Below are 142,311 nucleotides of genomic sequence, written 5' to 3'. Positions count from 1 at the left end.
TCCAGAGAATAAAAATATGGCCGGCTTGAATAGAGTCATTACCATATTGTTAAAGGAAAAGATTTGCAAGCTTCCAGATTCAAGTTAAAGGTTTAATTCCATTTTAAAAACCATGATACAAAGGAATCTAAATTTGATGTGCAACGCAGGTGTCTCAAAGCTCAAATTATTACTAACAATTGTATAGAGACACGTGCTTGATTAGCTCAATCTTATTCAATTATGTGCTGGTAGCTCCGGCTCAACCGGCAGGTTCTAGCACAAGCTCACAGCCGGGTGCTCAGAGAGTTATGATCTGTGGGTCATCTAGATTTGGCTCAACCTCTAGTTGATTGGTCCAGGAGCCCTAGCTGATTTGAGCATTTGGTCCAACTTAACTATGTCTATGATAAAGTTATCTACTTTGATTCATGGTTAATAGTGTCTTCTGCTCTGCAAGTTTTATGTTTTTTTTCAAAAATTCAACTAGTTTTGATGGCTTGGCTATGTTTGCCCTCTCGGCCCCTCAATCATAATTCTTAACGAGGATATCACTCTTTTGTTACGTTGATATACATAATTCTTGATGAGGATATCACTCTTTTGTTACGTTGATATTCATAATTCTTGACGAGGATATCACTCTTTTGTTAAGTTGATATACATAATTCTTGATGAGGATATCACTCTTTTGTTACGTTGATATACAGGGGATAATCACTAGAGTTTGAGCTTGGCAACTATAAATCACAGGTGGAACTTGGAAACTATAGTACTAACCTTCGTTCACAAATAATTGACAATTTTGACTTTACTATTCAAAGTTTGACCTTCAATTTTCTCATAAAACCATTGTTATGCTATTTCAAATATGTGTCATACATAAAGTATTATTGACATAAAATACAATGATACTCTAAGTATTCTAGTCAATTAAATACTTTTTAAATAATTAGCTGTCAAAGTAGTAATAGTAAAATTCAAAGTTGACAAGTATTTGTGAACGAATGTTAGTATATTTAGGAACAATGAAGAGAATCAGAAGGTGGTTGAAGGGAGGCATGGAGGAGGAGAAGGTCAACAAGGACGTCCAAACCAAGTCGGAAGCCCATACCATACCAAGTTCGAGTCCATCTCAAAAGCCAAGAGTAGCCCGCACTAAAATCGTCACCCACGTCATATATGGACTCTACCTTTTACATTCTATGAATATGTGAAGAACTAAGAACAAAATATTTCAAATATCACCAAGCTCATGTCAAGAGTAGATCTAAGTCAACTAAATCATCAAAACAAGTGGACATCCACAAGCTGTCAGAGTATTGCACCATCTTATTTTGAGTCATGGACATTGTATCGTATTAGAGATCATTAAGAATGTGTCCGTTGTTTGGCCGATCCTGATCCTTTTTATTCAATAACCATCATTCAAACTAGGTGTGTGTTTTGCTTAGATTAATTTTTTTAGAAAGGGGTTAACCCAGCTTTTATAGAAAGCAATAACAACGTACAGAGGTTCATTGAGGTTGCCAGTTCGCACAGAGAACAAAACTGCAGGAACGATAAGGCAGGAGCTAATACAAAAGAGCACTAATCAACAAAAGATGTCTTTAGGTGGTCGCCGCCTTATTTCCTCCAGGAAGATCTCTGTCCATCTCTTCACTTGTCTTGCCCAGTCTTTGATCTTGGTTTGGTCACCCTCTCGTAGTAGCACCTTCCATTTCTGCAGAAAGGCATTCGTTTTGAACAGCAAGTCAGCAGGGTAACGTGGCAACATGCCCTCAATCACCCATTTATTACGTGAGGTCCAAAGAGTCCAGATCACCATGGTTAGCAAAAAAAAGTTTAGCACTATAATCCTTGCACCCCAAGGGAATCCAAGCATCCAAGAAATCTTGCAACCCCGTCGGGATCCGGTCCCAGCCCAAAGCTTCGTTGAAGCAAGCCCAAAGAAACTTAGCCACAATATAGGAGAAGAAAATATGGTCTATTGTCTCAAGTTTTTTTACAAATGCTACAGACAACACTTCCTTTTTAATTCCACCCCAGTTGGCAGTCTGTTATGAGTAATATGCTACCTCAAATATGTTTCAGTCTTTTATTCACCACACCCCTATGAGAGAACCACTTATACATAGATCCTGTTGAGAAGCATCCCGATTTCTGCAAAGCCCACTTAACAACATCCTGTTCAGAATTCAAACACACTCCCTCAAGTTGATCCATCAAATCTTCCTATATAGGTACATCTTGCGGGGTCAAGGCTCTTCTAAAAGCGAGTTGCCAGCATCCATTCACAAAGAAATCACTTACCACCCCTATCTTATTCTCACTCAGATCATAGAGCATGGGGTAGGCTAGTTTGAGAGGGATGTCTCCCTTCCAAACATCATCCAAAAATCTGGTTAACCTCCCATTATTCACATGAAAGACAGCCCCGGCTAAAGCCATGCTTAATTTTGTTCAGACCCCTCCAAAATTGCGAACCTTTGGCTCCTTCGTGGCACAACAGAGGTTTATGCTTCAAATATTTTGCTTCAAATATTTTGTTTTGAGAAGTTGGCAACACAAATCTTTCTCAGTACTGTTATAAATTCTCCAAACCTATTTCATCAAAAGATATTCATTAAAGATTCTGGTATTAATAATCCCAAGCCCCCCCAGTCTGTAGGCACACATACATTATCCCATTTAATCATGTGGTATTTAAACTTGTCACAATTCCCCCTCAAGAAAAACTGACTTCTTATACTGTTCATTTGTTTATGCACCCCATCATGAAGCATAAACTTTCTCATTATGAACGTCGACATGCTGGTTAAAGATGAATTTTTCAGAATTAAAGCCCCCCCAAGGATAAGTGTCGGTACCCTGTAGCAGGGATACCCACTCTTACTGTAGCAAGGCAGGACCTGCGTAGTTATCCGTAACTGCGTGGAAAGGACGGAGTAGCCAGGCCCACGGGTCAGGCCCTTCCTTCACCAGGCCAACGGCCCCGGACCCGTTCCCCGCCTGGGGAAGGGTCCGGAGACGCCACGTGTCTCTATAAAAGGGAAGCTCCATGTTGACCGCCGGGGCCTCGGACCCCCCGTAAGGGTCCGAGGCCCCCTGCGTCCGCCCGGACCTCCCTTTGCCGCGTAGGGGTCCGGAGCTGCCACGTAGCCCGGAGGAACGGGCTCGCGCGGGAGCCTTCCGCTCGAAGACCCGCGCACCTACCGCATTTAATGCAGATGGACAAGGCGTGCTCTCCGCCGCTGCACGCGAGTCAGCCTTTGTCAGGCCTCGCTGTACACCGCGTATTACCATGGAGCACAGTGCAGCCGCCTGTGCCGCGGCAGCGCAGAGCCCACCTGCAGCATTAAATGGATACGACAGCACGGCACTTTTCCATCATGCCGCCTACGCCGCAAGCTACACCGCCTGCTTAAGCAACGTGGCGGGCGATGCCACTAGCTACGTCAGGCTCCGTCCCGACAAGACAGCGCCAGGACATGATGGACGAAGGGCTCCGGGAGCAGGCAAGGGAATCCAGAGAGAGATCACCTTTGCCTGCGACGCCATAATGTATGAACAGTACGTTATTTTATACTACAACATTGGACCCACTTGTCGGGGACCCAACAGCTGTGTACGCGCCCCCTTGAGATATAAAAGGGAGGCGCTCGCTGTGCACAGGGACATCCAGACAGACACAAGCTCTCGCAACTCTCTCACTCTCGTGGGAAGGCAATACAACACACAGTGGACGTAGGGTATTACGCTCCGGCAGCCCGAACCACTCTAAATCTTGCTGTGTTCATCGTGTTCTTGAGTGAGATTGATCTAAGACTAGCTAACCCCCGAGTACACTCTCTCTGGGGCTAGGACGGGTGCCTTCCGCCACCCGGCTGTGGTTTGCAGCACCACGACATTTGGCATGCCAGGTAGGGGCCTTTAGCTGGTCGCAGTTCATCTCTTCTTCGTCCCCATGGTTCGCGTGGACGACGTGGAGATGACGGAGGGTGTGGCGTCCTCCACGCCACATGCCTCTCGCGTTCCTGCTCCAGGGGCAACTGTGCCTGTGGAGCAGCCACCGTTGGCGGCGGCGCGCGCCGCTCGCCGGCAAGAGTCAGGGCGCCCATCAAGGGCCCCCTCACAGGCTGTGAGCGGCGGAGCGCTGGCAGCGGCTAGGGAGTTGCTTCGCAACCCTCCGGCTGAGGCAGCCTCGCCAGACGCCCTGAAGCAGTGGCGGGACGACGTTGACCGTCTCCTCCACCTGGCTCAGGCCCCCTCCAGTTCTGCAAGGACTGGGCAACGACCTCCGCCCGGCAACGCGGTGGTACCTTACCGCCAGCGTCAGGGCGGGGCGTCGGCGTCCGTGCGCTCCCCTACCGTGAGGGGTGCACGAACAGAAGACTTGCGGGCGGAGCTCAACCGCCGGCGCGCAGGAGAGGATGCCCGTGTCTCCGTCGAGAGGGCGCGCGAGCGCCATCTCAACATTGAGGGTCGCAACCTCAATGCTGATTTGGACGCGCTGGCACTTAGGCCTCCGGTGAACGCCCGTATATAGTCAGGCGCACCGGTGGCTGGGGTGGGCTGTGCTGCACTTGCGGAGCACCTCCGCGCCGTGGCATGGCCACCCAAGTTCCGCCCCCACCTGCCGGAAAAGTACGACGGTACCACTAACCCGTCGGAATTCCTGCAGGTGTACGTTACCGCCATCACAGCGGCTGGTGGTAACGGCGCAGTCATGGCAAGCTACTTTCATGTAGCCTTGTCTGGGCCAGCCCGGACCTGGCTCATGAACCTCACACCTGGGACGATCCAGTCCTGGGAAGAGCTCTGTGCGAGGTTCATAGCGAACTTCGCCAGTGCATACCAGCAGCATGGTGTGGAGGCACACCTTCACGCCGTGAGGCAAAAACCCGGGGAAACGCTTCGGGCCTTCATCTCGCGCTTCACCAAGGTACGGGGTACCATCCCTCGTATCTCAGATGCATCTATTATCACTGCTTTCCGCCAGGGGGTACGTGATGAGAAGATGCTCGAGAAGCTGGCGACGCACGAGGTGGAAAGCGTCACTACGCTTTTCTCCCTGGCAGACAAGTGTGCCAGGGCCGCTGAGGGCCGTGCATGGCACTCAGCCCCCCAAGACGGAGACACCAAGGCTGGTGGATCCAGTGCTACCGCTCAGGGCGGTGGCAAGAAGAAGAAGAACAAGAACCGGGGTCGCGGGGAGCCGCATTCTAGTGGACCAGTCGTTGCAGCAGCAGCGCCAGCGGCGGCGCCGGCAGCGGCGGCAGCGGCTGGGGGCCAGAACGCACATGGTAAACGCCCTCGCCCGCAAGGTGGAAGCGGAGGTTCATGCCCAGTGCATCCCACCGCACGCCACAGCGCCGCTGACTGCCGTGAGATCCAAAAGCTCGCGAAGCGAGTCAGTGGGCGGCGTGAGCAGTCCTCTAAGGACGGTTCACCCCCTCCTCGCCAGCGGGCCGGCAAGGAGAAGGCCTCCGACGGCGGGGCCGCAGCCGGGGAGAAGGAGCTGGGGTACCAATCCCCCGCTCGAGAGCTGAAGGGCGTCTATCACGACGACGACTCTGATTCCGACAACAGCGACCGCCGCAAGAAGCTGTACGTAATGTATGGCGGAAGCTGGGAGCTTGTCTCCCGGCGGGACGTGAAGACCCTTCGCCGGGAGGTCCTTTCGGTGAAGCCGGGGGTCCCGAAGGCGGCGCCACACCAGAGGTGGATGAACACCACCATCTCTTTCGGGCCATCCGACTGCCCGGAGAATATGGCCGGAGCTGGTGTGCTACCTTTAGTCACTGCTCCTGTCATATCCAATGTGAGGCTCTACCACGTGCTGATTGATGTTTGGGCTGGCCTCAACGTCATCAGTTATGCAGCGTTCAAGCAGCTGCAGATCCCGGAGTCCAAGCTGACTCCCTCTCTCCCATTCTCCGGAGTGGGCCCACACCCGGTGTTCTCTCTGGGGAGCATCACATTGCCGGTCACGTTCGAGACCGAGGAGAACTTCTGCACAGAGAGCGTCATGTTCAATGTTGCGGAGGTGAACCTTCCGTTCAACACCATCATTGGCCAACCGGCACTCTACCGCTTCATGGCCATTGCCCATTATGGGTATTTGGTCTTGAAGATGCCTTCCCCTGCCGGAGTCCTCACCGTGCAGGGCGACCGCACCGCTGCCGTCGCTGCAGTTGAGAGACTGCATGCTCTGGAGGCAGAGGCTGCACGTTCTGAGGAGGATCCGTCCACCTCGCAACCCAAGGCGCCTGCAAAGGCTCCCAAGGTCCAACCGTCCGATCCGGACCATGTTCCCGTGAAGACGGTGCAGATTGGAGCAGACTCCACCAGGACCACCTGCATCGCGGGGAACCTGGAGGAGAAATAGGAAGACGCGCTCATCGCTTTCCTCCGGGCAAATGTCGACGTGTTTGCCTGGGAACCATCACAGATGCCCGGGATCCCCAGGGAAGTGATCGAGCACAATTTGAGGATCTACCCCGACGCCACGCCGGTGCGCCAAAAGCCTCGGAAGCAGTCCGTGGAGCGGCAGAACTTCATCCGCGAAGAAGTCCGCAAGCTCCTACACGCCGGCTTCATCGAGGAGGTCTACCACCCCGAGTGGTTGGCCAACCCGGTCATCGTCCCAAAGGCCAACGGGAAGCTTCGAATGTGCATCGACTACACCAACCTCAACAAGGCATGTCCAAGAGACCCCTATCCTCTTCCGCGTATTGATCAGATCGTGGACTCCACCTCCGGGTGCGACCTTTTGTCTTTTCTAGATGCATACTCTGGTTTCCATCAGATTCAGATGTCTAGAGAGGATAGGAAACATACTGCCTTTGTAACAGTAGATGGGCTTTATTGCTACATTGTCATGCCGTATGGTCTAAGGAATGCCTTACCCACGTTTGTACGAGCTATGAACAAAACCTTCTGTAATCTAATTAGAGATATTGTTGAGGTTTATGTCGATGACATTGTGGTCAAGACTAAGGTAGGGTCAACACTCGTGGAGGACCTGTCCCTCGTCTTCGACCGTCTTCGCGCCACGCGCACGAAGCTGAACCCAGAGAAGTGCATCTTCGGCGTCTCAGCGGGGAAGCTGCTGGGTTTCCTGGTCTCACATCGAGGCATCGAGGCAAACCCAGCCAAGATCAAGGCGATCGAAGCAATGAGGCCTCCTGGCCGCATCAAGGACGTCCAGAAGCTTACTGGATCTCTCGCTGCTCTTAGCCGCTTCATATCGAGGCTGGCCGAGAGGGCCCTTCCCTTCTTCAAGCTATTGAGGAGGTCCGGTCCATTTTCTTGGACCGAAGAGGCTGAACAGGCCTTCCAGGCGCTGAAGCAGCACCTCACCTCGCTGCCAGTATTGGTGGCTCCGGAACCCGGTGAGCCGTTGTTTCTGTATCTTGCTGCGTCCGCGGAGGCGGTCAGCATGGTGCTGGTCGCCGAAATGATGGAGCAAACTCGCCAGGGGAACACTAAGGTCCTCCCGGCCAAGGATGGTGAGCCGGACCCCGGACACGGGGGCCCGTCAGCCTCACCCCAGCTTGAAGGTCCGGACCCCGCACAAGCGGGTCCGGGGGAGCCTCGTCCCGGTGGGAACCCAGAACCGCTGGGGGCCCAAGGGCCTGATGTGGTGGACAAGGGCGAGCCGGACCCGGTAACTAGGGTCCGCACCGTCCAAAAGCCAGTCTACTACATCAGCGAAGTCCTCCACGAGGCAAAGGCCAAGTATCTTGAGACGCATAAGCTTATCTATGCAATACTTATTGCGTCCAGGAAACTGCGCCACTACTTTCAAGCACACCGAGTTGTTGTAGTGACCTCTTACCCGTTAAGAGCGATCCTGCACAACTCCAACGCCACAGGCAATATCGCCAAGTGGGCAGCAGAGCTGGCAGAGTTCCAACTGGATTTCCAGCCACGCCATGCGGTCAAGAGCCAGATCCTGGCTGATTTCATAGCGGAATGGACTCCTTCCCCAAACAATCCTGGGGGTCCGGTCGTAAACGCTGGACCCCCGGAGCCGGAAATCAAGACACCAGTCTTCACCGAGCCTCACTGGACACTCTTCTTTGACAGATCCGTCCGCGAGAAGTGGGCCGGGGCTGGTGTGGTCCTCATCGACCCAAACGGAGATCAGCTGAAGTACATGGTGCATCTTGAGTTCAAGGCCACCAACAACATGGTGAGGTACGAAGCTCTGATCTTTGGCCTGACGCAAGCCCTCTCACTAGGGGTCCAGCAGCTCCTGGTGAAGGGGGACTCACAGCTAATCATCAAGCAGGTCTGAGGGGATTGCAACTGCAACAATCCCCAGCTCGCGGCATACCTCATACACGTGAGGAAGCTCGAGAAGGACTTCGACGCCTTGGAACTGCAACACGTTCCCCGCGAACTCAACTCAGCAGCAGATGATCTCTCCGCAAGAGCATCTACCTGGGCACCCATGCCCGAGGGTGTCTTCGAAAGGCGGCTGCTGAGACCTACCGCCCAGCCCGCCGAACTGGGTGAAGGGGATCAAGCTAGCACCTCGAAGCTAGTGGTCCCAGCAGCATTCCACATATGGTGCCCGACCTGGGCTGTGTGCTCTGTTGAGGAACCTGGTGACCTCACAGAGCCACCGCCACCTACTCTGGGAGCTCCCGATGCATGGATCGCCGAGATCCGGGACTACCTGAAAGATAACATTCTCCCTGATGACGATGTGTCCGCTGAGCGCATAGTCCGATTGGCTAAACGCTACGCGGTGGTAGAAGGGGATCTCTACCGCCGTGGCACCAACGGTGTCCTCATGCGGTGCATTTCCCAGGGAGAGGGCCGCGAATTGCTCGCAGAGATCCATGGAGGCGAGTGCGGAAGTCATTCCTCCTCTCGCACGCTTGTTGGCAAGGCCTTCCGGCATGGCTTCTACTGGCCAACAGCACTCCAGGATGCGGCTGAGCTGGTAAGGTCCTGCAAAGCATGCCAATTCCATGCAAAGCAAATACACACCCCGGCTCAAGCTCTGCAGATGATTCCGCCCTCATGGCCATTCGCTGTGTGGGGTGTGGATATCCTGGGGCCTTTCCCCCGAGCTGTCGGCGGGTACCGGTTCCTCTATGTCGCCATCGACAAGTTCACCAAGTGGCCGGAAGTTACCCTTGTGGTGAATATCACTAAGAAATCAGCAGTCGCATTCCTCAGGTCCATTGTGTGCAGATTTGGCATCCCAAACCGTATTATCGCGGACAACGGGACCCAATTCAAAAGCAGACTCTTCCAAGAGTACTGTGAGGACATCAGCATCCAGCTATGCTTTGCATCCGTAGCACATCCCCGCAGTAATGGACAGGTTGAGAGAGCGAATGCAGAGATCCTCAAGGGACTCAAGACCCGCACCTACAACTGCTTGAAGAAGCATGGTGCCAAGTGGGTTGACGAGCTTCCGTGCGTACTATGGGGCAACCGGACCACACCCAGCCGAGCCACCAGGGAGACTCCGTTCTTCCTGGTCTACGGGGCTGAAGCATGCCTTCCCCCAGAAATTCACTTGGGCTCACCACGGGTCCAGGCCTTTGACGAATCCATGCAGGAGCAGCTGCGGTGCGACGACGTGGACTTCGTTGACGAGCGAAGGTGGCGAGCAGCAATCCGAAATGCACGCTACAACCAGGCGCTTCGGCGCTATCATCAACGGTTCGTGCACAGTAGGGAGCTCTGGGCTGGCGACCTCGTCCTCAGACGGATCCTGAGCCGAGCAGAGCTCCACAAACTTTCCCCCAGCTGGGAGGGGCCCTTCAGGGTTACAGAGGTATGCCGTGCCCAGCTCCGGCGCCTCCACCGCCGCCGCGTCGGGAGCGGCCGTGCCCGGTACCGGCGCCTCCGCCGCTGATTCGTCGGGTACGGTAGCGCCCAGCACCGGCGCCTCGGCTGCCGCGTCGGGAGCGGCTGCGCCCAGCACTGGCGCCTCCGCTGCCGCAGCATCGGGGGGAGCAGCACCCAGCACCGGCGATTCCGCCGCCGCCGTATCGGGAGCGGCTGCGTTCAGCGCCGACGCCTCCGTTGTCGCCGCGTCGGGTGCGGCTGCACCCAGCACCGGCGCCCCTGCCGCTGCAGAGTTGTGCGCTGCTGAGTCTGAAAAAGACACGCCTGTCAGCATCACGTCACGCACCACGGGGCTAGCACAGGTCGCCGTACCTGAGGGTCCCGCACCTGCTGTCGCCGTCGCTGTCGACGCCGAGGCCGCCGCCGCCTGGGCACCTGCCGATGTGCCAGCGATGGTAGAAGAACCGCTGGGGCGAGGAGCCCTGGTAGCAAAGCAGAAAAGCCTTCAGAAAAAAAAACAGAGCACCGGCACAAGGGAAGAGAGCAGGATGACACTAACCCAGAAGTACCGGGTACCCAGCGTCCCCGGAGCCCGGGCCTCTTCTCTTGCGGCTGCTGCTGTTGCTGCTGCTGCCCCTGCAGCTGCGATGCAGGCGCAACCCGGGCTTGCTCCCACTGCTGCTATCCCTATGGCTGCGGCATGGGCGCAACCCGGGGTCGCACCTGTTGCTGCTGTTGCCGCCCGCGTGCCTGCTGCCGCTGCTCTTGCGGCTGCTGCGGCTCTTGCTGCCGGCGGGAGGAATTCCTCGGCGGCGATGGTGGTGGTCCAGTCGCCCCAGAGGACCCGTGGGGGCCGGCGGTCCGGGAGCTACCCTGGCCTGCACCCTCAGAAGACCTCTGGCACTTCGCGGCGGGCTCCGAGACCAGGGTCCCGTCGCCCCAGAGTAGCCTCCGCCGGCCGGCGTCGCCCGACGATGCACCGGAGCTGCTCTGTGGCCTGCTGGAGCCAGCTGCGGCCGCGCTGCTAGCCGCGGCCTGCTTCCCCTTCATGGTGGCACCGGATCCCGCAGCGCTCAGCGTAGCTTGATCCCCGGACGCGCCAGGGATCCGGAGCCCACGGTTCGGGTCGCCTCCGGTCTGCCGTGGGGCCAGTCCTCCGTCGTCCAGGGTTGGCAGGGTAGCCAGCACCGCCATCCTCGCCGGATCCTTGCAGAGGGGGACTGTGCTCTGCGGGAGGATCAGGTTCTCCGGGTTGAAGGCGTCTCCCGTCACGTTGCGCACCAGGACCTCCAAGGCCTCCTGGGTCAGGTCGCTCCCCTCCCCGCGGTGGGTCCTGCTACAATCGTTGAGGCCGGTGAAGCTCCACGCCGGTCGCGGCCGCTGCTTCAAGGGGGCGATCCGGCGCTTCACGAAGTCTATGAGCACGTGCCACGAGGTGAGGCCGCTCTCCGCCAGCGACCTGATCTTGTCCAGCACGGAGTCGAACTCCGGCTGCAGCGACGGCTTGGCCCTCCAGGATGCTTTGTCGGAGGTGGGGCCCCCAGTCGGCAGGGCAAGGCGCTCGTTGGCTTCGGTGGTGGCGATCACCCAATCCCTGCGCCACTCCTCCCACCTTCCGCCAGCAAGACCGGGAATGTAAGGAGTCGGCAGGTCGCTCCTTATCTGGAAGTAGTATCCCCCCACTTCGTCCTTGCTCCTTCCGGACCTCACCAGAATGAAGAAGTAGCGGAAGAGGATGACGCAGGGGCGTACTCCCACGAACATCTCGCATAAGTGCACAAAGATGGACGTCAGGAGGAGGGAGTGGGGCATCAGATGCTGAAGTTGGAGGCCGAAGTCTTCCAGCAGCAGCAACAGGAACGAAGAAATCGGCAGTCCCACGCCGGCGGAGATGTGCGAGGTGAATAGCACAAACTCCCCGGCGCGGAGGTTGCCAAGAGGAACCGAGCCTGCTCGAACCCCCCAGCCGGTCTCCTGTGCACTCCTCCCGAGTAGGTGGCGCACTGTGTTCAACTCTCCCTCGGTCTGGAAGCGGCGGGGATGAACAAGGGATGCCAACGCTTAGTGGAGGTGAGAGGAAGCCGGCGCAGGGGAGCAAGGGGCAAGGAAAGCTCGAAGGCAAAGGGGCGCAAAGGATGGAAGGAAGAAGGCGAAAGTGGGAAAGAAACCACAGAATGTGGTTCACCCCAATATAAAGCCTGACTCAACCGGCACGCCCCGGAACCGTCGCTGGAACCTAAGCGACGCCCGCACCTAGGGTTAACCGCCCGGTCCATGGCAAGGGGGGCCAGGCCCACCTGTCAGGGAGAGCGGGTAACCAACAGAGGTGTGAAAAGGCGGGATCCGAACCGTCTCCCACGCGCGTGAAGCAAGGGGGAAGCTGAGCTGACGTGCGCGCATTAATCGCAGGCGAGGCCGAGCTTTTCGGGAGCTGCGCCGGTGGTAAATGATCCGTTTACTCCGGCCGCAACAATGCCGAACATCGCGCGCATGACTAGGTGAACAACTGTGCGTGGGGCCCGTAGTCAGTAAGCCGTTGCGATGTGATGAGGCAGCAACCAACCCGATGAGTGGTCAAGCCGGTCAAGACCCCTGCAGAAAGGAGCTTCAAGCTATACAGAGCCAAATCGCAGAAGTGGCCCCACCTGTGGGTTCGTACCTCCCCCAAGGTGGGCCCGGGGGCCACTGTCGGTACCCTGTAGCAGGGATACCCACTCTTACTGCAGCAAGGCAGGACCTGCGTAGTTATCCGTAACTGCGTGGAAAGGACGGAGTAGCCAGGCCCACGGGTCAGGCCCTTCCTTCACCAGGCCAACGGCCCCGGACCCGTTCCCCGCCTGGGGAAGGGTCCGGAGACGCCACGTGTCTCTATAAAAGGGAAGCTCCATGTTGACCGCCGGGGCCTCGGACCCCCCTTTGCCGCGTAGGGGTCCGGAGCTGCCACGTAGCCCAGAGGAACGGGCTCGCGCGGGAGCCTTCCGCTCGAAGACCCGCGCACCTACCGCATTTAATGCAGATGGACAAGGCGTGCTCTCCGCCGCTGCACGCGAGTCAGCCTTTGTCAGGCCTCGCTGTACACCGCGTATTACCAAGGAGCACAGTGCAGCCGCCTGTGCCGCGGCTGCGCAGAGACCGCCTGCAGCATTAAATGGATACGACAGCACGGCACTTTTCCATCATGCCGCCTACGCCGCAAGCTACACCGCCTGCTTAAGCAACGTGGTGGGCGATGCCACTAGCTACGTCAGGCTCCGTCCCGACAAGACAGCGCCAGGACATGATGAACGAAGGGCTCCGGGAGCATGCAAGGGAATCCAGAGAGAGATCACCTTTGCCTGCGATGCCATAATGTATGAACAGTACGTTATTTTATACTACAACAGTTGGACCCACTTGTCGGGGACCCAACAGCTGTGTACGCGCCCCCTTGAGATATAAAAGGGAGGCGCTCGCTGTGCACAGGGACATCCAGACAGACACAAGCTCTCGCAACTCTCTCACTCTCGTGGGAAGGCAATACAACACACAGTGGACGTAGGGTATTACGCTCCGGCGGCCCGAACCACTCTAAATCTTGCTGTGTTCATCGTGTTCTTGAGTGAGATCGATCTAAGACTAGCTAACCCCCGAGTACACTCCCTCTGGGGCTAGGGCGGGTGCCTTCCGCCACCCGGCTGTGGTTTGTAGCACCACGACACGGCTGTGCCTTCCAAATGTTGCGGGATTTCTAGGGTACCCACAGCCGGGTGGCGGAGCGCACCCGCCTATTCCCAGTGAGGGAGGACTCTGGGGAGTACTTTGGCGATTGGGCAGATCTATCTTTGGAAGGAAGCTCACAAGAACACACGATTTAGAGTGGTTCGGGCCGCCGGAGCGTAATACCCTACGTCCACTGGGAGATGTATTGTTCTTGTATGAACCTATCCTCTGCCGGCCTTGGCTTTCACCCAGCCTTGGGGCTTTCTTCTAGCGGGCGCCCCCCTTTTATAGACCAAGGGGTGCGGATACATAGGGTGTTGAGGCCCCGACAAGTGGGCCCAACGTACTGTGCAGCATACTGCGCAGAGTACTCAAATGACTACAGTGGTTACGAATCTTTCCTCCGATATGCTTCCATGCCCTGCTGACTCTCTGACGAAAGGAGGTCTTCTCTTGTCGTGTCAGCAAGGTGCCCGTTGGGGGAACGTAGCTTGCGGCGTGACCTGTTGAGGCTATTACGTAGGCGTCATAATGGGTGAAGCCGAGCCGTCGTATCCATCTGTTATGGTAGACTGACAGGCGCGGCGTGGGCGGCGCCAGCAGCTCCACTATGTACCTTGGTAATACGCGATCAATAGTGCCCCCTGGTCAAAGAATCGCCTCGGCTTCTGCTGCATCAATGCGGACGTCCACCTACCACAATGAATGCAGTGGTGGGTGAGGCTTAGTATGGAGACCAAGCGACCTTGTATACGTGTCTGCTCCGGACCCCCCCCCCCCCGGGGAGGGGTGTCGATTTCTTCCCTTAGTGAGGGGTCCGGTTACTATACAGGGGGTCCGGGACTTCCGTGGGGGTCCGGACTCCACGGGAGGTCCGGAGCCCCGGCTGTTCATGCTGAGCGCCTGCCTCTTCCGGGACACGCGGTGTTCCTGGACCTTTCACAGCTGTGAGACAGGTCCGGGACCGTTGTCGGGGGAACAGGACTCCGGACCGCAGGGGTCCGGCTGTTTGGACGTACTCAAGGATAACTACAAGGCCCTTGCCTCGACACAGCAAGAGGGGGTACCCCAGTCCTGGGGTACCGACAGTGGCCCCCGGGCCCACCTCGGGTGAGGTACGAACCCGCGGGTGGGGCCACTATCGTGATGTGTTTCTACGCAACTTGATTGCGTTGGTGTGCTCATGGAGAGAGCGGGTGTCCCGGACCCCTGAGGCCGGTACACTCGTTGCCAGGTTCAGGTACTAGAGTGCTCTCCACAGGGCGATGAAGGTGTAGGCTTAGGGTACGGAACCAAGCTAAGCGGCTACACAGACTTCGGATCGCTCAGGGAGCAAGCACTACTTCCCGGACCTGGCTCTTGCCGACCGTGGCGAGCGGTCTCCGCCGGAGCGGGCCACCGGAGTGGACTTGGAGCGACCGTGGTGAGCGGTCTCCGCCGGAGCGGGCCACCGGAGTGGACTTGGAGCGACCGTGGCGAGCGATCTGCGCCGGAGCGGGCCACCGGAGTGGACTTGGAGCGACCGTGGCGAGCGGTCTCCGCCGGAGCGGGCCACCGGAGTGGACTTGGATTATTGCTGACGAACCAAAGAAAAACGTCACCGGACCTCACAGTAAGGTGTAGGAATCCAAGCCTTATACTAGAAGGGAGTCCGGGACCTCTAAAGACAGCAGTCTAGGATACTAGAGTACTTGTAACAGGGTAGTGAAGTACGTGAACTTAGGGCACATTACCAGACTAAGCTACGCGGAGCTCCTCTACGCCAGGATACGAGTACCACTTCTCCAGAGCAGGCCCTTAGGGGTCCGGACTGCCTTCCAGCTAGAAGGGGCGTCCTCACCTGACTCCAAGCCTGGCTACTTAACTTGGATCGCTGCAAAAAAGAAAAGACTCTGTTTAGGGGGAAGAGATGGTTAACCAAGAAATAGCCAACCAGATCGAATGAATGTGATCAGGGTGGAGTCGAGACAAGACTAAGAAAATAAATCTCCTTTATTATTGTGGTTATCACGGTATACATCAGAGGTCGGGATTACGAGGTCGGACCTCTACCGCTCCGGACCGCTTTTTGCCTGTTTGTGTGATAGGGCCAGAGGTCGGGTTTACAAGGTTAGACCTTGACCGCTCTGGACACACACGTAGGCGCCACGTTATTACAAAGGAGGAACTCTCTTAATCTTTTCTTAGGAGTAACCTACGGCTGCATGCTATACAGCGTGTTCTTCTTCGGTTGGGAGTGGCATGGCCACTCCCGAATTCTTCATAGTCATCGGAGGCGAAGGCGTACTGGATGTGCCTGAACCGCATCATCCAGCAACACCTCGGGAGCTCGGGGGGCCACTCCTTGCCTAAGAGCTGTCATATGCTTAGGCAGCTTGAGACAAATTCTTTGGCCTTGAATGGAAGAGGCCCCCTGCCGCCGCCGTCCGCCACCGAGAGCCGGCCGCCCGCCCCCTGCTGCGGCAGGAGCTGGCTTTCCGCCCTGGCGCAGCGGGAAAATGTGTGCTCGTATGGACGAGCACGGAGCGTGGAGAAGGGCGGTCGTTCGCCGGCTTGTCCTTGGTGCTCGCGCCTGGGCCCCCACGCCTAGTGGCGGGGTCCTGTCTGCAGCAGCACCAAGAGCCTGGGGCGGTGCCGGAGATGACACGACGACACGGTCAACTTCCTCCGGGATGGCCGTCGGCTCCAGGCTCCATGTTGAGAGAAAGCCTTGAGCCGACGCCATACCGCCGCAGAGGAAGCATGACCATTGCTTGAGAGAAAACCTTGAGTCGACGTAGGGGTAGCAGCGCCTAGCGGCGCTTTCGCTGTGCGCTGCCATGCCGACTCTGAGGTGTTGCTGTGGCGACGCACAACAGACGCCGCTGCCGTGCGCCATCGGGCCGTGGGCGTTGGTGCCCCAGTGTCACGGCATGTGGCGTGGGTGACGCCCTGCCTTCCTTCATCTTCTCGTTTGTCGTTGCAGAGGATGAACATGGACCCAGGAGCCGAAGATCCAACCAGCGCCCGACTCCCCACGGACGGCGCCAAATGTTGCGGGATTTCTAGGGTACCCACAGCCGGGTGGCGGAGCGCACCCGCCTATTCCCAGTGAGGGAGGACTCTGGGGAGTACTTTGGCGATTGGGCAGATCTAGATTTGGAAGGAAGCTCACAAGAACACACGATTTAGAGTGGTTCGGGCCGCCGGAGCGTAATACCCTACGTCCACTGGGAGATGTATTGTTCTTGTATGAACCTATCCTCTGCCGGCCTTGGCTTTCACCCAGCCTTGGGGCTTTCTTCTAGCGGGCGCCTCCCTTTTATAGACCAAGGGGTGCGGATACATAGGGCATTGAGGCCCCGACAAGTGGGCCCAACGTACTGTGCAGCATACTGCGCAGAGTACTCAAATGACTACAGTGGTTACGAATCTTTCCTCCGATATGCTTCCATGCCCTGCTGACTCTCTGACGAAAGGAGGTCTTCTCTTATCGTGTCAACAAGGTGCCCGTTGGGGGAACGTAGCTTGCGGCGTGACCTGTTGAGGCTATTACGTAGGCGTCATAATGGGTGAAGCCGAGCCGTCGTATCCATCTGTTATGGCAGACTGACAGGCGCGGCGTGGGCGGCGCCAGCAGCTCCACTATGTACCTTGGTAATACGCGATCAATAGTGCCCCCTGGTCAAAGAATCGCCTCGGCTTCTGCTGCATCAATGCGGACGTCCACCTACCACAATGAATGCAGTGGTGGGTGAGGCTTAGTATGGAGACCAAGCGACCTTGTATATGTGTCTGCTCCGGACCCCCCCCCCCCCGGGGAGGGGTGTCGATTTCTTCCCTTAGTGAGGGGTCCGGTTACTATACAGGGGGTCCGGGACTTCCGCGGGGGTCCGGACTCCACGGGAGGTCCGGAGCCCCGGCTGTTCGTGCTGAGCGCCTGCCTCTTCCGGGACACGCGGTGTTCCTGGACCTTTCTCAGTTGTGAGACAGGTCCGGGACCGTTGTCGGGGGAACAGGACTCCGGACCGCAGGGGTCCGGCTGTTTGGACGTAGTCAAGGATAACTACAAGGCCCTTGCCTCGACACAGCAAGAGGGGGTACCCCAGTCCTGGGGTATCGACAATAAGTGTTTACCCTTCCAAGGATGTAATTTCTTCCCTATTTTAGCTACTATGTTTTTGAAGGCTCCCATGCCTTCATTTCTGCTGCTAATGGGAAATCCTAAATATCTCAGGGGCATCTGGCTAATGTTGTAATTGAGCATGTTCGCTATGATCTATTGTTCATCTTCACCCATTCCAAACAGCACCATCTCACTTTGATAGTTGATTTTCATCCCTGACATCCACTCAAAGCAATATAATAGGAACTTTATGTTCTTGATCGAATCTCCATCCACCATGAGAAAAATGTTATCAGCATATTGCAAATGGGTAATCCCCCCAGGTACTAGGTGAGGTACTACCCCCTTCATGAACCCCTATTCTTTTGCTTTAGTCATAATACGAGCTAAGACATCCACTGCTTGGTTAAATAACAGTGGGGATAGGGGATCCCCTTGCCTCAACCCACGGTGCGTCTTGAAATAGGGGATTTTCTCCATTGATGTTGACACACACTCTACTCCCCTAACTATGCTCGTAATCCAATTTCTTAGGACATCTTCAAAGCCTTTCTTCCTCATAACTTCATCCACAAAGTCCCAAGAGATGTTGTCATAGGCTTTTTTCAAAGTCGATCTTGAACACCACACCCCACATTTTATTTGTTTGTTACTTGTGGACAAATTCATGAAGCATCACTGCACCAATCACAATGAATCTGCCATTAACAAAAACCGCTGACATGGAGAAATGATTTTGGAAGCAAAATTAGCAAGTCTATCAACCAAGAACAGTTCTTTGGTCTCATTTTGTAAGATCCAAACTTGAGTACTTAATTATTGATCTGTAATTTTGTTGTGTTCTTTCTTGTTCTTAATTATGTTATTCGATTTTTGCAGATAAGGATCATCTTTCATGATGAGCTAATTGATGCAATTTTTAAGGAGTTCATCACTATTTGAGTAAATGTATGTATATTATTACGCGTTAGCTGTTGGAAATATGCCCTAGAGACAATCATATTTCCTTGTATTTATGATTAATAAAGTGTTCCTTGAATATCCATGGATGACAACTTGTATTGATTGATGCTTATGTGAAGTATTTATGAAACTCTTTACTTGTATGGATATTCTAAAATGTTCCTAGTTAGAGTTCATGTGAGGACGCACATGAATACTAGACTAGCACATGTATTAGTTGATTGACTACGGTTCACAAATCATGGACATGGGATGTTAAACTAATAATATGGGTTCATGTGAGACATGAGACAGAACTGACCCAACACGAGATGATGACTTCTCATTACATAATATGTACGCTGTGTCCTAAGACCTGAGATCGTCGTATATACTCAAGATGTGAACCGACTTACTTAGGAGCCATCAAACGCTGCACTGTAACAGGATAGTTATAAAGATGGCTTTCGGGTCTGTCAAGAAGCATGCTGTGAGACATAGTCGGTCAAGATGAGATTTTCCCCTCTACAAAAGAGAGATATCTCTGGGCCCCTCGAGTGATTCGGATTAGGAAATGCATGGTCATGATAGGGTTAAGAGTTAACCAAGAATTCCGAATCACAGGATCGAGAAAAGAGTGGTCGGCTTCAAGCTAGACCAAATATCGCGAGGTAAAGGGAATAATATGTATAAGATTGTGACGGCTCGACAGATATGATTCGCGCGTGCTTAGGAGTTGACACGTCTTGCTAGAGACCGCTATCAACTATTGACCAGTAGGAGTATTGGGCCATGTCTATTCACGTGTGAGCCCATAGGATCACACACGTAAGGGCCAGAAACCTAATGAGGACGAGATCCAAATTAGACTTGGCTTAGATGCACTAATGGGCTTTAGTTGGCCCAGTAGGGGATGCCCAAGGTGGGGCCCATGGGAGCCCACCTAGGGGGCGCCTAAGGGGCTATAAATACAAGGGTGGGGGTACTGTTTACATGAACCGCCCCCTCCCTGTTCCTCCTCCTTGTGCATCGGCCCTAATTGTTCTCGTGGATCTAGCAATCCGGAGTGCGATGCTTCTTCCCGTACGTGTGGACTTCGATTCGTGACCGATCTGTGACCTAGTTTCGTAAACATGCTGCGAAGGTTGTGCAACGACATACTCCTACCGGTCGGTTTTCCGCCATCGGAGTTAAGTGATGCTCATAAACCCGGTCATTGCGGTTGGAGATCAATGTGATTGGTTGAAACGAAGCTTAGGGCATAAGCCAGATGCATGAGATGCATAGGGCAATAAATTGGATCTACTGCGAATTCCGATTTGTTGAAAAAGTGTGTTTTACAGTAAAACAGTCATAACTTTTGCATACGAACTCGGATTAAGGTGAATTTTATATAGATTTGTATCTACAGAAAAAAGTTATATTTGGTTTAGAACAGCATTTCTATTTTCGCAAAATTTAGATTTGCGAAATTCGGCCCAGAAGATAGAGTTTTCGCCGTTTTAAGTTCGAACGTCGGAATCGCATAACTCTGTTTTGTATGTTTTGTAATAGGTATGGCCCCTATGTGTATGTGATGCATGTGTGCAATTGTTTAATGACCTGCGTGTCGTGATTATGACAATTCGGCCAGAGCCATATGAATTGTTGCATTTGATGTAATGGCTTGCGTGCCAACCTGTGATGATCCAAGTTCTGAATGTAATTTTATTTACTAGCTATTAGGTGTAATAGCAAGTTCTAGTTCTTGGAGTTTTCATTACATGAAGGATGGTGCACATGTACATGGAGATGGAGATCAACATGGTGAACAAGTTCCATGAAGATGGAGATCTACATGACGAACAAGTTTTATGGAGATGGAGATCACCATGAGAACAAGGGTCATACTGATTCACAATTATGTGCTTGTCGTTCTTAACGTTTTACTACTACATGCGTCATAGTAGAAGTAGAACGATCCCTCACAAATTTTGAGCTATCATGCCCTACCAACTAAATCTTGCACTGTCCCATGTTTTGTACGATTGGTGGTGGGTCTATGAAATTAGGGCGCCACTGGTTTTCCTTGACTAGACAGGCTGTATCGGATACATGCACGCATATAGGGTTGATGAGCTTGACAAGGTCATCTTAATGGTTAAGGACCTTGGGGCATAAAGGTTGGGAGCAAGACATGGAGATGTCACCCAACAACAAGAGTCATATGAGATATAATTAGCAAGAGTTGCTTACCGATCTACCTCATCTTCTAGCGGTGATGCAAAAGCTCACTAGTGGACGTGTTAGTTGTGGGTCTTGAATCACTAAGAATCAACATAGGGATATTGATTTTAGTGGGAGTAAATTCTATTAAATTGTTTAATGTCGTTTACTCCATCATGAATACTTTTGTCTTAGTATTTTGCATTTATTTGTTGTAGATCAATGACTCAAAATCAACCTTTTGCTTTACGTTACGTACTTGAGAGCAACAAATTGAATGAGACAAACTACACGGATTGAATCCGCAACCTGAGAATTGTTCTCAGGGCAGCTAACAAGGAAGATGTTCTAGATAACCCACTGCCAGAGGAGCCTGGTGCAGATGCCCCTGATGCTGAGAGAAATGCTTACAGGAGAACGGTTGATAAAGACCGTGAAGTGAGCTGTCTCATGCTAGCTTACATGGAACCTGAGCTGCAGATGCAGTTTGAGAATAACCATGCGGCACACGATATGATCGTGGCGCTACGGGACATGTTTTAGACTCAGGCCATGACTGAAAGGTTCAATGTGTCCAAGGCCTTTGCTGAAACTAAACTAGCAGAAGGAGCATCAGTAGGGCCGCATGTAATCAAGATGGTTGGTTACACACAGATGCTGGAGAAGCTAGGCTTCCCACTTGGCCAAGAGTTGGCCACTGACTTCATTCTTGCCCCTTTGCCTCCGAGTTATGGAAACTTTGTCTCAAACTACCACATGCACGGGGCTGAGAAGGGCTTGAATGAGCTGTGCGGCATGCTCAAAACGGCAGAGAGTGACATCAATAAAAGCACAGGTGGCGGCCATGTGATGGATATCCAAAATAAGCCTACTTTCAAGAAGAAAGGTTCTTCTTGGAAGAAGAAGAAGGGAAAAGCTAAGGTTACGAACTCCAAGCCAAACCCTACACCCAAGGCGAAACCTGGACCAGCCGCAGACAAGGAGTACTTTCATTGTCACCAGCCAGGACACTGGAAGAAGAACTGCAAGCTATACCTAGCCACACAGAAGAATCATTCTTCCACCTCGGGTACGCTTGTCGTTCATATTAAGAAATATTTATCGCTGACTCTTATGTTAATTCTTGGGTATTTGATACCGGATCGGTTGATCATATATGCAATTCGATGCAGGGAATGACAACGAGTAGAAGCGTTGAAAGAGGAGAAGTTGACTTCCGCGTCGGCAATAATGCAAGAGTTGCTGCTTTGGCCGTCGGGACGATGCAACTACACCTACCATCAAGATTTGTCTTGGAGCTTAATAATTGTTATTTTGTTTCTAGTTTGAGTCGAAACATTGTGTCTCCTTCATGTTTGACAAAGGATGGTTATTCTTTTACGAGTGAAAACAATGATTGTGTGATCTCTAAGAATAATATGTTTGTGGCTTTGGCGTCCATTAAGAATGGGCTATTCATTTTATATCTTGATGATTCTCCTATCTGTAATATAAGTGCTAAAAGGTCTCGGCTAAATGATTTGAATCATACCTACATGTGGCATTGTCGTCTCGGTCATATAAGCGAGAAACGCATGAAGAAGCTCCATGAGGATGGACTTCTAAGTTCGTTTGATTTTGAATCATACGAGATATGCGAAGCTTGTTTGCTAGATAAGATGACCAAGACACCGTTCACAGGTTTTCCAGAGAGAGCATCGGATTTGCTGGAACTCATACATACTGATGTGTGTGGACCAATGAGCTCGACTGCTAGAGGAGGATTCCAATACTTCATTACTTTTACTGGTGACTTAAGTAGATATGGCTATGTCTACTTGATGAGGCATAAGTCTGAAACCTTTGAAAAGTTCAAGGAATTTCAAAATAAAGTTGAAAATCAGCGTGGCAAGAAGATTAAAGCCTTGCGATCTGATCGTGGGGGCGAATATCTGAGTCACGAATTTAGCGATCATTTGAAGAGTTGCGGAATTGTTCCACAACTTACGCCGCCTAGAGCACCTCAAAGGAACGGGGTTTCCGAGCGACGTAATCGAACTCTGTTGGACATGGTTCGATCAATGATGAGCCAATCGGACTTACCATTGTCATTTTGGGGTTACGCTCTAGAAATAGCAGCTTTCACACTGAACAGGGTGCCGTCAAAATCCGTAGACAAGACACCATATGAGATATGGACTGGCAAGACTCTCAGTTTGTCTGTTCTAAAAATTTGGGATTGTGAAGCATTTCTCAAACGACTCCAGTCTGACAAGCTTGCACCCAAATCGGATAAGTGTATATTCGTGGGATACCCAAAGGAGACCTTAGGGTATTACTTCTACAATCGATCTGAGGGCAAAGTGTTTGTCGCTCGGAACGGAGTTTTTCTAGAGAAAGAGTTTCTCAAAGGATAGAAAAGTGGAAGAACGGTGCAACTCGAAGAAGTTCGAGATGAGCCAATAGGACAAGCCTCTACAAGTGACGCTAATATAGCTAAACAAGTTGAGATGCCTATGGCAACAGAAGCACCTCCACAACCACGAAGGTCAGCAAGGCTTAGGCTCCGCGCAGCGCGGGAATTATTATTGTTAGACAATGATGAGTATGCGACATATGCAGAGGCGATGGCAGACCCTGACTCCGAGAGATGGCAAGATGCCATGAAATCCGAAATAGAATCCATGAAGGAAAATTAAGTTTGGAACTTTATAGACCCGCCTGATGGTGTGAGAACCATAGAGTACAAATGGATCTATAAAAAGAAGAAAGATATAGATGGAAATGTTCACATCTATAAAGCTCGACTTGTCGCAAAAGGTTTTCGACAAGTTCAAGGAGTTGACTACGACGAGACTTTCTCGCCCGTAGCGATGCTTAAATCTGTTCGGATTATTCTAGCTATTGTTGTATATTTTGATTATAAAATATGGCAGATGGATGTCAAAATAGCTTTCCTTAATGGAAATCTGACCGAGGACGTGTATATGATGCAGCTCGAGGGTTTTGTCGATCCGACTAATGCTAGAAAGATATGAAAGCTTTAAAAATCCATTTATGGATTAAAGCAAGCATCTCGGAGTTGGAATATTCATTTTGATGAAGTAGTCAAAGGGTTTAGCTTCATTAAAAACGAAGAAGAAGTTTGTGTTTACAAGAAGAAAAGTGGGAGCTCTGTTGCATTTCTAATCCTGTATATAGATGATATACTGCTGATTGGAAATAATATTCTTATGTTTGTGTTTGTAAAGACTTCACTGAAAAATAGTTTTTCGATGAAGAATTTAGGAGAAGTAGAATACATACTGGGTATCAAGATCTATAGAGATAGATCAAAGAGGCTTATAGGATTAAGCCAAGATACTTACATTGACAAAGTGTTGAAGCGGTTCAACATGGAAGAGGCAATGAAAGAGTTCTTGCCTATGTTACATGGCATACATCTTAGCAAGACTCAGTGTCCTACGATGACTGATGAGCAAGAGCGCATGAGCAAAGTTCCACATGCCTCAGCAATTGAATCTATCATGTATGCAATGATAAGTACACGCCCAGATGTTTTTTATGCTCTAAGTGTTACGAGCAGGTACCAGTCAGATCCAGGTGAGTCACTGGACAGCTATGAAAAACATCCTCAAGTACTTGAGAAGAACTAAGAATGTGTTTCTAGTCTATGGAGGTGAGGAGGAGCTCGTTGTAACTAGTTACACTGATGCTAGTTCCAAACCGACAAGATGATTCAAAGTCTCAGGTCGTCGTTTCGTGTTCAAAGTAAATGGTGGTGCGGTTAGCTGGAAGAGTTCTAAGCAGGAGACGGTGCCGATTCTACAACAAAAGCCGAGTACATCGCTGCTTTCGAAGGAAGGTGTTTGGATAAGGAAGTTCCTTATTGAGCTTGGTGTGTTCCCTAATGCCTTTAGCCCGCTGGATCTCTACTGTGACAACAGTGGAGCTATTGCGCAAGCCAAGGAGCCAAGAAATCACCAGAAGAGCAAACACGTTATGCAGCGATTTCATCTCATTCGAGAGTTCATCGATCGTGGTGAGATCAAAATATGCAAAATACACACGGACCTGAACATTTCAGATCCGTTGACAAAACCTCTTCCACAGCCCAAGCATGAGAGGCACACAAGAGCAATGGGTATTAGATATATTGTAGATTGACTCTAGTGCAAGTGGGAGACTGTTGGAAATATGCCCTAGAGACGATCATATTTCCTTGTATTCATGATTAATAAAGTGTTCCTTGAATATCCATGGATGACAACTTATATTGATTGATGCTTATGTGAAGTATTTGTGAAACTCTTTACTTGTATGTATATTCTAAAATGTTCCTAGTCGGAGTTCATGTGAGGACGCACATGAATATTAGACTAGCACATGTATTAGTTGATTGACTACGTTTCACAAGTCATGGAAATGGAGATATCAAACTAATAATGTGGGTTCATGTGAGACTTGAGACAGAACTGACCCAACACGAGATGATGACTTCTCATTACACGATATGTACCCTGTGTCCTAAGACCTGAGATCGTCGTATGTACTCAAGATGTGAACGGACTTACTTAGGAGCCATCAAATGCTACACCGTAACAGGGTAGTTATAAAGGTGGCTTTCGGGTATGTCAAGAAGCATGCTGTGAGACATAGTCGGTCAAGATGGGATTTTCCCCTCTACAAGAGAGAGATATTTCTGGGCCTCTCGAGTGATTCGAATAAAGAAATGCTTGGTCATGCTAGGTTTAAGAGTTAACCAAGGATTCCGAATCACAGGATCGAGAAAGAGTGGTCGGCTTCAAATTAGACTAAATAGCGTGAGGCAAAGGGAACATCATGTATAAGATTGTGACGGCTCGATAGATATGATTCACGCGTGCTTAGGAGTTGACACATCTTGCTAGAGACCGCTATCAACTATTGACCAGTTTGAGTACTGGGCCATGTCTATTCTCGTGTGAGCCCATAGAGTCACACACTTAAGGGCCAGAAGCCTAATGAGAATGAGATCCAAATTAGATTGGACTTAGATGCACTAATGGACTTCAGTTGGCCTATTAAGAGATACCCAAGGTGGGGCCCATGGAAGCCCACCTAGGGGGCGCCTAAGGGGCTATAAATACAAGGGGTTGGGGGGGCTGCTACAGTAACCACCCCTCCCTGTTCCTCCTCGTGCATCGTCACTAATTGTTCTCGATTCGGAGTGCGACGCTTCTTCCTGTATGTGTGGACTTCATGGAGGTGCTGCGTTTGCTGCACAAGGACGAGCCGTTCGTGAGGTGGTTCACGCAACTGCACTGCCGACTTCCATCTGCACTACACAGACGTGCTACAGAAGTTCCGCAACCGCGCGTCTAGTGGTAATCCCGTGATCTATAACTAGAGTAATCCTGGTTTATGCGGTAGAAAATTTTTGTTTTTGCTACCCCAATATTTCTACATTAGCGAGTTGATAGATTGTCTTATATAGTCTATGCTTCCTTTTTCTACGTGGAGGTGGGAGGAGGTGAGGCGAGAATGAGATGGTTGTTTTGCAACAAAACTGCCTTATGAACTTAAATTAAAGATCACGACTATTTTACATGTTGTTTCCCATATAACTCATAGAATTCCTTTTTATGCACAAATTAGTAGATTAAACGATTATTACAAGATACCTTAAAATATAAGCCGATAGCTATTTATATGTGGCGATATATGAGATCACCTATTGGATAACACTAGCCTATCAATCCATACTTCTGCATGGGCTAATTAGAATTAATATACAAATAAAACTTATAGTTAATAATTATAATTATCTATCTCATGGCCGCTTTCATCTATTAAATATTCTAACACATACTTTAAAATGCATATTTATCATTATCTAGTTATAATAGATTTTGTTTTGCATCACAACTCTATGTATATTTGATATATATTCAATTGAACCATTTCTTTGAGAATTGATATTCTTGTCTCTCCATCATACATGAATACATGATGATACATATCGTGGGTAGTATTTTTATATAAAACTTAACATTAATAATATATTATTAATAATATAAATACTAATTTAGAATTTTATATTGGTGCATTTTAATATTTTATTATAATTATATAATTTATATTTAGGAGTTACTTTAATTCTTAATAATGATATAATTGAATAATTTATATGCAAATTTATGAGGTTATTTGTATTATTTTTTATAATAACATAGGTGGGTAATTTACGTGGATTACTTTAGATTTTTTATAATGGACGAGCTGGGTAATTTAGATACATGTTTACGGATTTACTTTATCCTATTTTATAATGGTAGAGGTGGATAATTTATTAGAAATATTACAGATTCAATGACTATTATGATTTGAGTTGTTGAATTGATGACCGGATGTTTCTATTTTTATGAGAATTTCTAGAATTTTTCTAGTTTTTAGAGTGTCCATTTAGGATTCTAGGTGGCTTTATATAAGGCTTCAAAAGAAATCTCCAATTAATAATAGTAAGATTGATATTCTTGCTCTAAATTAATCATGTACAAAAGAATGATGCAATGGTCAAACGAATTTAAGCAAAAAATAGACTAGAGAGTCAAATAAACGACATAATTTTCAATTATAATAATTGCTACTACTAGTAGTTAGAGGTAATGTCTGATTTGTTTTCTTTTAAAAAAATGAACACTTTGCGAGGAACGAGCTAGCCAACCAGAACTCGTGCATAACCGTTGATTTCTCGATCGACGGTGAGGGTTGCTGATCTCCACCACTCTTCCAGTCACCGGATCGAACCTGGTACCGGCTTCTTCCAGTTCCAGCCGCCGCCGCCGAATTCTGAAACCCGAAACCCCAACTCCGCCGCCGGAGATGGCAGCGTACTTGAGCATGGGCGAGGCGCACCGCCGCATCGGCGAGTACCTCTCCCGCGTGGTCGACGCTATCTCCTCGTCGGACGGCGCTGCGCTCGCCTCCCTTGTCGCCGTCTCCTCCGCGCCCGGTTCCACCCTTCTCTCCGACGCCCTTGCCGCCTTCCCTGACTTCCCGCGTCTCGCCGGAGACCGCTTCCCGCACCTCGCTGACCTCCTCATCCCGCTGCTCCGCGCCATCCACTCCCACTCCCTCCAGCGTTTCGCCGACGCCTACTCCTCGTTCGAGAAGGCCGCCAAGTTCGTCCCGCTTCCTCCGGATTCGGTTCAATTTGTTGGATTCTTCGAATATTTGACGTGCTTTTGGTTGCAGTGCATTCCTTCAGGAGTTCAGGAACTGGGAGACACCGTGGGCAATGGAGGCGATGCACACTGTGGCTCTCGAGATCAGGCTGCTCGCCGAGAAGGTGAGTGGGGTGGCTGATCTGTCCATCTGGGTGTGTGAACTTTTGAGTATTTGGCTCATGTATTCTGGTGTATTATCTTGGTGTAGGCAGATAGGGAGCTTGCGACGATCGGAAAGAATCCTGACAAGCTTCAGGCAGCTGGGTCCTTCCTGATGAAAGTTTTCGGTGCACTAGCGGTAAATAGTATTGATCGAAAGATTTGTTCAGTATTCTTGCTTGAATGGTGATGTAGGCTATTAAGCTTCAAATGAAAACTTCGAATGAATTACTAGGACAATTGTGAGCTATTTTGATAATTGCTATGCTAATTAGCTAGGCTTGAATAGTTGATATTGGAATTAAATTCCATGTCTTATCGTTTACTGGCTCAGTCGAATTATGAGGAACATCATTGAGTGGCTATTCTTGCATTGAATGAAATCTTTCAGGTGTTTTTTATTGGCTAACTGGTCGGCCTGTTCTTTGATGCATCATATTTATTTCTATTATCTGTTGTGTTTTGATAGCTGTTTTCTGTCCAATATTTCAGGTGAAAGGACCTAAGCGCATTGGAGCACTCTATGTTACCTGCCAGCTATTCAAAATTTACTTCAGGGTAGGGTTGTTTTCCTTGTAAATTTTTGTTCATCTCTCTGTAACTTGTGTTACTGGATTTACTAATTGAACTTTGAACAAAATGCAATACATACAATATGCAGTGATGACATTATGTTCGATGAATAGTTAACTGTAGCATGTACACTAGTTCATCAGTAATATATTTTATGTTAACAAGGACTTGGAGCTGATGATGAAATTATGCAGCTTGGAACAGTAAACCTTTGTCGTAGTGTCATAAGAAGTATCGAAACTGCCAGGAATTTCGATTTTGAAGATTTTCCAGTGAAAGACAAGGTAAAATAGGCATAGTTTAGGCCATTGTTCCCTCTCAGAGACTTAATCAGTTACATTGGCATTTGTTTTGTCACTTGTGATGGTACAGGTCACTTACACTGGGCGCTTGGAAGTATTCAATGAGAACTTTCTTGTCGTAAGCTCTCCCTCTCACCCTCTAGCACTCCCTCTCTCTAGCACGCTTAAACATTTTCATGTTTATAAAGATGATTTCACCAACAAAATAGCAAAATTGCTAACACAAGTTTTTGTTTCATTAAATCAGGCAGATCAGAAGCTAACTTATGCTTTGATGCATTGCAATCCTCAAAGCGAGTCAAATTTGAGGTACTTATATTGCATGGGGTTTGTGTAGCATGTGATTTATGGCATACCCGTGTGTTGGGACTAAAAAATCTGTGTTCTATTTTTAGGAGAATTTTGAAGTTTCTTATCCCCGTAAAGCTTTCACTAGGTGTACTGCCAAAAAGGACCCTCCTGGAGAGATACAATCTGCTTGAGGTATGTTTACTTCTATTCACGGGTTATTGCTTAAGTTGGATGCAATTGTAGCATGTGATATATCCATTAGAATTGAACCATCCACCTTTTTCAACTACAAAATGACATGAGGCTGTTTTTTTCTCATGTTACTTCAGCAACAGTGTAGTCACTGCTTTGTTACATTAAGACATTTACAAGTGACGACACATTTAGTTTGCTTGAAAGGGTCACCATGTTCCATTCTTGATGTATAAAGCTGGTTTTGCAATGAGTAGATAGGAGGATTCAGTGGGGACTGAAAATTTGTATTTGACATATAACAGAAATACAGAATAGTTTCGCCACATATTGGTTACATTTAAAAGAATTTTACATTTGTTGATTCTTAATCTGAAGGATACAACTTTTCTTATCAAGTTTACCCTGTTTAAAACAAGGGTTGTGAAGAAAGGATCCTACAGTACACCTAAGCCCTGTGAGACCTACTACATGCATTTTGGAACATGCCCTTTTCCTTTTGTCTACTGTTGTCTCCACTGTTCCGAACACGGGTGTCCCAGGCCATATACCCTGTCATACACACGGAATATGTGGCCCTATCTGCTGCCATGTAATCAGCAGCTAGGCCACATAATGGCCTCATTTTACACAAATTATACAATAACAGCTTCTAGGTGAGTTGATATGGCTACTGATTTTGAGTTTAGTATGGAGGCCCTGACCACTCAACCTTATTTACAGCAGCCTGTGAAACCATGGTTGGTGAGTCAGGCTGGTTATAAAATACACACTGTCTTTTCATTCACCAAAGATGAGCCCTGCTTTTCAATGAATTGCCATAATGATAAACATATTAAAAACATGACCAGTAACCGACTTCAGAGGTAAACATGCCAAGTTCTGAAAGGGGAAATAAGTTGTTTTGGTAATGACCTCCAGCGATTGTTTTGCTAGTGACTGCTATTTTGAATTCCCTTGCTAATCTTTCTGGTCTTCTCATGAACAGCTACTATTGTTTAAGCTGACACTTGTAAGCTCAGTTTTGATGGTTGTACTTACTACGTTTGCTAAATATGCTTCTCCATCGTATCTGTTATTCTTCGATAAACATGTTTGACTTGTATTTTATGGTGCTATAGTTATGCATCTAGGGAGATTTCCCCATGCTTCCCGGTGGGATTTCTACAAGTGGTAATATGGCCTTTCAGTATGCAGATGTTATGACTTCACTTAAGAGAGGGGATCTCAGGCTTCTCAGGCAAGCCTTAGACAGGCATGAAGACCAGTAAGTTTACCTGTTTGCTGTTCCTTGGGTTAGTTTCAATCATTTCACTGTCTATGATATTTATTTGTTTTGCAATGCAAGAGATTTGGATTCACCGGTTCCTCTGCTAAATTAGCTTCAATCAATTCACTGTCAATTATATCTTATTTGTTTTGTGAGATTTCTTTGATTCACCTGTTCCTCTGCTAAATCAGCTCCAATCCATTCGCTGTCTTTGATGTCTTATTTGTTTTGCAAGATTTCTTAATTCACCTGTTCCTATCCTAAATCAGCTCCACTCCTTTAACTGTCTCTGATATCTGTTTTTGCAAGATTTTTGAAATCTGGTGTCTACCTTGTATTGGAGAAACTTGAACTTCAGGTCTATCAGAGACTAGTTAAGAAAATGTGAGTGCAAAACCGAAGTCATCTCTAGAAGTCTAGTTTGCTTCACACCTTTTGACCTAAGCCTTACGGGCTTTGCTGTTTTTCCACCAGCCATATCATTCAGAGGCAGAAGGAACCAGCCAAGGCACATCAAATTAAGCTAGACGTTGTGGTAAAAGCTCTGAAATGGCTTGAGATCGACATGGATGTGGATGAGGTGATTCTTGCCGATCTATCATATCTTGCATACAGTTTATCTGCGACGTATTTAACCTAGTTTCTCACTTTGCTATCAGGTGGAGTGTATCATGGCATGCCTCATATACAAGAACCTCATAAAAGGTTACTTTGCTCACAAGAGTAAGGTCCTTGTCCTCAGCAAACAAGACCCCTTCCCGAAGCTGAATGGGAAGCCTGTTTAGTCACAGGATCGTTAATGACCATCTTTGTAATTCTGGTGAATTTGCTCATAGGTTGATGTTTTGGACACGTGTTATCGTAGTTACTGAAACGCTTGTCTGACAAAAACACTCTCGGATGTAACATGTATCGATGTATCATTGTTGGCCGTCAAATTGGGAGCGATGGTTTCCCGTACGATGGGTACTTTGCACCCCCAAGTCTTCTCAAGGAGTCCTCTTGGTGATCTTGTTTTGATTACTTCAAAAGGAAAGGTGATCGGTCGCCAAGTCTGTAAAACGACTGAACGGTCAGTGTTTGGTCTGACTTGGCAGGGTTCAAGATGGCAATGGGTACCCGAAACCTAATATCCGACGGGTTTTACCCACTAAGGAGACGGGTATGGAACAAAATTTCTACCCGTGGGTATGTTACTGGACAAAATTTCTTACTCATCGGGTATAGCGGGTACGGTATAGCGGGTACGGGTATGGATATATACTACCCATACCCGCGGGTAGGAAATACCCGTGGCAAAATACTAAACAAGCCTAAATCCCTAACCTATTTAGCCCATACAACCCATAAATTTGGCCCAGACCAATTAAACTAGCCTAGTATATATATTATGAACAGCTGAAACCCTATTCCTCACCCTTACTCCATTCTCAAGTGCCAGCCGCCGCAACTTCCTGCTCCACTCGCAAGTGCCAGCCGCCGCACCTTGGTGAAGCCTGGTCACCGCTCAAGCAGTCAAGCCGCCTCCATCTCCTCCTCTCTGCATCTTCGGCCGGCGCCCCCCCCCCTCTCCAACTCCGGCGCCCCAAGCGAAGCGGCTCGCAGATGCAGGCGCGCAGCACAGTTCGCGGCCTCGCTCCTCGCCTCACGGAGTCACGGGTCGCCGCTCAAGCCACCTCCATCTCTCCCTCTCTGCGTCCGCGGCCGGCGCCCCCTCCCGTCCCCAACTTCGGTGCCCCCAAGCGCCACACGCCTGCGCCACTCGCCTCACAGCCTCGCGCGCGACTGCGGCTTGCAGATCCCGTCGCCGCGCGTCGGAGCCATGGTGGAGAACTCTGGAATAGGGCAAGACGATAGTGGGTGTGTTTTCGGGTGCGGATTACCCGTCGGATAGAAATTACCCGCCGGGTACGGGTATGGAATTATTTTTCTACCCGTGTGCTGGTGCGGGTAACCCGACGGGTAAAATCTAGTCTCGACGGGTACGGGTGTGGGCGGCTACTACCCGTCGGGTACGTACCCGTTGCCATCCCTAGCCGCAGGGTACTGTTCTGCTACCATTCCTGTCTTGGCCTTCATACTGGTGCAGTTACAAACCAAACGGGTCCTTCGTACTGGTGCAAAACCTCAAAAGTTACAGCCGCAGACCAGCAGTGCATGATTGCAGAAATGTGCCGAAGACCACATGCACAAATGAAATTTTGGCACAGCCCTTCTGGTACGCACAAGCAGCTCTGCAGCTGCACAATACAGTTGGCTACCCAAACCCTCCCTGCACCCCGTGTACTCTCCGTCCGTGAGACGTGCATACACCCATCAGCCTATCGCGCGTCTACCGTAGCCGGTACTAAAAAATTTTGCAGCCGAAGCGAGCACCGCATCACTACTCACTAGCTAGTAGCATCAATCTGTTGTATTTCCCTGGACCACGATGATATTGATGCACAGACCGGCCGTACAGTACAGGCACCGTACTTAATTTAAGGGGGCGTTAATTAACAAGCATCATTAATTTGCCTGCATCTCATTTGCCGCCGCTGCTCTACTTCTCCTGCCCTGCACAGCAATAATCAGAGAGCCATGCCAATCCCCAGCACTGCACCAACTGCGTCACGCGTAGCGATCCACCACCAGATCGGCCGACGACACGTCTGACCAGCAACCTCCACCAAGCACGCCCGAAGCAGCAGCGATTGATGAGCAGCTCGTGCTCGTGTCGTGCCCCACTGGCACGGATCACGCGAGAAGCTAAGAGCCGGCGAAGGGAAATGGTGGATGCTGCCTGCCTGCGTGCTCGAGGATCCGAGCCGCGCGCATGCCCAACGACCTTGGTACCAGCCAACAGCTTGAGCACCACCCAAAGGCAGCCAAAGCTACCCAACCCAACCCAGGGCCTGACGCCGACGGGTGACAAGGTCCATTCCACAGCTCAGTCCGATTGGGCAATTCAGCAACAACTTAATCGGAGCATGCTGCACGATCGGATCTGGTGTGCAATTTCAGTTCCTCCTGCAATGCAAGTTTGAATGCAGTTAGTCCGATTGTGGTGCGGCCTAGAGCTGAGCTCCTTCATTTCTGCGGCACCTTTCATCATGTTTGAAAAACAAAATCAAACCCGGAACCAAAAATCTCACCTCACTCCTTTTCCTAAGGAAAAAAAATGCCTGGGGTTTATATTTCAGGACCTGACGACCATATCAAAAGGCAAATAGCCATCCAAGAACTTAGAATATTCGCTTTCCGTAAAGCGGATGGAGCCACTAGCTGATGAAGCGATGATAAATCATCCAACACAAAACCAAACTGGAAAGCGGCTGTCCGAATGCAACCCGGGGTTTCGTGCGGTCTGTTCGGTTCAATGCGCAGTGCCGCCTGCCATGTCGTCAATTCAGACAGCTTAGCATGGACGGACATGGACGAAACAATTCCTTGCATGTCCCTGCTGCTTCCTAGGCAGCTTCATTAGCTTTAGTAAGCATGCCACCCCGATTAAGCTCCTTAAACACTGGCTTTTATCTCCTTCGCACGGCTCGACGACGACGACGTAGTAGCACTGTGTGCGTTGTTGTCTCTGCTAGATCCCACCAGAAAATAGCTCTGGTGGCTGGTGGCACCCAAAATATCTTAATACCGAACAAACAGATAAGATGGCCTGTGTTTTGTTTATGAGCAAACAATGCGACTAGAGCATTAGCATTAACAATTAAGAGAGACGTAAATTAAACTAAGGGCGTGTTTAGTTCGCGAAATTTTTTGGGTTCGGCTACTATAGCACTTTTATTTTTATTTGGTAATTAGTGTTCAATCATGAACTAATTAGGCTCAAAAGATTCATCTCATCATTTACAGCTAAACTGTGCAATTGATTATTTTTTAAACTACATTTAGTGCTCTATGCATGCGTCCAAAAATTTGATGTGACGGAGAATCTTGAAATTTTTTGGGAACTAAACATGGCCTAAGAAAGGTCAGCGCAGTTCTTTTTCTCGTTCATACTTTTGGTCACAACTGTTTCCATGGTGCTTCATCTCGACCTTTATGTTATCTAGTACTTATTTGGGCGACTCTTTTTCCTTAGACAAGTGTCACAGTTCATCGTCTCAAAGCTAATCCACTGCAGTAGCCCGGATGCAAAAGACACGCACACTACTAAAGCTTAGAACAGCTCGTAAATGTCAAAAGCGAGTCTTCTGAACTTACCACATGCTGTACGCCTGTACGGTTCTAGTAATAACCTACTCAGTGTACAGTGTACTACTACAAGCCTTAGGCCGTGTTCAGTTACAAAATTCCAAATATAGATTCATCTCGCGATTTACAGACGGGTTCTGTAATTATTTTTGTGATCAGTCTATATTTAGTACTTCAAATATAGAAAGATGCATTTTCAAAAATTTTACAGGCTGCAACCAAACACGGCCTTAGCATTGGCACCAACGGCATACCAGTACATTACCAGACAAACGTCCTGCACATCTTTTACACCAGATGTTTCTTGCCCAAATTCCCTTCTTCTTTTCTCGCATGTTGCTCTCATGCGGCGTGTACATGCTTGTAACATCACCTTTTGTACCCACCAAGTCCTTTACCCGCCTCATGAGTATGATCGATTGCTGCGAAAGCGAAACCACCATAATAAGGCGCATCACTGAAAGTGCTCTTGGCTTTTTCAAAGCACAAAACGTACAAGTATACCCAAGCTAAGACAGAGAGAGACCGTATTTTCCGGGTATGCCGAGAGATTGTGGAGCGAGGAAAAGGGTTTGTGTCCTTGTCGACAGGCAGGCAGCTCGCCTCTTCTATCCTATATTTCCTAAAGCAGATATCACGATCTCTGTCTTTGCAGCACACAAGTCGGAGAAATTAGAAAACAATCTCACTACCATTGTACGCTAAGATTCCCGAGCAAAGTGAGGCACCAGCTTTTACATATATACATATATCAGCTTTTATTATATATATATACATATCCTGTTAGATTCTTGTTATTCTTAGGGGTGACAGTGTGTATTAGGATAACAGATAAAATTAAAGTTGTATTTACAAGCACTCCGGGAGGATAATGTTGTGGATGTGTGTGAAACGATGGGAGGAAAAAAAAAGTTAAGGCCTTGTTTAGTTGTGTAAACTTTAGGGTGCAAAGTACTGTAGCACTTTCGTTTGTATTTGGTAATTATTATCCGATCATGGGTTAACTAGGCTCAAAAGATTTGTCTCGCAAATTACAGACAAACTGTGTAATTAGTTATTTTGTTTAGCTACATTTAATGCTTCATGCATGCCTTCAAAAATTAGATGTGATGGGAAATCTTGTAAAGTTTTAGAATTTTAAAGGCAACTAAACAAGGGCTAATAGGATGTGTACATGTAGGTGTGAACAGCTGAAACTTTCCAAGCATATCATTCAGCCTGCATCTGGTCTGCGATAAAGCCCCAGCCCTGCTTTTGGGCTTGCCTTTGCCGCCGCCCTTTCCTGCTCGGTCAGTGCCTCTGCCTCTGCCTGCCTGCTGGGCTCATCTGGCATCAGGTTTCAACACATGCCATAATCACCACTGGGGTGAATGATTTGTGCTCATCGGTGATGAGAGACGCTGCTGGAGGAGCGAGGCACCAGCAGTTCAGCCGGAAATCTGACGGAGCCGCTCCACCTGTTACCTGTGTGCCGCAAGGAGATGAGCCATTATGGGAATCTCTGCTGGGCGATGCCCCATGAGGCCATGGCTGCATCTCCCCGTTGCGAGTTTGATGATGCATCGTCAGTTGGACGAGGGCTTTGCGTTGGCGCGAAGATCGTCGGGTGATGGGTGAGCATCAGGGGAGAGTAAGCCCCTAACTATGGTCATGATTCCATCAGAGAATATACCAAGCCATGTCTTCAATTAGCTAGGCTGGCCGATCGAGATTCATGCATTGCGTGAGGAGAGGTGATCATTGCCAAATTGAAATCGGGGCGTCTTTGACGGCACAATAGATGTGCCTGAAACATGAGCTAAGAAGGCCGTCAGGTCGAGACCAGGAGTCCAGGAGTTGTTATATTATTTGTCTAAGCTCCGGAGCTGATGTTCTAGCAAAGATATGCGAAGGTGTGACTGGGGGCAAAAAAAAAAACTAGCATTGCTCTCTGTTGTGGAGGAAATGTTGAAAAAAATTAAAAATATTCTTAAAAGGATGGAAGTACTATTGTTGGCATCCTGGTGCATTTTACTTACTCTATAAAAAGCACACGTACTATTGGCACCCTATTTTATTCTTAGATTTGAGAGGAAATACCGTACTCCATATACCATGATCTGTGGACACTGCCTTCATTACTGGAAAGGAGTCTTTGAGCAGAGAGTATCAGCAGAACACATGGGTCATGGGTGGGTTATACTCAAATCAAGAAGTGACCACATGGGGCCCAAGAGCCTCTGCTTGTGAAAAGAAACATGTGCTGGCGGCACTGTGGTACAGACAATATACATTTCCAGTGACCACAAGTCCATCCCCCGATTTATTAGGACATGGAGCCACGGGCTGCTGTTTATTTTTGGAAGACGATATTGTATACAAGTGCAGAAGTGCTATTGACAAAAAGAGACAAGAGGTAGCTGGGAAAATAATACAGACGAGAACCTACTTTTGCAACTAATTGGGGGTACTCATTAGACCCAGAGTACGGCAAGACACGAGCCATGAGCTGATATCAAATTGATCAGCTCATGACTCAGCTGATACCAACCAACGATGCTATTAGCTGTTTAAGACTGACCCCAACAGCGCGAGGCAAAACGATTTTTTTGCCTCGCGCTCGGCACTGTGCACGCTCGGTTCCACCTCCAACAAAAGAGGCACCGTGCGATGCATTTTGCGCACGGAAGAGAGAGGGGATGCAAAAATACATCCCCTCTCTCCTCGAATGCATTCAGCGACGGTGGCGGCGCGGCGCGAGCGCGCGGACGGTGGCCCCCTTCTCCACCGGCGCCGGCCTCGCCCCAGGCCCTCATCCTCCCTCCGCCGCCAACCACGAACCTCCTCCCTCTGCGGCGACGGGCGAGCGCGCAGACGGCGGCCCCCTTCTCCACCGGCGCCGGCCTCGCCTCGGGCCCTCCTCCTCCCTCCGCCGCCAGCCGCCCCCTCGCCGCACCTCCGCGCCGCCTTCCTCCTCCGGCCGCGGCGGGACCGCGGTGGATGTGGCGGCGGCCGCCGGAGCTCCATTTCCCTCCTCGTGCTGGCTCGCGCGCTGACGCTCGCCCCTCCCTGCGGCTCGGCTCCCCTCCCCGGGCCGGCAGCGCGCAGGAGCTCCTCCTCCTCGCTCCTCTTGGGTGGAGATGGGCGGCGGGCCTCCCTCTCCTCCTGCGACGACGGCGGGCCTTGCCAAGCCAAAGGCGACGGCGCCTCCGACCACGCCCTCCGCGGTGAATGGCACGGGGCCACACCAGGTGGTGGACGCCAGCGTCCTCCTGCGACGCGCGCAAGCGCTTAAGGAGGAGGGCAACTGCCTGTTTCAGTCACGCTCAAGGAGTACGAGATCGCGCTCCGCATCGCCCCGCTCGGCCACCCCGACCGCGCCGTCTTCCATAGCAACCGCGCCTTCTGTCTCCTCCAGCTCCGCCCCGCGTCGACCACGAGGCCGTCGCCCAGGAGTGCTCCCTCGCGCTCCAGGCCGAGCCGCGCTTCCCGCGAGCGCTCCTCCGCCGCGCCCGCGCGCACGAGGCGCTCGGCCGACACGAGCTCGCCCTCGTCGACGCGCTCGCGCTCCTCGCACTCGACCCCGACCACCGCGACGGCGAGGAGGAGGTGCGCGGCGTGGATCTGCCAGCCGGCCCGCCCGCGGAGAGGAGGCGAGGCGCAGCGGCGGGAACAGTGAGGGGAGCCGGGGAGGGTCCGCCGCTCGCCGCTGGCCGTGCTCGGAGGAGGCGGCGCGAGCGCGAGGCGCAGAGCGGCAGAGGAGATGGGGGAGCGGAAGAGAGAAATGCGATTGCATGTTGACTGTTGGAGCCGGTGGAACGGGAACAAAACGCAAATCACTGTTTACGCGAGGCAAACGGTAATTTGCCTTCGAAAAATGCATGTCGTTGTTGGAGTCAGTCTAACACGGGTTCGGTATTTGGTAAACTAGTCTATCAATCCGTGCTCCCGCACGGCCTAGTTAGAGATATCTAATAATTATCTATCTCTCGGTATTTTTAACCAATTAAATATTCTAATTCAGAACTGGAAAAAATATTTATTATTATGTCATTGTAATAAATGTGATAGATTTAGTTACTAACAATTTTTTCTCACTTTACATCACACATTCATATATGTTTGATATGTATTTAATTAAACACTTTGTTTGAGCTATTTGAACAACATGAAAATTAATATTTTTATCTCTTCTCTTATACATGAATATACGGTGACACACACATTATGGTTAGTATTTTTATATAAATAATAACATAAATAATATATTAGTAATGATAGAAATAGTAATCTAGAATTTTATTTTGATGTGCTTTAAGATTTTATTATAATAATATATTTTTGATTTAGTTTTTTGGTTTATTTTAACTTTTTATTATGTTATCATTGGATAATATATATATATATATATATATATATATATATAAATTTTTTAGGGTGTTATTTTATATTATTTTATAATGACATAAGCGTGTAATTTACATGTAGATTAGGGGTTACTTTAGATTATTTTTTTATAATGGCAGAGGTGGGTAATTTAGATACATGTTTCGATACATGTTTAGAGGGTTATTTTAATCTATTTTTATAATGACGAATGTGGGTAATTTATTAGAAAAAATAACAGATCCAATGACTAATATAATTAGAGTTGTCGAATTGATGGCCGGATGTTTCTGATTTTTGTGAAAATTTGTAAAATTTATTTTTTTAGACTGTCCACCTAAGATCCTAGGTGGATTCATCTAGAGGTCAAAGGATACACGTTAGGTTGAATGCTTCAACTTTTGTTCTTGTCCAAGTCGCTTTCCTCTTAAACATAAGGCAGCCTGCTTTGAGCACTTATCTTCATCACTGTATGCTGATGTAAGCACAGGCCTTTCCTATCCGACGTGTCCAATCCTCTGAAGCAAGCAAGAGGAGCTAAGGTTAAACAAGTCTTGACCAGGAATTAAGCAGATGTGGACGCTTATAATGTTGAAAAATACAGTACTAACCAGTGTCAGGGATCAGCGTCACAGACACAAACAGCACTGGTGAGGTGCCAATCTGCCACGCTGTGCGCATGATTAGAGGCTGTCACGACGAGCCAGGGTGGACAAGCTGCCAAGAAAGGAATCCGCGGCGTTGCGCATTGACCCGGCGGCTGCCCCCCCGGCCACCGCAAGAAACCAAAGCGGCACCGGTCCCGGACAGCGAACACGGGCGGAAAACGAATCGCTGCACTGCACCTGCTCGCATCAACAGCAGGCAGGCAGAGGTCTCGATTAAAAACAGGTAGGAGTAGGACGAGGAGGCAACTGGGCGCTGATGAATCCCTCTCCCTGGTGGATGAGGGTGATGGATGGCAACCGTTGCCGGGGCGCTCACATGCGCCAGAATCCCTGACGCGGACACGATTTTGACTCGGGCCGGCGCCTGGATTCACACCTTGCATCGACCCCGGTCGTGCGAACTCGTACAGATTATCGGGTTCTTTCTCTTTTTTTTAGGACTCGCAAGTTCATGGCTAAAATCCTCTTTAATAACTTCATAATTTGCCAGTGCTAGAAAAGCAAGCAAGTGGTGCTCGAGAGATTCGGCAGTTAGCAGTGGACGACGTTGAGACGTTTGTCCGGAGCAGCGGACGCTGACGAGAAGTTGTTCAGGCCCAGGGTTCGCAGCCTTGGGTGTTTTCGAAGCGGGCAGGCGACAGCCCGGGTACTGGAACGAAAACGATCGGCATCCAAAATTTCAAAAATTTATTTGATTCTCTGTCACATTAAATTTTTGAACGTATATATAAAGTATTAAATATAGCTAAACAAAATAACTAATTACACAATTTGTCTGTAATTTACTAGACGAATCTTTTAAACTTAGTTAACCCATGATTAGATAATAATTACCACATACAAACGGTCGAGCCGCACACACACACATCGAGCATGGGGGCCTCGCCTCACCCACCGCCTCACACTCATCTGCCAAGGATTCGGATACCTGAGACGGCTCTGAGAGCAACACCTCCGCCCAGCCATCACCGAGATCACCACTGCACCAAGCGCGCCAACTCGAGGCTACACACTCATGGGCCCTCTGCACCTCCCTGCCAACACGGACCAAGCGTACCACCACAGCAGCAACGCACAAAGCAACACCACCAGCCGACAACCACCGCTGCCATAGACCGAGACGGGTCTCCAGATGCGACGCCTCCAAAAAGGGCATGACGCCAATGGCGCCATCGACGCACGTCCACAGCGGACTGGGTTTTCACCCTGGGACCCCGTGCTGCAAGGACATGGTAACCCTTAATGGTGCCCCCAGCGGGGAAAACGACGCCCCGAGGGCGCCGCCACCATTACCACCAACGGTGGAGGCTTTCGCCCGGAAAACACCATTCCTGTCGTACACTCTCGACCAATGACAGAAGCGCGCACCCCACCGCAATAACGACACCTCAACCGGGAGAAATCCGGCACAGCCCGAGGAACCACCACGGCACCACCAGCAAGCACCTGTCAGCCCCCGACACCACCACCAAAGCGACGACGGACCAACAACGCCATCGAGGAAAAGAAGAGGAGCACCACCATCTTGCCGAAGTGCCCGTTGCCTGCACGCAGGACACCTCCAGCCCCACCAGCTCCTAGCCGCCAAGGCCCGGAGCAGGCAGACCTCGCGGGTCCCAGCCGCAGCTGTAACACCCCAGTGTTACTGAGCGCTAATCATGAGCTTAGATTCGCTAATTAGGAGTTAATCTTGTCGTTAGCGTAAATCGTGTTCGCGCGGTAAACATCGATTTAGCAGTGTTCGATCGCGTTTTTGTCTCTGATCCGAGCTTCAATTCAACTTTCGCCCAAAAGCAAAGTTGTAGATTTTTTCGTCCTCTACAACTTTTATTTTGGCCAAATTTCATGTTCCAATGTAAAATTTGGAGCTTTGGACGGTCAAAGTCGGCTAAAATCACACAAATTCGGTTACTGTGCCCCCGTTTGGTAAGTTCACCGCCGGCCATCGACGTTGGCGTCGCCACGCGTCGCGCCGACGAACCTCGCCCATCGTGCTCGCACACCGTCCTTATCCGCGCGGAGTCGTGCTCGTTTTCGCCTCCCCGTTCCCCTTCCTCGCGTCGCACGGAGAGCACAGCAGAGCCGAGCAACCCTAGTTGCCGCTCATCGCGCCGGTGCCGATTCCGGCCACCCCCTCGCCGCCGTGCTTCGATTCCCCACGCCCCAAGCCGCGCGACCTCGCCCCGAAGCTCCTTCGTCCCTCCACGGACCCGTTTGCGCCAACCCCGAGCCGAATCGGCCCCTGTGTCACCGACCGCCATTGTTGCTCCGCGCCGAAGCTCTGCCTCGCCGTCGAGCTCCCCTCCCCGACCTCCCTCCGCTCCAATCGAGTCGCCGGTGAGCTTCTCCGCGCGCCGCTCTCCCTTTCCAACCCTATCCCCGCGCGATTCCGCGGCCGCCGGCGCTGGACCACAGCCGCGCCGCCGTGGTCGCCATGGCGCCGCCGCTGCGCCCGCTGCGGGCTGCCTCCGCGCGGGTCCCAGCCGCGCGGCCGTGCGCCCCCGCTCCGCCGGTTTCTCCTGGCCGCGGCGCGCCCCGCCCCCCTCGCCGGTCTGCGCTGCCGCCGGCGAGAACGCCGCGCCGCCGCCCATGCCCAGCGCCGTCCCGCGCGCTTCCCGCCCCGCCGCGCGTGCGCCCTGGCCGCCCCCCCCTCTCTCGCGCCCTGCTCGGCCGCGGGCCCCGCGCTGGCTCCGCGCGCGAGCCGCTGCGCTGCCCCGCTGGCCGGCCCATGGCCGCCGCGCGCGCGCAGGCGCGCCGCCGGCGTGAGCGGCCGGGCACGCGAGCAGAGCAGGGGAGCTCTCTCCCCTCCCTCTCTCTTTATTTCACTGACGGGTGGGGCCCGTGGCTCTAGTTTTTGTTTTCCTTTTTGGTTGATTTGAGTGAAAGTTTGATAATTGCTAGAAAAGTGTAGGAAAATCCTAAAATGGCAAACCAAATTTTGTTAGGTTTCTAAAATCAAGATCTTCAGAAGAAAAATATTTTGTGCAGGTGAAATGTCACTTTGGCCCCTGCTAAATTTAGGGTTTGTGTTTAAGCTAGATTATTTCGTATCGGTTGTTTGGTTTATCTAAAAATCCTGAAAATTTTATGGTAGCTTACTTGTTGCATGTGTAGTTCACTGAAAAATTTCCAGGTGCATATCCTGTGTGCATGTTCGTGGATCTGTTGTTCCTCAATTTGTTATGCTAGGGCCAAAATAATTTACTTCCTACTTTGTATCTTTTAATTTTGGCTTGGTTTCAGTTAACCTTTGTTCTTGCAGTAGGATCAAAATAGGTTACCCTTGAGAAATATTTGGTTCTGTTTGCTTGTCGTATTTTGAATCTTTAATAAATCGTTGCCAAGTCGTTTCCTTTATCGCTAGTTTTCATGGTTGTTCGTTAAATGATTGCTGTCATGTCTTCTTTTACTCGCATTACATTGCCTCCTGAGTGCCTTGCACCATTATAACTCCTGCATGGCATATTTTCCTCGTGTAGCCGCCGACACCGAAGTCGCCTACGAGCTGGTTGCTGAGCCGGTCCAGGAGCCGCAAGCGGGTGAACAGCAGGAGGACGCAGTCGAGCACGCTCCTGAAGAAATCGCTAACCCCGCTGACCTGCAAGGCAAGCCCCGGAGCATATCCCTTATTTTAATTACTCCATGTTATAATTAAAGTATTGTGCATATATGTTCAAGGAATGGATTGGAACCATAGATGCATAATCTTGATTACCCAGTGTCCTTACTAGTGTCGGTATCGCTAGCACTGCTATGCTTAAGTAAACTCGGTAGAAGACGGGTGATTTCCTGTCACCCACGAGATATAGGGTTGTTACTTCAGGCAGTGTTATGAGAAATAATGCAATGAGAAGGGAAATTGGAGACCGGGCGGAGGTAAAGTTGGACATGATTATTGATTAAGGAAAGTTGAGTCTCCGCCTGCGTCGATTGAGGACCGTTCCGTTGTTGGCCCTTTGACTGAGGATTGAACAGTACTAACCACATGCCGAAAGTAGGAGGTAGTCGAAACCGGTAAGCTAATTACCTTAATTGCGTCGGAATCTGGGTCTCGACCTGCGGTGCTGGGTAGGGTTGACGGATGGTGAAGTAGCCCACGGGTTCACTGGGTGTTCGCACGTGCGGGGCTCATCATCTGGGTGCTTGCGGGCTTGATTCAGACTTCGGGGTAATTATGGGAACAGTTGACGTGTGTGGCCCGACGGGGTTTTCACGTGTCGTGTGAGTTAGGTCCACCTTGCAAGGTTAAATCGGATCGATTCGCCGTGACTCGCGGATATGAGAGCCTTGGTCAATGCGTCGCATCGTAGTAAGGATTGAAAGGACAGCAAGAGAAAAGTTGGACTTTTGTTGATATTCTTGAAAAGATAATATGATTAACCATGTGTGCTCTAGAGAATTAGGCCAACCTAGTTTCTAGCTATCAACACAATTGGAGCTAAAATATTGAAAGTAAGGATCCAGTGTTAGTACCTTTTCAGCAAAATAACCCAGAGCCAAAGAGCTATGCATGTCTAGGTAATGGGCTAAGTATACCCATGGACGGGTAAGCCTTGCTGAGTATTAGAATACTCAGGGTTTGGTTGTAACCCTTCTGAGCAGGTTGTCTTCCGGAAGACTTTGAGGAAATCGGTGCGTCCTGGAGTGGTCAGCCTCTTCCTCCAGGTTGGACGTTCGAGTGGGTTCCGCCTTCTCCGTGAAGTGCAGGCAGGTGAGCCTCACATCAGTGGGCAAGATGTGAAGCTTGTCTTTTGTCATCGACGTTATCTACCGTGCGGTATTTCGAACTTGTTTTAATCTGTTTTGTATTTTCCGCTGCGTTTGAACTCTGTATTCGAAATGTAACTCTGGCTTGTAAAACTTTATTGTAAGTTAATTTTGAAGACTTTTGTTTAACTCTGGTTGTAAGTTAAGTTTGAAAACTTTTGTTGCTTGTAATCACCTGTGCTCGTCTTTTGGCGAGAGTTCCTGTGCAACCGATCCTGGTTAAAGCAGGCAGTCTGAGTGTACTGGTGAAGTGCATTATTGGAGGATTAAGTTAAATGGTTAATTAGTGCACTTGATCGGTATTATTTGGACTGTTCTGTGACAGCTGGCATCAGAGCTAATTGCACTGGGGGGTGATTACTTGAGTGCTTAACTGCAAAATTTTTGGGTTTTTTCGAAAAGATGACGCTAGATGCGCTAAGGAATAGGATAGATAGTTCATATGCCCTAATTATGTGTTATAAGTTAGGAGGCATCTAAGTATCTATTTTATTCCAGCACTTCCAGCAATTACTTCTCGTTAAACCTTACTTTTGTGCACAACTACTATTCTGTAACGACGCACCTACGCTGAGGTAAGTAAGGTGAGCATTCTGATAGTCCTTAGAATAGCCCACGTGTTTCATACGTGCGCGGGTTCCGTATGTTGAGCATACGAGGAGGTGATAAGGCTCAATTCGAACGAGCCTGTCGCTATCTGCCGCCTGATATGGAGTGCGGATTTCTTACCGTGTGATTGTGATCACGGCCATCTCGTAAGGCAATGTTACGAGATGTAAACCTGTCATGCGGTTGGCCATGACCGTGACCCTTGGGACACGTCTACCCTTGGATGTCCCGTAAGGCGAGTGTACGGGAAGTGAATACGTTGCTTCGGTAACGTATGCAGCGCTGCCCATTCAGCGTTGAACGTTTGGGTGCCATCTCTATAGTGGATGGTAATGTATGGGTGAATATGTGGGAAACTGCATATGCGTTACCCGTGTGGCGTAGGACACATGGGGGCCGTTCGTGTGTGCTGGCACGAAGGGTCCAGAAATGGATATTTATATCTCTTTTGTTGTCTTGGTTTGTCTGCAGGAACACTAACTTCGTTAAGCGCGTTATGAAATCCTTGATCGTAGGAACGACTAGTATATATAGGGAGAGTACGTATTTGTGCCACTAGTCGTCTTCGTATACCATAATTGGTACCTGCTTGGGTGAGAAACGATAGAACCTGCATGCATCTGGCATATTTGAGTTGGTTGATCGCTTTGTTGTTTGTGGTTGCGTCTCATAAAAAAAGGGTTATTTTGATCGTCTCGTAGTTAATAGCTGTGCAACCCCGAGTTACCAATCTGTGGTTCAAGTTGAATAGATAAGGTTTCAACCAAAGCAAGTCAGTTTATTTTATTTTCCCTTGGTGAACCATATCGCGAGGGAAATGATTCATGTCGTGTGTTCATATTAGATATGCACATTCTTTATTGCATGAATTAGTCCTGATAGCGGAATGGCTAACCAAGGGGTGGTTATTTTGCAGATGGGTGATAACCACGCTGCCAACCCTGAAAATGAGAATCACGGAGCACAACCCCAACCACCTCCCTCCTTGGCTCAAGCTATTGCGGCTCTTATCGTTGACCGTAATGAGCAGACCGAATTGATGAGGCAATTAGTGCAAAACAATGCCGGCAGAGGTCGACAAGCACCACCAGCAGAAACTGATTATGTCGGTTTTCTGGCCACCCAACCACCTCTGTTCCACAAGGCAGATGATCCTCTTGAAGCCGATGCATGGATTCGCACCATTGAGGACAAGTTCAGTATCCTCAATTGTACAGAAATAGACAAAGCCGCCTTTGCAGCGCAACAACTGAGAGGCCCAGCGAAGATATGGTGGGTTAATCACAAGTCTCTACTTCCCGCTGGTGCGCGTCTCGCTTGGAATGAGTTTGTGGCAGCATTCAAGGCCCATCATATTCCTACGAGTCTGATGAGAAGAAAAATGGCAGAGTTCCTAGAATTGAAGCAAGGAAACAATACTGTTCTTCAATATGCTCAAACCTTCAACCAGTTAGCTCAGTATGGTGGTTTTCATGTGGATAGTGATGAAAAGAGGCAGGATTGCTTCAGGAGAGGACTGAATACCAAGTTGCAGGACAAACTTGCTCTAACAACCTGTGCCAACTTTACCGAGCTAGTTAATAAGGCTATTACTCAAGAAGATGCTACCTTAGCTCATAAGGCAGACAAAAAGAGGAAGGCACCTGTTGGATCTTCCAGCAGTGCGCCCCAGAGGTACAAGCTAGTACAGACAGGAAGTCAGCGGGCTCCAAGTTATCCACCACAGCAAGGCCGTTGGGTTGCTAGGCCGCCACAGCAGCAGTCGTGGGTACCACGTCTCCCAGCGCCACAGCAAGGGCAGAGACCTCCCTCTTCGCAGTTTGTACGCCCCAGCAACTATCCTTGTTATAACTGCGGGCTTCCTGGGCATTTTGCACGTGATTGTCCCATGCCACGCAGACAAGTCAATTACCAGCCTCCTACACCAATTTCAACCTCTAGTACCCAAGGTAATAAGAAGAAGACTGTACCTGTAAAGACTGGTCGTGTGAACTACACTGCATTGGAAGATATTACTGACGGTACTCAAGTAATGACGGGTATGTTTTCCGTTAACCAGCGCCCTGTTGTTGTGTTATTTGATTCCGGAGCATCTCATACATTTATCAGCGAAGCATGTGTAGCACGGCTCAACTTACAAGTAACCCACATGAAAAGACCATATATTATTCATGCACCGGGTGCACCGTTAAAAGCCGGTCAATGTGTTCCGGGCGTATCCCTTGACCTAGGTGGGAAAGTTTTCCAGACCGATCTCATTGTTCTTCCAAACCAAGGAATAGATATCATTCTTGGAATGAATTGGATGGAGGAGCATCGTGTTATCCTTGATACTTCATCTCGAATTGTCCGAATCAATTCTTCCACACATGGCATTTTGAATATTCATCTTTCCCAGCGTGAAATTCCAACCACTATCATATACCATCTTGAGGGGAAGATTCTGGAAGTAATTCCGGTGGTTTGTGAATACCCCGATGTGTTTCCGGAGGACTTGCCAGGCATGCCTCCTGATCGGGATATTGAGTTTGTCATTGAGTTACAGCCCGGCACAGCGCCCATATCTCGAAGACCATACAGAATGACTCCAAGTGAGTTAGCTGAGTTGAAAGTTCAGTTGCAAGAGTTATTAGATAAGGGTTTTATCCGAACCAGTGCTTCACCATGGGGTTGTCCAGCCTTGTTCGTGAAAAAGAAAGATCATGGGTTACGATTATGTGTGGACTATCGACCTTTGAATGCGGTCACCATCAAAAACAAATATCCTCTTCCTCGCATTGATATTCTCTTTGATCAATTAGCCGGTGCCAAGTTCTTCTCGAAAATAGATCTTCGATCTGGTTATCATCAAATCAAAATCCGGCCATCAGATATACCAAAAACAGCATTCTCCACTCGTTATGGTCTTTATGTGTATTTGGTCATGTCCTTTGGATTAACCAATGCTCCAGCCTACTTCATGTATCTCATGAATTCGGTGTTCATGCCAGAGCTGGATAAATTCGTCGTGGTATTCATTGATGACATCCTAATCTATTCCAAGACGGAAGAAGAACATGCTCAGCATCTTCATATAGTACTCCAACGTCTTAGGGAACATCAGCTATATGCTAAGCTCAGCAAGTGCGAATTTTGGCTAAAGGAAGTTCCATTTCTAGGTCATGTTATCACGACTGAGGGTATTTCTGTTGATCCCAGTAAAGTACAGGATGTACTGAACTGGAAGGCTCCAACCTCAGTGGCTGAAATCCGAAGTTTCTTAGGGTTAGCGGGTTATTATCGTCGGTTCATACCGGAATTTTCCAGAATTGCTAAACCTATGACCGAACTTCTCAAGAAAGGTACCAAATTCTATTGGAGTGACCAATGTGAGACAGCTTTCCGGAAGTTAAGAACTCTACTTACTTCAGCACCAATCTTAGCTCAACCAGATACTACAAAGCCATTCGATGTTTATTGTGATGCTTCGGGCACCGGAATTGGCTGTGTTCTGATGCAAGAGAATCGGGTGATTGCTTATGCTTCTCGATCACTCAAGCGTCACGAAGAGAACTATCCCACACATGATCTGGAATTAGCAGCTGTAGTCCATTCTTTGAAGATCTGGCGACATTATCTTCTGGGCACCAAGTGTAACATTTATACAGATCACAAGAGCCTCAAGTATCTTTTCACTCAAGCTGATCTGAACATGCGTCAACGACGATGGCTCGAGTTGATTAAAGATTATGAGCTTGAAGTACACTACCATCCAGGAAAAGCAAATGTGGTTGCTGATGCGTTAAGCCGCAAGGCTCACTGTCATTGCCTCACTGCTATACCCTTGAGTGAGTCTCTCTGTTTTGAGATGGAAAAGCTAAACTTGAGCATTGTACCCCATGGCACATTGGCTCATCTAGAACTTACTCCTACTCTTCGTGATTTGATCATTGAAGCACAAAAGAAAGATAAAGGAGTAAAGGAAATTCAAAGAAGATTATTAGAAGGAGATCCGAAAGTAAACTGTTTTCACCAAGATAGTGAGAATGTGTTATGGTTCAAGAACCGAATAGTGGTACCTAAGGATTTTGAACTCCGAAAGCAAATTCTTGATGAAGCTCATACTTCCCGACTGTCCATCCATCCTGGTAGCAACAAGATGTACCAGGATCTGAAACAACAATTTTGGTGGACTCGGATGAAAAGAGAGGTCGCTAAATATGTGTCCGAATGTGACATCTGTCGCAGAGTTAAAGCTAGTCATCTCAAGCCAGTAGGAACTCTTCAACCCTTGAGTATTCCTGAATGGAAATGGGAAGATATTAGTATGGACTTTATAGTTGGGTTACCTCGGACCCAAAAAGGTTACGACTCGATTTGGGTTGTGGTTGATAGACTAACCAAGTCAGCACATTTTATTCCAGTCAGTACTCGTTATTCCACCAAAAGATATGCTGAGTTATACGTTGAGCGTATCTTATGCCTGCATGGTATACCCAAGACTATCATCTCTGATCGTGGAAGCCAATTCACTGCTCGCTTTTGGGAACAATTGCATACTTGCTTAGGAACTCGTGTGATTCGCAGCTCTGCTTACCACCCTCAAACAGATGGCCAAACGGAGAGAATCAATCAGATTTTAGAAGATATGCTCCGTGCATGTGTCTTAGCCTATCCACAAAAATGGGATCAATGTTTGCCATTAGCTGAATTCTCTTATAACAATAGCTATCAAGAGAGTATCAAAATGGCACCATTTGAAGCATTATATGGTCGTCGATGTCGAACCCCTTTGAATTGGTCCGAAGCAGGGGAAAGAACTATTTTCGGACCTGACATGGTTCAAGAAGCCGAAGAACAAGTCCGCCTTATTCAAGAAAATTTGAAAATCGCGCAGTCTCGGCAGAAGAGCTACGCTGACAAAAGGACTGATCCACTCGTCTTTAAAGTTGGTGACCATGTATACTTAAAAGTATCACCTTGGAAAGGCGTTCAAAGATTTGGAGTAAAAGGAAAATTAGCACCCCGCTATATTGGTCCATACCCAATTGTGGAGAGATGTGGCCCTGTAGCTTACCGGTTGGATCTTCCAGCAAAATTTTCAGCAATTCATAACACTTTTCATGTATCACAACTCAAGAAGTGTTTGAGAGTTCCGACTGAAGCTATTGATAGTGACTCAATTCAATTAGAGTCTGATCTCACGTATCCTGAGCATCCTATCAAGATTATTGATCGCAAGGATCGGATTACTCGTCGCACAACTAATCGATTCTACAAAGTTCAATGGAGTAATCACTCCGAAGAAGAAGCTACTTGGGAGAAAGAAGAATTTCTGAGATCCAAGTATCCGGACTTTTTAAATGCTCATCAAGGTACTTCTCACTTGCCCCATCTTATCTTATACGTTCCATCGTGTCTGAATCTCGGGACGAGATTCCTTTAAGGGGGGAAGGCTGTAACACCCCAGTGTTACTGAGCGCTAATCATGAGCTTAGATTCGCTAATTAGGAGTTAATCTTGTTGTTAGCGTAAATCGTGTTCGCGCGGTAAACATCGATTTAGCAGTGTTCGATCGCGTTTTTGTCTCTGATCCGAGCTTCAATTCAACTTTCGCCCAAAAGCAAAGTTGTAGATTTTTTCGTCCTCTACAACTTTTATTTTGGCCAAATTTCATGTTCCAATGTAAAATTTGGAGCTTTGGACGGTCAAAGTCGGCTAAAATCACACAAATTCGGTTACTGTGCCCCCGTTTGGTCAGTTCACCGCCGGCCATCGACGTTGGCGTCGCCACGCGTCGCGCCGACGAACCTCGCCCATCGTGCTCGCACACCGTCCTTATCCGCGCGGAGTCATGCTCGTTTTCGCCTCCCCGTTCCCCTTCCTCGCGTCGCACGGAGAGCACAGCAGAGCCGAGCAACCCTAGTTGCCGCTCATCGCGCCGGTGCCGATTCCGGCCACCCCCTCGCCGCCGTGCTTCGATTCCCCACGCCCCAAGCCGCGCGACCTCGCCCCGAAGCTCCTTCGTCCCTCCACGGACCCGTTTGCGCCAACCCCGAGCCGAATCGGCCCCTGTGTCACCGACCGCCATTGTTGCTCCGCGCCGAAGCTCTGCCTCGCCGTCGAGCTCCCCTCCCCGACCTCCCTCCGCTCCAATCGAGTCGCCGGTGAGCTTCTCCGCGTGCCCCTCTCCCTTTCCAACCCTATCCCCGCGCGATTCCGCGGCCGCCGGTGCTGGACCACAGCCGCGCCGCCGTGGTCGCCATGGCGCCGCCGCTGCGCCCGCTGCGGGCTGCCTCCGCGCGGGTCCCAGCCGCGCGGCCGTGCGCCCCCGCTCCGCCGGGCTCTCCTGGCCGCGGCGCGCCCCGCCCCCCTCGCCGGTCTGCGCTGCCGCCGGCGAGAACGCCGCGCCGCCGCCCATGCCCAGCGCCGTCCCGCGCGCTTCCCGCCCCGCCGCGCGTGCGCCCTGGCCGCCCCCCCTCTCTCGCGCCCTGCTCGGCCGCGGGCCCCGCGCTGGCTCCGCGCGCGAGCCGCTGCGCTGCCCCGCTGGCCGGCCCATGGCCGCCGCGCGCGCGCAGGCGCGCCGCCGGCGTGAGCGGCCGGGCACGCGAGCAGAGCAGGGGAGCTCTCTCCCCTCCCTCTCTCTTTATTTCGCTGACGGGTGGGGCCCGTGGCTCTAGTTTTTGTTTTCCTTTTTGGTTGATTTGAGTGAAAGTTTGATAATTGCTAGAAAAGTGTAGGAAAATCCTAAAATGGCAAACCAAATTTTGTTAGGTTTCTAAAATCAAGATCTTCAGAAGAAAAATATTTTGTGCAGGTGAAATATCACTTTGGCCCCTGCTAAATTTAGGGTTTGTGTTTAAGCTAGATTATTTTGTATCGGTTGTTTGGTTTATCTAAAAATCCTGAAAATTTTATGGTAGCTTACTTGTTGCATGTGTAGTTCACTGAAAAATTTCCAGGTGCATATCCTATGTGCATGTTCGTGGATCTGTTGTTCCTCAATTTGTTATGCTAGGGCCAAAATAATTTACTTCCTACTTTGTATCTTTTAATTTTGGCTTGGTTTCAGTTAACCTTTGTTCTTGCAGTAGGATCAAAATAGGTTACCCTTGAGAAATATTTGGTTCTGTTTGCTTGTCGTATTTTAAATCTTTAATAAATCGTTGCCAAGTCGTTTCCTTTATCGCTAGTTTTCATGGTTGTTCGTTAAATGATTGCCGTCATGTCTTCTTTTACTCGCATTACATTGCCTCCTGAGTGCCTTGCACCATTATAACTCCTGCATGGCATATTTTCCTCGTGTAGCCGCCGACACCGAAGTCGCCTACGAGCTGGTTGCTGAGCCGGTCCAGGAGCCGCAAGCGGGTGAACAGCAGGAGGACGCAGTCGAGCACGCTCCTGAAGAAATCGCTAACCCCGCTGACCTGCAAGGCAAGCCCCGGAGCATATCCCTTATTTTAATTACTCCATGTTATAATTAAAGTATTGTGCATATACGTTCAAGGAATGGATTGGAACCATAGATGCATAATCTTGATTACCCAGTGTCCTTACTAGTGTAGGTATCGCTAGCACTGCTATGCTTAAGTAAACTCGGTAGAAGACGGGTGATTTCCTGTCACCCGCGAGATATATGGTTGTTACTTCAGGCAGTGTTATGAGAAATAATGCAATGAGAAGGGAAATTGGAGACCGGGCGGAGGTAAAGTTGGACATGATTATTGATTAAGGAAAGTTGAGTCTCCACCTGCGTCGATTGAGGACCGTTCCGTTGTTGGCCCTTTGACTGAGGATTGAACAGTACTAACCACATGCCGGAAGTAGGAGGTAGTCGAAACCGGTAAGCTAATTACCTTAATTGCGTCGGAATCTGGGTCTCGACCTGCGGTGCTGGGTAGGGTTGACGGATGGTGAAGTAGCCCACGGGTTCACTGGGTGTTCGCACGTGCGGGGCTCATCATCTGGGTGCTTGCGGGCTTGATTCAGACTTCGGGGTAATTATGGGAACAGTTGACGTGTGTGGCCCGACGGGGTTTTCACGTGTCGTGTGAGTTAGGTCCACCTTGCAAGGTTAAATCGGATCGATTCACCGTGACTCGCGGATATGAGAGCCTTGGTCAATGCGTCGCATCGTAGTAAGGATTGAAAGGACAGCAAGAGAAAAGTTGGACTTTTGTTGATATTCTTGAAAAGATAATATGATTAACCATGTGTGCTCTAGAGAATTAGGCCAACCTAGTTTCTAGCTATCAACACAATTGGAGCTAAAATATTGAAAGTAAGGATCCAGTGTTAGTAGCTTTTCAGCAAAATAACCCAGAGCCAAAGAGCTATGCATGTCTAGGTAATGGGCTAAGTATACCCATGGACGGGTAAGCCTTGCTGAGTATTAGAATACTCAGGGTTTGGTTGTAACCCTTCTGAGCAGGTTGTCTTCCGGAAGACTTCGAGGAAATCGGTGCGTCCTGGAGTGGTCAGCCTCTTCCTCCAGGTTGGACGTTCGAGTGGGTTCCGCCTTCTCCGTGAAGTGCAGGCAGGTGAGCCTCACATCAGTGGGCAAGATGTGAAGCTTGTCTTTTGTCATCGACGTTATCTACCGTGCGGTATTTCGAACTTGTTTTAATCTGTTTTGTATTTTCCGCTGTGTTTGAACTCTGTATTCGAAATGTAACTCTGGCTTGTAAAACTTTATTGTAAGTTAATTTTGAAGACTTTTGTTTAACTCTGGTTGTAAGTTAAGTTTGAAAACTTTTGTTGCTTGTAATCACCTGTGCTCGTCTTTTGGCGAGAGTTCCTGTGCAACCGATCCTGGTTAAAGCAGGCAGTCTGAGTGTACTGGTGAAGTGCATTATTGGAGGATTAAGTTAAATGGTTAATTAGTGCACTTGATCGGTATTATTTGGACTGTTCTGTGACAGCAGCCATAGCCGGCGCCACTGCACCCGCGCCAGCCACAGCCGCCGCCGCCATCAGAACGCTGGCTGCCGCCCCCGCCGCCACCGGCGCGTGCCCCCGCCACGCAGCCTCCATATCCGGCCGGGGCGGCGCCGGATCTGGAGGCCCGAGCCTCCGCCGCCGCCAAGACGCCGACGAAAGGCGCCCCAGGCGACCGGACGGCCGCGCCTGCCCCAAGCCGCTGGAGGAAGGGGAGAAGGTGCTCGCCGCCGCCTTCACCGCGGCCGCGCGGTTTGCTGTAGGATCGAGATGGCGGACTAAAGGGAGGTGAATAGTCATTTTTAAAACTTAAAATATTGCCGGCTAACCGAAACAAATATGAAATTAAACTAATCGGTCTAGCCAAGACTACACCCCTTTATCTAAAATTTGCACCTTACAAAGGGATTCTAATTGAGCAACTAAGGTGCCGGGCTAGGTAGAGCTCACCTACACAATTCTAGTTTGCAAGGTCACATAAACCTATGCAACTAGTACTTCACACACCGGGAGCTCCTACACATACTAGTATGCAAAGTTCGCAAAATCTAAGCACAACTAGTAGTTCTAAAAAACAAGGCTACACAAGATAATTAGTTACACTAAGATCTTTACTTCTATGCTACACAAGTAAGAAGATAATTAGCAAGCTACACAAGCTAACTAATCACTAGAGCAACTACACAAGCACAAGATATATATGAATGTAAATGCAAGACTTGTGATTTGGAGAATGTAAACCACCGAGAAGAGTAGACAAAGTTGACATGGTGATTTTTATCCCGAGGTTCACTTGGTTGCCACCAAACTAATCCCCGTTGAGACAAACTCCAAGGTTGCCGCCGGTCCTCTTGCTAGTGGTGACTCTCAAGTCACACTCTCCCACGTGGAGTGCTCACACCGAGCTCTAGCATATGATCTGGCCGGACAACTTGTTGCTCTTCGCGTCTCGCTCAACTAGAGTTGCTCTTCGCGGCTCCCGCGTGGTGAGCACAATACCCCTCACAATCACCTCTCCGGAGCACCGCACAACTTTCTTGCGGGCTTCACAACGGAGACACACCACCAAGCCATCTAGGAGGTGGCAACCTCCAAGAGTAACAAGCACCACCGGCTTGCAACTCGATCACCTAGTGCCAATTCCTTGCAATCTCTTAAAGCAAGATACTAGAATCGCTCTCTCACTTAGCGAATATGATTTGCTCCAAACTCAAGTGAGTTGGAGGGTTCTCAAGCACTCTCACACAAGGACACCAAGTCCCCAAGGTGCTCAACCTCTCAAATGGCCGGCCACCGCCTCTATTTCTAGAGGGAAGTCCCAAACTAACAGTTACACTCAAATTCTGTAAAAACAGAGGTTTCGCGGACTGTCCGTCTCACAGAGACCGGACCGTCCGTCATTCAAAACCAACGGCTAGAACTGCAATGATTGCGTGTCAGAGTCGACCGTTAGAGCCCCGGGCGGACTGTCTGCACCCCTGGGGCGGACCGTCCGCGGTTCAAAACTTCGAACCAACCGATTTGCAAATGTCTCTGACTAAATCTGGAAGTGACCGGCGGACTGTCCGCACCCTAACGACGGACCGTCCGCTGTTCAAAAAGTGAGCACACATAGAAACTGCAGTGTTTCTGTCCTAGAATTTTCAATAAGAGGCGGACCGTCCGCCCCCAAGGACTGGACCGTCCGTAGTACATTTTGACACCCCATACAGAGAGACCAAGTTTCTGCGCCCGTTTCAGGTTTTAAAGGCGGACCGTCCGCCCCCATGGCCCGGACGGTCCGCAGTTCACTTTGGACCACAAATAGAGCAAAAAAATGGTTCTATTCAAGTTCAAACGAAACAACGGCGGACCGTCCGCCCTCCAGAAGAGGACCGTCCGCATGTACATTTTCAGCAAAAACGAACCTCGGTAAAACGGCCATAACTCTTAGCTCCGATGTCCAAATTATGTGATCTTGGACTCTATGAAAAGTTTATTCAGAGGAATACACAATCCAACTGAATATTTGATTCAAAACACAATGGATTAAAGCAGTATTCCACTCTAAGATCCAACCTCATTTCCAGAGAACACGGAAAAGCCTTTCTTAATTCCCCAAGTTGATCAACATCAACTCCAACACTTTCTCCTTGGTAAATGTACCAACAACACCAAGTGAACAATACCATGTGCATGTGTGTTAGTATTTTTATAATTATTTTCAAAGGATTTTCACTTGATCTCACCACGCCACTCGATCCTAGCAACATCGCAATGTTAGATCGCTCAGGTGGCACTAGATGACCGATATACAAACAAGTTTGCCCCTCTTAATAGTACGACAATCTATCCTAAATCCGGTCATGCACTTCTCTACACAATCTTTGACCGGTAAAATGAAATGCCCTACAAGTCATACCTTTGCCTTGCGCATTCCATTTCATCTTCCCAAATGTTTATGCCACACAAGCACCAATCTCCATAAAGACTTTTGATCATCATCATGAGTCAACACTTGGCTTGATCTTTCTTGAATGATATGATCCACTCCATATTATCACATGACCTATTTGGTCCATCGATCTTGACCTTGCTCGCTCTTCACCGTCTCCTCGGTCCATCGGTGTCAAGTCTTGCTCAAGCTTCACCGCCTCGCGGTCCCTCGCTTCAAAGCCTTGACTTGCCCTTCACCATTGTAACCGGTCCATCAAGCCAAGCCTTGTCTTGATCTTCTCCACTTTGGTCACATGACTCCTTGTCATGTCTCATATGTAATGAGTTTCTTCATCACACTATATGAGCATAGCATTAACACTTATTCATTTCTCCTCCATGGCACATGTTGCTCATACTAGTGTCTTTATGTGGACTAATCACCTATGTATCTCAACATAAATACTTATTAGTCTACCTAAGTTGTCACTCAATTACCAAAACCAAACAAGGGCCTTTCACTTGCCCGCCGACCGCTCAGGCGGCGGCGCGGCTGGGGGGTGCGGGAAGAAGTTCGGCGGCGGCTAGGGTTGGGCGCCGCTTCGTCGCCCTCGCGGAGGCGACGCGAGCGGCTGGATCTGTCTTGTCTCGCCCAGTACTCACCACAATAGAGGTTTTCAGTTTCTTCGTATCCAGCAGCAAATTAACGGATAGTGTACAAGACACCCACGCGCCAAGTCCCGGGAGACTAGGGCCGTACCGGTAAATTTGGAGGCCCCGAGCGAAACTATGAATTAGGCCCTAGTGACAGACACAACCACCGCACCAGCCAGGGTGCCAAGCCATGCGAGTGGGACATCTGAGCATTGCGTTGCTCGATCGTTGCTTGGTCGCTGCAGTCTACGAGTGCCTAGCGAAATCTAGAAGATGGAAGTGTCACGACTCACATCATACTTGGCGAGCGGTGACGGTGGAAGCAGAAAGATCGCGCTGTGATTTGCAGATTGGATCGAAAGACAACAATCGAGCGGCACGTTTTCTCTTTTGTAGCATATTTGGACCACAGTTTGCTTCGTATTGAACCAAAAGACAAATAAAATAAATACTACTATATAACCATATATAGTATACTCATCATTTTGGTAAGGGCACTTGCGTCGCAGAGAGGAGGCGATGGTGAGACCGCGGAGAGGTCTATTCATCGCATATGCGAAAAATTGAAGCCACATCGCACAATGTTCTCCAGTGAGCTCCGGCGGCCGGACTTCGGCGGCTCTGGCGGAGGCGGTTCCGGCGGCGAAGGAGGCGGAGGAACATGGGGGTGGCGACGGAGGCGGGCGTAGGTGGCAGAGGAGACGTGGGGGAGACAGAGGGGGGTGGAGGCGGCGGACGCAGCAGAGGAGACGAAGACGGGTGGAAACGGAGAGGGACAGAGACGGCGAGGGACGGGGCACGACATCTACGGGTAAATCGAATCCACTCGCATGTCCGATGTATAGAACCCCCGAGGCTGCTGCCTTGGACTCGGTCGGCTCTTCGATCCTCAAGCGTCCGGCTGGTTCCTGTCCATAAAAATCAGGACTTGGACGCCGAGATGTTGAGTCTGTCCGGGACAGGGGACGCTCAATCTCATCCCAGTTTGTCAGTCAGCCTGGGATGAAAACGACCGCACGGTGAAAAACAACAGGAGTTGCTGCTCCACCAATGGGCCGGCCGTGGCTGGCTGGCTGCAACTGCAAGTGAGCTCGGTTGGGCCTGTCGCCCGCCCGTCAAGCCGAGCCAATGGCCACGGAATGTACAAGCGGACGCGCGCGCACCCGCCGGGCACCTGCCGCGGCCAGCCACCGTGCCTTCCTAATCCTACCCCGGCCGGCTAGACGACGGCCGTCCAGTCAATGCGACGCTACCGCGACCAATCCCAGCATTCGACACCGCACTCAGGCGAAACCGAGCCGAAGAAAACCAGCCAAGCGAGTAGCCGAGCCCAAACCGCGCGCGCACTCCCGGGTCCCGGCACCCACCAATCCCTTCCAGGCTAAGGCTCCTGCCGCGCCGTCTCCCTCCCGGCGCATTAAACCAATCGCGCTCCACACTCCCCAAGCTCCAGCCGAGGAACAAAGCACCCGAACCCCAAAAGGAGCGAGCACCGAGCACAAAACAAAAAGCAAAAGGTCATGGCCGCGAAAGAACCCTCCTCCTCCTTCCCCCGCCGCTGCTAAGCAAGCTAGCTGTACAATAATAGCCCCCACTCCCGCGGGCACACGCCGCCGGCCCATGGGTGCGGCGCGCCCGCGCCGCTGGAAGCTGCCGCTCCACCGCGCCGCCAGCGGCGGCACCAGCGCGCCGTGCTCGCCGTCGTCCCGGTCGTCCGCGGCGCCGGCGCCCGCCTCGCCCGCGCGGTCGGAGACGTGGGCGGCCGAGGCCGTGCCGGAGGAGTTCCTGTGCCCGATCTCCGGCGCGCTGATGGCGGACCCGGTCATCCTGCCGTCCGGGAAGACCTTCGAGCGGGCGTGCCTCCAGGCCTGCGCGGAGCTCGCCTTCGTGCCCCACGGCGTGGACCCCGGGGGCGCCGGGACGATGATTCCTAACTCCGCGCTCAGGGCGGCCATCGGCACCTGGTGCGCGCGCGTCGGCCGCGCGCCGCCGGCGCCGCCGTCGGCCCAGGCCGCGCGGGAGGCCGTGCTGCGCGCGATGCCCCCGGCGGCCGCGGCCAAGTCCGTGAGGACCACGGCCAGGCGCGCCGCGGTGCTTGCGGCGAGCTCGTCCAACTCGTCGTACTCGTCGCCGGCGTCCACCTCGTCGTATGGGTCGTCCTCGGAGATCGTCCCGGCGGAGGAGGAGGACGGCGGGAGCGCGAGGCCTGCCAAGGGCGCCGCGCTGCAGCCGCGGATAGTTAGGGAGGTGGAGGTGGAGGCGGAGCCGGCGCCCCCGGTCGACCCGCTGGAGGACGATGTGGTGGGCAAGGTGATGGACGCGGACGAGGATGGGATCGTTGCGGCGGCGATGGGCGCGCTCCGCGAGGCCACGCGGGAGAGCGCGGAGCGGCGGCGCGCGCTGTGCACGCCGCGCCTCCTCGGTGCGCTGCGGCGGGTGCTGCTGCTCCCGCGCCACGCGGCCGCGCGGGTGGACGCGGCGGCCGCGCTCGTCAACCTCTCCCTGGAGCCGGCCAACAAGGTCCGCATCGTGCGCGCGGGCGCCGTGCCGGCGCTCGTGGAGGTGCTCCGGTCGGGGGCCTCGGCGCCCGAGGCCCGGGAGCACGCGGCGGGGGCACTGTTCGGGCTGGCGCTCAACGAGGACAACCGCGCTGCCATCGGCGTGCTGAGCGCGGTGCCCCCGCTCCTGGACCTCCTCACCTCCCCGGCCCACCCGCCCCGCGCGCGCCGCGACGCCGGGATGGCGCTCTACCACCTCTCCCTCGCCGCGGTCAACCAGTCCAAGGTGGCGCGCTTCCCGGGCGCGCCCAAGGCGCTGCTGGCCGTGGCCTCCGGCGCGGCGGAGCCGGGCCCCATCCGCCGGCTGGCGCTCATGGTGGTCTGCAACGTGGCCGCCTGCGCCGAGGACCGCGCCGCGCTCATGGACGCGGGCGCCGTGGCGTCCGTCGCGGGCATCCTCGACGACGCCACCGGCGGTGGCGGCGCCGCGGACCTGGAGGAGTGGTGCGTGTCGGCGATGTACGCTATGAGCCGCGGCAGCCTCCGGTTCCGCGGCCTGGCGCGGGCCGCGGGGGCGGACCGGGCGCTCCGACGCGTGGTGGCGGGCGAGGGCGCCGGCGTCCGGCGCGAGATGGCGCGCAAGACGCTGCGCGCCATGCGGGGCGACCTGGACGAGGACGGCGAGTACAACGACCTGACGGGGAGCAGCCTGGAGTGCGGCGACGGGGAGGACTGCGGCGGGAGCATCGTGTCGGACGGGCTCATGTCGTTCCGGCGCCGGCAGCGCGAGCTCGGCGTCTCGTCCTGCGGCAACACGGCCGAGTTCTGACGGCAGCATCCTCCGGCGAGCGGCCGATCCCCGTGCCCCATTCCGATGAATGTTTTGTATGTAAATTGCTTCGCTTTAGGTTCGCATTACAGCGTTAGAACATCCGTGCTGTGCCGTGTGGTGAGATCAGAGTTCAGAGATGATGAAAATTGAAAACGTCCATGGTTTTTGGAACGGTGGCAACTGCACTTGTGATACGTGTGTTCTGTGAGTGAAGCCCTGCCGTGTGTTCTGGCTGTGTTGGTGGTGATATGGTGTGCGAAACGGCATGTGTAAAGGGTAGGGTCCGTAGGGAGGGAGCCACCAGCTCGTGTGCCGGACAAGGCGCGGGGTGGGTGTTGCTTGCAAGTCAGAGCATGCCTTTGTTCTGTCCGTACTCGCACACCTGCTGCTGGTGACTGGGCTGGCTGCTCGTGTCCTCGACGGGACCATTGTTTAGAGCGTGAGGAACGCACGCACGCATGTGTCCCCGTCTGTAAATCAAACCATCTTTATGCTCTGATCTAATCTTTGATGCTCGCTTCCTGGCCCTACTGCACTGACTCATGTTGCTGAACATGCAGCTGGACGGACAACCTACACACTGATGGTAATGGCAAATCATACGATCTGCGTTCGGATCGTGGCAAAGGACAGGTCGCGTCCCACTCCCACCTACAAACCACTGAAATCGCCCATTGCAAGATCGCAATGGGTTTCTGTCCTTCGGTAGCAGCAATTCCTTTGGTCCGAGAAAAAAAGGCATGGGATTCTTTGCAGGCGGCTGGCCTGATCGTCGCTGGCGGTGTCGTTGATCTTGGCTGCTCGTCGCCGGATCCAGATCCCTGACAAGCAATGGAATTCACCCCCTTTTCTTAATCCTTGAGATGGAAAGAGCCATAGGGGTCCCGCTTGCCCGCTGCCTTTTTGCGCCAGCCACAGCGTCCTACCTTTTGTAGGTCCTCCTCCCTGCACCTGCACTGCAATGCGGCATTCCAGCTTGACCTTTTTGCATTGTCTCCATCGCATAGCTTGCGTGATTCCTAGATGTTGGCATGCTGCCTTGCCTAGCGCCGAGTATAGAGATGGCCCCATGCATTTTTATCTATTGATTTTGCGCATAACCTTTCTCGATCTACTTAATCCTTTGTTGGCCACTCTGGTTGTACTATGGCCCTGTTTAGTTCTCAATTTTTTTTTCACAATAACCGTTACATCGAATCTTCGGACACATACATAGAGCATACACGCAGTTGAAAAAATAACTAATTACACAGTCTAACTGATTAGCATAAGCTGAATCTTTTAAGCCTAATTAGTTCGTTATATCGAATCTTCGGACACATGCATGGAGCATACACGCAGTTAAAAAAATAACTAATTACACAGTCTAACTGATTAGCATGAGCTGAATCTTTTAAGCCTAATTAGTCCGTTACATCAAATCTTCGGACACATGCATGGAGCATTACACGCAGTTGAAAAAATAACTAATTACATAGTCTAACTGATTAGCATAAGCTAAATCTTTTAAGCCTAATTAGTCTATAATTAGACATTATTTGTCAAGTAACAATGAAATGTGCTACAGTATCAAAATCCAAACCTTTTCACCAAGTAAACAAACCCTATGTATCAGCTGTCATAACCCATTTCTCTTGCACATCAGCATTCAGCAGTGAACCTGTCACACCCGGTTTTAAGGACAAAACCGAATACATAACTATATGTATACCAGGATCAAGTTTCATACATATAGAGACATTATAAGTGAATAATCAGTAACAGTATCACATAAAAACAACAATTAAAAGATTATCAGAGTTATACAGTTTATCCTGAAAACGATGACTTCAACTTCACAGGCAATCGACTGGGGGTTGTGTACGCCTAAAACTCAGCAACATCTTCAAAAAGACTTCACCACAACTTTCTCCTTCTGAGCAGCAGTAAGCAAGGGTGAGTACACTTATGGTTGGTACTCAGCAAGGCCACAAGAAATAACCAGAAAGTGATTTAAATCCATCTTTAAGTTTATTAATCATGTGAGGGTCCAAGCCGCTCTTGACCGTGAGCACGGCTAACCGGTTAGTTTTAACTCTGCAGAGGTTGTACACTTTCACCACAATTCGTGTAAAAGTTCCGAAGAACTTTGAACCCAACAACGCAATGTGCTAGCTAGGCACAATACCACACTTCCGAGGTGTGATTGCATAGGGACGCTACGAGGCCTTTCCGAAGAATCCCTATATGTATGTGTTGGTCCCTGCCTTTGCGGTCCCTTAGAAGACACAGCTTCTGTCGGTACCCCAGGACTGGGGTACCACCTCTTACTGTGTCTAGGCAAGGATCTTATAAGTTATCCTTAACTACATCCAAACAACCGGACCCCTGCGGTCCGGAATCCTGTTCTCCCAGCAGCGGCCTGGGCCGTTCCTCAGTTGGGAAAGGTCCAGAGACACCACGTGTCCCGGAAAAGGCAGGAACTCGTGCGCAAGCAGTCGGGACTCCGGACCTCCCCGAGGAGACCGGACCCCCGCAGGGTCCCGGACCCCACATGGGGTCCCGGACCCCCTGTATAATAACCGGACCCCTCGCTAAGGGAAGAGATCGACGCCCCGCGTCGGGGTGGTCCGGGGCCGCCACGTGTCTGCAAGACATGGCCGTTTGGGTTTCCATACCAACGTTCACCCACCATTGCATTTATTGCAGTAGGTAAACGTCTGCATTGATATGACAGAAGCTGAGGCGTTTCATTGACCGGGGGATACTATTGATCGCGTATTACCAAGGCAGTGGAGCCGCTGGCGCCGCCCATACTGCGTCTGCCAGATGGATACGACGGCTCAGCTTCGCCCATTATGACGCTACATAATGGGCTCAGCAGGCCACGCCGCAAGCTACGCTACTCCAACGAGCGCCTAGTTGACGGGACAAGAAAAGACCCCCCTGAGTCAGGAGAGCAGCAGTAAAGATTCGCTACCGCTGTAGCCACAGTCACGTTGGGCCCACCTGTCGGGGCATCAACGCCCTATGTATCCGCTCCCCCTTGATCTATAAAAGGGGGGGGGGGGACGCCGCTAGAAAACCTCAGGCTGAGCAAGAGCCAAGGCCAGCAGAGGATAGGTTCATACACAACCCAGAACAATACATCTCACAGTGGACGTAGGGTATTACGCTCCGGCGGCCCGAACCACTCTAAATCGTGTGTTCTTGAGTCCCCTTTCTCAGCGTAGATCTAGCCCCATTGCCTAGTACTTCCCCGAGTACTCCCTCACTGGGAATAGGCGGGTGCGTTCCGCCACCCGGCTGTGGGTACCCCTAGAATCCCCACGACAGCTTCCTTCACCCGCTCCACAACACAAACTCATAACCACCAAGCGAAACAACCCCAACACAATATATAGTTCATCTAATTACTTAGCCAAGACCAGAGCCATATAGTATTGTGGTTGTACGGTTTTCTTGGGTGGTTCTCCATGTTCCAATTAAATCATCATAATACTCTTGTAAATAAGCATAGACAGAAGGATGGTTAGGGTCACTTGTCTTTCTCCAACGAAAAGCTACTCTTACTGCTCTTCAGCTTTTGCTCACTTGGAACTCTTGATCTTCAATTTTCAAACAGCGATCCTTCTACTCGGAGCAATCAACGAGCAACCATACAAAGCAAACAAAAAGATACAACTAAGAACAATACACCAGAACAAAAGAAAGGCTTTAAAAGAGCATACTAATGGATAGAGCTCGCTGCTACGGTTACAAGAGTGCAAGAAACACGGAAAACGGAGCTAGCACGTGGAAACTATGGGATAAACTATGAGTAAGGATTTAGTCGCGATTAACCAAAGGGTTAAGGACTAATGGAAAAAATATTTGTGAGACACAACAAAGTGTGCTCATAGAGGATAAAAAGGTTATAAAGCTATTGCACACGTCACAAGGATCACGTGAGCGCAAGAATCGGTGAAAACGGAGTTGAAACGTGAAAGATATGGCTAAAACAAGTTCTAGGGACTTGTTTGCGATAGATTTAAACATCTAGGGGCTAGCTCTAAAGAAACCAGGGACTAAAACGAAATTAAACCTAAACTACAAGGGCTAGCAAGCAAAAACTAAAGCTTTGGATGGTGGGCTCGATTTTAGAAAACCTCGGGGTGTTTTCTGTAAAGATTTGGACTAAAACAGAAATAGTTTTGAACTGCGGTGGATGGAGGGTCGATTTCCAAAAAGCCTAGGGGCTCTTTTGCAAAATTGGCCCGGTTGACTGGTAAGGCTAGGTTTGACTTGAGTTTAGATCTAATCGTGGCCGTGGATCGCAGATCAGACGGCTAGGGTTTGATGGGGCGGGTTGGCGGCGGCGCAAGGCTGCCGGCGGCGAGCTAGGCGGCGGAGCATCGCCGGCGTGTCACGTCTACGTGATTCCGGCCCCGATTCAACTCGGGTCTTGCTCTGGGAGCACGCGCGCGGCACGGCGAACGCGTCTAGGGCAGCGGCTCGAGCTAAAGCGGGCGGGGCAGCGCTTGCGGCGATGCATGGCGGAAGGGCGGCGACGGCGAGCTATCTCGCGCGAAGGAGAGGGTAAGGGAGGGGGAAAAGAGCCGGAGGGAATCCTCACCACACGGCGAAGCTTCTGCTGCGAGTGGACTCGACGGGGAAGCGGCGGAGCGGCGAGACGCGTGCGACCCGAGCTTCCGAGCTCCAATGGTGGCGGCGCGGCAGCTAGAGCTAGGGTTTGCGAGCGAAGGCGGCGCTGCGGCTTCGATGCGATACCGGGGAGCTAGGGCGCCTTATATAGGGCGGGGCTCGGGGTTCCTTGGCGTGCGCGCCACGCCGGAGCGGTGCGTGCTCCACCCGGACTCGGGGGGCGAGTCCCGGCTCGGCACGGCGGGGAAGACGGGTCCGACCGGCGGGACCCACCCGTCGATGGAAGGGAGAGGCGTGAGGGAGCGCTGGACTGGGCCGGGAAAAGCTGGGCCGGGGAGGTGCTTCGGGCCGGCGCGGGTTGGGCTGCAGGGGAAAGAAAAGAGGGAGATATAGGCTTGTTGGGCTGAAAACAAGTTGAGGAAAAAAAAGGTTTTGCATTTTTGAAACTGATTCAAACAAATTCAATTCAAGCTAAATTTAAATTCAGAGAATTCAAATTCAAATTGAACAAACAAATAAAATAATGCATTGCAGCATGAATGCAACACAAACAAAATAACCTTATTTAAATAAAAAAACCAATCTATTTTCTTTTACACTAAATTCTCTGTAAAGAAAATAAATGTTGGGAAAATTTTAAAATTAGGAGAAAATTATTGTTTTATTTTTAATTTCAATCACATCTTGAAATTCAAAAATTTTAGGGTGTGACAGAACCTTGCATTGCCATCACCCATTTTCTAATGAAAATTTATTTCAAAAAAATTCTAATAAAGAAAGCAAAGTCTGCATCTGCAACACAAAAAGAAAAGCATCGATTAATTGAAATCTAACACCTCAAGCTTAGGTTTTCGTATGGTCGCAGTCAATCACACCTAACCTAACCTGCTAACCATGAAATGCAACAAACAAATTCTTTTCACACAGGCAGGCACAGAAAAAAAAAGGAAGGGAAAAACGATGGCGTTGTTAATGACTTTGGGCAGGGGCCATGCAATGTCAACGCCAGATGCGTTGCCTCCATGAGGGGGGTCAGTCAGAGTAGGCAGGCGGGGGAGAGCTTATCGACAGACACAAGACGCCCGCTGACCGAACTATCTGCATCCACTGAGGTCGGTCGGCCGGGTCCCGGCTGGGGTGGACAGACCCGTTCGTCGCGATGCTTTGTTTGGAATCCAAGCAAAACTGTCACTTGGGTACTTGGGCTTAATCTCGATTGGGTAACCCTGCCGTGAGCCTGTTTGCAAGTAAGCCTCTGCAATAGGGCCCTGATAGTTGGTGGTAAGGAAGAGTTTTTTCTAGGAGGGCTAAACATTTTGTAATCTCGTCAGGTGATGTAGCACCGAACCTTTTGTTCGACTTGTGCAAGGATGTCTACTTATTTTGTTTTAGAGCAACTCCAACAGGTTAGCAATAATTCTAGTTAAATTTAACTAGTTGTAAGGTTTGTAAAAAAAAATACTCAGGTTCCTTAAGAGAGGGAAAACCAACCAGCGGCGGATCTTAAGGGGGTTGGGGGGCTCCAGCCCCCACTAAGAGCAGCTAATTACACCTAAATTACTGTAGCAAAAGCATCAAATCACCATTAAATTTTCACATAAATTAACATCTCCATTGTTTCAGCCCCCTTAGCCCCCATCCTGCATCCACCACTGAAACCAACAGAGTAGGTATAATCTGGACTCTTCATATTCAAATTATGTGGAACCCTAGCTTCCGACGATTCTTCCTCTTTTCGAACGATGCCGAACGTCTTCCGCCGTGCTTCGTCCCTACAGCGGCCCCCTTCCGATCCTCCTCTCCTTTGGTGTCCATGCCCTACAAGCCCCCTCTGATTCATTCCTACACACTGCAGTAGCTCCCTACGATCCTCCTCTCCCTTGGTGGCCAGGTGACGAGGGTATAAACCCGGGACCCCTGACGGGCCTGACTCGTGCAAAGGGAAGCCCAGCAAGTTCGCTGGGCCGAGAACGGGACGGCCCACTAAACGGCATAGGGAGCTGCCTTCGTTCCTAAGCCAACGAGTCCGGGAGCCCAACCTCCCGGGACACGTGGCGGCCCCCCGACCTAGCGCCCCGGGTCAGAGCCATGCCGGACGACCCGGGACATGCGTTCCAAGAACGTCGCGCACCCCTGACAGGCGTGCCGGCCAAGACAGGCCCCTTGCAGGCTCCAGGACTCCAGCTCCCCTTATCTTGCGGCGAGGGCTTAGGCAGCAGGACACTCTGACAAGGGGACAGCGCCGCTCGCGCGGGCCCCGCGACACAACGGGAGGAGGTATCAACAGACACTGCCTCCCCCCGCCGTAATGATGGTTGCCCCTGCGCGCCGTTTCATTATGCCAGCGAGCGTGACCGGACGTCCCCGGCCAGGCCTTAGTAAGGCGCCCCTCGCCGGGAGCCCCGCAGACAAGGAACGTAGGCTCAGGCGGACAAGACCGGAGGTGACCCCCGAGCGACCGTCCGAGTGGCCGGGCCGCCCCAACTGAGCAGGATGGGACAGCATCGGGGCAACTCGCCGCCCAAGAAGATCGCAGGATCATCCTTTGCCCAAGAAGATCGCCAGGATCAAGTCTGCCCACTCCCGACCGACCGAGTGGGCCCCGACGACTGACAAGAACAAAGGACACCCCGACGGTGACAAGACACAGCGCTAGATATATGTAAATGGGAGCCCTACCTTGGACTATAAAAGGGAAAGCCCCCCACATAGGAAAGGGTTGAACTCCTGGAGGTTCGACACTGCTTGACCAGCTTGTAAGCTCCCCTCTAAACTTTAAGCACCCGGGCCCAAGAGCAATAGAGCAAGAACACCACCCCCATACTAGACGTAGGGCACATTCGGCCTGAACAAGTCTAAATCCTCGAGTCTTAGCATGCTAGACCATATCCGATCAAGCGCACAACAAACGAACAATCGAGTAGTTTAGTGGTCGCCCATTTCCGCAGCGACAGTAGGTAACTACGATTTTCGCAAGACCAGGAAGAGCCACCTACAGCAGGCCGTCCGGACCATCACAAAAACAGGATCCAAAACAGATGAATGTAGAGCTTAAAAGTTTACAGAACATGTTCTTAAAAAAAATGTGGAGGCAAAATCTATGCAACTTGAATAAAATGGGGCCATATACAAGTGTTCACCTGGTCATATCTACAAATTATAAGTGACTACCGATCCCTCGTTCCCTGAACTGGACACATGCTTAGCGTGATGAAGATCAATTCAGTGAACTGAATGAGTGAACAAACCTAAACTGAATTCAGTGAACAGGTCACTGAATTCAACATGCATCATGAAACCTGAACTGAATTTTGATATTCACTAGCATAGAGAAAACATGGTCACTGGCAGCAAAACAACAGTATTTCTGACACAAAGTGAACCTGTGTTCGAACTACCAATTTCTAATTTTCAGTAGTAGCACATATATATTTATATTTGAAACTGTCAAGCACATATGCAAAATATGCAGGCACATACAAGCAGCTCGCATGAGCAAAAACAGGCATACTTTGAACAAGGGCATGCTGCAGTTTCAGCAACCATACAGATACAACATAAGTCTGAAATTTAAAACTGAATTCAAATACTTGCCACTAGATTTCAGACCCACCTAGCTCCAACAGATGCACAAGAAACCTACTTGCAAGCATCAATTGAAACAAACCTTTTTCCAAGTATAAACTGATCCTGCAAACTAGCTATTGTTCCCTGATGGTGTAGTGGTGCTCTAGTCATAACAGAAACCTACCTGCACATTCAGAGGTTTCACTGACTCACTGAATGCTAATCACAAAAAAATTATTTCATCTAATAACAGAGCAAAATAGCACACATCAATGCTTCCAGACATCTATGAATTCAAGTAATAAACACGGCAAAACAGCACACATCTATGCTAGTTATTCAGTGATCAAATTACCGGTGTGTGCCTCCTCCACGTCCTCTTCCTCATGTTCGAACAAATCATCTACCAACTGGATTAGGCTGCTTGTGGGAGGAACCACTTGACGGCGCATCAATCCGACACCGGAGGGATCAAATTCTCCATTGGATTGACGGGCCTTCGGATCGAACCTTCCCAGAACATCCTGACCAAAGGGAACAGTAGCGGAGGGAGGATTCCACATAATCGCCGCATAATCCGCCATCGACCAGCGCGGCGGCTTGTACATGAGGACGGCGGGGATCCTCGACGGCGGACGGAGACGCGCCTCCCTAGGTAGCTCGACGGCGAGCGGAGGGGCGCCTCCTTGGGTGGCTCAACGGCGGGCGGAGGGGCGCCTCCCTGGTCAGCTCGACGGCGGGCGGAGGCACGCCTCCCTGTGCGGCTCGATGGCGGGCACGGGAGGGTTGCTGGCTCACGGGAACAAGACCAGCGCGCCGGAGGGCGACGGGTGCGCGCGAAAGGCAGGATGGAGAACGGCGGGGAGTAGGCAAAGAAGCCTACCGGCTTTCCCGGGATGGAGAAGGAGAAACAGAAGTCACAAATTTAGATTTAGAGTCTCTGTTGGAAACGAATTTTTACAACCCTTTCTCTTTTTTTTACCTCTCCAAGTTGATTTACATAAGTTGTTGGAGTTGCCCTACGGATAGGGCTGGCTATACGTTGTGCTGACGGCTGACCAGTGAAGATGGATGGCGAGGGCGTGAAAATGGAGGAGTTTGACTTGATTAATGGAGCAATGGACTAGAGAGCGTGGGGACCGATGGAGATGGGCACTCTGCAACTGCAAGCAAGAGATGCTGACCTCTGCGACTGAAGTTTCGGTCACTCCGGACCCTCCCTCCGGCCTCCGGACATGGACCACGTGGCCAGTCACGCAACCTGCAACTTTCTTGGCAGTGCCAGGCGCACGTCACGTCAAGCAGTAAAATTCTTCTAGATTGTGTTTAGTTACAAAATTTCTTTCTTCAAATTTCACTATTTATCTATCACATCAAATTTTTTATCTCATGCATAGAGTATTAAATATAGATAAATAAAAAAACTAATTGTATAGTTTTGATGTACACGACGAGACGAATTTTTTGAGCCTAATTAGATCATGATAGGACAACAATTAATACAAATAAACGAAAAGTACTATAATATACTACAGTGTCCAATGTAATTTTTTACCACTATTTTACGGATCTAAACACACCCTAACATTGGTTGTTCGTCATTTATACGCACCGTCAGCCAGCCACCGAGTGAAAAAAAAATTGTACGCGTACAGGCGTTTGACCAGGAAGGCGTCGAGACCACCCGGGCAGGTCGTGGTGGACGACGGCGGTGATGCGCGCGCGGCGCAAACCAGGACGTCGTCGCGCGCGTCGCGCTTTCCCGGCCCCAGTCCCCAAGCTCAGAGACACTTCGCCGAGCACGAACGCGCGCTGGGCCATGCTGGTCAGTGACAGGGGCGCTTGGCATTGCCCCGCCTGCTCCCGGAGTAGCCCGGGCAGGGCGCCACCTCCTGTCTTGAGATGCATGCTGTGCGGCCTGCTCCAGGCAGGATTCACCAAACCGTCGGTAATCGGTCCGGTTTGGTCCGGTACGAAATCGGTCCAAATTCAAAATTTAAATTTGAATTAAAAAAATGAAAAATTCTCAAAAAAATTCCTAAAAATACTTCAAGATGCGACTAATCTAATGGTGTCAAATTTTCTTAAAAAATCGTTCATTTAGTATAGTTTGCGGGGATTTGAAGTTAAACAAAAAAAGCGTGCATACAAAAGTATACAAATACAATGTAAAAGTAGTAAAAAAAGGGTTGGAGGGTTCATTTAGACTAAAATATGTTATACAAACATTTATTTAGTATACTTTGCGGGCATTTTAATTTAAACCAAAAAAAAATTGAATTTGACCGGTTATCAGTCAAACCGGTCGGTTACCAGCCAAACCGGCCGGTATACAGGTCTAACCGGCCGGTATACCGGTACAAACCGGTTGAACTAGGAAGTTTGAATTTAAATTTGAATTTGTCCGGTTCCGACTGGTAACCGGCCAAACCGGACCGGTATACCGGAACCGGAGGCCGGCGGTTACCGATCACCAGTCGGATTTTAAAACCCTGGCTCCAGGACGGCCGTTGTGTTGCACAACTTTTTCCTCGGCTCGCGCTCGGGGGAGAGGCAGATGCTCCCCGCCGTTCGGCTCCCAAAGTTCGCGGGCGACTTGCCTCTCGCAACAACCGTTGATTTGGGACGAGGACTGGACGCTGTCGGCTGGATTGGCCGTCGCTCGCCGAGAAAATTGGGATTTTGCTCTTATCAGAGGTAGGTTTCGCTGGATTGCTATTAAGTTTGTGGGCTTCGCTAGAATGCTCTTATGAACTGTGTCTTTCACGCTAGAATGCCATTTCGGCTCATTTGACAGTTTTACAAATTCAATAGTTTTTTAACCTAGATGGACGGTTATACCCCTGCCTCCAATATCTCTTATCGCTGCAATCTAATCACGGGCGGACATCTCTTCTCCCGTTACTCCCTTCTGCATCTTGACGGGCACAGAGCCGGCGCCGGCGCCTGCCTCCGCCTGCCGCCCCGAGGCCGGGGCCCCGCCTCCGCCCGGCCCGGCGCACCAAGAAGGGGAAGGAAGGTTAGAAATTATCGATGAGTGAAGCGTCCCCTCATAAGAGGTGACTTAAATATGATACAAATATCAGTCACAGGAGGCTGATACACATTTATTACATCAGATTTATTATATCAGATGGTACATCACCGTATAATCCTCCGAGGAGGTGGACACTCGAGACAGACAATAACAAGAAGTAAAAAGGCTACGGTGATACACCAAAGCACGACCCACATGGGATTCTAGCTCGGGCTCAGAGTATCGCGCCAGCGAAAGCATCCTGAACAGGGCCAACACCACAGGCAGAGTTGGGTGCAGAACGGAACCCCTACTCAACGTCCTTGGGAACAAAGTATGGATCTTCCTCTGTAAAAAATTAGAATGGGGTGAGTACAAACATACTCAGCCAGTCCAACCACACCCACGGAGGGGGTATAAACATAATATAATGCACAGGGTAAACCAAAGGTAAGACTAGGGTTTAATTTGTGAAAAACTAATTTTTTTGCATGGGTTCATTTGAAAGAAAATGATTTTCAAAGAAATTTTCTCGTACCGAGTAACACGTAGGGTTGATCAACACAGGATCCAAGTTTTAAATTGCTACCGGACTCCTCATCCGCCGTAGCACATGGCACAGCTGCCGGACACTTTTCCGAAACAACTCACGCCAACCCATTCATTCCCAGAAGAAACACTAGTTGTGTGACCAAATCATAACTCGCCCAGTACCGTGGGCACGGTTATTCGAATAGATTCTTAACTCTGCAGAGGTGTGCAACTTTACCCACAAGCGGGGTACCACAACACGATCACCTTAGTGTCGGTGTAAATCCCAATAGAGCCATTATCCACCTTAGCCAGACCTGACTAGCCGCCACAGGATCCACCAAGGGGCCATTGACCCATCACCGAGGTTTAACCGGGGCATAAGTCACACAGAGCTTATCCCTTCTCCTTGGTCACCCGTTGCTCTCAGCTCTCCTGATGACTATCAGACTAACTAGTGAGGTTTATGCTAAGCCGTTGCCACATACATCGATCGAGTGGTTTGCACGATAGTAGAGTTAGGCAAGATGACACATCAAAGTTTTACATTTTCCCTTCCCACACACTCACATATTTTCCTTTTATAAAACAAGTTGTACCATGTTCGAGGTCCTAAGCGTTTTAGCAGCGATTAACGTCCAAACGGATCACATTCATACATTAATCTAGGTGGTCAAGGAATGATTATCACAAATCAAGGGGTGGCTATCCAACTGTGTTTTCAGCAGTCAAAACATATGCAGTTTTGTAAAATAGGTCAATGGGTTGTGTTTATAAAACTGGGACAAAACATGCATCAAAGGGTGAGATTGAACTTGCCGTTCTCAAAGCCTTCGGGGTTGCACACTTGGTCACGGTACTGCTCGTCGACGGGTTCTCCCTCGTTCACACCGTGATCTACAACGCATACCAACAAGCACACAATAAAGAAAAAGAATTAAAGATTTTATCGTTGAGCTCGAATCAGAAACAATTAAGATATGGAGACAGGAGTAATATTTTTGGGTAGTTCCCTAATGTCACGGCCGAAATTATGTTAGAAATAGCGTGGTAAAGTTTCAGGTCAATCTGAGAATGTTTGGCGTATGAAATGATAGGTTACAGAGAGGTTTAGGGGCTAAACCAGGATCAGGGGCCTATTTATAAATATTTTCGAGAGGGCAAGGGCTTGATTGGAATTTTAGAAAATATCATGGTCACTCTTAGAAAGAGTAAGGATCTAAACATAAATATTTTCTGTATGGTGGAGGGACTGATCCGTAATAAGGGAGAAGAGGGGGGCTTCTTTGGAAAAGAGCTAAAGAGGAAAGGGGTTCTTAAATAAAAAGGAAAATGAGGAGGGGGCTCTGCACAAAAGTGCCTTCTCCTTCCTCCCGACAGGGAAAAACAGGGGAGGGGCGCACGGGGGGCGGCGGCGGCCCTTGCCGGCCGTCCGAGGCACGGTGGCAGCTGTGGCCAGGGGAAAACGGAGAGGGGTTCACGAGGAATCGATTCCCCCCTTTTATTTGGGCGATGGCGGTCTGTGAAGGCGGTGCCACGGCGGCGGGCTGCGGCGGGCGGCGGCGGCCGTGGTGGCGGCGCTGCAAGGTTCGGCGGCGGCCGTGGTGGCGGCGCTGCAAGGTTCGGCGGCGGCTGGGGCTAGGGGGAAAAGGGAGAGGGAGGCGAGGAGGTTCTTTTCCCCTCCTTACCTCAGGCAGGGGCGGCGCGAGGAGGCGGCTCCGCGGTGGCCGGCGGAGGCGGGCGGAGCTGTGTGTGGCGGCGGCGCTGGGAGCTTTGGGAGGGGCTACGCGGTGGTGGAGGCGGTTGTGGAGCTCGGAGGCGAGGTGGAGGGCCCTTTTATAGATGCTGAAGGCGGTGGAAGGAGGGAACGCGGTGGTGGCCGGCCGGCGGGCATCCCGCGGCCATTAATGGCGTTCGGAGCGTCGCGGAGCGGCGGCGCGGGCGGCGAGGAGGCACAGGGTGACGGGACGGCTCGGGCAGGCGCGAGCGGGGCAGGCGGCGAGCATCCGGGTGCGTGGTTCACGTGGGAGTAGTGCGTGCGCGTGGACAGGGGAGGGAGAGTGCTGTGCGGCCGGCGGCGATGGCGGGGCGCTGTGCGCGGCTCGGGCGGCGCGGCGAGCGGCGCGGCCACGTGGTGCGCGTGGGGTGGCCAGGAGCAGGCGCGCGCGCGTGGACGGGGAGCAGAGAAGGAAGGAGGAGAAGGGAGAAGGAGGGAGAAAAGAAAAGAAGATAAGGAAAAAGAAAAAAAGAAAAAGAAAAAAGAGAGGGAGAGAGATAAAAATTGCTAATTTGCTGATGATGGATCATGAAGAGATTAATCAAGGGGGATTAGGCTTAGGATGGATTTTGGATGGAAAAGAAATCGAGCTCGAGACCAGTTTTGCAAAAATTTGAAAAATGATTTTTTAACGAGTGATTTTAATTAGTGAGTTGTTAGAGATCGAAAACGCGGGCGTTACAATGAGGATCAGCTTTATGTTCTTTTGGGACTGAGAACAGAGGATGAAGCTGGTGGTCTTCCTTCAAATGAGGATCAAACTACTACAATCAATGGTAGTACAGTTCCTGATATTGACACTAGAGGTGCCGCAATTCCTGTTGACGATGAAATACCAGAGGAGAGGGTTATCGTGTATGACCCTAACAACCCATGCATGAATCTTGGCACTGTGTACCCTAACATGGTGGAGTTTAGGTTGGCTGTGAGGCAGTTTGCTATTAACAAAGAGTTTGCTTTACACACCGTGAAAAGTGACAAAGAGAGGTTTATTGGAAAGTGCATGGCACCAGATTGCCCTTGGCATATTAATGGTCGAAAGCAGCGTGATTCAAATATTGTTATGGTACATTCAACTTACCTTTTAAATAATTTTTGTTGTTTGAATGTACTTGATTATTGAATTGTGGCAATGTTCTGATTTCTACATAACTGCAGGTGACAGCACTGACTGATCTACATACCTGTACATCCAGTGCTAGGAGAATGACTACCACACCCACTGCTGCTTGGGTTGCTTCAAGGGGTATCAACCACCTCAGGAAGGACCCAAATATGGGCCCAAAAGATCTAAAGAAGAAGCTGGAAGAGGATCACAAATGTGAAATTCACAAATGGGAAGAATGGTAATAAGAAATCAAAGAAGGCTGCTGCAAATAATCCTGTACAAGGTGAAAATGTAGTTGTCCAAGAAGAGAATGCTGCTGTCCAGCCCCCAGAAAATGTTGTTGTCCACTCTGAAAATGCTACTGCTACTGCTCTCCACTATGAAAATGTTTTTGTCCAGCCCCCAGAAAATATTGCCACAGCTAAGGCAACTATTCTTGCAACAATTCCAGACAGAGTTACTAGAAGGTAAATTCTTTGGGATGAGTTTATTCTGTATATATGCTTTGTCCTGATTTTTTTCTCCAATGAATGCAGCCGCCTTGCTTTCCTACTTGGAGAAGGTACAAGTTCGTCCCCAACAAAGCAGGCTCCGAAATCAAAAAAGAGAGGAGTAACAAAGAAATTGACTCCAAGGAAGCTGAACCCGAATTGAGACTGTACTACTATAAGTTATGTATGAACTGAGATGTAATGCCTATGTATGAACTGAGATGAGATTTGGCTATGTATGAACAGAGATGTCCTATGTATGAACTGAGATGAGATTTGGCTATGTATGAACTAATGTATTGTCTATGTCCTATATATGAATCAAGTTGTTCTGTGGTCATGCTGAATTTTTTTTATTTTCCTGTGTATGAATTAATTTGGTCCGCAGCCATGCTGAATTTTTTATTTGTTTATCTATGCATTAATTTGGTCTGTAGCATTTTTTCTTGGCCATGGGGTTAGGAGGGTGCGGTCTGCACCCTGACACCTAGCGCAGGGAGGAGGAGGCCAAACGGCCTGTGCGCAGGGAGGAAGAGGCCAAACGGCCTGTTTACGAAGGAGCAGCTAAGAGATATGAGGTAAGGGGCAAAATCGTCCACTCAACAGACTTTGTAATATAGTCAAATGAGCCGAAATGACATTTTAGCGTGAAGGACACAGTTCATAAGGGCAATCGAGCCAAGCCCACAACTTCGATGGCAATCCAACGAAACCCATTTCTCATAAGGACAAAATCCCAATTTTCTCTCGCTCACCGCCACTTGCCCCCGAAACGGCCGGTAATCATCGCTACCTGCCTACCTCGGCGGCAGGTGGTTCGTCGGCCTCGCGGCGTCGCGACAGGCGCGTGATTGGGTGCAGGATCGAAGCCGCCGTCCGTGTACTATACCACTCTACGAGAGAGGCTGCGGTGGTAACGAACAGCGGGGGAGGCCGGGCCTTGCCGTGGCTGCAAACGGAATAGCATCGACAGTTCCAGCGCTGGACATGGCTTTCACGCATGCGCAGCTCTGATCATTTTGTTTTCGTTCCAGCGATGGCGATGGGCGAGGGCTGCCAGTGGACTGGCTGCCGGAGTTATTAGAGGCTCTATTTATTTTCGCCCATTTGGATCTTGTTTTTCTGAGAAATAAGATTTTGTGATAAATTTGTTGTCTGAATAAAATGTGTGTTTAATAATCATGATTATTAGAGTGATTTTTTGGGGTAAGTGGTAAAATGTCTAAAGTACCGTGAGACTGATGATATCTTTTTTTTTACTGAATACAAGCAAAAGTCAATAATTCTTATAATTATCCTGACTAGATAATTAATTATATTACAATAATATCAAATATTTATTAAAGTTAGATCTTAACCAAAAGATAGGTATCCTTCCATTCCTACTTTTTTCCTACTCACTTTTCTTTCCTCCTTTCTCTCATCTTTATCTCTTCACGCAGCAGCGCAGCCCGCCGCTCGCGCATGCCCCTGTCACTCCTTGAGTCTCGCACCTGCGCCCGTCCCCGCCTCGAGCTCCAGTGTCAGCTGGCCACCTCGAGCCCTCGGCACCGCCTCTACCCACGATTCGAGCACCCTTCGAGCACCCTTCGGCTGGCAGCCTCCGCTCACCTCGAGATCCCATGCCGGCCGGCAGCCTTCGCCCGGGTGTGGAGCTCCCACGCAGGCTAGTCACCTCCGCCCACGGTCGGTGTGGCAGCGTGCAGCAGGGGAGGTGGGGAGGTGCACGTGTCAGCAGGAGAGGCGAGGGTAGGTGCACCGGAGCGCGAGCAGGAGGCGGCGTAGGGAGACAGATGGCAGGGAGCGGGTGTAAGGTGGGAGGGGCGTCGGGGAAACTAGGGAGAGGAAGTGAAAGGCAGATGAGGAAATCGGGATTCGCTTACCAATTACGCCCATTGCAAGAACGCAATGGGTTCTTGTCCTTCAGTAGTGGTAATTCCTTTCGTCCAAAAAAGGGCATGGGATTTTTCGCAGGCATCTTCCCTGATCGTCGCTAGCGATGGCCCCGGCGGTGTAGTGGTGAGGTGTTCAAAAAGGGAGACCTCTTTAGCATCTCAATAGAGAGGCGGGGGGGGGGGGGGAGCTTTAGAAAGGGGAGGGGGAGCCGAGTGTGTGATGGCATAGAAATCTCAAGCGAAGACGTCTTCTTTATGTCAACAATATGTACCTGGAAAATGCAATGGTTGTCATTCCAACTCATAAATAAGGATAACGTATACCTTCCGGCAAATAAGCAACTTTCTCTAAAGCATTTCATACACTAGTGAAAATCGATGCATCAGTGACAAATGGTATTCGTCACTGTAGGTCCACAATCCGTCACAAAGAATGTTTCGTGATGAATTAATGACGAAATTTACTATGTCACAGAAGCCACGTCAAGTTTGTTCCACCATGACGTAAGGCTCATAAACTTCATGGAACTATTTTTTCCAGTGACGAAGGAACTTTCGTCGCCAAACCATTTTTGCTATTGCGACGCGTCGCAAAAATGTCACCGGACGTCCGGAACCACGTGTCCCTGTTAACGCCGTTAGGTGCCGTCCCAGCAGCACGTTTCGCCGACAGATGGACACAAGGTGGGCTACCAAAAGGGCACGTGGTAACTGGTCATGAGCCTCCTAGTTCAGCCACGTGTTGCTTTCATGGTTGTCCACTAGTCACTTGAGTGTTTGGTCACATGTCTCCTCAAGATTGTAACACGTGTCTTCTACTTACTTGCCCACATGGCACTACAGTGCTGCCAAGTCTCACTGCCTAGTTGTGACATGTGGTGTCAGCCCACTTGTCCATGTGGCCGTACTGTGCTCGACCACGTGTCGCCACCGGGTTGTGACATGTGTCGTCTCCGTACTTGTCCATGTTCCACTACCATTGTCGGGTACCATGATTAGGGGCACCGTAACCAGGGGACTAAATCGCCCTCAAAACGCAAAACACACATTAGGCAATCAGGCCCACAAAGGCCTACGGTCTCCTTCTGTTATGAAGGGAAGGAAAGGACTCAAAGAGGACCAATTAACACTCGGCCCATGGCCTGGCTCCACAGTGCAGCTCATCCGAACCTCCTCGAACCCGCGGAGCGATCTCCGCCTCGCTCGAGGCCTCCCCGCCGAGACTCTCGACAGCACCCCGCATCTCCGCCTCTCTCGAGGGTAGTGAGCCTACCCTCGGAAGAGCGGATTAACTCCGTCTCGCTCGAGGCCACCCCTCGGCAGAAGGAACTAGTGACCCATCTGCTCACCTACCCGCCGTACGGAGGCATTAAATGCCAACAACTCCACCGCAACACCCGGGTCAGATGGCGTCAGGCCACCACTCCGCACAGTGGCTGTGACCGGGGACCCGTCCGGCAACTCCGGACACTGCTCCGCCATCCCCGGCTCTGTGACAACACTGTGGGAACCTGCGTCACTCAGTCCCGACGTACTCGGCACTATTATCACCACTGTGCTGCCAACTCCCCGTACTTCCCTCGTACTCTCCCCACCGCGAAACCCTCGATCGGCATGGGCACAACCCTCGAATGTGGCCCGGGCCTTGACCGGAGCAAGACTCCCGCTTGCAGGACCCTCGAGACGCCACCACGTCGAGCACGGAGGACGGTACCATCCACAGCAATCACCACGACGCCCGCTGGAGCCGCAAGGACGCCGGCGCAACCTCCGCAAGGCCAAGGACGACGCTCAGGACAACCGTATGCCCGATGCCATGATCTCCAGTGCCCCATAGTATATTTTCTGCAGTAGTTGTCCACTGTGCGCCCCCGATTCGGGGAGAAAACGGTGACTTCTTCCCCCTCCCGTACATGTACACAGCCCCTCCTTGTGTCTATAAAAGGGGGAGGCGGGCTCTATCTCCTCGGACTCTCTCACTCTCTCGCCTCCACGCTCTCATACGACCAACTCCTTAGCTTAGCCCGCTCATTCTCCTGATATTGGCACTTGTCTCAATCATCTAGCAAAGACTTGGGAGCTTCACTCCCTCTCTCGCCTCGCTTGTACCCCCTACTACAAGCACCCCGGTGCAAGATAGTACAGTGCGCTCGCACACCTTTGCTGGACGTACGGCCCCGCGGCCGGAACTAGGATAAATCCATGTGTTCCTGTGTTACCTCTTGCATCAACCATCTAGGGTGAGGGATCACGCAGTATCTTCACTAATTGGTGCCGGATCGCCGGGTCAGGACACCGACAGTTGGCGTGCCAGGTAGGGGTCCCTGTGTGATTTTTGTCTTCATTCTCTCTTGTTCTCTGGATTTAAGATGAGCCACGCCTACTCCCGGTGGGCATAATGCTTCGGTTCGGGAGCCTCGACTTCATCGCGACCGCAACGGTTACGACATGGAGCTTCTCCCGACCGAGGCCAACCCCGACACTCCAACTCCACCGCCTCAGCACAGGAGGCGCTCGGGCCAGCGCGCGCGAAAAGTGCGCATAGAGCGGTGCAGGGCGGCTCGCCTCAGCTCCCCCTCATGGGTCGAGGCTGGCGTGTCGCAGCCTGGTGCCGCGGCAAATGGCGTCACCACTTCTTCACCACCACCGAATATGGCCTCTGTGCTTCCCAAGGAGGGCACGACTGCGCCGTCGCCCTTTCCCTTCGGGATGCACAGTGCCGCCACGACCTACACCTCTTTGATCAGCACCAACATGAGCGCATATGAGGATCTGCCGGGTCATCACCTCATCTCGATCCGCAACCTCATCGCGTCGTCACTCGACAATTCCTACCCCGACACGGCCGACGACATCAACTTTTTCATGGACAACTTCACGGCCACGGAGTGGGACTACTCTGGGGTCCGTGACCTCGACGCTTTTCGGTCGTTCTAGCTCGCGGCAAACTACTACCTCACATGCTCCGAAAACTCCAGCGAGGGGGATTACGATCCCACTCGGGAGTGCTTCATGGTCGAGCTGGCGGATGGGGTGGTCGATGAAGCGCCGAGCGATGACAGAAACAACGAGGAGCCCCCACCAGCAAACCAAGCAGTGGTGCTGGTCGCAACGCCAGCTGCTTTGTCAAGCTCGGTGGCGCAACGGGCACAGCTGGCGTAACTCACGGAGGTTGAAAAAAAGGCTCGAAGAGGAGCAACGGCAGACGCGACTGCTACGTACCGCGCTCGAGCAGGAACGCACTGCGCGTGGTGTGCGCGCTCGAGCGGCGGGGCGTGTCGCCCAGGAGCGGATCCTGGCCGACGACAACGTCGACAACCCACTGGACCTGAAAAGGGCCAGCCTGAAGCTCGTCGTGGCGGCTTGCCTACTTCAGGCCATGCCCGATCCCTCAACGACCAAAGGTCGCAACCTGCGCAACGAGGCACGGGTGCTCATCGAGCAGGCTGCGGTGCAGCAGGCTGAGAGCTCCACGTCTCGAATGCGCTCAGAGGCATTGGCAATGGCCTGTGCGACTGCACAGCAAGACCACGAGGCCTCGGTGCACGTTCCACTAGGAGGAAAGGGCAAGGCAGCCGCGGCGGACGACGCAAGAGCACCCTCGGTGCATGATCGCATCAAGAGGCCTCCTGTAAAGGAGCGCGTTCACGACACACGTGGACACACCGACGACGGTGACGCCCGCAACATCATCAACGGGAGGAAGTACACCCCTCGACGGGGTGGCCGCTTCGACCCTGAGCACGACAGGTGCGTGTCACCGGAGCCTCCGGGCACCCATGTGTTCAGTCGGGAGATTCGCACCACTCCCTTTCCCCCACGCTTTCGCCAACCCACAACCCTCGTCAATTACTCGGTAGAGACCGATCCCACGGTCTGGCTTAACGACTACCGCCTGGCATGCCAGCTAGGCGGTGCGACGGACGACGCGGTCATCATCCGCAACCTTCCTCTTCACCTCGCCGACTCCACATTAATGTGGCTCGAGCATCTACCCGCGGATCAGGTCCACGACTGGGCTGATCTAGTCAAGATCTTCGTGGGCAACTTCCAGGGAACCTACTTGCGCCCCGGGAACTCCTGGGATCTCCGAGGGTGTCGACAGATGCCCAACGAATCCCTGCGCAACTACGTGCGACGCTTCTCCAAGCAATGCATCGGCTCCCTAGTGTCACCAACGCCGAGGTCATCAATGCCTTCCTCGAAGGCACGACGTGCAGGAACCTGGTGCACGAGCTCGCATGAAGCCATCCCGCCAGTACCAACGAGTTGTTCGATGACACCACCAACTTCGCTTCCGGCGAGGAGGTAGTCAGTGCCATCTTCGACAACAAGGCGAGCAAGCGGAAGGAAGATGAGCTTGCGGAGGGCAGCAATAGCAAGACCAAGACCCCCGCCAAGAAGCGGAAGCGGGGGAAGAAAGGAAAGAAGCCGGTCCCACCGAACTAGCGCAGACAGGGGCAAGCGGAGCACTCCGACGAGGCCTTCGTCGCTTCCCCAGATTGCAAGGGCCCTCGAGGCCCCCCTCGAGGAGGTGGCGGTCTGTTCGACGACATGCTCAAGAAGTCGTGCCCTTACCACAAGGGCTCGGTCAATCACACCCTCGACATGTGTGAGATGCTCCGCAAGTACTACAATCGTGTTGCGCATCGCGACGAGGACAAGAAGAAGGATGTGGGCGACAAGGGAGGATATGGCGAGTTCCCATCGGTGGAGAACGTCTTCTTCATCTTCGGAGGGCCGACGGCGAACATGACCTCTCGGCAGCGCAAGCGCGAGCGCCGGGAAGTCTTCTCCGTCACCAAGGCCACACCATCCTACCTCGACTGGTCAGAGGACACCATCTCCTTCGGCCGTGAGGACCATCCCGACTACATACCGAACCCAGGATAGTATCGACTCGTTGTGGATCCCATCATTGGCAACACTCGCTTCTCCAAGGTGCTCATGGACGGAGGCAGCAGCCTCAACATCATGTACGCCCACACCTTGGAGCTCATGGGGATCGGCTTGGACAAGCTCCGCCCCAGCAAGTCGTCGTTCCATAGTGTTGCGCTGGGGAAGCAAGTCCAACCCCTCGGCCAGATCGACCTGCCCGTCTGCTTCGGCACGGTGGCCAACTTCCGCAAGGAGGTGCTTACCTTCGAGGTGGTCAGGTTTCGGGGGGCATACCATGCCATCCTTGGGCGTTCATGCTACGCCAAGTTCATGGCGATCCCCAACTACACCTACCTCAAGATGAAAATGCCGGGCCTGAAGAGTGTCATCACCATTGGCTCCTCGTTCAAGCACGCCTACGAGTGCGACGTCGAGTGCGTCGAGCACGCCGAGGCTCTGGCGCTCGATGAAGCCCTCGCCGCGCAGCTGCAGGGGATGGCCGAGGAGGCCGTGGACTCCAAGCAGCGGCACGCAGGCAACTTCGAGAGGGTACCAAGAACGTCGCCCTCGACCCAAAGACCCCCGACGTCAAAGCGCTGAAGATCAGCGCCACCCTCGACAGCAAATAGGAAGTGGTGCTCGTCGACTTTCTCCGCGCCAACGCTGACATCTTCGCGTGGAGCCCTTCGGACATGCCTGGCATCCCGAGGGAGGTCGCCGAGCACTCCCTTCATATCCTGCCGAACTCCAAGCCGGTCAAGCAACGCCTGCGGCGCTTCGACGAGCTCAAGCGACGGGCGATCGGCGAGGAGGTGCACAACCTTTTAGAGGCCGGATTCATCAAGGAGGTATTCCATCCCGAGTGGCTAGCTAATCCTGTACTAGTTACGAAAAAGAGTGGGAAATGGCGGATGTGTGTAGACTACACTAGTTTAAATACAGCATGTCCTAAAGTTCCCTTTCCTTTGCCACAAATTGATCAAATCGTTGATTCAACCACGGGATGTGAACTTTTATCCTTTCTTGATGCATATTATGTTTATCATCAAATCAAAATGAAAGAGTCCGACCAGCTCGCGACTTCTTTTATCACCCCTTTCGGCATGTACTACTATGTCACGATGCCCTTTGGCCTTAGAAAAGCCGGAGCCACATACCAGCAATGTATGATCCACGTGTTTGGAGACCATATCGGGCGAACCGTAGAGGCATATGTCGGCGACATCGTTGTGAAATCCAGGAAGGCGGACGACTTGGTAGCCGATCTCAGGATCGCGTTCGACTGCCTTAGGGCCAAAGGGGTAAAACTCAACCCCAAGAAGTGTGTGTTCGGAGTCCCTCGAGGGATGCTCTTGGGTTTCATCGTCTCCCAGCGGGGCATCGAACCCAACCCTGAGAAAGTCTCGGCCATCACTCGGATGGTACCGATTCGAGACCTAAAGGGGGTGCAGAAGGTCATGGGTTGCCTAGCGGCCCTCAGCTGATTCATCTCGCGCCTCGGTGAGAAAGGCTTTCCTCTATATCGGCTCCTGAGGAAATCCGAACGCTTTTCGTGGACCCCCGAGGCCCAGGAGGCCCTCAACAAACTCAAGACATCGCTCACGAGCGCTCCAATCTAAACACAACCGATGGACAGTGAGCCCCTCCACCTATACGTGGCAGCCACGACTCAGGTCATCAGCGCAGCCATCCTTGTGGAACGACAAGAGGAGGGACACGTCTCACCCGTCCAGAGGCCGGTGTACTTCATCAGTGAGGTGCTGTCTGAAACCAAGATGCGGTATCCACAGGTTCAAAAGCTGCTCTATGCAGTAATCTTGGCTCGGCGCAAGCTGCGCCACTACTTTGAGGCCCACCCCGTCACCGCGGTCTCGTCTTTCCCCCTCGGGGAGATAGTCCACAACCGGGAGGCCACTGGTAGAATAGCCAAGTGGTCAGTGGAGCTGATGGGAGAGACTCTCACCTATGCCCCTCGCAAGGCAGTCAAATCCCAGATCTTGGCAGACTTTATTGCCGAGTGGACCGACACTCAGCTGCCCCACCCCAGATTCAAGAAGAATGCTGGCTCATGTACTTCGACGGGTCGGTGATGAAGACCGGTGCGGGCGCGGGCCTGCTATTTGTCTCACCCTCAAAGAGCACATGTGATACGTGGTGCGCTTGCACTTCCCGGCGTCGAACAACATGGCGGAGTACGAGGCCCTCCTCAGCGGCCTCCGCATCGCCATCGAACTCGGCATCAAGCGCCTCGACGTCCGGGGAGACTCCCAACTCATCATCGATCAGGTGATGAAGGAGGCCAGCTGCCACGACGAGAAGATGGAGGCGTACTGTAACGCTGTACGTCGCCTCGAAGACAAGTTCGACGGGCTCGAGCTCAACCACATTGCGCGCAAATACAACGAGGAAGCGGACGAACTGGCCTAGATCGCATCTAGGCGGACCACTGTCCCCCCAAACGTTTTCGCCCGCGACCTCTCCAAGCCATCCGTCAACTTCAAGAGCCCTGCGGAAGCAATCGAAGCAGCACCCGAACCCTCGGGGGCTGCGACCGTCGAGCCATCAGCCAAAGACCCCTCGACGGAGGAGCCCGAGGCCATGGACACCGACATCGAGACCTCCTCGGTAGACGAGGCTGAGGCAATGGAGATCGATAAGGCCCCGCCTCCACGAGACTGGCGCACCCAGTACCTCGACTGGATGATTCGAGGGGTCCTACCCTCGGACCGTGCTCAGGCGCGGTGTATCGCCAGGCGGGCCAAGTCCTTCATCTTGATCCATGACGAACTGTACAAGCACAGTCCCTTGGGCATTCTGCAACGATGAATCCCCATCCCCAAGGGCAAGGAGCTGATCCGAGACATCCACGCTGGCATCTGCGGCCATCACACCGCGCCGCGCACCCTCGTGGGCAATGTGTTTCGGCAGGGTTTCTACTAGCCCACCGCAGTCGCTAACGCCACCGACGTCATGCGAACCTGCGAGGGCTGCCAATTCTACGCCCGGAAGACACACCTCCCAGCTTACGCTCTGCAGACGATCCCCATCACATGGCCTTTCGCCGTGTGGGGATTGGACCTCGTCGGGCCTTTGCAGAAAGCGCCCGGGCGCTTCACTCACTTGTTGGTATCGATCGACAAGTTCTCCAAATGGGTCAAAGCTCGACCCATCGGCAAGATCAAATCCGAGCAGGCTGTGCTATTCTTCACCGACGTAATCTTCAGATTCGGGGTTCCGAACTCGATCATCACCGACAATGGCACCCAGTTCATAGGCAACTTGGCGTTCTGCGACAACTACCATATACGCGTGGATTGGTCAGCTGTGGCACACCCACAGACCAATGGCCAAGTGGAGCGTGCCAATGGCATGATCCTACAAGTCCCTAAGCCAAGAATCTTCAATAAGCTGAACAAATTCAGCCGATGGTGGCTCATGGAGCTACCCTCGGTAATCTGGAGCCTACGGACGACCCCAAGCAGAGCCACGGGCTTCACCCCGTTCTTCCTCATCTATGGCGCCGAGGCCGTCCTCCCCACGGATTTGGAGTATGGGTCGCCAAGGCTCAAGGCCTACCAGGAGCAGCAAAACCATCAAGTCCGCGAGGACTCGCTAGACCGAGTGGATGAGGCTCGAGACGTGGCGCTCCTACACTCAGCACTCTATCAGCGATCCCTACGAAGATATCAGGTGTAGAGGATCTGACGTCGAGATCTCAACAAAGGGGATCTAGTGCTGAGGCTTCGACAGGACAACAGAGGACGTCACAAGCTCTCACTGCCCTGGGAAGGCCCATACATCGTCGCCGAAGTGCTCAAGCCTGGCATGTACAAGCTGGCTAACGAAAATGGCGAAGTCTTCACCAATGCTTGGAACATTCAGTAGCTACGTCGCTTCTATCCATAGAATTCCAAGCTACTTGTATATAGTTTGTACTTATATTCAAAATTTCCCAAAGCAATAAATAGTATGCTTTACTTATTTATTTTTTGGGAACCTTCTGAACCCTCAGGGGCTCGGACGCGCACGAACAATGAGGTAGGCTCGACTTTACCCTCGGCAAAGCCAAGCCTCCCTCGGGGGCTACTACGGGGGGAACCCCCGAACGTCCCCAAAAACGCCAACGTAGTTTCTCGTATACTTGAAAAAGTAGACGCAAGGCATAAACAACTATGGAACGGGATCGGTCGAGCCGCGGGTTGCCTACACCTTCGAGATACAGCATCCCCACTCACCTCCCTACACTTAAGTTGCTTATGAACACAAACTTCCACGCTGAGACCTATCTAAGGCGCATACGAGAACACGGAAATTAAAGTAAAGAAAATGAGGGCTCGAACGCACAAGGCCACCATCGGACACACTGTGAATATACATTAACTAGTTTTCTCACACAAAAATAGTTACGACAAAGTACTGACTTATTTACATGGTCTCCACGGCCCAAGACCTCTACAAGTTGCCTTATTCCCCCTGCGCATCCTCAACAACGTCTTCTTCGGCTAAGGGGGGAGGTCGTCCTCAAGTTTCTTGGACAAGGCGGCGGCGAAGCCCTCGACGGCGGCATCGGCCTGATCCATCGCAGCCGCTGCGACATCCCCGTCGACGCCGGGCGCGACGACGTACCCCGACAACACCCGCTTGAGGTCCATGTCGTAGTGCGCCGAGGCCACAACAAGGGTCCGTTGAACACCGAGGCGGAAGGCGCTCATGATGTGCTCGGCCACCCGACCGCCCAGCGATCGCAGGCCGCTGGCCACCGAGCTACCGGATGAGGCCCCCTCCCCCTCGAGTTCCTGGCAAATGGCCATGGCGGTCTGCTCCAGGTCTGCATGTTCCGCCTGCATCGCAGTGAGCACGGTCTGGACGGCTTCCTTCGCCGCGGTCTCGTCTGCCACTGCCTTCCTTAGCTCTGAACGAGGAAACAAAGATAAGTCTCGGCAAACCAAGAATCAACTTAAGCAAAAATGTCATATATATTCACCTTTGATACACCCCTGTGCCTCCTCCAACTCAGCCTGTGCGGCGTCCGCCCGCTCCTGGGACGCGGACAAGGAGGCCTCCTTCTCCTTGAAGGCGGCCTCTTTTTCCCGGATGGCTACCTCTCGCGCCTCGAGGGTGACGCCCTTCTCCGTGAGGGTGATGGTGAGCATGGTGGCGGCCGCTTTCTCACGCTGGAGCTCAACCTCCTTGCGCTGGAGCTCGGCCTCCGCGCCCTGATGTTCGGTCTCCTTCGCCTCGAGCGCTTTATTCTTCTGCTCAAGCGTCGCTCCAGCTCGCCACAGCTTGGCCTCATGCGCCTCGGCCTCCTGGGCCTTCTGGTCAGCCACGGCTCGCTGCGCGTCGCACTCACTGTTGGCTCGGGCCAGCTCGCGTTCCAGACCGCGGATCCGCGTCTCCAAGGGTGTTACCTAGTCGACCCGGATGTTGGGCTCGTCCAGTTGCGCGACCAGGGTGGCATTGTATCGATCGAGCCAGTGCACCCTAGAGTACAGCCGCGCCAGCCTGTCGCTCGCATGGACAGCAGCTGCTGTAGATGAAGAAACGTGAGTGGAAATCATATGCACAAAACCGGAAATGGGCAAACAGGACACTCACACTGTTGACATCGCGATTCGCTCGAGAAAAGAGATTCAGAGCCCGGGAGAGTTCCTCCTCGATCTGGGCCCCGATGGCCATATGTGCTCGCCAGGTGTCACCCTCTTCCCGCTCGGCGTGGGTGAAATCCGGGGGGGACGATATGCGCTCGCCTGGCGCCACCTTCTTCCCGCTCGGCGCAGGCAAAATCCGAGGGGACCCTGGACTGAACAATCGCATAGTTGGCCCCATGACCAGGCCCCTCAGACGTCCCCGCACCGAAGACACCCTCGGAGGCTGGGACGAATTCGGCGATCCGGGCGGTGGCACTAGCCGCGGCGGCCGGGTCGATATCCTCCGACTCCCCGTACTCCTCGCTCAAGGGCAGCTCCACCACCACACCACGTTTTCTGGCGCCATCTGCACCATCGCCGCCGCAGCGGCACCCTCGGCCCCGGCCCTCGCGAGCTCTGGGACGAGGGTCTCTCCCACCACTTGTGCCGTTAGCGCCGTCGCCACTGCCGTGGCACCCTCGACCCCAGCCCTCGGGGGCCCGGGGGCAAGGGTCTCGCCCTCTTCTCGGCTGGCGGGGCGCTCCTGCTTCTGGCTAGGCGACGTCACCCGCTCCGCCCTGGCCGGCTTCGTCCCCGGCATCCGGCCGAGCGGCGTTATCTATGACGCCTCGGCCGGGCCCGACTTCGACATCCGGCCATGTGGCGCTCTCCGCGCCGCCCCGGCTAGCCTCCTCCCCGGCGTCTGCCCGAGTAGCTGCCGCTGCATCGCTCTAACCGGCGTTGTTCCCGCCCTCCTGCGCTCGGGTCTGCTGGGCCGATTGGGCCCCCCGAGCCATTGCCTCTCGGAGCTTTGCGGCCACCACCTCTAGGGTCTGGTCCCCTCTGATTGGGGGCTGCGGCGCCGAATGTGGTGTCGCACTCGCCCCGATCTTGAGGGCCTTGTTCGGCGCTAGGTAGACCGGATCCTTGGTGGTGGCCCTGTGGCTGGACAAAGGGGGAGAAATGCTGAAGTCAGCAGGACCGGGGGATCGAATAAACAAGTGCGAAAAACAAAATCAAGATCTCTTACTCTGACAGGGAGCTCAGGCTGCACTTGCCCGTGCCGCTCCTCTGGGCCCACGGCACACCGACGCCTCCTGATGACTAGCCGGAGGGCGTCACCCTCGGGCCGGCCTGAACCCTCGGGGCTGTCTGCCCTGGCATATCCATCCTCGCCGCAGATGCCCTGCCGCCTGCCGGTGTTGCGGACACAGACGTCCGCCTTCCCGTCGCTGCCGCTGGCACGGGCGATCCCCCACCCGCCCCAGGTGCGTGCGACCTCCGTCCCGTCGTCGGCGCGGATGGATCCCTTCCTGCCGACGGTGCGGGAGACCACTATCCTATCGCCGGCGCAGGCGACCTCCGCCCCGAAGCCGGCGTGGGCGACTTCCGCTCCATCCTCGCTGCAGGCGTCACCACAAGTGTTGCTGGCGAGAGCCTCCTCTTGCCCAGCTTCATCGTCGATGCCTCGTCGCCGGCCCCTCGCTGGGCCGGCGGGAGACTTGCACCCGTCACCACCTCGAAGTCATCCGACTCTGAGAAATCGACCCTGCCAGTCGAGGAATCCTCCTCCTCGGTGGACTCAGGTGTGGACGGCGGTAGGACGCCCTCTCTCCACGCTCTGGCGCATGCCATGTTGTGGTTCTCCTTCTTCTCCCTCTTCCTGGCGGCGGTCTCCTTCGCCTTGTCCTTCCTCTTCTTCACCGCCTCTGCGTGTAGGCGGTTTGCTTCACGGACCTCGGGAAGCGGGGGTTTCGAGACAGCCTTTACGGCTTAGTCCTTGCAAGCACGACCAGATCAAGAAAAAAAAGTAGGGGAAGAAATGATGCAAGATCAACGACAATCGAAATCCGGGCTTACCAAACTGATGTACCCATTCTCGGGGTGCATCTTGATCTTCCAAAGATCCTCGGGGTCGGAGGGGAATCGCACCACCGCGCTCCTCGCCCTCTGGGCAGTGGCGTCAAAGGATAGCAGCTCGCTCGACACCCTCGAGCCCTCGGCCGCGGCCTCGGAGGTAAGGTCGAAGATCGGCAACCTCCTCTCCATGAGGGGAATCACCCTCTGTCGATGGAAATTTGCGATGACGGCGGCTGCCATCAGCCCCTTCTTCACCAAATGCTGTAGCGCATCGATGAAAACCTCGAGCCTGGCTTGTCGCTCGTGGACCACCCCCAACCCCACGAGTACGGCTTCTCCCAGAGCACCTTGTCGGTGAACGCTGGGAGCCGCTCGTTGTCGTTGCGCAGGTAGAACCACCCTCGGGTCCACCCGGCGTTGTTCGTGCTCATCTTGCTGGGGATGTACAGATTCGCCCTCTGCCCTCACACATGGAGCATAAGGCCACCAGCGTGGGCATATCTCCTCAGCTAGCCCTGGGCGGAGTCAGTGTAGAGCTCGCCGCGGAATATATGGACACACAGGTCCCAGTGCGCCTCCACCCCCAAGTAGCCCTCGCAGAGGGCGACGAAGACCGGATGTACATTGAGTGCGCAGTGCTTTGCAAGACACCAAGGCAAGAGGATGGGCCCTTCGTGATCCTTCTGTTCTCGGAAGGGCACATCATGTACAATGAGAAGGGAGATGACACCAGGACGGTTCTGCCAATACATGTTCGTTTCTCCTTTCATAGGTTTTTTGATGCAATGCTATGGGAGGGGTCGATTGTGGCACTCAATCTCAGTGGCCTGGAGGAACATTGCTAACAAGACCATAGCGTACCCAGATTAAGCGAAGTGAATGGTCCTGCTTTGTGTCGTCCAATAAACGCACAGGTGTGGTGTGACTTTGTTCATTACACGGTCACCTGAGAACCGAACTATGATCATCGCCATATGGGGAGATTTCGTTGGATGGCCTGACCACAGGAGATCTCAGAGCCAGCAGTCAAGGTGCTTCACGGTTGGTGGTCTTTATGTCTACGAGCTACACACCAGTGGTGACAAATGGACGACGCAGAGAGGTTTCGAGGGTCAGCGCTCACTGTTCTTGGGTGGAAACTATCCATCACTACGTCATAATCCCTAATTGCAGACGCGGATAGAAGGTCATTGGACACGAAATCCTTTTTCTGTTGGCAAATTTGTGTCACTGATGTGGTGTCATTGGAGACGCGATTTTACGCATCTGCATTAATAATCATTAGAGACGCGGTTTTACGCATCTGCAATAACTGTCATTGGAGACGCGCTTTTACCCAGACGCGACTGGTAATGCTTATTCGAGACGCTTTTTGATCAACACGCGTCTCCTTTCTTGGGATATCCCAGACGGGGTTATGTGAACCGCGTCTCCTTTAAATAAAAATGGAGACACCAGTATTACTCAGACGCGACTCTAATGAATTGATTAGATACGCGTTTCAGCATAGACGCGTCTCCTTTAAACAAATAGCCCAGACGCGTTTATGTATAGACATGTCTGTGATTTGTTTTTGTTTTTTTTTGCTCACAGGTTTAGCAGCTAGCACAGGTCATTGGCAGAACATGCATTAGCACAGAAAGACAGGTTCATCATCTTGCATAGTACACCACATAATTGGCAGAACATGCATTAGGACAGATACACATCATCACCATCATACATAGTACAAGAACAGCACATGTTCATCATCATCTTGCACAAGATCAAACTTAATACATACACAAAAACAGAATATGGTTTCATATCCTGCAGCTTTCATATCCTGCAGGCCCTTGGTTCATCTTTCACAGTACAATTGGCATTTTTTTTGTTCAAACATAATTAAGACCTGGATTGTCGCAATGTAACTCTCCTTTCGGGTTGATCACCTGGGACATTATGAAGGAGGCAATCCTTTCTCGAATCTTGACCATTACATCTTGGTCGATGGGATTTGTCATCACTTCAAAATCCTGTGTATTTCAGTAAAATTTTCTTAGAGTTTTAGAACAAGGCACAAATAAAGCAGAAGGATAAAGTTGATTTGTACATGCAGAATCTAAATGCAGAAAAAAATTATTGGGAAAAGTTTATTTGTACCAAAGAATTATCCAGTCCTAGTATTTTCATAGCTTCTAGCATGTGATATGTTGTGTAGAAACCACAGGTATTACCAGCAGATTGCTGGTGGCACTAGCAACAATTAGACAGAAATACAAATATTAATTTATTGGAGAATGAACAGGTCAATGCACAAAAATCACCAAAGACACTTAATCCCTTATATACATTTGGTCTTAACATGCACTTACCGGGAACTGGGAGACACGTGTCAAGCTCTTACTTCCCTTCCCCCTGACTGGGTATGAATGAAATGCCCTACAAGCATGGAAATTGAAAATTGTTTATGCTCAGTTATTCATCACTGTTCAAAGTTTACTTATAAAATATGGTGATGGTTAGGAACAAAGTACTCACTCATCAATTACTTCTTTCAACAAAGTATGATCATGTGCCTTGGACCTGAGAGAATCGAAGCACAAAACCTTGCTCCACTTTGGAATAATTACCACTAAAATCCAGTGGCCACCGGGGTTATGTGGAAACATAATTATCTCCTTCTTAGCATAATGATTTAGGGCCCTTCCCAAATAATCCGCCACATAAGATTTATCAGATGTTATATTTGATAGGGACATTAGCTCAGGATCAAGAAAGCCCACAGGCATGGCCTTTGACTTAGTTTCTTGAAGCAGAGATCTAAGAAAATAAAACCAATGTCAAGCAAACATACGGAACGAAGTAAAACTATACATTACCCTAACTAGTGCTATATGCTGGTGTCACAGATAGAAGAGGAATTGAAACTTACAATGTGAAACAGCGCAGAAGTGACACATCCAATGCATCAAGTTTGAAGAGGTCATATAAATCATCGAATCCAACAAGGAAAAACTCTATGTCACAATCACGCCAAAAATACTGACGCCTGTACTTGACCACAATGCCATTTTTCTTATTTCCCAGACAACCTTTCATGTAGTAAGTGTGGAGTGCAACTGTTGAAGTTCCAGTGACAAGTAGTTCTGCATCTATTAGAATAGGTTGTCCATAAGTGAATTTGGGGTGTGCTTTTGTCCATACATTTGATGGTTGTTCCTTGGATTCCTTGGCAGCAGTAGAAGCCGCCTTCTTCTTCTCACCAGCAGAGGCCTTCTTCTTCACAGCAGCAGCACTAGCAGGAGAGACCAGCATGATGATCGTCAACTCAGCCAAGGGAGTGAGTGAGTGGATGCAGATCAGGAGGACGTAGAGGACGGCCATCGTCCCCTAATTGGACGACGCCGCATAGGACGAGATGCAAAGCTCCCGCGGCGACCAAATGATGACGACCAAGCGCGCGCGGTGAGCTGCTGCCTGGTCGCCCGCAACGACGACAATGCAGTGATGCGTGGCGGTAGTGATGCGCGGGAGGGTCCAACGGCGGTGGGAGGCCCCCGGCGGCGGTGGCGCGGCAGGCCGGCTGCAGGGGAGTACGCGTACGCGTTTGGCGCGCACGGGTGGCGCGCGGTGCCGGGGCTGGCTACCTAGGCGCGATCAATCGAGCACGAGAGGCATCAGTAGCGTAGGGCGTGGGTATACGGTGCTCCGGTAAGTCGCCGGCCGGCCAGTCGATCACCGGCTTGCCAAAAAGCAGAGCAGACGTGAACTCCAACTGGAAGAGAGCGAGTGAAGACAGGGCTTCTCAAAACGCATCTGTATATGTATCCTTTTGCAGACTTGTTTTGGTTAAAACGCGTCTACAATTAACGTGTCTCGGATAAGTAATTGTTGGAGACGCGCTTTAAAGACACGCGTCTCCTATCCTCTGCATAAAAGCAGACGCGTTTTGTTGCTCCGCGTCTCTACTACATCACAGACGTGTTTTCTGATGAAGCGTCTGGGATAAGTTATCATTGGAGACGCGTTTTGTTTTTCCAAAGCCTAGAAGAACTTATTGGAGACGCGTTTTAGATCGAAACGTCTGGAAATTCGTTTTGGAGACGCGTTCTAATATTTGCGTCTCGAAATATAGTGTCTTCTTTGATCGTTTCTTACATAGTGCATTTTGGTATGAAGTAAAGGAAACAGCCGACAGACAGAAGCTTGGACATCTCTACGTCTCGGACCAGGTGGGAACCGATATAGTAATCTTGCCAGCTGATTGTCCAGATGGTAGAATCAGGCACTACGAGCGGCTGCGTCTCTGTATCCCGCGTGTGTCGTTGCTTCAATTGCAAGCTCCTGTGTTCATCCGGCCGTACCCATCGATCAATTCGAAACAAAAGCAGTTGGGATGAGGACGAGCCACCACAGTGCAGAAAGATCTTACGACAAAATATCCATTTATATCCCTCAACTTTGCCCTTATATTGGCCAATCTAGTCCCTCAACTTTAGTTTTTTTGGTCGAATTCACCCTCGTGGTGATATAATGCTCCATATTGGCACGAGACTATGCAAATATCCTTTTTACAATTAACACAAATGGAAGAATTTTAGTGTCAGCGGTAATTGAGGAGGGGAAGGAGGAGTCAAGGGTAAAAATACTTGACCACCTCTAGGTCGGCCCAACCTCCGAGGCGGTGCAGCGTCGTCAACGCGTCGCGTCACTAGTTTGTGGGTCCTTGCTTGCAGGCCCATATCTCAGGTGTATGGGAGTTGGGGATTTAATCTCCCATCTAAAGTTCAACTAGAGTCTTCCTCGAGAAAATGCAACACAAAACAAGACCTAATGCACTAATTCACACTATATCGTGTAGCTAAAAGAACTCAAAAGCAAGCTAGCAAGATCAACAGAACAAGAACTAGAATAATCAATGATCTAGGGGCAGATGGACTTCACAGAAAATCCTGCAGTCCTCTCTGCAATACAGAATCAATCCTTTAGGGACCCATGGTTCCCATGGTGAAGGACCAAAACAGGCGAGCAGAGGAGGGGTGAATGGGAGCCTCAAATGCGATCTAAAAAAATCAAAGAGATAAAATCCATATTGCACCCGACACACCTCGAATGACGAGTAACAGTACCACGTAGCTCAGGACGGCTACTGACACTAGGATTACCTCCACGAAGACACACCACTCACGTGCAAAAGAAACTCGGCAAGAAAACTACATACGGAAGCAAGACATGCACACGTGAAAACTAGAAAGCAATAGTGAACCAAATCACCAAAGAGAAATGAGCTACAAACATGAGCAAACGTTAGTTGAACAAAAAGCTACTAGCTTGAGAAAATTAAAAGTCTACACAAATAAAAGTTACTATTTTTATTTTGTTTTTCTTTTTATCTTAGCCCTAGCAAAAGCTAACTTTTCTAGTTAAGAAGAACTAGTAACAAAAAAGGCTACTCGCTAGAAAACTAAGCACACTAACTCTACCAGCTAAACAAAATTAAGCTACAACAAAAAGGCTCGATTTGCAGCTGAAATATCTAGTGAGGCATTTGATCAAGCACCTGGTAGGCAAGTTGCAGTGGGTTGCGTGCGTGCACCTCCAGCTGCAGCTGCATGGTTGCCTGCTCTGCTCCTTCGGGTGGCCTGCCTGCGCCAGGCCTTGCTGCGCACCCCCTGCTGCTGGGCGAATCAGCGTTGCACCGCCCGCAGCACAGCTCCCTCAGGCCTGCACCACCAGCACACCATACCTCCCTACAGCAGCGCTCGCTGCACCACCAGACCCTGAGCGCCGCGCGCAGCCCTGCTTCAGACCACAGCGCCGTGCATTGCCACCACAAGCCAAGCCCCCTGCACCAACAGAACAAGAACCGAAGGCAAGCAAAATTCCAGCGCACAACGAACAGCGACACAGAGAAACAAAAGGGAAGCAGCAGGAAACAAGAAATTGATCAACAATAAAAGCCCGGAGGGCACTAGGAGGGAAGGGCCTTCTTTCCCGGATACAATTTCAGAACAAAGTCTCAATAATCCATGGCAATTTCCTAACCCTAAGAGAAGAGAGTTAGGGGGAGAAGGAAAGGAACTAGAAGAGGAGGGGCCCGAGATAGAAAGAAAAGAACACAGAGAGCTCACGGGGGGCTGCCTCTCATCCTCTCCTTTGCCAAAAGACGATTTTACCCCTATACTACTAACTACACTTATTACACATCCAGGGGCATTTTGGCCCAACTTTTTCTCGGAACATCGGACGAACCCGGCGACTCATGACTTTGCTTCGCCTCAACGCAAGCTTCGCGATCCCGCCATCTGTCCTCCGAACTCCTCAGGCACTCCGCCCCGATTCCCGCCGGAATCCTTCCCTGGGTTTTGAGGCCCAAACCCAAAAACCGACCACCGATCTTCTGATCCTCGACGCATGTCACCACCGTCCTCGACCGCTTGGGCGCCAAGTCTTCCCGAGCCTCCGCTTGACTTGCACGATCGCCTTCTTGACTTGGTCAACACGGTCACCCCGTGTACTCTTGCGCTTGTCGATGTCCCCAAATGTCAGTCACCGCAGCTAGTCGCCCGGCCTTCTGGTCCCTCGGTCCAAGCCCAGCATTCGTCCTTCACCACTCCCGGTCCATCGGCACGAACCCGCCAGACATTCACCTTCGCCGTCGACCACCGCCTCCGACTTCCACGACTGCGCGCTACAAGCCAAGAAACACGTTGCACAACATGACTCATGTCACGGTTAGTCATCAACCTCAACCCGAAACGCAGTCTGCTGACAATCACTCATCATCAGGCTCGAACCACAAGGGCACAGATCAACCTTGTGTTCGCACATGGATTGACTAGACGACTGCAATTGCTGCCTACGCATGGACGAGCCCCGGGCGACAACGGTTCCGCCGGCTCCGGCAGCGCGAAGTCGTCGTCATACAGTCTCCATTGTGTTCGCCAGATGCTCTCGCGGTGTGGCAAGCAGCACCGCTGACACCCCATGTTGCATAGCATTGGTCAACCGCTGTCGTGCACCGCCGGCTCTGCCCCAACTTCTTCGTCCTCGCCCTCGACCTGTCACATGTACCGCCTTGCAGCTTCGACGTCCTCGGCACCGTTATTGGCCCTATAGAGGAGGATGACGGCCACATATGCTGCCACATTGTGCCCACGTTCGGCTGCGCGGGCGAGCTCCACGATGCATGGCCAGGGCATAGACGCGCCTGTACTGAAGGCATTTTCGGGACCGGTGGTGAAGCAGGCCTCCGGGTTGCTGATTTTGGTCAGGTGAGCTTAGAGGGCCATGACGCCATCGCGGTCGTGGTTCTTCCTCCACATCTCCTTGGCGGCCCGCTCTAGTGCGATGCGCTGGCCGACGGCACAGTTGCGGCACACGAGACGCATGAAATAGCATGTCGCCCGTAGGCTACGGAGATCGGGCCTTGTAGACTCCAAGGTCGCAGCAAGGTGTCCCGCGATCTGAACTACCAACTCCGTAGGGAGCGCATCCATCGACGGCGGGCGCCCACCTCATAGCCATGATTTGTGATTGCCGTCGCGCCGACAACATCGCACATTGCGGACCACAACAATCTAAGCGCATCATGGATGGTGCGCAGCCGCGTTGACGTATGTGAGCTGGAGCCGGTGGATTCTTGTGGTGTGGGCCGTGAACTACTCCTGCTCTCTCTTGCCTCCTAACCACACCGTCGACAGGAAAGTTGGCGAGAGTTGGGGATTCTTGGAAATAACCCCAATTTTTTGGAAGGGGAGAGGAAGTTGAAGCACCGCATCTTAGGGGATGGCAACGGTCCCGGAGGGATTTCATGATGCAAAAGCCATATATGAAGCAAAAGCGACTAATTCATGAATCAAAATAACTGAAAAGCAATATATACACACACAATACACTAAAATAATTCATGAAGTAGAAGCAACACACACACACTACTTTCACTAGCTACTGTTTCACTCTAAAATTCATCAAGCAAATAAAAGCAATACTACTAATAATAGTCACTGTGGATAAAAGATGCAAAGAAAAGCTCGATTTCGCCACGAAACCGGCAGTCCTCGCTGCAAAATCGTCTTGTCCCCCATTCACCTGGACCAAGGTCGATGTAGGTGCCGCAATTTTCACTTGCGCATGGATGATTGTCGGCTCGCATCGGCAGCACAACCTTCTTTGGGCGCGGCCAGTCCCAGTTGATCAAATTCGACATCATATTCTGGGGCACATGGCAACACCGACGACACTCCAACCACATTGTGCCTCCACCCCCCGCTGGCGCTGCCACTGAATCTTTCTCACCCATGGCCACCTGTCTCACGTACTGCCTAGCAGTATCATCGATACCGGCGCTGCCATTGGTCATGTACAGGAGGACGGCAGCCACATAGCCCGCCGCTTTGTGGCCGCCCGCGACGGCGCGCTTGAGATTCGTGTCGGGGACTAGTCCTGGTGGTGTGAACACAGGTCCAGGGAAGACGGCACTCATCCCAATGATTAAGCAGGCCTCTTGATTGCCAATGTTGGCCAGACAATGAAGGAGGGTGTGGTAGGCGTTAGTGTCGCGCCACCTTCTGCTGTTGGACACCCGCTCTAAGGCAATTTGCTGGCCGACTTGTGGGTTGCGGCACACGCGGCGCACGAAGCGGCATTTCCCCCGAAGAGTGTGGAGGTCCTCCAATGGCCACCACGAGGTCGAAGCAATGTTGCTCGCGATCTGAACGAGCACATCAAACGGGAGATCCCCTAGCCATGAATAGTGGCACTGCTTTTGCCTACATGTGAGTGCCGGCGTAGACGACATTGCGGAACCTGTAGCGTGAGTGAGAGGACCATGATGTCGCCTAGAGGGGGGATGAATAAGCGCACCTATAGATTTTCACACAAATGCAGCAGATTAAACACACTGTTTCCCAAACTCGGAACTTCCAGGTTAGCAAATCTGGAACTTTCAGATTTAGGCTAGACAGCAGGTGAACTCAGAACTTCCGGGTTTGTCAAACCGGAACTTTTGAGTTCACTCAGAGCAGAGTGAACACAATAAATTAAAAGTACTGCTAATAAATGAATAACAACTTCAAACCCCAGTTGTAGAGTCTACTCAGTGAAGTTCTTTGAGCAGGTTCACACAAATCCTGCACACACAAAACAACATTCTCTTCAAGACATAAGTGTCCAATGGAGAGCTCCTCAAAACCACAAAATAAATGTAAATACAATGAACACAAGGATTTGTTTTACCGAAGTTCAGATTCACCCCGTGCACCCACGCGTGAATCCTAATCTCCGTTGATGAAGCTTATGGCGACCACAAGGTCAAGCTATTTCTTTCTTCCACACTATGACCATGCGCCCTCGTGGCACAAGATCGGTGCCGCAACAAATTTGCCGCTGCTCACCACAATCTTGGGAGCTAGCCGCCGATACCTTGCCGTCTAGGAGGCTTCACCTCCAAGAGTAACAAATGTGAATCACACAAATCTCGGCTAAGCTCAAGTGCTCAAGGTTTGCTGTGCTCTTTAGTGCTCTCAAGCATTCACTCTCTCAACCCAACTCAAGGATATACTCTAATCACACAATCTCACAAAAGAGAGGTTGGGGAGAGCTCAACAATGGCTACCTAGCTTGTTGGAACGACCAGCAATGAATGTAACAGAACCTGGAACAGCAGCCCACCAAGGAGGGGGCTAAGGGGATTAAATAGCTGGTGCCAAAGAAACTAGCCGTTATGTGACAGTTAGAATCCGGAACTTCCAGATCCTACAATCTAGAACCTCGGGTTTTCAAACCAACTAGCCATTAGTGCCACGTGTGCCAAATCCGGAACTTCCGGATTCCCAAACCCGGAACTTCCGAATTGGCCCTAGCAGAACAGACAAATGTGCACGTCAGGCTTATTGTGTCTGTCTCAACTCACTTGGGTTACTTGAGCACTGAGACTAAATCAAAGATCATTGTGATGCATTCCTCTTGATAGTACGGCATACATGTACTCAAGATTAAGGAAAATTACATTTCAACCACTTGAGCTTCTCTTTTCTACTATATGTCGTGCCTTGATCTTTCTCAAACTGAGGATTGCATCCATCTTGGCTTCTTTACTTTGAGCACATCTTCCTTGAGCTAGTGATCTTGAACTTTATTCTTTGAATGAAATTCACTTCTAGTTCAAGTCACCTTCTTCACAATAAGATTCTAGAAAGATTGATACTTGCCAATATGAACACCATGCATGACCAAGATTCTTCAAGTTGAACCCAAAAAACATTTCGTCACCCTAGCATTGATTCATCGGCACAACCACACTTGTCCTTCTCCAAGCATAGTTCCTAGAAATTCATTCCCGAATTCCAACTCTTCATCCTTGCATCATGTATATTTGTATCACATTCAACTCAACAATGAAATCCATTTTGATTCACAAGCAATTTTTCTTCTCTAGTAGATGACACTTTTCAATGTGAAATTCTCCTTGTCTCTTAGAATTCTTGGACTTGATCATTATTAGTTTCCATGCTCACACTAAACCCTTGCTTACATAGTCTCTGGAAACTCGCCTTTCGATCCCATCCATTTATTCACGAGAGCCCTCATGAACTCAAATTGATTTTTGCCATTAAAATGAAAACCATTTCTTCTATGCTTGCTTGATCATCAAATATCACATGCATTTCTTATGACAAGCTTTCCAACATATGAGACTATGCATAAGCATACAACTTGTCTTATTCACAATACCTTTGCTTGTCATTTTGATTTCCACATAAATCAACAAGCTTCGTTTGGATATAAGAATAGATCCTTCATCATTAATATATATATATATATATATATATATATATATATATATATATATATCCCAATACACACAATAATCGTTGCTTGTTATCATTCTCATACTAGATTATGTCATAGAATTCATCTGGTCATATGAGCCCTTGTCTTGAACATTGATTCATTTCATCAAATATATTACAAATATGATAATCAATTCCTGCTCATATACTCAACAAGACGGTTAGTTCTTTAATCGTGGTGTCAATCAATCCACCAAAACCCACTAGGGGCCTAGATGCACTCTCAGTGAGATGAGGCGTGGATGGAGCTGTGGCGACGTGTGGATGGCAGCAAGCCAGAGCGGTGCAAAAATAAACCCTCGTTTGGAGCTCTTGAATGTGTCACCAGGAGGTGCTGCAGCGTGGATGCTGTGCAGCCGCGTGGACGTCGGTGAGCCGGAGCCAGTGATTGGACAGGAGGGGTGGATTGTGGTGGGGGCTTAACTACTCCTACTCTCTCTTGGCAACTGCCGCCTACCACGCCGTCGACGGGATGTTGGGGAGAGTTGGGGATTTTTTTTTTGGAAGGGGAGGGGAAGTCCATGCGGCACCGCATCTCAGGAAAGGTGCGTGGGAGCAGTAACCGAACCTTCTTCGTAGGTCGCCAACAGGTGGACCCACATGTCAATCTCACATAACTAAACGGATGCGATGAAGGCACCTGGTCAACTCGACGCGTCCTCGTCCCTTGCTGTGCGGCAATGTTGGGGAGGGGAGAAGAAGTTCAGCTGGTGCCGCCGATGGATTTGGCGGGAAGATGCACGGGAAATGGACCTGACCCCACTTCACCGGTCACTGATAGATGGGACCCACATGTCAATCTCACAAAAGAAAACACATGGTCCAATACCCTTAAGGAGTCTGCCATGCCAGCTCAAAGAGAATGCGAGTGGGAGGCTTGACAAAACACTTGAGTAGCGCAGTGGTGTATATGATCTGCACAGATGGTCTTGGCCCGTGTTCGAACCTTATGGAAGCACAATTTTTCCTCCCTTTTGTGCTCAATCGGCATATCTGTTTTCACAGCAGGACTTTTCTAGGGCCGAAACCTATTTTCACAGTGGGCCTTTTCTTCTTCCTGGGTCGGATCGATTGGATCCTCGTGGCTCACTCAAACATCGGCCAGCACCACAACAATTTTGTATCAGGCCTGACCTTGAAATAGGCCCATACCTTATATCTGCGGGTACCACCATAACATGTGGAGATGATGTAGACACGCTAGACAGGGCAAACAACATGTGGCTGCACGACTACCTGCCTGACCCACTACACGTACACATGGCTGCCATGCAGACCCACCCAACGGACCCGCATAACACGTGTTAGCCATGACGGCCTATTGGCCCGCACTCGTACACGTGGATGTCAGGTCACTCCTATCCAGTGGCCCCGCGTTGACATATTTGACCCACAACGCTAACACGTTGACATTTGGGTCCCAGTCTGCACACGTGGCTACCAGCTAGACATACTGGACCAGTCAACCGGTGCCTATAGTTGCACGTGTTAGCCACGTCAGCCAGCTATGCTCGCACTTGTACAAGTGGACGGCAGGGTCAAACCTCTCGCAACAGACTCGCATTGACATAGTTGACCAACAAGCTAGGGACGTGGACCGGCAGGTCCTGGTCGCTACATGTGGCAGCCGGTCTGGTTCTATGAAAAATCACATCCATCACAGGTGCGAGGGGTTGATGGCGCACCATTTTTGTGATGATATGAATGTTGTTTTGTGACGCGTGTTTTAATTTTGTCATAGTCCCATAGGGGCCGAGGGCTTTGCTAATAAACTATGACGAAACCCATGTTGTCCTGTGACACGTGTTTTACTTTTGTCACGGTTCTGTAGTGTCCGAGGGCTCCCGCCGAAGACCTATGACGAACCTGGGATTTTCATCATAGATGTGGTCTGTTCAATGACGAAGTTCCAAATGTCATGCGGAAAAATATCATGGAAGCTACTATTTCTACTAGTGATAGTGACAAACAAATGATTATAATGAATATGTATTTAAATGAGCAATGCATTTCAATAAGAAACATAGTGTGTAAGTAAGGATTCTAAAAGCAAATGGTTGTCATATGTTAAGGACATTATGATCATAAGTATAGAGTAGATATTTACAATTCTGTTGAATACACCAGTATATACTTGAGAATGTTGTAGAATAATTTGAAAATTGCAAGAGAGAGGAGTTGAAAGGACCTTGATGTCGCCTAGACAGGGGGGTTGAATAGGCATTTCTGCAAATTACAACACTTAATGCAACTGCCAGTACACTGATCGGTCATACTGGTGTAACACTTAAACCAAGCTGATAGAGCACCAACCGATCAGACTGGTTGGATGACTAGTCAGACCGGTCCGAGATAGAAACAACATAAAAATAGAGTAACTTCCTTCCTCGAGCTATAACACAAACCAAACTTGGTGTAGTGCCTTTGCAGATGATTTCAATTGTATCTAACAAGTCACTGCACACAGAGAAAGCACAACCAAGTAGATCGATGCAGAATTAAACAAGATTTCAAATACTCCACTCCTAAAAACTAGTTGTTGCTCAGGCAACACAGACCAGTCGAGCAATCGGTCAGACCAATTTTCAAATTTTCAAACAGGTCGTTAGTGCTCAAACCGGTTCGGCGGGTCCCCTAGATCGATCTGACCGGTCTGTGCCCAAAAAACCCACTCTCAAGACAAGGAGTCTCAGCTGGTGCACCAAGTCAAAACTTGGTTGACTAGGTTGCTCAAAGTTAATAACCAGGGGTTTCTCTTAAGGATTCTCACTTGGGTAACCTATGAGCACTTTTGAGTGTTGTCAATCAACCAATGTTGCATCCCTCTTAATAGTACGACATATCTATACTCAAGATCAAAAGTAAATCACAATTTAGCCACTTGAGCAATGTAACACTTGTCGTATTTTGACTTTCTGAATCTTGGGATATCCAACATTGCATATCTTCTTGAGCATTTCCAACTTGACCTAGTGACTTAGAAATTTCCACAGTCAATAATCTTGCATTGACCTCTAAGTCCCTCATCCATATGACTCAATAATGATTTGATACTTCACATTGCTTTGCTCTCTAAGACTTGACTTGACGCTTCAAAATCCTTCAAGTACTAGCTACTCACCCTAGCAAAGGTCCATGATCCAAGTTGTCACTTGATCTATCTTTGCTTTGTACCTCGTTGCATAATCACTTGCTTGACTCCTTCATCCTATCTTGCCTTCTTTGAGCTTAGCTTTGATTCACCATCAACAATAAATGACCACATTGAAATTCATGTTATCATATGCTTTTCTTGCTTTGCAATCACATGTCTTTGATAATTCGTCTCTCATTTTCCGAAGCCATATATAGAAACGTCATTGTCATGCATGAACATTTGTTTCTATTTATCTTCAAATTTTGCTTGACATCTAACAATATATCCCTTTTATTTGATATTGTATCACATGAGCCAATGTCATAAATTCATTTACCCTGCTCAACTTTTCCTTAACAAACATGTTAGTCCTTTAATTACGTTGTCATATTCAACTCACTAAAACCCCCATTTGGGGGCTTAGATGCACTTTCAGGAGTGGCCAAGACAAAGAAGTCTCTAGAATTAGATATTTTGCATAGATGGATAAGGATGAAGAAAATTCTAGAGACAGATATTTTGTAAATAAGAGTATGGAAGTTGTCACATGGCAACACCACAACACCCATGAGAATCTATAAATAGAGTTGCTCCCCTCCCCTCTTGCCATACCATGGCATAAGGGGTTTCAAGTAGGAGATGGTAAGGTTGCTTTGTAGCATAGTAGTGTTATGGTAGGGTAGAAATCTTGTTTTGTACTAAGTTTTGGTGAATAAAGGGTTGAGTCCACATATAGAGTTGGTCTTCTATATTGGTGTCTAGGTGGATCTACGGAAGAAGTGGTATCACACTACTTTGGTATCGCTTCTCGGAAGTAGGTGTCAAGGTTAGGGGCCGTTTTCTCAACAAATTCTTGCCTTCGAGTAGGGTGGACCAGACATCTTGTTTAGTAGCATGACGTTCACAACATCAAGAATTTGATCTTCCGAGACCTCTTCTGGAAACTTACAAATCTCCATAGTAATATTTGATGTTAGCTCATCAATCTTTTACATGAGGTAGTGGAGACTGACTCCACCTCAATCGCTCCACCTCTTGATCATAAGGTACATATAGGGCCAAAGCTTCCCAAAGTCACTAAACAAAAACCCCATCTCAGTGAAGGGATGGTCTTATCAAGAACCACAATGAACTTCAGGGCTTCACAGATTAGAACAGCACATGATTCCCATACTTCCCCTGGTACAGTTATCTCACATTTGTACTCGGAAAGTACAATACATACATTCCTAACAACATTTATACACAAACCATGCATCCACACTATAGTCAGTAAGGCAATCTTTCAGCATAATCCATTTATCCTTAGCAATCAAGTATGAAGGGCATATGAGTTGAAAATACTCAAACGAGCCATGCCTAATTTGGAATATAAAGAACACTTCCTCTGTCAGGAAAGAACTTGTCTACCTCACCACGCTCAAATAGTGATCCCATGTTCTAGGCTTCCCGCCCATAAATTGGTAAGGTGACAGAGTGCTCACCGTAGGTTACTTTAATGTAGTGCACTGTTATGGTATAGAGAACCATCCTTGGCCCAAATAGGGAATAGAAGTCCAAAAGTTATCCATGCACAAAATGCCATAGCCTGTGATGGCCGATTGAGTAGACATGCCCGTCTATCACTTTCAGGCCAAGAGAAGCCTCAGTCCAAGAGAAGCTACTGCCTCCAGCTCTGCCATCGTCGTGGAAGAACATGACTGAGGTGGCGGTGTCAAGTTCCGCCGCCGTGCAGAGCTCCACGACAGAGGAGGAGGCAGCAGACTAGAAGTCTGGCATCGCCATGACGCAACCAGCTCTGTGGCGGTGGTGCACTGTGTGGATTGCGGAGGAGTATGTTCCACGAGGAGGAGGCTGCGCTGGGACATGGGAGACTGCGAGGAGCAGTGGAGTACTGGCTAGCTGTGTTGACCGATTGAGTGAGTGTGAGTTAATAAAGGGAGCAGCAAGGGTTTGTTGCGAGTGGTCTGGTTGGAGGAGGAGGAAGCCGCGCAGGGAGAGGGATGTGGGAGATTGGGAGCAGTGGACCAGTAGTGGAGGGCTGCCTCGCTGTGTTGGGTCAAAGGATATGCACATCTTCTGGCTCCACGAGCATCACTTCCTTCGTTACGAGGATCTTCTGTCTATAATAATTTTATAATTTTGTCCATACTAGATAGATGAGTCTCAACAATTTAAGTTAATAAGAAGTTTTAGGTATTAAATTTTAAGGAAAATATATTTTCATCCCTCAACTATAGTAAAAGTGTGATATTCATCATCCCTCATATTTTATTTGAAGTAAATCAACACTCAAACTAGCTAAACTGGTGCATTTACCAACTCCACCATAGTTTGGACCAGTCTGACCGGTTCCAACAGGGAACCAGCAGACTCAGTTGATTTTTCCCCTTGATCTTCGTGAGGAGTCAAAACAGAATGAGTGTATGTATCTGAAGTAGTGCACTCCCCCAGTGACTCCTCTTTTTCTTCTTGATCCTCATTGTCACTATCTTCTTCACATATAGCTTGAAGAAACTTCCAAAGACGATGAGCATCAATACGTGTCTCTTGTAACTTGTCCTCTTTGTGTATAAGATCTGAAAGTTCTTTATCCATATTCTCAAACAAGATATTTGTGACACAAAGGTTGCGAAACCAATACTCTTTTTCCTCGTTTGACAATCTTGACAAATTGTCAAAGTCCTTGGGAAGAATGCTTGTTTCTACAACCTGCTCATGTGAAGGACCCAAATCCCTTAAAGCATTAAGAACATGAGCTGACCAAAAATAGTAGTTTGACCATCACATTGGAGTGGCTCAAATGGTACCTCACATAGGATCGACATCATGATTCTCCAAGCGATGAAGCTTCAATCCGGAGACCGAGGCTCTGATACCAATTGAAAGGATCTTTTGGATGTCTTCTAGAGGGGGGTGAATAGGCGTTCTTAAATTTCTGCAAATTACAACACTTAAACAAGCTGTCAGCACACTGACCGGTCAGACCGGTCTAAGACTTAACCGCAGTGCTGAAATGATCAACCGGTCAGACCGGTTGGAAAGACCAGTCAGACCGGTCTTGTGCAGAACCTGCCTAAAATGATAGTTTCTCCCCTCTTTTCACTCTAGCACAAATACAACTTGGTGTGGTGCCTCTGTAGGTGATATGAAATGTATTTCTAGTCCCTGCACACACAGCAATAACACAACCAAGTAGATCGAAGCGAAAGCACAAAGTAAAGCTAGAGAAATGAGTAGTGAGGCAACCAAAGTGGAGACACAAGGATTTGTTTTTCGAAATTTAGATCCACCAAAGTGAATCCTACATCTCTGTTGAGGAACTCATTGGGCGTGAGTTTCTTTCAACTCGATCCCTTGAGTTGGGTCTTTTTCCAACAACTCATCCTTTCCACTATCTTGATCCTTTTCACCAAGGGGGCAAGATCACGCCCGCACAGACTTGCCGCTGCTCACCACACAGTCGGGAGCTAGCCAGCGACGCCTAGCTCTCTAGGAGGCTCACCTCTAAGAGTAACAAATGCAAATTGAGATCTTTGACGGAATCAAGAGTGCTCAAGCTATGTTTGCTCTCAGCTGCTCGAAATTGAGCTATCACAATGGTCACTTTGCTCGCACACGCTCAATCTCTCAACCCAATCAAAGGATATGCAATCTAGTTAGCACAACTCACAAAGAGTGTTGGGGAGAGCTAACTGGTCAAGAAAATGCTTCAAGGAGCTCAAGAATAATATGGGAACCAGCAGCCCACGCAAGAGAGGGCCAAGAAGTATAAAGAAAAACTAGCCGTTAGAGCTGTCAGTGCAGACCGGACAGACCGGTCCCCTACACCGGTCAGACCAGTCTGGCTAAACCTAGCCATTATGCCTTGGGACCAGTCTGACCGCGGAATCCCAAAACCAAGTTAATGTGCTTCTCTTGGTCCACCAAGCTAGCACTTGATCATCCAAGTAGCACTAGATTAATTCTCAATAGTTTTCTTTCAGGATACTCACTTGGATGACTTATGAGCATTTTTGATCGAGTCAAACAATCAATATTGCATCCCTCTTGATAGTACGGCATACCTATACTCAAGATCAAATATAAAACACAAGTAAACCACTTGAGTCTTGGATCATTCCTGTTTTGCCATATTTTGACTTTGTCAAACTTGGGATTTCAACATTGTATCTTCCAATTGAGCAAATCCATACTTGAGCTAGTGACTTAGAATTCCCAACACATTTGCGAATCTGTCCTTGGAACCTTAAGTCACTTAATAAAATACTTGAGGCATTGCATTGCTTTTCCCAACAAAGCTTGGATATGATACTTCGAAAACCCCACGGATACTAGCAACTTCACCCTAGCAATTCGCACATGGTAGGCCGTCACTTCACCAAAGCTTGCTTAATCCCTCGCTCTAGTCATCTCGGTTGGTTTCTTCATCACTTACCTATGCCACATCGAGTTAAGCTTTGCACATCAACAATGAATTCCACTATTCATTCTCATGTCTTCATATTGTTGTAATCATGAACCTTTGATCCTTTAGTCAAATAACTCTTCACTTTGTCAAGCCATAATTAGTAACCTTCTTTGATCAATACATGAACACTTGTTTCTATTTTCCTTCACAACATGCTTGACTTTCAACAATATTTGCCTTTTGTTTGATTCTATATTATATGAGCCAATGACAACAATTGATTTGTAAATAAATCGCTGCTCATGACAACTTCAATAATATTGTTAGCCCTTTAATCACGTTGTCAATCAACTCACCAAAACCCATTAGGGGCCTAGATGTACTTTCACGTACCATAAAGATGAACTTGCTCCAAATTTTAATATTTTATCACCATACATGATCTAAATACTAGCAATCAGTAGCCAATCATTCACATTTAAAAAAAAAAGAAGCATCTCATGGATGATGCATTAACAATTGCATAGATGCACAGAATAGCAACTTTCAAGCTGTAGTATTGATCGAATTAGGCTAATTTCAGTTTCAGATATTATGGTAACACCATTAGAATTAGCTCTGTTTGGTTCCTACCTATCAGACTATGCAATTCCAAGACCTCACACCAGTGTGCACAATTGTCTTCAATTAAATTTTAGGCACATTGACATAAATACAAAAACTTGTAGAAATAGAAACATCAAACCTCATATCACCATGGTACCGACCTTGTCAGACCAACATTGACATAAATTTTATCTCTGAACTTCCAGTAAGGCAACAAACGAACATAATGCAAGCAAGGCAACAGATCAACAGAGCACATCCATTGCAAAAATCACAAGCATGTCAATAGATAGACAGATGAGGAAGGAGATGCGGTAAGATTCCTCACCTTGGGCATCGGCTGGGAGTGAGGCGCCTCGACGGAGATGAAAAGGGAGGCGGTTGTTGTAGGGCTGCTGAGCGCAGGTAGTGGTGGTGAGGTCGTTGGCGCTGTGGATGGGGTCGTCATAGTCGGCGCACAGGATGACGTGGTCCTCCACGCAGAACACCAGGTCCCTCCGCTCCTGCAACAGATGGACCGTGTCAGCAGCAGCTAGCTCCGATCCGCCTATCCGGCCGAAGAAACACAATGGCGGGGGTCAGGAAACGGCTCATGGAACCTTGCACTCGTCGGCACAGCAGAGCACAGCAGTGGCGGCGGCGCACGAGCAGCGGCAGCCCCTGTTGGGTGTCGGCCGAGTAGTGGGTCGAACCACTCGACCCTAGGGTTCGAGTGAATCCGATCCATCGACCTAGGCTGAGTTTATGGTTTTCAAAAGGAGCCCATTTGGATCATTTTTGTGGGCCGGTTCGGTGGCTCAATGGGCCGACCTGCACCACCCCCATCAGGAGTTGTGGGCGTGTGGTAAAGAAGCGTTTTTTTATGGAGGTAATCTCTCGTCAGGTGATATAGCACCGAACCTTTTTGTTCGTCTTATGCTAGGTTGTCTACTTGTTTAGTTTACGGCTAGTGCTATATAGGGGTGAATTGTCCGCCTCTATAACTTTGAAAGCGGTTAGCCCTCTAGTTTTACTTTTATCATCCCTGAATGCACTCTTTCTAACCATATTTAATGCTTGATGATGTTTATGATGACATGATTATCCTTGTAGCCTAGGGCTGGTATGTTCGTTGAAGGTTGAAGGATCAAATATTTGGTTTTTAAAAAGGAAAATTTCCACGAAGATAGCGGTGGAAGGAAGTCAGTTGGCCAATTGGCCTAGGTGGTCTCGAATCAATTGGACCGTGTACCTCAAATGCAAAGACGGACAGGCAAGGCACGACTGGGCCTCTCATTCAGTATTCCCCCGGCACTTTTTTTACTTTTTAGCTTTTTTTTGAAAGATTATCATATTTAATTTTTTTAAAATAATTTGTATTTTTGGACTCTAGAGGTTGGCGTTACAAATCGTGGCGCCGAGGTATCTACCCATAAACTGAGATGACACCGATGTGGCATCTACCTCAACGCCACAATCTACCTCAACGCCACAAGTCATGACGCCGAGGTACATGCAGTCTAGTGGCACTAAGGGTGTGTTTAGTTCACTTTGCATTTTGCGTTTTTGCAAGAAAATTTTCAACATTTAAAGTACTAAATGTAGACTAATCGCAAAACTAATTACAGATCTCGTTTGTAAACTACGAGACGAATCTAATGAGCCTAATTAATCCATTGTTAGAATATATTTACTGTAGTATTACTGTAGCAATTTAGTGACTAATTATGTTCTAATTAGGCTCATTAGATTCGTCTCGCGATTTATAGTTGTTTGTATAATGTGATTTATTTTTCCACTACATTTAGTATATTATGTAAGTGATTTATAAAAATTTTACATTTTGCCCTTGCACATCTAAACACGGCCTAGAAAACAAGCGAGCAAGGTCTGCCCCTTCCGCATGTGCTATCCAGGCGGCGGCCAGGCCCAGCTCCTCTGGGCGAGTCAGCTCTGCGCACGCCAGGCGTAGCTATGGCACCGGTGAGCATTCTCGTTTTCTATTTGGACCAAACTATAGAGCGCATGTGAGTACGAAAGGCAGGCCATTAAGGACATCCCTAGTGTATGTGACCCCTCCCGCCCTCAAGCTGGGCCCTACCCCGCATATGATCACCTGCCCTAATGTATAAAGTCGATGAGGTCTTAAGAAGTGGGTCCCGATCTAAATAAAATAACAATTTTCTATCTCTTAGTCCCCTTCCGATTGCACACCAACCTGCAGCATGCATGCATCTTTTATTCCATAGTAGTCCTTTGCTGATTTTTTATTGCTTATGGCTCGGTCTTTAGCTTGAGGCCGGGTTTTTATCTTTTAGTATTATGATCTTCTCTTAGAACCGGTGCTCTTATGTATAAGACCGACTCTAAAGTCCTTAGAACCCCCCTTGTTCCCAACACTATGGATGCCCTAATAAGGATAGCGTGTTTCCAAACACCCTGTCACTGGGACCCACGTGGACAACCTGGTCAACCCACCGCGACCTCTTAGCTGCCGCGGCCACCACGTCACGGCCCACGCGGACGCCGGCCTCCCGCACAGCATAAACAAAGGTTTTATTTGGTTTGGTTTTTGCAAGAGAATAATAATACTTTGATCAGTAATTACGATGTCAAATAAAACTATTTTATAAAACCAACTTCAGAACTTTGTGCTAAAAACCCTGAAGATTTTAATGAAGTTTTGACCGCGTGATTTGAGAATGGTTACTGTAGCATCACTGTAGCTAATCATCGATTAATTACCATCGTTAGATTCGTCACGAAAAGTTATACACATTCTTAAAAAAATTTAAAAATAAACTTCATTTGGTCCTTCGTACGAAAGCTAGAATATCCGTTCTAGAAAATCAAAAATGGAACCAAACGGGGCCAAACGCAAACGGAAACCAACCCCGGCTAAGAAAAGTCGCCTCCAGAAGAGACCCGGCCAATCCAGAATGCGAACGCAACCACCGAACCCGAACCGGCCACGCCAGCGCGCGCCGCACGGGGACGGGAACCGCCTTCTTCTTGCAGCGAAAGAAAGAAGGTCGACCGAATCCGCGTCGGCGACCAAGCTGGCCAGCCCAACCTATAAAACTGGATCCCAACATCGCCCTCCACCTCGCTCGCTCATCACGCAATCGATCAATCGCCAACGCCTCAAGAAACCGGAAAGGATTCCACGCTGCGGAAGGCGGAAGCGCAAGGCAAGGGCGCAAGGCAAGGGAGCGAGAGGAGGCGCGGTGATGGCGCGGCGGGGCACGGAGGCGTTCCCGGAGCTGGGAGCGCACTGCGACGAGGCCGACTGCAACCAGCTCGACTTCCTCCCCATCGAGTGCGACGGGTGCGGCGGGCTCTTTTGCGCGGCGCACCGGACGTACCGCGGCCACGGCTGCGCCAAGGAGGCCGACCAGGGCCGCACCGTCGTCGTCTGCCCCGACTGCGGCGACTCCATCGAGCGGACGGCGCCGGGGCAGGCCGAGCAGGAGATCCTGGACGAGCACGTGCGGTCGCGCCGCTGCGACCCGGCGAGGAAGCGCAAGCCGGTGTGCCCCGCGCGCCGGTGCAAGGAGCCGCTCACCTTCTCCAACACCACCGATTGCAAGGCCTGCGGGCGGAAGGTGTACCTGAGGCACCGCTTCCCGGCCGACCACGCCTGCGCCGGGGCGGCGGCGTCCAAGGCGGCGGGCGCGGGCGCGGCCAGGAGGGCTGGCGGGGAGTGCGCCCGCGACGCGCAGAGCAAGGGGAGCGGCGCCTGGGCGCTGCCGGTGTCTATCCGCAACCTCAAGATATTTTGACTTTTTCAGCTCGTTTCGGACTTTAAAAATGTAATGGCAAAAGGCGCCATGGCCTATGATCGTGCTTGTCATGGCATTGTGCCATTGTAACGCTGCTCTACAGTCTGCAGAATACTGGTGTATATATGATTATTCTTATTTGTTTCATGTATGTAAGTGTTATGACATGAATGCGAATATGCGATTGGTCAGATTATTTATGCCGTTGGACTTTTATGATGAATGGCATGTGAGACGGAATCATCAAGAGGGAGGAACTTTACGTACGCATCACTGATGACACAATTTGCAACTATATATGAACAAGGGAAAAGTCCAATTTTCACCATCGAACTATCGTAAAAGTCTGATTTTCAACCTTCAACTATGAAACCGGACAATATAGACCATCCAACTGTCAAAATCGGACAAATTTGGCCCTTGGGGTGGTTTTGAAGGTGGTTTTGTATTTTCTAAAAAATTAAATAAATCTAATTAGATTTAAAAATCAAAACTAATTCACTTTAAATCAGAAGACTATGAAACTAGTACCAAATTTTTTCTAAAAATATAACTTATCTATTATTGCTCCATTTGAATCTTAGTTATTAAAATAATAGGCATAACTGCAAGTAGCCAAATATTATGAACATAAAAAAATTAGATCCGAATAACTCACAAGTCATGTGACAATAGATAGGTTACATTTTTAGAAAACTTTTGATACTCATTTCATAATTTTTTGACTTAAAATGAATTACTTATAAAATTTTTAGTGTAAAATTGAATATTTTTAATTCTCACAAAATGAAAAACCACCACAGGGCCAAATTTGCCCGGTTTTGACAGTTGGATGGCCTGTGTTGTCCGGTTTCGTAGTTGATGGTTGAAAATCAGACTTTTGCGATAATTAGAGGATATAAACCGGACTTTTCCAATTCCGAACCACATGCATCTCGTTTGAATCCCAGTTTCTGGACCCAAAAAGGAAATGCAATTCGAATCCAAATACAGTTCTTATATATACATACGCCCTGTCATGTACTGCATCATGTACTGCATCTTCAGTTGGTATACAGTTGCTGGATATAACATGTATGTGTTGTGGCTTATGAAACTGAGGCTTGAGATTGTTGTCACACCCGGTTTTAAGGACAAAACCGAATGCATAGCTATATGTATGTCAAGATCAAGTTTCATACACATAGAGACATTATAAGTGAATAATCAGTAACAGTATCACGTAAAAGAGAAAATAACACAATTAAAAGACTATCAGAGTTATACATGTTATCCTGAAAACGAAGGTTTCAAACTTCACAAGCAGTCGACTGGGGGTTGCGTACGCCTAGAACTCAGCAACATCTTCAACAAACTTCATACATCTTTCCTTCTGGGCAGCAGTAAGCAAGGGTGAGTACACTTATGGTTGGTACTCAGCAAGGCCACAAGAAATATCCAGAATGTGATTTATATCCATCTTTAAGTTTATTAATCATGTGAGGGTCCAAGCCGCTCTTGACCGTGAGCACGGCTAACCGGTTAGTTTTAACTCTGCAGAGGTTGTACACTTTCACCACAATTCGCGTAAAAGTTCCGAAGAACTTTGAACCCAACCACGCATATGTGCTGATCAGGCACAATACCACACTTCCAAGGTGTGATTGCATAGGGACGCTACGAGGCCTTTACAAAGAACATCTATATGTATGTGTTGGTCCCTGCCGTTGCGGTCCCTCAGAAGACACAGATTCCTTCCCCCGCTCCACAACACAAACTCATAACCACCAAGCGAAACAATCCCAACACAACATATAGTTCATCTAATTACTTAGCCACGACCAGAGTCATATAGTATTGTGGTTGTAAGGTTTTCTTGGGTGGTTCTCCATGTTCCAATTAAATCAAAGTACTCTTGTATATAAGCATAGATAGAAAGATGGTTAGGGTCACTTGTCTTTCTCCAACGAAAAGCTACTCTTACTGCTCTTCAGCTTTTGCTCTTCAGCTCTTACTGGTTTGGAAAACTTGATCTTCAGGCTTCGAACAACGGTCCTTCTACTCGGAACAATCATCGGGCAAACATACAAAACAAACAAGAAGATACATCTAAGAACAATACACCAAAAGAAAGGCTTTTAAAGAGCATACTAAAGGATAGAGCTCGCTGCTACGGTTACGAGGGCGCAAGAAACATGGAAAACGGAGCTAAACGGCGATTCTATAGACTAAACGGTGCTTCAGGGATCTAGTCGCGATTAACTAAAGGGTTAAGGTCTAACAGAAAAGATTTGTAAGACACAACAAAGTGTGCTCACAGAGGATAAAAAGATTATAAAGCTATTGCACACGTCACAAGGATCACGCGAGCACAAGAATCGCTGAAAATGGAGTTGAAACGTGAAAGATATGGCTAAAACAAGGTTCTAGGGACTTATTTGCGAAGAAACAGAGCTTCCAGGGGCTAGATCTGAAGAAACCGGAGACTTAAATGAGATTAAACCTAAACTACAGGGGCTAGAAGGCAAAACATGGCTCCTGGACGTCGGGTTCAATTAATAAGAATAACAGGGGCTAAAACAGAAAATAAAAGGACTGATTTGTTAACACTTTTGAACTGTTGTAGACTGCGGGTTAATTTTGTAGAAATAGAGGGGCTCTTTTGCAAAAGACCCTAGTGTTGACCGGTATTGGATCTGTTGACTCAGGTTTAGATCTAATCTGGACCTTTAGATTTTGATCGGACGGATCAGGACGGAAGGGCGAAATGAGCGGCAGTGCTGAGTCGGCCGGCGGCGAGGTCTGCGGCGGCGGGCAGCGGCGAGGTCGCCGAACTTCGTCGAAATCGACCATCCGGGCACGATTTCAAGCGTTGGTTGGCCTGGGAAAGAGAGAGCGAGACGGGTAACGCATCTAGAGGGTCGGCTCGGGGCGCAGATGCGGCGGCGGTTACGCTCGGCGATGAGAGGCGGTGCTGCGGCGATGACGAGTTATAGCGCGCGAGGGAGAGCAGAAGAGAGGGAAAGGAAGGGGAAAAATGGTCGACGGGGTTCCTCACCGTGGCGCAGATCTCCGGGGACGCTCGGCTTGTGAAGGGCTGCAGCGAGGAGGTCGCTCGGCGGCGGCCCGAGCTCGAGCAGAGCTCCAATGGCGGCGGCGAGGCTAGGGTTCTGCGCGGGGGAAAAAGGCGGCGGCCTGGGCGTGCGGATCAAGGGGTGCGGGGGCGATGCTATTTATAGGGGCTACAGGGCCGCCTTGGCGTGCGGGCCAAGCCGCGGGGCGGCGTCGCGTGTTCGGGCCGGACTCCTTGAGTTGGAGTCCCGCTCGGTCGGGAGGAAGGAGAAGCCCCGACAGGCGGGCCCCGTGCGGCAGAGGGAGGAGAGGGGGAAGGGGTGGCGCCGAGCTGGGCCGAGGAAGGGGAACTGGGCCGGCGGTGGGACTTTAGGGCCGCGGGGAAAGAAGAAAAAAGGGAGAGGGAGAAAGGAGAGATGGGCCGGCTGGGCTGGAAAGAGGAAAGGGGTAAAGGAAAGGTTTTTTTTTTCATTTTTGAAAGGATTCAAACACATTCAATTCAAATTCAAATTCAGGATTTCAAATTCAAACTGAACAACAAACAATGAAACTATGCAAGGACAGCATGAATTCATAACCAACAAACAACCTCATTTAATTTAGAAGACAACCAATTATTATTGTTTTTTTTACAAAATTCACTGAAAAGAAAATAAATGTTGGCAAATTTTTAAAAATTATGAGAAAATTATTTTTTTTATTTTTAACCACATCCTGAAATTCAAAAATTTCAGGGTGTGACAATTGTTTTATTGGTGCAGCCACAAGGATCTTAGCAGTCGCAGTGCCTATACGAGTGGTGCCGTAGAATAAATTGTTTGGCCACACCGTCAGGAAAAAAAAAGGGCCTTCAGTCCCTCCTATGATCGCAAATCCGCAACGGAATGGCAGGTTGATCTTGTTGTTTCGCGGGGAAAAGGTCTATTTTGTTTCGTTCACCGATTTACTTTGTCCGCTTAACCCCTTACCAAAGTTTAGGCTCAGTTTACTCCCTCAACAATTTCATCTACTCCAATCTACTCTCTAACATGAAATTTATCACAGAGATACTAATCTGCATGAAAAATATTCGTGAAAAAGAATCAAATGTATTTTCTAACATAGGGCATCATATTATAAATTACTTTGCAAAATTTAAAGCTAAAATTCCACTTGTACGTGGAGAAATTAAAACGAGAAATCTTAGTAGGGTAGATAGGACAAATTGAAATAGTTTGGGAAGTAAATTGAACCTCAAATTTGTTCAGGGGTTAAGTGGACAAAGTGAATTGTTAAGAGGGTAAAATGGAATTTTTCCTTATTCTGTGTATAACTGATTGGCCATTGTTAAATATCGTGTCTAGTGCCACATGCTAATTTACCGATGTAAGAAAAGCTTTACCTGTAAAAATAAACAGTGGTAATATACAAGTCAATGATAGATAGGCCTACGTTAATTTCTGAAATTAACCCAGACACCGTGGAAAAATTCTATGGTCTCCCAGAACTCCGACGACTGCTGCGGCTCCAATCCACAACTCCATATGCCCTTCTCACCTGCCCCACCGTCCCGTGCCGCCGCCGCAGCGGACGCAGGCACAAAGGCCAGTTCGCCTCCCCTCTCAACGAGGTCAGCGTGGATGGTCTCAGGCCAGCTGTGGAGCCTCGGGACAAAGATCCTGTTCCGCATCCACTCGACGCCGGTCTCAACCATCAGTGTAGCGGGCGTGCCGGTGAACACCGCCCGCCCTCCCAGGCTCTCCACCTCCCACTCCATCTCCTGCTCGTCGAGCCTGACGACGCGCACCGGCGTGCCGCGGCGGCCCACGAGCACGGCCCTGAGCTCGCCCTCGTCGGACTCGAACAGGTAGCAGTCGTCGCAGTCGCGGTCGGGGCCGAACCCTCCGGGCTTGTCAAGAACCACGAGGCCTCGCTCGTGCTGGCGGTCGTCGTACACCGCCAGCCTCCCGTCGATGCCCAGCAGGTAGAGCAAGCCACGGTGGAGGACGGGACTCGTCGCCGGCGACGCTGTGAGCTTCGGCTCGTCGGGGCTGAGCTCGGAGAACTCCCACGGGTACCACCCGCCGCAGTCGCACCGGATGGCGCGGGCGACCTCGAGTACGCCGACCGCTTTGATGCCGAACATTCTGCGCTCGCCGTCGTAGACGACGAAGTCGAAGCTGCAGCGCTCCAGCGGGTACAGGTCGCAGATGGCGCCGGTCACGAGGTCGATGTGAGCCACCGTGATCTCCCAATCCGTACGCTGGCACAGCGTGAGGTGGCGCCCCCTGGCGCAGCAGATCTTGGCGCTGTTGGGGCTTTCCAGCGTGTCGCTGATCTCGAAAATCTTGTGGTGGTAGGGGCTGTAGTACCGGACGTTGGTGGAGCCGACGTCGGCGGCGTTGAGGAGGACAGGCGTGAGCCACGCCGGGTAGAAGGGGAGCACGGCGGAGCGCCAGTGCTTGCACACGGCGGCGAACCTCGGGCGGCTCGACCACGGCAGCAGGTCCACGATGTCCTCGAGGAGGTCGACAGGGAGGGACGACCAATCCGGTTCCTGCATCGCCGCCCTTGATTGCATTCGCCGGCGAGTCGTGAACGACGACCGTGATGGGATCGCGCGGCGCGGGCGCTTGCGTGGGGGAAGAAACGGGTGATGTCCGGTCCGAGCTCCTCCTGCAGCGTGCGAACCGCGATTGTTCCCAATTAATCCCCCCTGTCCGTCTTCTTCATGTCACATGGTTGCATTCCGTTTGAATTCTTAAATGATTCGTTGTGATAAAATATTATTTAAAATGAAGGTAAATTGGAAACAATGCGAAGTCCACTCATGTTTTGAAAAATTCAATGAACTTACCAAAATCAGTAGTATAGGCTTGCATTGCAACATATTAATAAGATTTGTATATAAAAATATACTACTATAGCTCTGCTCACAATATATGACAAGATTGACTATTATTTTTCAAACTTTAACCAACAATATTTATTTTTGAACTAAAGTAAACAATCACCACTAGATCTATCATCAAAAAGTACTTTAAAAAACCTATATATTTATCTTGTAGAAGATAGAGTCAAATGAGATCAATGAAAAGATCGAATCAATAGTTCCATATATAATAAATTTATGAATGGGTAGTATATATATTTATAAAATGTAATAGGCCGGCTCATTTCAATCCTACTAATATCGGTTATAAAAAATCTCAAGTGTACTTATAATAACTATATAATTAATTAGTTTATGTATAGAAAAAGAAATATTGTGAGTTGCATTTCAACTACAACTTGTACAGTAGTGGTTAAGTGGTCTTATACTCCTAAATTTTTGCTTAGGAGGTGGTTGTCTTGTGAAGTGGCGATATTTTTATCACCTCATGTTTGTGTTGCATTGCGTGCCTATCAGATCTTATGAGAGGAAATAATAGGGTAAAATATAATAATATATTGGTTGAACTATATTCTTAATTGTGAAATAGTTTCCTAGGCTTTCCGCAAATGCCTTGGCGTAAAAAAATTGTTAACATAGGACTATAGGAAGTAGCAGCTTGCAGCCTTGCACCACCCTTTCCATAGCCCCCCAACACAACACAGGCTATAGTATACACAAAGTGCAGTCTTGACTACATTTGCAGCACCTACGATCTAATCAATTGTCCGGAACACAGATAGATAGATGTGTCATTCAGGTGGTTGGCATCAAGAACATAGGCTCTGTGGAATCTGGAACATCCGGGGCAGTGGCGGAGCCAGCCCCAGAAATGACCTAGGGCTGGGTACTGTAGCACCAAGGTGGCCGGAACTCGCGGAGGAAGCCACGTTCATGCGTGACGTTGGGCCGGTGGCGCTGACCTCCGTGTTTCCGTTGATCCTGCTACGAAAACCATGAACCACCGAGAGCATCATCATCAGCACCTCAAGGCGAACTCATTTTGCAAGTTGGTTGGGCTCGAAGGACAGATATCACCTGAGCTCACCTACGAGGTCGTCAACGGCAACCATGGCGACGGCGGCGAGCCGTCGCGCAGCTGGTACAGCCCGAGGCTTGGGCAACCGGTGGCCTGAGATCGTAGAGGACCTCGGGTGAAGCTGTAGATGCAAGGAATCGAAGTTTGACAGAGTAGGTTAGGTGGATCGAAAAGGGGGCGGCGCAGGCTTGGAGGTCGGCAATGGCGACCTCAGCTCGCTTCTGTCCTTCTGGCGCACGGCGCTCGGCGCACGCGAAGAGGAAGGCGTGACGAGGCGAGTGTGAGGTAGAGGAAAGGCAGGCGCACGGCGCATCGGCGCGGACGACGGGAGGAGGCGCCGACGCGAGCTGCAGGTGCGGCCGCGCCCGCGCGGGATCCGCCGGGCGTCGGCGGGAGCAGCCAGGCGGGGGCGGACTGCACTGCAGGTGCGCCGGCGCGGCCAGCAGAAGGCGCCTAGGAGGGCTCAGCCGCGGCGCTCGATCCTCTCCGGCGGGGACGGCAGACCGGCGGGCGGCGGCGGCGAATGGAGGGCGCCGACTCGGAGCGGGGGCGGGCTGCGGTGCGGGGGCAGGGTTGTGCAAGGTAATGCTTCCTTGCTCCATGTCGTACACGTACAGCCCCTTGTCATCCTCATTCGTGAAGTAGATGCAGTTTTCCTTCAAGCCAACCTCCGCCGCCATGGAGGCCCCAACCGTACCCTTACCCAAGAAGAACACCCTGCTGTCACCAAGTTGGGCTACCTTCACCCAGGCGTTGTCGGAGAAGACGAGCTTGTAGACGAATATGTCCACGACCCCTTTGCCGCGAGCCAGCTCCAGACTGAACCGCACGGCGAACAGGTCCCCGCGGGACTCCACCAGGCCGACCCGGAAGCACCCCGACAGCCACGGCGTGATGGCGGCGCGCGGGGTCGAGAAAACCGGGCGCCCCGCCGGCGAGAACTCGAGCGTCACGAGCCTGTCGTCGGAGACGACGGAGGTGTAGAACCTGCCCCTCGCCGCGGTGAGCATGCTCATGTCCCACATGGCGACGCCGCGGCTGCTCGCCGTGATCAGCTCGGACGGGTACTCGTGCCTGGACCACGACGGCGAAGGCAAGCCAGGCCCCGGGCTGCCGCAGCTGCAGTGCCACAGCACCGGGCGCCCGAGGTGGAGCACCAGCACGACGCAGCCGGCGGGGTCGTCGGCCGGCCGGCGCGTCGACAGGAGGCACCTCGAGTGCTCGTTGTTGCTCGGGAGGAGGCCCTCGCGGTCCCGGGGGAGAGGCACCACCGCGCCGGAGGTGAAGGGGTCGCGCAGGCAAGCGTCGCGCGTGCGGGGATCCAGCGTGAGCACCCAACCCTGCGGCGTGATCCAGCTGGCGTCGCTGTTGAGGTAGCCGAACCCGGCGGCCGGGAGGAGCTGCCGCTTCGGTATGCTGTACAGGAAGCCGCTGGTGCCGCTGCCGTCGTTGGTTGTTGTCTCCTCACCGGCTTCGACACCGCCATGGCCGGATCCGAACACCAGGATCGGAGCTAGGCTTGGGTCCAGCGGAGGCGAGTCTTGGGTCTCCAAAGAGTCCATACACGCTGGTAATAGGCTGCGACTGCGAGACAATGTGGCCGTGGTACCTTCCGTCGCTTATTAGGGTGGGCAGAGTTCGTATCCAATCCAATCTCCTAAGGCACCGATGGAACCGTCGCTTATTAGGTGGGCAGAGTTCGTATCACAATCCAAGACAAGCGATGGGTTAACGGCCGATGCCGTACGGATTTCCAGTTTAGTAACTAGGCACCAATCACCAATCGCCAATTACTATCGCTTCGATAATGCTACACATCATGAGTCCGATGCATGTGCGCATCGTCGGACGTCTGTTCTTTTTATCAGGCGACGTGGCCTTTTCTCCTTCACATGAATACGTTCTTCTCTCTCCTGCTGTAGCATGTCCTCCATTCGCAGCGTCCCGAACGGCCGAACGTCCTCCTCCCTGCGCTGCCTTGAGCACGCCCAGTCGGCGATGTGGCGAGACCAGCAGCAGGTGGCGCGCGAGGTAGGCAGCGAAGCCGTCGCGACGCGCGGAGGCGGCCGAAGAAGCTCCGGAGCGGTGGCGTACGAGGCCAGCGGTGAGCTCAGGCCGGCGTGGGCAGAGGAAGCCTGTCGCAGCCGTGCCCTGAAGCCTGTCGCCGCTGTGCCTTTTCCTCCTCCCTTGAAGCCCGTCGCCTCATTGAGATGTTGCAAATATGATTTTAAGATATTGCAATTGTTGAGTCTTGATGTTTTATTTGTTTTTTAGCGTGGGATGTTGCACAAATAATTTTGAGATGCTGAAATATTTGAGTTTTAATGTTTCATTTTGTTGATCGGTGATGTTGCATGCAACATTGACGATGTTGCACTAGTTGAGTCTTGATGTTTTCATTTGTTGATCGGTGATGTTGCATGCAACATCGGCGTTTGTTGCGGTGGGAGTTTTCCTCGTTCGATGCAGTGTCTGTGTTAGCGTCCGGATCGGACATCCAGACGCTAGCAGTGCCTTTATTGCTTTCCTGAATCTAGCTTCCTTTGACGAAAGAGAAACGGGTCACGCTACCAATGCTTCGCATCTCTGTAATGCCTATTTCTTCAACTTGTTGCAGAAGCTCCTTTTCTATTTGTGTCACTTAAATCTACAAACTTAAGGGTACTCCTAAATATATAAACTTGTAATTTATATCATCTAGATCCATACTCCTCCATCGAGTCTTCATACATGGATATCACACAAATATGAATCTACACGGTGCACGCACGCTGCAAGTGTATATAGAGAGGAGAGAGAGGAGGGATGAAATACTTATCTTGGAGGTTATTAACATGTACTAGGATTCAAAGGGGCATGTCTATAACTCTCTTTTACTAGATGAAGCAGGAAGCATCGGTCTGCAGAACCTATAAAGAAGAGATGGTTGTGGCGCGAAGTAATATTGTCTTACGGACTGCAATTGGTGGGTTTCAAAGTTTAGATCTAGATATGATCTCTTAATATGGTGGAGAGAAGGGGGTGATGGTTTAAGAAAGATGGAGGAGATCACCGAGGGACTCAACAACATATGTACCGTGGTAGGAAATATTATGTCCTCCGTGGTGCAGGTGGCCGGATATGGTAGCGCCATGTGCTATATGGCGAACAATTTTGTGATGGCGTTAGACCTGGGTCAATCAAAAGCTGTTCTCGATGATGGATTAAAAGATTTTATGGACAACGATGTTGTGGCGATCTTTGCGGGCACATTTGTAGTCGCACGATTGCTCATATATGAAGTTCATGAATCTAAAAATACTCTTTCGGAATTTATGAATCTAAGTGACACAAATTACAAGTTTATGAATCCAAAAATACATTTTCAGAGTTTATGGACATATATTTTTAAAATTTATGGACCTAAGAGCTTCTCCGGTGGCCCTTTGGTATGATTCGACTCATGCAGTCCACTGTCCATGCAAAGTCATTCTTTTCTCTCTCTGGATGTTTCATTGATTAAATAATCAGCGGTAGAACCCATTACAAAATAAAAAGGATTGCTTTCTTTATTTGCTCAGTGTCGCTCCTCACAACATTAGTAGCCGATGAGACCACTTGTTTCTTTATTCCACCAAGAGTCGACTCCCGAAGATGAATCAGTTCATCTCTCTCCCATCCATGATTCGCTAACTGCAGTCGTTGCATCGATTCATGAGGCAGCCACGTCGGGTTATGAGTCGGCCATTGGAGAAGCTCTAAGTGACACAAATTACAAATTGATAAATTTAAAAATATATTTTTAGAGTTCGTGGATTTAAATAACACACTCTTACAAGATCACAATTTGCCTCTATGTATAGGCTGGTCACTATGCCATACTGGCAGCAAACTCCACCTGCAGAAGCAAAGAACAGTAGATAGACCTTCTTATGAGATTTATACCACCCAAAATAAGTTAAAATTTAGCTGGGTTACCTAAACAATATGACAAAGAAACAATTCTTTATGCATAATTTGCATTTTTTTGCATAATAATATGAAAACTTCAGTTGTGTACCATTGACACAAAATAGAGGGCACCGAGGAATTTATTTTAGCACAGCAAAATCAGAACACACATGAATGACATGGAAAACATTTGAGATGTCCAGCCCACGCGGGCAGCAGCATCTGGATGGATATGTGGTTTGGCTCGCATACTTTGGCTGAAACTTTCCCAGCCCTGTTTTCGCACACTCTCGGGCCTAACGCGTCTGTTGCTCGTGTTCTTATGGTGCCCTCACTGCAACTTTCACTCCGGCCTAGATTGACTAATACCGCTTCCAGTGAATTATCCGAACTAACTGCCCTGAGGTCCTCCGTTGAGCTGGATCCCTCCTCTAATGATGCTCGTGTCCTCAGGAGTAACAATAGACCCCCAACCTCAAAAGACCACTACCTTGCCTCCTTCCAGGAAATTCCAGATGATCCATTTGCTCCGGCTATCTGGCGCAGTTACACTCCTCAAAAGTGCAAATTCTTTCTTTGGCTACTGCACAAGAATAGATTAAGAACCAAGGCTAGGCTTTTACACTGTCACATGCATAACAATGGGGAATGTCCTTTCTGTACTGCCGAAGAAGACTGTTTCCACCTCTTCATCAATTGTCTCGTAGTAAAAGCTTTTGGGTATTCATCGGCCTTGACCTTGCTTCCCTCCCTGAAACACTTGGTGTTGATCAGCTTTGGGCGATTAATCCCATCCAGGAAAATGATTGCAGAGTTGCCAGCACAATTCTCATTTGTGTCCTTTGGAATATTTGGAAGTGCAGAAATGCAAAAGTTTTCAGGCACGATGATGAGAGTAACCTCATACTTCCGAGAAGATGCCATGAAGATCTTGTCTTATGGTCACACCGATGCTCTTCTTCTGTTGGAAAAATGAAATTGGTAGAGTGGAGTAACTTTTTCCCTGTGTAGTTACTTGTATTCAGGATTTTTCTGTTTCTTCTTGCTTTTCCTTTCCTTTTCTCCTTTCGGCCTGTTGGCTATGTAATGAAATTTGTAATTTTGTCTATATAATGCAATAAAGTTCAGGCAATCCTCGGATTGCTGTAGTTTCTCTAAAAAAATGATGCATGGAGTCCCAACTCGATGCAATATGTCAGATACCGAACTGGCAGCATCAACATTCAACAGTGTCTGCGAACACCAGTGTTGTGAACGTGTGATATTTAAATATGGGCTTATGTGGTGCTTAAAATAAGCCCCTCCATAAGCTCTGGTGTTTGGAGGTCAAAATACTTATTTGGAGGGGTTTATAACAAACACCCTTGAACCAAACTGGGTCGAAGGGTGGCAGCAACAAGGACATACTGCTCCATTTATATTTTTCAAACCCTCCTCCGATCCCTACATCTTCCAACAGGATTAGCACCCGATCAATATAGACTGGGTTCGGGCTAAAATTTCCAGCCCGCAACAAAATTAGATCAATATGGGTTGAATTTTTATCCAAATTCAATCCAACCTAAAAATTATAGATAAAATTTCAGATTTAACTCGACCCGACCCGACATGACATAGTGTCTAAGTCAGACCGAGTTCGGATCAAAGAAAGAATACCGAATTTTTCATTAACATTGTTGTAGAGTAAAGTGAAAGAGAGAGAGGATTGAAGGAATGAATGAATCCATAGATTGATTGGGGAGGATTACAGCCTTTTATACATGCCCAAGGAGCCAAAGGGGCCGAAGGGACACACCCCCTTCGGTCTGATCCTTTCGTGGATGATGATGTCATAAATCACTAACTAATTATTAAATACAAGAATTGATCACTAATTCTATTTCTTCTTAACACTCCCCCTTGATCAATTTCTTCCTCTTGTAGTCTTGTAATCCTCATTCATTGTTTGATTGTATGGAAAAACTCCTCAAAAAACCATGTGGGAAAAAAATCTGAGGAGAAACCTATTTGTGTATGGATATGTCATTGGAAAAACTCCTTAAAACCCTTTTTGGGAAAATAGGAGAAAATATTGATATGACATATATGTGCTGATACTCCATTAAAACTCATTTAAAACCCAGTGGGAAAATATAAGAAGAAAATGATATGGAATATCATTGATTGCAAATATATATGAGAAAAACCTCGAAAGGAAAGCTCATAAGTAAGTTTGAAAGTATTATGATCTGTGGATCATATCTGAATTAATTCTCCCCCAAAACATGATGGGAAAAATATGAGGAGAAATCATATCTTGAATATCTTCTTAAAAACTCTAGTGAGAAAATAGAAGATATGATATATGCAATATGTCTTGAATATCCCTTTAAAAACCCCGGTGGGGAAAATATGAGATATGACATAAAATATTGCCTCATTAAAAACCTATGTATGAGAAAAACCTTGATAGGAAAAACTCATTTTAGGAAAAGAGTACAATTATATAATCTGATGTTTATGGTTGCTTGTATGGTTACGATTCAGAGAGTGTCTCCCCCTGAGCCTTGCAAATCTCATGATTTGGTTTGCAAGGTTTCTATTTCCCCATAACATAGTTTAGGAGCAATATATTTTATGATTTTGCCCTTTATATATCCTGCATTCTTTTGTATAAATGCAAGGTGAATTATCTTCATAGATAATTATTAGTTTCCTGATTGAACCAATGCCACATGACTGTTGTATGTGGTTGATCATTCTGTGAAGCCATATGATTCACGTGAAGCTTCATATAATGTGATTATTTCAGAATGATTCGTGGATATAACTACAAGAGTCAGCTTTGATGACTTATAAGACGTAGTTGTTCCACAATGTAAAATTGTAAAACTTGTTTAATGTCTAGTATTATGGGGGATCAGACATCTAGCCAGCATCAGTGTAACCAACTATGGTCTTGTCTTAGCTGAAGCTAAGATCATTTGTGCCTTGGAAATATCTGAAGATATTATTAATTCATGTACAATGGCATTTGTTGGAGCTGTGCTGTGCCTTGGATAATGTTCAATGATTCGATGAATCATAATTTAATCATTCAGTGAAGTCATGTATTTATGTGATGCTTCAGAATGATAGACCAAAGTTTCTTGTTGGAATCTATTTTGATGATTCATATAAAACTTTAGTACTTTGGTAACAATTTATGTTCTGGCAAAATAGGGATTAGTTAGTCAGTATCTCGATATCCCACTTTTGATGTGTTCTGATTTGATAATAACAAATCAAGATCTTTTTTATGCCATTTAGACATCTGCAGATATCTGATTTGACTCCGACTTGTATGGTATTGTTGGAGTAGCACTAATTTGAGCTATCTAGGTATCTACAAAAGCAATATCAGACCCGTTGCAATTTGTATGATACAAAAGCGCTTTGGCACTTAGTTTCCCATCCCAGGGTCTAAATGGGTATTGATCCATTTTTAGGGATGGAATGAACACAAGTGTTGATGGATATGATTGTCCAATATTAATTAAATATTGATAAACTGATATATGTGCTTAAGTTGAAAACTTAAACATCCTTTGGTTTTACCCAATTTTGATCTCGAATTTCATCATAAATGAATGCTTGTTGTTTGAGTGCTGAGACGATGAAAATTCCATTTGGAATTTATTTATGGACACTGTCGTGGTGCTGCAAACCACGGCCGGGTGGCGGAAGGCACCCGCCCTAGCCCAGAGGGTGTGTACTCGGGGGTTAGCTAGTCCTAGTTAGATCTCACTCAAGAACACGATGAACACAGCAGGATTTAGAGTGGTTCGGGCCGCCGGAGCGTAATACCCTACGTCCACTGTGTGTTGTATTGCCTTCCCACGAGAGTGAGAGAGGTTGCGAGAGCTTGTGTCTGGAGATCGTCCTGTGCACAGCGAGCGCCTCCCTTTTATATCTCAAGGGGGGCGCGTACACAGCTGTTGGGTCCCCGACAGGTGGGTCCAACGATGTAGTATAAAATGACGTACTGTCCATACGTTATGGCGTTGCAGGCAAAGGAGATCTCTCTCCTGGATTCCTTTGCCTGCTCCTAGAGCCCTTGGTTCATCATGTCCTGGCGCTGTCTTGTCGGGGCGATGCCAGATGTAGCTAGTGGCGTCGCCTGCCACGTAGCTTAAGCGGGCTGTGTAGCTTGCGGCGTAGGCGGCATGATGGAAAAGTGCCGTGCCGTCGTATCCATTTAATGTTGCAGACGGGCTCTGCGTGGGTGCGGCACAGGCGGCTGCACTGTGCACCTTGGTAATACGCGGTGCACAGCGAGACCTGACAAAGGCTGTCTCGCGTACCGCGGCGGCAGAGCACGCCTTGTCCATCTGCATTAAATGCAGCGGGCGCGCGGGTCTTCCAGCGGAAGGCTCGCGCTCGAGCCTGTGCCTCCGGGCCACGTGCCGGCTCCGGACCACCTACGCAATGCGGGAGGTCCGGACGGACGCAGGAGGTCCCGGACCCCTACGGGGGGGTCCGAGGCCTTGGTTGTCGACATGGAGCTTCCCTTTCTTAGAGACACATGGCGTCTCCGGACCCAGCCCCAGGCGGGGGACGGGTCCGGGGCCGTTGGTCTGGTGAGGGAAGAGCCTGACCCGTGGGGCCTGGCTACTCCATCCTTTCCATGCAGTTATGGATAACTACGCGGGTCCTGCCTTGCTGCAGTAAGAGTGGGTATCCCTGCTACAGGGTACCGACAGACACATATATGCATTCATAGTAATTAGAGTAATCCTTTTATGGAATATACTCATATAGTCAATTGTACCACAATCAAACTTGACTATCTCAAGTCATAGAGTGACTTGTGCATAACTATATGTTGCGATTTTTTGTTTTGGATTTAGCATACAAAATCCTCTAGAGACATATAAATCCAATTTTATCAAATTCAATTGATCTGCAAATAATTGAATATGGGAACGTAATTCTCACATATACTTTGATGGTATGTTCGTTGGTCTCTGCGTGAAACCATGTGCTACAAGCTCTCGTTGTCTCACCACTTTGCTTTCTTGAAGAAAAACATTATGATATGTAGATAAGACTTTCTTATTTGAAAATGAGAGCACTTCTCCATAATTGCCACCTTTTTCTTTGACCCAATTTGAGTGTTTGTTAACACTCTGCCTAGGAATTTTTGGTCTGGATCCAGTTAAAGGTGTATAGCAATTTTCAATAGGAGTATATGTCGACAAATTTGTAGTCTTAATATGATCGACTGATCATAATCAATATATATCTTGTGAGAGATTAACCCTTTTTAATCCTATGTCATTTCCCACGACCATAGAATTAGGGTGTTCCACAACCCAGTACCTAATTTACGTGCACATATACTGAGCTTCTGAATGCAAAACATTCATAGGCTTTGGATTCGAATAAATCCATAAAGTGTCTAACAATATTTATGATGTTGATTTGCATTTACTATCTAGGAGAATGTCTTGCCCTATTTCCGCGGATGTTTTTATTAAGCTGAATTCCTAGCTTGTGACCATACTTCTCCCCCTCTTATTTTGATATGGGAGTTGAGTGATAATTTTAAGTGCTTCACTCTTTCTGGTACAATAACTGTAGGAATTTTATTTGATGACACTTTTAATTAGTAAATGTATTTGGCAGACTATTTGCAATGTGTTGCAAATAAAGATATTCTGAAATATTGGTTCATATATTATTTGTATATACGTGGATATGAGGATGAATGTGATATTCTTCTATAATTTATAATTCTTGGCATTCTGTGTGTGGTATTAATCTCCCCCTAATGTCTGGAATTGTCCTCAAAATGTAATCAGCATACGGGCTTATAAATAAATGAATTAATTCCTTATGAGTGATCCAAGACATTTTATGAATGACGGATAAATATCTTATATGGATCCTCAATGTCCATGGATATATGCTGCAGTGGTGATATCGGTATGTGTAATGTAACCGACACACATATGGGAAATATTTGGCTAAGGCCAAGATTTCACATACTTACTGCAATGAGGGGTACCATTTTGATTGCAGTTATATGAATTTAAATTAAGTTTACGGTGTGTAAGACCGTATGATGCCAACACGATGTTGACTGCACTTCTATGATAATGGTCCTATCAAGTAAGTCATTTTCTTGGTAAGAGATTTGGCTAATCCATTTTTGTATGTACAAAATATTCCTCATTAATGTCTAGAGCCAAACAATAATAATTGAAGGCTTTTGAGGAGAAATTAGCGGCATTGTTAATCCTCATGGATTTGATTGTGTGTTCTAGATAATATGCTCTTTAATTTGATAATTTGAGCAAATAATCATGCTTAGCATGATTTCTTGTGGATAACAATACATACGGGACCATCTAGTTGATGCATCAATAAGTACCATGAAGTACCAATTTGGTCCGACTAATGGATGAATAGACCACAAATGTCTCCTTGAATGCATTCAAGGAACTGTAGTGGTTCAACCTTGATCTTAAGATAAGAGGTTCTTAAGATTAATTTTCCCATGGCACATGTTGTGCGCACAAATTTGAAGATTTGGGAAATTTTTTGAAATATTTATGTGGTGACCAATTGAATTGCCGATAATTTTTATGTCATCCATATCCAAGGATGATTAAGGCGATGATGCCATGTCTTGAGTATATCAAGATTCTGAAAAATTATCTTGTACGCAACATTTCTACGGGTTTGATGTATGTGTAATATAATCCCGTTGATGCTGAAGGAATTCTTTCAAGCATTTGCTTGATATATCGAAATTTTTTATGATGAATTGATATTCATTATTGTTGTCATTATGTATTTCCACATGAAAACCATTGTTACGGATATATTTTGTAACTCAATAGGGTACGCATTGAATTAGGATATATGAGTGTATCCTCAATTTCTAATTAGGTACCCATAGGGAAAATTAATGTGCCTCGACCAAAAATCAATTAATCACAATATCGCAGTATACGATTTGTGTGAAATTTCCTTTACTCTTTGTGGGAGTTTGGAAGTATTTAGTTTCCCTAAGTATGAGTGTTAGTGGTACCATGTCCACTAAATGGATTCCTTCCTTGATTTGGATTGTTCCTGTAGGATAATCCTTGACAATAAATATTTACCACACAATATAAATATGGCTGGATAATCAAGTTTCTGGGGATTATGGAGATTATGTTGTGTCTCCAAAATATGTCGTTGAATTGAAATTCCATGACCATGTTGTTAGTGCTCAATAGTTTGTTCCACGTGATGGGATCTCCTCATTATCATGTTCTGTAGAACATCTTCATTGTGTTCCATAGGAACATCTTTGGAGCAACTGATATCAATGGGTTGAGTAGAGAAGTGAGCTTCGAGCTCGTCCCCTTGAACTTGTTTGCCAACGGATTTCCAATATATGTCAACCAAATGTTTGGCATTTGTTGCACTTTTAGTGATATGATTGTGACAATCATATGTTCGACAAAACTTGAAAGTGTCATGTTGAGTATTTGTCTAAAAGTGTCTTTGCCTTTGTTAGGATCATGTTTTGTGATGATGCTTAGTTTTCCCTTAAAATTCAATTTGAATTTCGTGCCACCAAATCTTGTTTTGGTGTTCTGATCATTGTATTGATTTTCTAGTAGTAGTACTGAGCCCTATTGGGCGTAGTTGATGGTTCTTTGTTAAGAGCTCATCTTATTTCTTCTACTTTGAGTAGATTATATATCAGATCAGAATATTGAGCATAGTTTTGCTAACGGTATTGTTACTGCAATAACCTATTTGAAAGGGAAATAATGTCCTTTCGATCATTTCTCCATCATCTATAATTTGATAATAAAACTGAAGCTTACAACAAATCTTGGGCACTGCAGAATTATATTCTGCGAAAGATTTGAACTTCATAGGACGAAGTAGTGACTACTCGCCATGTTTCTAACAAATAATTGTCTTTTGTTGATCATAGTATTATTTAAGTGCAACCCAAATTTTGCGTAGATCCTTTTCCATAATTCTTGAGATTTGGATATAAATGATGTCTCAAGAAATGATGTGATATATTTGGTTATGTCTAAAAAATGGGCTTTTGGATTAGGTTTATTGACGTCATCAATAAATTCCTTTGTTGTTAGCAATATTTTAATATTTATATCCCAAGACAGATAGTTGTGACTATTTGCTACAATTTCAGCAAAAATTTTTGTTGACTAAATGTAATGCCATTTTTCTACATGAAATATCATGTATATGGTAAATTTAAAATTTTGTGTGTGTAATTTTATGCAAAGTAATGAAATCAAGATGATTCTTGAATTATAGTTTAAGGTATATTTATTGAATAGTGCAACTATATTTGATGGTTTTCCTGTGGAAATTAATGACTTGATAGTCATATTTTATACAAATTTAATTGTATAAAATATTTTGGATATACACATTATATATAATCATCATAAGATGTAGACCTTTAGTAACGGGCAAGTATTTGCTGCCTAAAAACATGGTCTCAGGGCAAATAAATTCTTAAAGAATTTATCGCAGCCGATGTCTAGGTCTCCATTACCTTGTGTTTTTCCAAAAATTCAGATTTATATTTAATTTTGCATAACTCTACTTGATGTATAATATAAATCAAGTGCTATGTTTGTAAATATACAAATAAAATAAATAGCACATGAATAAAATAATATTTGCATAACCAATGTGAGATCTACGGATCACATATTTACAATTACTGCGGTAATTATAACTATATTATATTGGTGCTAATTTCTAAACTTGATAGTCTATATAGTAATTTTCAAAAATTATGCAAATTCATAATAATCTGAGGGCTAAAACAGAACAATCTAGAGCCTCAAATACAAACATGTATGACCCGATACTTTGAAACATGTAAATATATATAAATTTGAAGCCTAAATGCAAGATTGCCTGGGAGAGAATGGGGGCTCTACTTGGGCTGGCGCGGCCTAAAATGGCCTATGTCGCCTGGCTTGGCTTTGGCTCGGCCCACTGCGGCGGCCCGGCTCAGCCTGGCGCGCCTGCGGGTGGCCTGCCGGCGCGGCCTGGGAGTGGCCCAAGAAATGGCCCATTTGTCGGCTGGCCTTTGCTTGGCCCGATTAAATGGAAGGGAAGGGGTGCCTCCCCAGGAACCGCCGCCGCCCGCCCCTTGGGGGCGCCGCCGCGGCTCCTATGGCGCCCCGCCGCCGCCGTTGCCGGTGGTGGGCTCCACTGCCACCTCCCCTTGGGGGGCCGTCGTTGCTGGCCCTTGGGGGCGCCGCCGCGGCTCCTATGGCGCCCCGCCGCCGCCGTTGCCGGTGGTGGGCTCCACTGCCACCTCCCCTTGGGGGGCCGTCGTTGCTGGCCCTGGATGCCGCCGGCGCCGTGCGCCGCTGGCGCCGCCGCGGGCTGTACCCATCGCCGCCGTGCGTGGTGCGCCGGCTGATGCCGGCCGCCGGCCTTGGCCAGCGCTTCAAAGTCGGAGGAGAGCCCCAGGGCGGCGGGCCGTAGCCGCCTGTTCCCCTATGCGCCGGCTGTTGCCGACCACCGGCCATGGCCGGCACTGCACTGATCGGATGAGATCCTCAGCGCGGTGGGGCTCCTCGGTTGAGAAGGGAGGAGAGTCTCTGCGTGCGACCATGGTGCTGATGAAGTCACTGGAGGCGTCGCGGGTTGGGCGCTGCTGCCGATGGCGGCCATCGACAGGTCGCTTGGTGCAATGAGGCCGACAGTCGAGCATGGGTTTCTCGTCGATGTCGAGGAGTCGGATGGCGAGGCATCCATTGTCGGCGACCACCAAGCGGAAGGGCAAGAAATCCAGTGTCCAATTGAAAGAAATGTAAGGCTCTGTTTAGTTCCCACCCCGTAAACGAAAAAAACGCAAAATTTTACGAAGGAATCTTACTAATTTGAAGTACTAAATGAAGTTTATTTACAAAACTTTTTGCATGGATGGGCTGTAAATCGCGAGACGAATCTAACGAGCCTACTTAATCCATGATTTGCAACAGCGATGCTACAGTACCATCCGCTAATTATTAATTAATTATGGATTAATTAGCATCATTAGATTCGTCTCGCGATTTACAACCCATCTGTGCAAAAAATTTTATAAATAGACTTTATTTAGTACTTCAAATTGACAAGATTCCGTCGCAAAATTTTTTGCGTTTACAGCCCCCGAAACTAAACAGGGCCTAAGTTACTAATTTCATTCTTACACAGTGGTATGAGGCCGACAGCCCTCCGGCATGTTCTCATCGCTGTTCATGCAGTGCTATTGCAAAGGATGGCCTCAGCATCTTTGTTGCCGGATACTCGTGAGTTCCATGGAGCGTGAGGCCCTCTGGAGTGTGTCTTCTCGGCGAGATTCCTGGAAACCGAACTCGGCGAGTTCTTCTTGCACTCAGCAAAGAGACTATGCGTGCGTGATAACGTGTTGTAGAGTAAAGTAAAAGAGAGAGGATTGAAGGAGTAAAGAGACTATGCGTGTGTGATAACATATTGTAGAGTAAAGTAAAAGAGAGAGGATTGAAGGAATGAATGAATCCATAGATTGATTGGGGAGGATTACTTCGGTCTGATCCTTCCGTGGATGATGATGTCATAAATCACTAACTAATTATTAAATACAGGAATTGATCACTAATTCTATTTCTTCTTAACAAACATGAACCCGGCAATGATCGATATACTCTTGACACATTGGCACTCGAGTTCCACGAACGACCAGTTACTACAGCTGGTTTTAATATCCTCCGGAGTCCGGACTCATTTGAAATGCATGAATCAAAGCTTACTTTTTTACGAATTCTCTACTGTATTTCTGTGAATCTTTTTAAATTCATATCTACTAATTAAAGTGTCTGATTACCTGGAACCCATTTCTCACGCACTACAGAGTCCACTAGTACCGATTAATCAACGCGTTCACACGAACTCCGCGCTAAAGCCGAATCACTTGCTAACGGTCGCGAGGGGCATTTCCGTCCTTCCGCTGCCCCGCAAACCCCCAAAATTTCAAAACCCCGCACTCGAGAGCGGCGTCTGCATTCCCCATTCGTTCCCCCTCTTCCCCGATTCGATCCAGCACCACGCCGCCGCCCGCCGACGAGGACGCGCGCCGAGCCTAGAGCGCAACCATGCGACGGGACGACGCCGGCGGCGGATCCGGGTTCCACGACTTGTTCGACTCCGTGCGCCGCTCCATCTCCTTCCGCCCCGCCGCCGCGGCCGCCGGCCTGGAGCCTCCCGCGGGCCCATTCGGCGCGGGGGGCGGAGGGATCGGTTTGCGGATCAGCTCCTGCATCCGGAAGTCCCGCGGGATGGGGCTGCTTGGGCTCATCACGAAGAACCCCTCCCCGCCGCGCCGCATGCTGCCGCCGACGCCCGACGAGGCGGTCGGCGGCAGCGGGGGATGCGGCAGAGGTGGAGAGGAGAACCCGAAGATCCGGTGGCGGAAGGGGGAACTAATCGGGGCGGGCGCTTTTGGGCAGGTCTACCTTGGGATGAACCTGGACTCCGGCGAGCTCCTCGCCGTTAAGCAGGTGAGGGGGTTCGGCGCGTGGGATTAGGCCTGTACCGTTTTTTGGAGGCGTTCGGAGTGGTGACTTGCTCTTTCCTATGATTTATTGCAGGTTTTGATCGGCACTAGCAACGCGACGCGGGAGAAGGCTCAAGTTAGTAACATTTCTTTCAACCGCCAGTTGTTTTGCTAGGGAATTAGAGTTTTGAGGCTTTTGTCTGATACACGGTGCCTTGTGGTTTTGGTTTTTGTGGTTAGGCACATATTAGAGAGCTCGAAGAAGAAGTGAAGCTACTCAAGAACCTGTCGCACCCCAACATCGTTGTGAGTGAATGCAGCATGGGTTAGAAAATTGGAACTTTCACTTTCGTTAGGTAATTGCTATGTTGATGTTTGATTTACTCTGTTTGATATGGAAAGAGGTATCTTGGGACTGTGCGGGAGGAAGATACGCTAAATATCTTGCTTGAATTTGTCCCTGGAGGGTCCATTCAGTCACTTCTGGGGAAGCTTGGTTCGTTCCCAGAGCCTGTAAGCAATCATCAATCTGTGTGGCTTGCAATACTGGTGAGTTCATAGTGGAAGAGGATTAATCCATCATATGTATTGTTGTTGATCAGGTCATTAAGAAATACACTAAGCAAATTTTGCAAGGATTGGAGTATCTGCATAGCAATGCGATTATACATAGAGATATAAAGGTATAGACTCTGAAGTCTTAACATATAATGGCATATCTTTGGCCTTGCTTGTTCTGTGGTTATGCTTATTCTGATGAACCTGGGATTTTGCCAAATTTCAGGGTGCAAACATTCTTGTTGATAACAAAGGGTGCATCAAACTTGCTGATTTTGGGGCATCAAAGCAAGTGGCAAAGTTGGTAAGATCAAAATAACATTTTCAATGTGCTCTTAAGGTCAAGTGTAATCGAGGGAAATTAGCAAACTTAGAAAATAAGACTGGTTAGTCAGAAGGGAATTTTAGATTGTTCTTTTTAAACAATAATGCAAGAGTAAGGCCCTGTTTGGGACCGCGAGCGTGATAAGCGCGAGCAGGATAAGCGAAACACGGCTTGGGGTCCTCTTCTGCGATTTTGGGCCGCGCAGTACAAATCTCGCTTATTGCCTTCGCACACGGCTGGAATAAGCGATTCCTACACGGGACGTTTGGCGGGATTTTTTTTGCGTTTTTCGTGGATAAGCAGCATGGACGCGGTTCCAAACAGGCCCCAAGTCCCATGCTGGTTTAGATTCAGGGAGTTGCCTTTTTTTTTTAATTCCTATTCCCAAACTACTTGCAATTGATACAGTAGAAATAAGAACTTGTGCATGGATGGGAGAAGGCATACCTGGTCCTGAAAGGTCCCACACATGTGCGAGGAGGGGTAAGACAAAACTAGCATAAACATCTTAGATACTGTAAGACAACAATCTCATGTAATCATATGACTGTAGGGCCTATAGCAAGGCCAACAAAGAAAGAAAGATGCTCACAATAGAATCACAATTTATATTCTAGTAGTGGCAATGCTGAGGCCCTTCCTGGGTTTCATCTCTAGCCTACCCCAGCTTGGTTCAGACTAAAGGGCTTTGTTCTTGTTAGTGCCTTAGTGGCAATGCTAAACTACTGAAAGTAAGCAGTCTGGCATGTCGCTGATTAGGTCTATTTTCAAATTTCAATACAAATGGCTAATGGTACCCATATGATCATTATATTTTCTAAGTCTTGTCTTCTGGCTAAAATTATACACTCTGGTGTTGTAGTGCTGGACAGTTAGCATGTGCTACACTCATCCTCATTTTTGTATCAACATAACTGCCTGATGCATTTTTAGAAGATATTAGTCCAATATGTTTTCTATTTGTTCAAGTTACTCCTAATTTCCCATGCCAATGCACTTACAACAATATGCCATGCTTTCAGGCTACTGTGACAGCAGCCAAAACAATGAAAGGTACACCGCATTGGATGGCACCTGAAGTCATTGTTGGGAGTGGGCATAGCTTGTATGTCTGGAAACTCTTCCACGACCTCATTTCTTGCTTTTCTGGATTAAAATACTACAGATTTTTTTTCCTTCTATAATGGTATCCCAGGAATATCTTTTCTAGTTTGACTTGTTTGGAATTGACAATTAAGAACATTCAGTCTTCACTTTTATCTAGGAAACACAATTCATTTTTTTAAATGAAAATTGTGGACCTGATTTCAAACAATGCTAGTAGTAGTACTGCTTTAAGCTATGTGCAATTCATAGTTCAGCATTAAGAAACACTGCTCAATAAGGATTATATATGTTCGATTTTCTCCCTAACTACATAGATTCTCCCTATTACAAGCAGTTGAATATCACTTCCAATCACATTTTCTATGTGAGTAGTTGTGTGACATTTATTGTCCAAATACAGAAGTGGCAGGAAACAGCATCAGTATTTGTTGATTTAAGATAACCACCTGTTGCCTTTGATTAGTTGTTATGGATGTATGACACTTGCCAAGGAAGAAAGTAATGTACTTTGATTCAAACTAAATGAAAAACAATTTCAGAATCATGTCCTTTCGATTTTTATTCTTATTTTGCTTGATCCTTACTGTTCCATTGTCTCAGCTCTGCGGATATATGGAGTGTAGGGTGCACAGTTATAGAAATGGCAACTGGCAAACCACCATGGAGCCAGCAGTATCAAGAGGTAACTTTTTATCACCATGGAGCCCTAAGTAAATCGTAAAAAATAATATTCACTTCTTGCACTAAGAAAATCTTTGCAGGTTGCTCTTCTATTTCATGTTGGAACCACAAAGTCACATCCACCTATACCTGAACATCTCTCCCCAGAGGCCAAAGATTTTCTGTTGAAATGCCTGCAAAAGTATACCTTTCACTTATCTAATATTTCCTCAAAAGTTTTGGAAACTTCCTCCAAATGAAAACTCAAATTTTCAACTGTTTTGCCTGGTGCGTTGATTATTTGTTCTTTTAGGGAACCAGAGCTGAGGTCTACTGCATCAGACTTACTAAAGGTATTTGCACTAATTCTGGATTGTAGCTAGTGATGTTCCTGTGGCTCCAAGTGTATGCTGATAGGGCTTTGTAAATTTGATTTCTTGAAACATTTTCGTGCAGCATCCTTTTGTCACTGGAGAACCGAATGAGTTGCAGTCACTCAATCGTGCTGCACACAAGGTTTGATTACTAGCATAGTCTGATGTTGCTTCATCCACCTTTTTTTCTCTTGCAGGACCTTTACCCACGTTTTTTACTTAATAACTTCATCTGAACAATGATGCAGGACTCTTTTAATGAGATTCCTGCAAATGATATGCCAAATGGCTTGTAAGTGAATTCTCTAATTCCTGTCCTCACATGATCGTTCATCATCCATTTGTTTTGTTTCTATTTACTATGCCTTAGAGAATTATTTAAATGCTTCCAGGGGTTTGAATCAGTCTTCCAACTGGTCGACTATGAACTCCAACAAATCATCAAAAATCAAGCCCTTATGGGAGGGCAGCTGTGATGATGATGTCATGTGTGAGTTTGATGACAAGGATGACTATCCAGCAGTTGGATCTGTAAGAATTTTGCTTCAGCTGATTTTATTATGTGCATTTAAAAATGGTATTGTGAATTGACTAGGTTACATCCTTGTGCAAACTTTCTGCTATCTCCAGAGCTATAATCCTATGTCAGAACCATTTGATAACTGGGAAAGCAAGTTTGAGATGAGCCCGGAGCAAAATTCTCATCAATCAATGGAATTTGGTGGATTAACCAAACATGCTGAAAGCAGCATGACTGAGAATGATTTTACTTTCCCTGTTGAGGGAAGTTGTGAAGATGATGATGTACTTACAGAGTCAAAAATAAAGGCATTCCTTGAAGAGAAGGTACTTAGTATATATTAGATTGGACAAATTCAGTTGTTTACTGCTAGTGCTTAAATGCTGTTTTATGGGTTTTCTTGGCAGGCACTTGACCTGAAAAAGCTACAAACACCTTTGTACGAGGAGTTCTACAACACAGTGAATGCAGGAAGTTGTCAGGAAGCTGATCAAACTTCCAAGGGGAAAACCCCAGCTAGTCCGAAACTTCCCCCTCGAGGAAAGTCACCTCCAAGTAAGACACGAGGAGGTGCGTCACCAACATGTGATAATTTGAATAATGCAAGTCCTGAAAGCTGCAGCAAGCAATTACCAAAAAGCAGTGTGGTGAAGAGCAGCCGAATTTTACGAGAAATAGCTTCTCCTCAACTCAATGAGCTTGGAGATAAAATGCATCTTGATGCCCAAGATAGCCCAAGGTTTGTTCGGTATTGCCATGCCATGTTCTGGAACTGAAATTACATTCTTCAAAAACGTAATCAATGCTGAAGCACTTGTAGCTTTGGATAGGAGCGCTTGGAGACTAGCTATCAATGTGCCTGAACTTTGAACTTATTTCTTTCGGGTTTCATCTCTAGCCTACCCCAACTTGCTTGGGAAAAAAAGCTATGTTGTTGTTGTTGTTGTATGACCAGTTTGAGATCTAATTGGGAGTATTTCTATGAACAGCATCAGTTTTGCCGAAAGGCAGAGGAAGTGGAAAGAAGAGTTGGACCAGGAACTTGAGAGGGAACGAGGTAAAGTTCTCATAATCTATGCACTAATAATAATTCCCCCCCAATGGTTATTTTCATCTTTGATTTTTTTTCCTACAGTGATGAGATTAGCTGGGTGTGCTAAATCACCATCTCCAAGTAGAGGTCCCAATGTGAAACGAGAGCGTCATGCTGACCATTGAACAGACAGCAGTACTCATTTCTTTATTTCATCCCACAGAAGACAGAACAACTGATGGTAACTACAGAATGCCAGAGATTGGTGGCAATAGCAGAATGCCGGAATGCCAGAGATTCACGGCATTAGCATGAGCCGAACTGTGGCTGCACAGAACCATCTTGGTACAAGGAGTAGGTCTACTTTGAAGTGGACTGGTACAGAGGGCAGTCATCACGACTCATGATCAGGATTATTGTTGCCGTAGCCTGGAGAGCGTTGTGCTGACAGTTTCCTGATTTTAAGGCCGCATTTTTCTTTCTTTTGGGCGTGGTGCTATACGCGCGGCTTTGGTTATATATGGTTTATATTGAGAACAAAAGTGTTGTATAAATTTTGTGTTTGTAAGCCAGGTTGGCGTGGGGATTGGTTTTGTATGGATATTGTTTCTTGAAAGCGTGTAATAAGCCAGTGATGCAAATTATGGGGGCATTCAGTTTTCTGAGTGAGAGCTTTTCAAAGCTGTGATCGTCTGCTGTTAATATTTGCAGTCAAATCGTGAAACATGTATGCGTACTGAGGCTGCCGATGTTCCTGGTGCATCTGTAACCATTAAGCTGTGTGTTGTGCATTGAGGTGTTCGTGCTTTTGTTAGTACATTTTAAGGTCTTGTGCATCGACACTTCCATCATGGCCTTGTGCTGTTGTGCATCGACAATATTCTCTCTTTTCTTAAGGGTTTAAAGTTTGGTTTTCAACCTTGAATTAGCGTCATCGTCCGATTTTGATCCCTTAACTACAAAACTATACATCCCACACTTGGCGAACGAACCAAACTGTTCAAAATACCCCTCAGTTGAAACTAGCTCGGTTTGGGCCACGTCAGCACGTGGCTGCGCTTTGAAAGGGCGTCTCCCTTGGCCTCTCTCTCACACACTTGTTCCTCACCACATAATGAACCCTGGCTTGCCAAGGCGACAAGAGCGGCGGCGGCGGCACCGGCACCGGCGGTGAGGAAGCTGCATTTCATAATGTTGGCCGTTGGCGTTGGGTCATGGTGGCAAAGCTTTGACGGCTTCATGGGTTGGAAAGGCGTTTGGATTTGCACGATGCCACGATTAGATTGAGTCCAACAGCGCGAGGCAAAAGCATTTTTGCCTCGCGCTCGCCATTGTGCATGCTCGGAGGGTGCTCCAACAGACCACGCAACGTGAGAGGCAAATTGCCTTTGGAGGAGAGGGGATGCAAAATTGTATCGCCTCTCTCCTCAAAGGCATTCGAGCCGGGGAGCTCCGCCGGCCTGGGCCCTGGAGCCGCGGGAGGGGAGCGGAGCTCCGGCGGTGGAGCACGGAGGCGGCAGTGAGCGCCGGAGCCGGAAAGAGGAGGGGGTCGGCACAGTGGGGGAAGGGGAGGGAGGAGGGCCGCCGGGATTCGGCCGGCGCCGACGCCATGGAGGACAGAGGGAGCTCAACGACGGCGGAGCTCGAGGCCGGACCCTCTCGCCGCGGAGGGAGGAGGGAGGAGGGAGCTTGAGGCTGGACCCGCTCACCGCGGAGGGAGGAGGGAGCTCGACGCCGGATCTGCTCGTTGCGGAGGGCCGGCGCAGAGAGGAGGGAGGAGGAGGGATGCTCGCCGGACCGGAGCAGAGGAGGAGGAGACGGGTCGCGCCGGAGCTCAAGCATGTGAGGAAGCCACGGAGGGAGGGAGGGAGCTCGCCCGCCTGCCATGGCACCACGCCGGCCGAGCTCGAGCTCGAGGCAGCGGATCTGCGGAGGGAGGAAGCCACGGAGGGAGGGAGCCGCGGACGGAGCGCAGAGGAGACACGAGGAGGAGGCCGAGGCTGTCGCGGCTGGTGACGAGCGGCGAGGCGGCGGAGGAGCGCGAGGGAGTGGGTCGGGACCGGGACGGCGGGGGCGCCCCGAGGGCCAGCGACACCGCCGCGTCGATGTCGGCGTCCGCCGCGGCGCAGATGGCGGCGGCGAGGTCGGCGGGGGTCAATCTGCGCCCTGCTCGCCCAGGCTTGCCGTCCTCCGCCGCCGCGAGGAGGTCCCGCCGGCTGGGGAGCAGAGGCAAGCTGCGGGCCGAGCAAGGGGCTGGCCGTCGCAGCGCCTGCCCCTCCGCCGCCACTGCGCCGACCGCCGCCGCCGCCCTCGGCGCCTTCTCCCACCGCGGAGCTACCCGCACCGCTGTCGGCCTTTGCCACTGAGGGAGGACCGGAGGAGAGGGAGCGCGGCGAGTGGGACGAGCTGGCAGCCGCGAGACGAGGACGGCGAGCGGCGGTGCGGCGAGCGGGAGGTGGGGGAAAAGGGGAAAACATCGTCTGTTGGAGACAGTATTTTTT

At 49.4% G+C, this 142,311-nt stretch overlaps 7 protein-coding genes and 1 long non-coding RNA gene across 11 annotated transcripts; 5 read left to right on the top strand and 3 right to left on the bottom strand.

Moving 5' to 3' along the window:
- Positions 1-27,504: 27,504 nt before the first annotated feature.
- LOC120660582 (enhanced ethylene response protein 5-like) lies at positions 27,505-31,716 on the top strand. The gene is made up of 12 exons (XM_039939158.1): positions 27,505-27,891; positions 27,965-28,058; positions 28,145-28,234; positions 28,588-28,653; positions 28,863-28,952; positions 29,041-29,088; positions 29,218-29,279; positions 29,366-29,453; positions 30,644-30,720; positions 31,033-31,107; positions 31,198-31,303; positions 31,383-31,716. Exons 1-12 carry the CDS (start codon positions 27,593-27,595, stop codon positions 31,506-31,508), a joined length of 1,221 nt encoding a protein of 406 aa, XP_039795092.1. The 5' UTR covers positions 27,505-27,592; the 3' UTR covers positions 31,509-31,716.
- Positions 31,717-58,670: 26,954 nt separating this feature from the next.
- LOC120660581 (U-box domain-containing protein 39-like) lies at positions 58,671-60,851 on the top strand. Its single transcript, XM_039939156.1, has one exon. It carries the CDS (start codon positions 58,929-58,931, stop codon positions 60,633-60,635), a length of 1,707 nt encoding a protein of 568 aa, XP_039795090.1. The 5' UTR covers positions 58,671-58,928; the 3' UTR covers positions 60,636-60,851.
- Positions 60,852-68,280: 7,429 nt separating this feature from the next.
- LOC120660580 lies at positions 68,281-69,842 on the bottom strand. Its single transcript, XR_005669652.1, has 2 exons — positions 69,184-69,842; positions 68,281-69,012 (listed from the first exon to the last, which is right to left on the bottom strand). It is a non-coding gene; the product is annotated as an uncharacterized LOC120660580 (long non-coding RNA).
- A 4,613-nt stretch (positions 69,843-74,455) lies between these two features.
- Positions 74,456-76,095, top strand: LOC120662650. Its single transcript, XM_039941753.1, has 4 exons — positions 74,456-74,520; positions 74,813-75,218; positions 75,311-75,727; positions 75,797-76,095. Exons 1-3 carry the CDS (start codon positions 74,456-74,458, stop codon positions 75,500-75,502), a joined length of 663 nt encoding a protein of 220 aa, XP_039797687.1. The 3' UTR covers positions 75,503-75,727; positions 75,797-76,095.
- Positions 76,096-91,671: 15,576 nt separating this feature from the next.
- On the bottom strand, positions 91,672-96,120 carry LOC120660579. Of its 2 annotated transcripts, XM_039939154.1 has the most exons (5): positions 92,929-96,120; positions 92,535-92,816; positions 92,369-92,435; positions 92,157-92,249; positions 91,672-92,029 (listed from the first exon to the last, which is right to left on the bottom strand). In XM_039939154.1, the coding sequence occupies exons 1-5, from the start codon at positions 93,378-93,380 to the stop codon at positions 91,889-91,891; spliced, it is 1,035 nt and encodes a 344-aa protein (XP_039795088.1). In that variant the 5' UTR covers positions 93,381-96,120; the 3' UTR covers positions 91,672-91,888. The 2 variants fall into 2 exon arrangements, with proteins under 2 accessions (XP_039795088.1, XP_039795089.1); XM_039939155.1 differs by lacking the exon at positions 92,157-92,249.
- Positions 96,121-111,931: 15,811 nt separating this feature from the next.
- LOC120658846 (zinc finger AN1 domain-containing stress-associated protein 17-like) lies at positions 111,932-112,963 on the top strand. The gene has a single exon (XM_039936999.1). The coding sequence runs from the start codon at positions 112,212-112,214 to the stop codon at positions 112,761-112,763; it is 552 nt and encodes a 183-aa protein (XP_039792933.1). The 5' UTR covers positions 111,932-112,211; the 3' UTR covers positions 112,764-112,963.
- A 4,283-nt stretch (positions 112,964-117,246) lies between these two features.
- On the bottom strand, positions 117,247-118,356 carry LOC120662649. Its single transcript, XM_039941752.1, has one exon. The coding sequence runs from the start codon at positions 118,354-118,356 to the stop codon at positions 117,247-117,249; it is 1,110 nt and encodes a 369-aa protein (XP_039797686.1).
- Positions 118,357-134,698: 16,342 nt separating this feature from the next.
- On the top strand, positions 134,699-140,475 carry LOC120660578 (mitogen-activated protein kinase kinase kinase NPK1-like). 3 transcript variants are annotated; one of them, XR_005669650.1, is made up of 17 exons: positions 134,699-135,237; positions 135,328-135,369; positions 135,474-135,539; positions 135,636-135,746; positions 135,836-135,916; positions 136,018-136,095; positions 137,139-137,221; positions 137,824-137,905; positions 137,985-138,085; positions 138,197-138,236; positions 138,340-138,399; positions 138,506-138,549; positions 138,650-138,788; positions 138,888-139,103; positions 139,185-139,572; positions 139,767-139,834; positions 139,913-139,963. XR_005669650.1 is itself a non-coding variant. In XM_039939153.1 (17 exons), the coding sequence occupies exons 1-17, from the start codon at positions 134,833-134,835 to the stop codon at positions 139,993-139,995; spliced, it is 2,019 nt and encodes a 672-aa protein (XP_039795087.1). In that variant the 5' UTR covers positions 134,702-134,832; the 3' UTR covers positions 139,996-140,475. The 3 variants fall into 3 exon arrangements, 2 of the variants coding, with proteins under 2 accessions (XP_039795087.1, XP_039795086.1); XM_039939153.1 differs by having other exon boundaries at positions 134,702-135,237; positions 135,328-135,357; positions 139,185-139,516; positions 139,913-140,475; XM_039939152.1 differs by having other exon boundaries at positions 134,703-135,237; positions 139,185-139,516; positions 139,913-140,475.
- Positions 140,476-142,311: the final 1,836 nt, after the last annotated feature.

The sequence above is a fragment of the Panicum virgatum genome, chromosome 2N (genome assembly GCF_016808335.1).
Source record: "Panicum virgatum strain AP13 chromosome 2N, P.virgatum_v5, whole genome shotgun sequence".
NCBI lineage: Eukaryota > Viridiplantae > Streptophyta > Magnoliopsida > Poales > Poaceae > Panicum > Panicum virgatum.
This window is presented reverse-complemented; position numbering and strand designations above follow the sequence as displayed.

What these genes read in the sequence shown, in the direction of transcription:
- LOC120658846 (XM_039936999.1), top strand. Translation starts at nt 112,212, where the DNA reads ATGGCGCGGCGGGGCACGGAGGCGTTCCCGGAGCTGGGAGCGCACTGC.
- LOC120662649 (XM_039941752.1), bottom strand. Translation starts at nt 118,356, where the DNA reads ATGCAGGAACCGGATTGGTCGTCCCTCCCTGTCGACCTCCTCGAGGAC.
- LOC120660582 (XM_039939158.1), top strand. Translation starts at nt 27,593, where the DNA reads ATGGCAGCGTACTTGAGCATGGGCGAGGCGCACCGCCGCATCGGCGAG. An exon ending in TCAATGAGAACTTTCTTGTC is followed by an intron (nt 29,089 to 29,217) that starts GTAAGCTCTCCC and finishes TCATTAAATCAG; the next exon opens with GCAGATCAGAAGCTAACTTA. An exon ending in CAAAGCGAGTCAAATTTGAG is followed by an intron (nt 29,280 to 29,365) that starts GTACTTATATTG and finishes TTCTATTTTTAG; the next exon opens with GAGAATTTTGAAGTTTCTTA.
- LOC120660578 (XM_039939152.1), top strand. Translation starts at nt 134,833, where the DNA reads ATGCGACGGGACGACGCCGGCGGCGGATCCGGGTTCCACGACTTGTTC. An exon ending in CTGTTGAAATGCCTGCAAAA is followed by an intron (nt 138,086 to 138,196) that starts GTATACCTTTCA and finishes TTGTTCTTTTAG; the next exon opens with GGAACCAGAGCTGAGGTCTA. An exon ending in AATGATATGCCAAATGGCTT is followed by an intron (nt 138,550 to 138,649) that starts GTAAGTGAATTC and finishes AAATGCTTCCAG; the next exon opens with GGGTTTGAATCAGTCTTCCA.
- LOC120662650 (XM_039941753.1), top strand. Translation starts at nt 74,456, where the DNA reads ATGGCGGGGCGCTGTGCGCGGCTCGGGCGGCGCGGCGAGCGGCGCGGC. An exon ending in GGCCACGTGGTGCGCGTGGG is followed by an intron (nt 74,521 to 74,812) that starts GTGGCCAGGAGC and finishes GTGAGTTGTTAG; the next exon opens with AGATCGAAAACGCGGGCGTT. An exon ending in GTGATTCAAATATTGTTATG is followed by an intron (nt 75,219 to 75,310) that starts GTACATTCAACT and finishes ACATAACTGCAG; the next exon opens with GTGACAGCACTGACTGATCT.
- LOC120660579 (XM_039939154.1), bottom strand. Translation starts at nt 93,380, where the DNA reads ATGGCCGTCCTCTACGTCCTCCTGATCTGCATCCACTCACTCACTCCC. An exon ending in CACGTGTCTCCCAGTTCCCG is followed by an intron (nt 92,250 to 92,368) that starts GTAAGTGCATGT and finishes AATTGTTGCTAG; the next exon opens with TGCCACCAGCAATCTGCTGG. An exon ending in TAGGACTGGATAATTCTTTG is followed by an intron (nt 92,030 to 92,156) that starts GTACAAATAAAC and finishes TGAAATACACAG; the next exon opens with GATTTTGAAGTGATGACAAA.
- LOC120660581 (XM_039939156.1), top strand. Translation starts at nt 58,929, where the DNA reads ATGGGTGCGGCGCGCCCGCGCCGCTGGAAGCTGCCGCTCCACCGCGCC.